This window comes from Xyrauchen texanus, chromosome 22 (assembly GCF_025860055.1).
Source record: "Xyrauchen texanus isolate HMW12.3.18 chromosome 22, RBS_HiC_50CHRs, whole genome shotgun sequence".
NCBI lineage: Eukaryota > Metazoa > Chordata > Actinopteri > Cypriniformes > Catostomidae > Xyrauchen > Xyrauchen texanus.
Window position 1 is genome coordinate 27,426,311 of NC_068297.1, and position 144,179 is coordinate 27,570,489.

The 144,179-nt window shown below is 39.8% G+C and overlaps 1 protein-coding gene across 1 annotated transcript; it reads left to right on the plus strand.

The window, feature by feature from the left end:
* The first annotated feature begins 39,788 nt into the window (after nucleotides 1-39,788).
* LOC127662505 (pleckstrin homology domain-containing family H member 1) lies at nucleotides 39,789-118,078 on the plus strand. Its single transcript, XM_052153706.1, has 30 exons — nucleotides 39,789-39,977; nucleotides 52,379-52,543; nucleotides 65,073-65,135; nucleotides 65,598-65,747; nucleotides 65,850-65,933; nucleotides 66,025-66,106; nucleotides 66,191-66,340; nucleotides 73,833-74,632; nucleotides 78,554-78,632; nucleotides 81,320-81,411; nucleotides 82,235-82,382; nucleotides 82,725-82,861; nucleotides 84,544-84,654; nucleotides 84,769-84,855; nucleotides 85,297-85,455; nucleotides 86,864-86,944; nucleotides 87,336-87,515; nucleotides 88,920-89,031; nucleotides 93,651-93,763; nucleotides 97,082-97,258; nucleotides 97,379-97,476; nucleotides 99,433-99,610; nucleotides 100,150-100,305; nucleotides 100,424-100,521; nucleotides 100,920-101,061; nucleotides 101,155-101,294; nucleotides 101,830-101,959; nucleotides 102,113-102,196; nucleotides 102,773-102,919; nucleotides 117,046-118,078. The coding sequence occupies exons 2-30, from the start codon at nucleotides 52,397-52,399 to the stop codon at nucleotides 117,226-117,228; spliced, it is 4,308 nt and encodes a 1,435-aa protein (XP_052009666.1). The 5' UTR covers nucleotides 39,789-39,977; nucleotides 52,379-52,396; the 3' UTR covers nucleotides 117,229-118,078.
* Nucleotides 118,079-144,179: the final 26,101 nt, after the last annotated feature.

Below are 144,179 nucleotides of genomic sequence, written 5' to 3' on the forward strand. Positions count from 1 at the left end.
ACCTGCTCCCCACCGCAGCGAAGCCCCACTGGGTATGTCAAAAGTGACCATCCCTCAAGTGCCTCTTGCGCAGAGCTTGGACGCGTGGCTTACGCTTTCCAACCCTTCGCACTGGCTGGCCAGGACCATCTCACTCGGCTACGCAATTCAGTTCGCCAGGAATCCACCCCATTTCAGCGGCATCCGCCTCAGCTCGGTGTACAACGCAAAAGCCAGCACCCTGTATGCCGAAATCCCTACAATTTTGCAACAGGATGCGATAGAGCCTGTCCCTCCAGCTGAGATGGAGAAGGGTTTCTACAGCCCTTAATTCATTGTACCCAAAAAAAAGAGGTGGGTTAAGCCCAATCTTGTACCTGCGAGTTCTCAACCGGGCTCTGCACAAACTCCCTTTCAAGATGCTCATGCAAAAACACATTCTAACATGTGTCTGGCATCAAGATAGCAGCGGTAGACCTGAATGTCGCGTACTTTCACGTCTCAATTTTGCCCTGACGGTGACCCTTTCTACGGTTCGCTTTTGTGGGCTCCCCTTCGGCCTGTCCCTGTACCCTCGCATCTTTACGAAGGCCGCAGAAGCTACCCTTGCCCCGCTAAGGGAAGTGGGCATCTGCATACTCAACTACCTCGATGACTGGCTGATCTTAGCTCACTCTTGTGAGGCACTATGCGCCCACAGGGAATAGGTGCTCAGGCATCTCAGCCGTCTAGGCTTCAGGTCAACTGGGAAAAGAGTAAGCTCTCCTCGGTTCAGAACATTGCTTTTCAAAGTATGGAGTTAGACTCAGTCTCAATGGTAGCGCGTCACAAACGAGTGCGCAGTCAGTGCAGAATTGACTCTCGTCGTTCAAAATAAGCACTGTGGTCCATCTAAAGTAGTTCAGAGGCTCCTGGGGCATATGGCATCCTCAGCTGTGGTCGCGCCGCTAGGGTTGATGCATATGAGACCGCTCCAGCACTGGCTTCAGACTCAAGTCTGCATGGCGCCGTGGCACGTATCGTGATGATCTTCACCCGATACGTGTCACAAAGACTCCAACAATCTAAACAAGTTCAGGCTGCGTAGAGTGGACTGTTGTATTGTTTCATATTATTCCAGATTGTTCTGTGCTGTATCAAGTGAATTTTCAGCAAATAAATGTTAAGCCGATGCTTTTTTCCCTTCTGCTCTAGTGTACTAAGGCGCTGCTATGCCTTGTTAAAACTGTGCATGTTTACTGTTTCAGTGCTGTTACAAATGTTGCCTATATCTTACATAAAGCCTACTGCAACAGTACTTGCTAGGAGAATAAATAATAGTAAGCAATTGCGGGTCTGTTTCGGGCTTAAAATCTGACAATATTGTTTGAGCCGGGTAGGGTCTCACGATCTCGGGTACGGGTCGGTTTCGGGTTTCATTTTAAGGCCTGTGCAGACCTCTAATACATAGAGTACACAAATGCAAGTACAGAAATAAACACACAAGCACACCTAGGCACCCAGGGGAAGTGAAGCACATAAAAGAGCCAATGGTTGAAAAGACGAACATGGTGAAACACCCATTTTAACATAAACAGGGGGATCTCCTTACGGAACAGAGAGGAAAATAGATCACATCCAACAGCGCTTGGAAAAGTGGATGAGGTCAGATCGCTTTTCACTGGTGGAAAGGCAGAAAAAAAATCATGAATTACTGTTATTGCAACCAAAGCCTTTTCTCTCTCTCATTCAAGCAGTAAAAGAGGAATGTGGGGTTACTTTACTCAAGATGAATAGAGTGCACACGTACTTACTGTATGGCAAAAGCACACACACGATTGACAACAATCACACGTGTACGGTCATGTAGATGTATGGACATGCATTGGCTTGTTGATACACGTGACGGCATACGATATAGATTTGCATATAATGTAACACACAGATACATACACCACACATATTGGAGGGCATCAGAATCAAATTTTTCATCATTCTCTGTCTCTCTTGAAGCCTCATTTCCTTCATTGCTGTGAGTGATGTGGTTAGTGTCAGGGAGCGAGGTTGAGGGATTAAGTCTGTGTCTCCTTGTACTCTACTTGCTATTTGTTTTTCTGTCTTGCTGTGTCCCCTCATGGGCTTCAACAAAGCCCAGCACAAATTTTTATCAAGCCCTGTTAGAGAGTTTTGTTGACTGTTACTGTGCAAGTCATTTTAGGGCAAATTCAGGCTGAAAATGTGTTTTGTCAGATCATATAAACCAATAAACGGCATGTATTATAGCTAATGTTGTTAAGTAGAATTTTAAGTACTATAATTTAAATTGCACTTCGGTACAATTGTACTACTTTTACTCACTTTTCTTAAAACGGAGTTAATAATATAGTGAGTTCACAGTAATTTAAAGGATTGTTTTAGACCCAGATTATTTAATCTCAGTCATGATTTAAACCACTTTAGTTTCAGAAAATTCACATTGGATCATACTTTCTTTTTTCAAGTAAGACCTTTAAAATGAGTGCAAAAATCATGTTCTTGATAATACATTTTGTATTGTTTTCCTGTAAAAATATCTAAAATCCTTAAAACAAGATCAAAATTTTAGAAACAACACTGCATAAGACATTTAGGTTTTTCAGAGAATGTATTTTGAACATGTGTGTTTTGTATTACTGTTTAAGTATTTCAACTACATTACTGACCTTGAGTAATCTAAAAAAATATGTTACAAATTACATTTTGCAGCATGTATTCTTTAATCTGTAGTGGAATACAAAAAAAGTACAAAAGTAACCCTCCCAACCCTGCTGATAGACTCCACATTGACTTTAAAATACTGATACTAAAACACAAAGTTCTAAACCGTGAAGCCCCCCAGCACCCTCTATGGACACAAAATGCAAGTCTATTATAAGTAGCATAGTGAAATCCACTCCAAAACACAGATGATTCCTCTGCAGTTCTTGATATTTGGAGTAGCCTTCCTTCCAATGTTCGGGACTTGGATACACTTTCTCTGTGAAGTGTCGATAATAGTTTATAAATTGCCCTTTATGTAGTCAGAGGTATTGAGGTGATGGACCATGGGACATGGTCATCATGATGGTCAGAGCAGTCTACCCTTCCTTTTTACTTAAGGATTCCAGTTTGCCTCAAGATCTTACCACTCAAACCATTTACAACCTCCCTTCGACTCTGGACATTTCACTAGTCATTTATTTACACTTGTACTGTCTTAACTGCTTTCTTATCTTCAAGCTCAAGTGCTTACCAAAGAATATGGTTTCCACTTGTGTCTTGGTTCCTCAAGACTCAAGAGGGTTTTCATTCCTTTTACCCTTCCCATTGACATGCACCTAAGAAAACATATACTTCTGGGTTTCTGTAGAAAGTGGCATTATAAAACATCATGTAAACTAGAATACTGATTTCCTTAAGTCACTACTTTCACCCTGATCATGTTAAGCTGATTTGTGGCTTTTTGTATTGTTAAAGGACTATTCTGGATTCAATACAAGTTAAGCTCAATGGACAGCATTTGAGGCATAATGTTAATTACCACAATTTATTAACTTCACAATCTGTGTTACAGTGAGGCATTTGCAATGGAATTGGAGGGGGCCCAATACGTAAATGCTAAAATACTCACTGTTGCAAACGTATTGCCACAAGACGTAAACAATATGTGTTAACAGGATTGTAGTGTGATAAAATCTTTTACTAAACCTTTCTGTGTATAGCTTTATGCAATTTTACAGCTTTGTTGTCATGACGAAATAATGCTGTAAACCCTAAAACACTATTTAAACAACTTTACAGCTCAAATATTACGCAAGTTTAAACAGAATTGATGTAAGTACTTTTATAAGCTTTACATTTCTGCCTTTAAACTCTCCAAAAATTAGTCCCATTCACTTCCATTGTAAGTGTCTCACTGTAACCTAGATATAAATGTATTAATTTATTTTAAGAAAAAGAGGGGTGAGGGACTAAGTTAAACTGGTATTGAACCTGGAATATTCCCTTAAAAGCTTTAAAAATATAAACAGAATTGGAACCCAAACATTTTTCTGGTAACCATTTTGCCACTCTTTAAGTATGTGTCCTCATGTGTGATTAACTATTATCTATTATTTACATGTATGCATTTGGCAGACGCTTTTATCCAAAGCAACTTACAGTGCAATTATTACAGGGACAATCCCCCCGGAACAACCTGGAGTTAAGTGTCTTGCTCAAGGACAAAATGGTGGTGGTTGTGGGGTTAGAACCTGTGACCTTCTGATTAACAGCCCTGTGCTTTAGCCACTACGCCACCACCACTGTATTTAGTACAAATATCTATTTTACTGTACTAAATCCCAGCAGCAATTAAAAATCCCAGCAGCAATTAAAAATGTATTTATTCTTCATTTCCTGTGGCAAGCTTTTATCTACTTTATTATTTAAATCTATAGAAATCACCTCAAGGCACTGTCACATTGACTACTGTTTTCAAAGTATTTTTAGATTTTTTTCTGCCATTCATCCTCAGTCCAACAAAGATGCCTTGAGTTGCCTTTTTACAGTCAGTGTAATACAATAACTACCTTTAATAACCGTCAGTTGGCGAGTTAACTTACTGAACAGCATTCCAGTTCACCCTTTGCCTGTAAATTACAATAATTTGGAACCACAGAAGTTCAGAGTTCTTCGCGGTCTGCGAAATTCCCCATAGGCAAGCGTTTCATATTCCCTCTTGCTTCATCTCAGCGCTGCTTAAGAGGAAATTCACAGGTGTGATATATGAGATCTAATATAGGCCACAAAGTCTACATCTACACCACCCTGGCATGTTATTCTCTCACATCTCCGGCCTCCAGCGAGGTGTATTTATTTGTGTAGTGTAAACCTTTATTTCATTCAAAACAAGCCTCGCCAAATGCTGATTTTGCACTTTGTCAGTGGAACGACTAATCTTGGAGCAGCGAGTACACATGTCTGTGTGCTCACTGAACAGATTCCCCTGGGCCTGGTCCCTGGTCAGACAGTAAGGCTGTGTATGGCAGTCAGTGACCCAGTACACTGTTGTTGATTCTGTTAGTGTGGTTGGCTGCTGTTAGCTTCACCAGTGTTGAAAGTTAACCCATTACAAGCTGGTTCTTAGTAGTTCTCAAACACAATGGTTTCAAATGTCATGGAGCTTAGATGCCACCTGCTGGACACAAAGAAAACACAGTCTAAAATTCTGCTTTCAATTGATACTTTTTGTAGCTGTTTTTGCTACTTTATTGATGGGCACAATGAGATAAGAGGAATAGGAGGGAACAGTATCTGGAAAGACGTGAGCTGGACCAAACTCTTGTCGCCTGCATTAGCACAACCATGCAATATCAGCGCACATGCTCTAACTGCCAGGCCACATGGTGCATTCAAGTCCTCCTGAGAAGTTCGTACTTACGAGGTCGGTGTGCATTCAAGTCGGAAGGAATGGAAGGAATTCACAAATTAGCAAGCCTTTTAGCAACAAAATGAAGAGAAAAGCCATGCATTAGGTGTGTAATGAATGCTTTATCTACGTATCTATTTTATCCATACAAACTAGTTTGACAACATATAATGATGGGAATGTAGTTTTGTTGTAAACGCTTGTCGCTGCATATATTTACCAGATAAATGTTCTTTTCACGTTTTTAACAATATAAAGCATGCATTCAAACCAAACTGCACAGTCAAAATCCTCAAGTAAAACGTATATTACTACCAATAACAATTAACTTCCTCCATGATTCATAAATTGAAGCCCCAAACCCAGAAAGTCTAGACTCAAGAAAATCTTGAGTTTCCCGCTCGTAATTTACGCTTTGTGGTGGTGGTGTCATCATGAAAAAAACGATAATACCGACTTGACTTTAATGCACCAACACTCACTTTTTGATGGATGTTTACATTTACTGTTCACAGCATGGTTTGCCCTACAAAAACCTAGAATTGGTTTTGACATTGTAGTTTAGGAATATATGTCAGATCATTGTTGTTATTTAAATGTTTTTACATTTGAAGCCCCATGTTTGCAAATGCATTATTACTGACTCGCACCCTCTATTTTGTTCACTACAGTTGGCTTTTACTTGTTATGGAGGAAAATAATGACCCACACCCATAAGGTTTACATACAGTAAACTGTGTGTTAGTCTTATATATTTGAATGAAATTGTTAGGCAGTACATAACTCATTTATATTCTATATGCGTTTACCCACTCAGCCCATTTTCCACTCTGTTTCTTCTCTCAGCTCCTCTCGCACCCCTGGCCAGCACAGCAGCTGTGGGGCAGATGTGAGAACGGTTGGATGTAAGAGCAGGTTTGGCGTCAATTCCCCGCCACCAAAACCACACTACAGTGCTTAATCAGCCCAGAAACCTTTAGTTTCTCCAATCCTGCTGATTTTCGTTTTACTGGAGGATTCTGAACTACTGGGATGTGTGTCACTGGAATTATTTTGACTAAAGGAAACTTGACAGCATTGCATGTGTTGTTTGGACTTGACTGACCAATCGACAACATGTATGTTTATAAATGGTGCATTCTGGCATGTGGAAAATTAGATTTCCATAATAAATGCATAAATGGGGTTGCAGAGTCTGGTTTGTGTTTATACGGGATGGCTGTGTTTCAGACTTCTCTCTGCAATCTGCTGTAGGATTGAACTTTAGTTGCGCCTGCTGGGGAATTAACTTCTTATGTGTGTGAATGCAGCAGTTCACAACAGACTTCACACTACATTTTTACAATTTCTGAAAATGTGAGTGGTGCTTGCCAATGCAAAACTTGACACAACACGTTTTGAGTTGTTTTTTGCGTGTTGCAATGTGGTTGTAATGTGGTTGCTAAATTGTTCTTGGTGGCTGCTTACAGTCAAAAGATCCCTCCAACAAGTCATGATGCTCTGGTCTCTAGATATTGTGTGAGTCCCTCCTTCAATGTAAAAGTATGGGATTTTTTTGCCTGTTTTATTATCTGCCTGGTGAAAATTGTAAATAGCACAACTCCTCAGCAAGCCCTGCAGTTTGAGGAATCATTCATGTTTGTAGCACAGAAATGCAAATGACACGCCAAAGTTTGAGCCTTTTGGATAGAGGTTTAGGGACTTGCCTTAGCAAGCACCACCAATAAAGTGAAAGAGAGAATGAGAGATTATAGCGAATATAGGGAAAATTTACAAATTAGTAGTTGCTAAATTAGAGCATAGAATAAAGTTGGTAATAAGTGAAACAAATTATTAAAATATGGTGTCTTCCTCACTGCTGGGTGTAACTGGGCCTTAAATGGTAGTTTAGGCAAAAATTATAATTTACTCATCCTAATGCCAGCCCATATGTGTATAACTTTCTTTCTTCTGCAGAACACAAATTAAGATTTTTTGAAGAATATTTCAGCTCTGTAGATCCACACTATTCTGACGCTTCAAAAAGCACATAAAGGCATAAAAGTAATCCATATGACTCCATTGTTTTAATCCATATATCCAGAAGTGATATGATAGGTGTAGGTGAGAAACATATCAATATTTAAGTCCTTTTTTGTTAGGAATTCTTCTCCCTGCACAGTAGGGGGTGATATACATGAAGAATGTGAATCACCAAAAACACAAGAAGAATGTGAAAGTTAAAGTGGAGATTGACTGAGCAGGGAGGAGAATTTATTGTAAAGAAATGACACCCATCATATCACTTCTGAAGTCACTGATTTAACAACTGGATAACTTTTATGCAGGCTTATTTGATTTTTGGAACTTCAAAATGTTGTCACCCATTCACATGCATTGTATTGACCAAAAGTGCTGAGAAATTCTAAAAAAATCTTTATTTCAGTTCAGCAGATGTAAGAACGTCAGACACACCTTGGATGTAATGAGGGTGAGTAAACGATGAGAGGATTAAAATATTTGGGTGAACTATTCATTTAACTCTGCCATTGGGTAATGCACAAAACACAAATACACAAGTGTGTGTGTGTGTGCACGAGTGCACAGAGCAAGAACGTTCCTCATTGTCATCAAAAACGACCAGGGGACAGCATCTTTCACGTCAGTTTCCATCATTATAAGACAACAACACGTTGATACACCCTCTATGCAGATGGAAATCAATGGACAATGGAGTGCAGAAGGATGGGGGGGGGGGGGGCACAGGAAACAGTAATTAGTCTTTGATCAAAGTGTCCGTTACTCAATAAGATTGGACACTGGAAGGGGGGCTGCATGTCTAGAGAAAGAGAGAGTGTTCATTTTCTCCCCCCTTACTTTTACACAATTGAAAATCAAACGGGGCAACTGATGTGGGGGTCAGCCGCAGTCTGCAACACCCTGGCCCCAAGGAGCAACATGAAGGCCCTCGAAAAAAACGTTGCCTGTTTCGTTAACTGTCCGAGCTGTGTTTGAATACTGATCTCTATAACTGTCTTTCCTGGAAGAAAGACTGGTGTATTTGCTTCTTTTCTGGTTTAAAGCTGAGTGGAGGAGGGGTGTGGGCATGACGTGGTCTTTTCATTTCATTTGAGTCAAAGTAGGAAGTTGCTTTCAAGAATAAGACTACAAAAAGAGAATTTTCCAGTTAACTACAAAAAGAGAAAGAGAACAAAAAAGGCTAAAGGGCGAAAGCTTTTTTTAAGGGTTGACCACAGCTGACAAAAGAATCACAATCCACCAAGAACAAAAGAGACGGAGAGAGAGACTGTTTTTGATTCTATGTAAACAAGCTAGCCTGTTCATAATTATTTTCCTTTTTACATGTCAAACGTTCTTATTGAATAAATAGACTACATGGTATTTATTTGATTTTGTGTTCAGTTCTAACTTTTCATAACTCCATTATCCAATTTTGGGGGAAAGATGTAAGATCATGCTTATTCCTCTAATACCACACACATGCATGCATATGCATACATATACACACTTCATGAAAATAATGTACTGTACATTTTGGTGATACATTGAGAGAGTAAACAGTTATGTAAACTACACAAAAATGGGCAAAAGCAGAGTCACACAGAACCATTATGTGCTTTTCCGTATTAGTATCGTTGCTTTGCATGGTAAAATCAGAATTGGAGATAAATAAAAGAATGAAACACAGCTGTTCTGGCCTCAATTATTCATTGCAACATACATGACAGAAGAAAGCTTTTTAAAACCCAATTTAGCTTTTCTGAGGTAAGGAAAATTTGCTCAGGTTTCCACAACAAAATGCACCTTTTAAAACATAGAGAAAAAAATAACCATTTCAAAAAGGATTTCTGAATCTGAAAGAAACGTGTTCTCATTCATCATTAAGAAATGTTTAAAATCTTGTGAGCCTTTAACAACTTTTGTAATTGCTATCATCCTTTATTTGCGCTCCTAATTCATCAGATACCTTGTTTTATCTTCATTGCTTTGGCAATGCTTCACAGACAATGAGTCATTGGCTAATTACTTTACATGGGGCTTTTCAAGCTGTTGACCAAGGGTAATTTTTAACCCTGGATTAATGTAATCCTTATCTTGTTCAAACTTTACCCTGAGTTAGTAATTAATGCAACCCATGCTCATGACAAATCATAATAATAATAATACAAGATGGCAAAATAGAAAAATCGTACAAGTTGGCGCCTACAAAAATTTATGAATTTACATCCATAGAGAAAAACAAATAACAAACGAAGAATGTAATTGCGATTTTTCCTCTAATTTAAGGAGGTTTAAACTCTAACTCAGACCTAAATCATAAACTCTACCCCACTTCAAACCATAAATCTAAACATGATTTAAATAGGAAAATCACTATTGTGTACTACAGGAGAAAGAGAAACTTTTTTGAACAAGCGTTCTTATGAATTTAAGTTTAACCCCTAACCCAACACCCAAACCTAGAAATGATCACCAATGTTTTTTTGTTTTTTTTAAATAAAGTGTTGTATAATTAAAAGGCTAGCTATAATTTGATGCCTGTATTGTATTGATTTGAAATTAGTTGTTGATTGGTTTGTCTCTAATGGAAAAAAAATCTTAAATTTTTGTGCATGCCAATTTATAGATATCCTAAGATTTCGATTTATTAAATCGTTTGATCTCATTCGATTTATTACAAGTTGTCATGAGAGTGTGCTGAATCAATCTTGAGTAGTCAGGTATAAGATTTTAAACACCTAGGTTAACATTATTATTTGAATATTTTAAGGTTAAAGGGATAGTTCACCCAAATATGAAAATTCTCTCATAATTTACTCCTGGCATCCCAGATTTGTCTGACTTTCTGCTGCAGAACACAAATTATGATTTTAGAATAATATTTCAGCTCTTTATGTTCATACAATGCAAATGAATGGGTGCCAAAATTGACACATCAAAAAGCACCTAAAGGCATCATAAAAGCAATCCATATGACTCCAGTGCTTTAATCCATATCTTCAGAAGTGACATTACTGGTGTGTATGAGAAACATATCAATGTTAACCCTCTGGGGTCTGAGGGTGTTTTGGGTGCTGGAGAGGTTTTGACATGCCTTGACATTTGTGCTTTTTTCAGTTGCTTAAAAACACATCAATGGCTAAATTCTGAAACGTACATTTTCAGTCACTGAAATAAGGCCATAAAACACATACTAAACATTTGTCTACAAGCCTTTTGAGAACTGGATCTTGTAGTTTAGAGTTTTTGCTACAAAATGATGCATACAAAACAATATAGTAATTGAACTTTTGTGAGACACTTTTAGTGTTAGAAAGGCCATATGCGAAGAGACGTGAATTATCATGAATATTGATGTGATTCACACCTGAGGAGACAAAGACCCCTCCCCTGGGAACAGAATAAAATGTCAAATCTGATATAGGGCATATACATAATCATGTGACACTAAAGACTGGAGTAATGATGCTGAAAATTCAGCTTTACATCACAGGAATAAAATGCATTTTAAAATATATTATATATAGGACCCTCTAAACGTGAGTTTCAGTTCATTTTTGTGACGTGTTTCAGAAAGATGCTCACGGAGACAGAGACGGCAGAAAGCGCACCCTGTTTATTTTCTTTAATTTACAAAAGCACAAGGTTTTTGTGAGTATAAACAAATAAAATAGACCCTTTATAGTTTCATAGTATGTCTTACACTTATTTGCATGCCCAAAAATGACAGAGTATTTTAAGTTGTTTCCACTGTTATGAGGAAAAAATCCAGCTGGATGCGCCGAGCCCTGAGGGTTAAAGTTCTTTTTTGTTCGAAATTCTTCTCCCTGTCCAGTAGGGGGTGATATACATGAAGAATGTGACACACCAAAAACACAAGAAGAATGTGAAAGTGATCTGTTTCCCTTTCATGCCTACCAGATTGCTTCTGAGGACCTTGATTTAATCACTGGAGTCTTACGGATTACTTTTATGCTGATTTATGTGATTTTTGGAGCTTCAAAATTTTCATTTGCATTGTATGGACCAAAAGAGCTGAAAATCTTCACTTGTGTTCAGCAGATGATAGATATTTGGGATGGCATATGGGTGAGTAAATGATGAGAGAATTTACATTTTTGGGTGAACTATCCCTTTAATAACATTGATTGGACAAGTACAGCATGTGACTTATTTTAAAAACTGCTTGTCCATCTGTGGAAATGTAAAAGTAATATTGTTTCTTCATCACTATAATAAACATGTTTGTCATCAGCTTTGCTTACTCTTTCTGATGCAGAAACTAAACGCAATGTGTGAAAGGGAAAACATTTAAGGGTAATAAGGCAATTTTTTAGTTTATTATTGGTTGTTTTAGGTTATTGATGCCACTGTAAAAATGCAATATATTTTCAATCAACCAAAATGTTTTTGTTTTTTTTGTGACTGAAAGTGTCTGTTAACATAGGGTTTACTGAGATAAAGTAGTTTTCAGCCACCAGGTGATATCAACATGTATGCCCCCATGAGGTGACCAGATCCATGTAAAATGAAACCACTTTTATTAGGCCACTGATATAATTGCAGTCTTATCATTTTTTTTTTTTTTCAAAAGTAAACTATTACTCATTATGTGTAAACTTACATATGATTAAATAATTACTGAGTGCACCTTAACATTGATTCAAAAACGTTTAAAAAAGACATTAACCCAGTTCCAGAGTAAAAGTATTGTGTGCGAAGTAAACAGTATATGATTAACAAACCCAAGCAGCTTTAGCGCCTCCTTGTGATTTAATTTGACAAAAAGTATTTTTTATTGAACAATAGGGGGCAGCATATCACCTTAAAATGTATCTCAATTCAATTCAATTCAATTCAAAAGGGGCTTTATTGGCATGAATGTAAACAATACAAATTATTGCCAAAGCAGAACTACATCTTAATCTATACATTTAGTTTAACAAATTTAACACATATAAAAATAAATACAAAACCGGTTCAGAACTGCTGAAGACCACAGTGTTTAAATAACTGAAGAGAACTGACATATACTGACACATAAATGAATATACACACATAAACTGAGGGTCACTGTGGTGAACATTGGGGTGACACACGGGGGTAAAACACATAACACAGATTCACCCGCTGTCTCTCAGGCTGTGACAAGTTAAAACGTATCTTGCAGCCAGTGCTGCTGTGTGTCCCTCTCCAAGTATTATGTTCATTTGTTCTTGTTCTGTCATTGTTATAAATTTGTCTATGCTGTGTGTTAATTTATGCATATAAATGTCCCTTGTATTTTTAAATTTTGGGCAGTGAAGGAGAAAGTGCACCTCTGTCTCAACCTCACCTGTCGTACAGTGAGCACACACCCTTTCTTCTCTGGGTAACCATGTTTTTCTGTGTCTGCCTCTCTCGATGGCGAGACTGTGCTCACTGAGCCTGTACTTGCTCAGGATCTGTCTCTGCTTTGTATCTCTGACAGTCAGGAGATACTCTTCCAATTCATACTTTGATTTTAGAGTCCGATAGAATTGTGTAACGTGAGGGTTCTGTATGTGGTGGTGGATCACTCCTTATGATAATAAACAACAGAATGGAGACGGAGGACTTTCCAAAGTAGTACTTTACTGAACACCGATCACAACCACAACATTTCCTTGTTCAGACCTTCCACGTGACTGAACTAACCAATCAGAAGCGACAACTTAGACTGAGGTAAACATGAGAGAATCAGAGAGGCAGATTCAGCAGAATATCCTGACCGTGTTAAATATGTAAACACGTAAATAATTAACTGACTAAACATTGCAAATACATTCCTAGTAAATTACTCAAATATAAATTATATTAAATTCTGAGCATTACAACTTCCAAATATGAAATATGAACTTCTAAATCTTACAATTGTAATTTGCTTTGTGTTTTAGTTTCTTGATCCCAATGTTCCAGATAGGTGATTTGAGATTGTTTGATGATCTGATTTATTCTGATGTTTGGTTGTAAAGCAGTGCTGGTCTGAGACTGGTTAGAGTTAGTCGGGTTAGTGAGTCTCAGAACCAGCTGACTGATGGGACTGTTTTCAGGGTTCAGTTCTTGGGTTTGTAGCGCTTTATAATGAAGCGACTCTGTGGGACTTGATTTTAAATGCATCCAAAAATTTAGAGATCTTTTTTGTATGTTAATGATCAATGGGAATCGTCCTAATTCTGCCCTGCATGCATTATTGGGTGTTTTCCTTTGTAATTTCAAAATTAATTTGCAGAACTCTGTGTGTAGGGCTTCTGTTGGATGTTTGTCCCATCTAGTGTAGTTCTGATCACTGAGTGGACCCCATACCTCACTTCCATACAGCGCTATGGGCTGTACGACACTATCAAAGATCTTACACCAGATTGGAATTGGTAATTCAGTATTATAGAACTTTTTCTTAATAGCGTATAGAGCTCTTCTAGCTTTAGCTTTAAGTGCATTCACCGCCTTACTGACACTCCCTGACGCAGTGATAATCAGCCCAAGGTAAGAATACTGCATAGTGTGCTCTAGTGCGGTGCTGCCTAGAGAGAACTGGTGTCTGTGTTCCTGACATCTGGGCTTTTTCTGAAAGACCATAATGTTTGTCTTCTTCAGGTTTACTGCCAGGGCCCAGTTCTGGCAGTAGTTCTCCAGTAGGTCCAGATGTTGCTGTAGTCCCTGTGGAGTGGGTGACAGCAGCACCAGGTCATCTGCATAGAGCAAAAACTTGATGTCTTTGTCTTGCAGAGTGAGTCCAGGGGCTGTAGACTGTTCCAACTGCACCGCTAATTCATTAATGTAGATGTTGAAGAGTGTTGGACTCAGACTACAGCCCTGCCGCACTCCTCTCTTCTGGGTGAAGAACTCTGTTTGTTTGTTGCCAATTCTTATTGCACATTTGTTGTCCGAATACATCGTTTTAATGATGTCGTAAACTTTACCCCCTACACCACTTTGTAATAGTTTGTAATATATTCCGTCATGCCAAATAGAATCAAATGCTTTTTTGAAATCAACAAAGCATGCAAATATTTTCCCTTGTTTGGTCTGGTGTACGTGTTTATGGATTAGGGTGTGTAGGGTGTAAATGTGGTCAATAGTTCTGTGATTTGGAACGAAGCCAATCTGACTCTTGCTCAGGACATTGTGTTCATTAAGGAAGTCTACAATTCTATTATTTAAAATACTACTAAATAACTTCCCCAGATTACTGCTCACACAAATGCCTCTGAAATTATTCGGGTCCAGTTTGTCCCCACTCTTGTGAATTGGGGTAATAAGTCCTTGGCTCCAGATGTCAGGGAAACAGCCCGAACAAAGTACAAGGTTGAATAATTTGAGCATGGCCGTCTGCAGGTCAGGTGTGCTGTGTTTCAGGATTTCACCGAAGATGTTGTCAGCACCACAAGATTTTTTGCATTTTTGGTTTTTAAGTTTTTGGATTAATTCATCATGTGTGATTGGAAAGTCCAGTGGATTCTGGTTATTTTTTATTGTGTTTTCATATATTTGTAGTTTTTGTTTGACCTGATTATAATTGTCATTCGGTTGTTTTGGTGGTATTTCTTTATATAAGTTTTCAAAATGTTTTTTCCAGATTTCTCCATTTTGGATTGGCAAATCTTGTTGTTTTGTTGTGCTCAAATTATTCCACAAATCCCAGAACTGATTTTGATTTATTGATTGTTCAATTTCGTGTAAGCTTTTGGTGAGATGGTGATGCTTTTTTACTCTTAATTGTTTGTTTGTATTGTTGTAATTTGGAACAGTAGTCAATTCTTATGTCTGTATTGTTTGGTTCATTATGTTTCTGATTTGATAATTTTCTGAGTTGTTTTCTTAATGTTTTGCAGTCTGTGTCAAACCACTTTTCCGTTTTGGTTGTTTTTTTAGGATGTTTTTTACCTTTCTTTTTCAACTCAGTTTTACAGGCTGCTTTTTTTAATATATTAATGATTTCATTTGTAGCCAAATTTACACCATCCTTGTTCATTCCAAATAGTTTGTGCATAAATGTAGTGATTAGGTTTTTCAGTTCTTCAGAATTGAGGGACTGGATATATTTGTCCTTGCTGTCTGGAGTCCATCTGTATCTCTGCTGGTCTGGATGTTTTGCTGTGTGGTGTCTTTTAATATATATATTAATTTGGTTATGGTCTGAGAGTGGAGTTCGCTGTCTGACAGTGAATGCACTGAAGGAGGAAGGGTCCATGTCAGTGATGGCATAGTCAACTACACTAGCTCCAAGACCTGAATAACACGTGAACCTCCCTAATGAGTCCCCTCTGATCCTGCCATTAAGTATGTACAGGCCTGAGGCTTGGCAGAGGTGCACTAATTCTGTACCATTTTTATTTACAGTATGGTCGAGATTGTTCCGTGCTGGGAGGTTTTTCGTGAGGCTCAGGGGCTCTGGCCAAACACATGTTTATTGCCCTTTGGGTCAATATTATCCGGTTCAGTTCCAGTTCTTGCGTTAAAGTCTCCACACAGCAGCACGTTTCCCTGGGCCTGGAAACGGCTGATCTCTGTGTGGATGTTGTTCAGATATTCCTCATCATGGTAAGGGATTCTGCTGGAGGATTGTAGATGGCACAGAGATATGTGTCTGTGGTACCAATGCCAATTTCATTGTTTAATTTTAGCCAACAGTGGAATTTTCCTAGTGTAATGATAGAGATGTGTTTGGCCAGATCCTCCCTGTACCACACCAAAATCCCTCCCGAGTCTCGACCGCGATGGACTGTACTTAATTTAACCGAGGGCACAATTATTTCATAGTAGCCTGAGGGACAGTGGGTAAGCACATCTTGTCGACACCAGGTCTCAGTGAGAACAATAATGTCCACATCTGTGATATTTTTTACAAATTCTGGGTCTGTGCTTTTAAAGCCAAATGTAGAAGAATGAAGACCCTGAATGTTCCAACAACTTATTAGTAATGAACACATTGATATTAATAAAGATAAACCTATTTGGTAAGACAGAGAGAAAACATGTACAATATATTGCATATATAAACACATACATGGCAAACAATTTACATTAGTGAATTATTGTTATTATTATTATTTATTTATTTCATATTGCTGAGTGAGTGTGTGTCTGTGTGAGAGTGAATGTTTGAGAGTGTGTCTGTGTGAGAGTGAATGTGTGAGTGTGAGTCTGTGTGAGTGAATGAGTGTGTGTCTGTGTGAGAGTGAATGTGTGAGTGAGTGAGTGAGTGTGTGTCTGTGTGAGAGTGAATGTGTGAGTGAGTGTGTGTCTGTGTGAGAGTGAATGTGTGAGTGAGTGTGTGTGTGTGTGTGAATGTGTGTGTGTCTGTGTAAGAGTGAATGTGTGAGTGAGTGAGTGAGTGTGTGTCTGTGTGAGAGTGAATGTGTGAGTGAGTGTGTGTCTGTGTGAGAGTGAATGTGTGAGTGAGTGAGTGTGTGTGTGAATGTGTGTGTGTCTGTGTAAGAGTGAATGTGTGAGTGAGTGAGTGAGTGTGTGTCTGTGTGAGAGTGAATGTGTGAGTGTGAGTCTGTGTGAGTGAATGAGTGAGTGTGTGTCTGTGTGAGAGTGAATGTGTGAGTGTGAGTCTGTGTGAGTGAATGAGTGTGTGTCTGTGTGAGAGTGAATGTGTGAGTGAGTGAGTGAGTGTGTGTCTGTGTGAGAGTGAATGTGTGAGTGAGTGTGTGTCTGTGTGAGAGTGAATGTGTGAGTGAGTGAGTGTGTGTGTGAATGTGTGTGTGTCTGTGTAAGAGTGAATGTGTGAGTGAGTGAGTGTGTGTGTCTCTGTGAGTGAATGTGTCTGTGTGAGAGTGAATGTGTGAGTGTGTAAGTGTGTGTGTGTCTGTGTGAGTGAGTGTGTGTGTCTGTGTGAGAGTGAATGTGTGAGTGTCTGTGTGTGTGTCTGTGTGAGAGTGAATGTGTGAGTGTGTGTCTGTGTGAGAGTGAATGTGTGAGTGAGTGAGTGTGTGTGTGTGTCTGTGTGAGAGTGAATGTGTGAGTGTGTGTCTGTGTAAGAGTGAATGTGTGAGTGTGTGTCTGTGTAAGAGTGAATGTGTGAGTGTGTGAGAGTGAATGTGTGAGTGTGTGTGTGTATGTGTTTGAATTGTGTTCTTATCTCTGTAACAGCTGGTTGCACAGTGTTTGTAGCATCTCTTTAATGTGCCCCAGCTCGCTGGTTGTCGTGAGTCTGGGTGTGGCAGGGGGCCGGGCGACAGCTTCAGCATAGCTCTGTGCTCTCTGCTGTGGGGGTCTCTCCTGGTTTGGGGCAGTTTTTTTGTTTCCTTTTCATGTAGGGGGTTGATGACCAGCAGGTGGATGTGGGGCAGGTATGTGTGGGTTTACAGGTGTGTAGGGAGCCTCAGGTAGGTGTGTTGGGGGTATTGGACGACGTAAGTTGCTGTCTCTCCTCACCGGGGTCAAAGGGGCATATCTGGGCATGTAGGGGTGGATGGGCCGGTAGTGTCCTGGTGTCGTTGGAAAGGGGCTCAGTGATGTTGGATTGCGGCCCAGGGCAGCATCCTTTAGGTTTTTTGCAAAAACACGCACTCCGTCTTTGTGTAGGTGAATTCCATCATAGAGGTGGTGGAGGCCGATGTGGTGGTGGTGGGCCAGATGCACATTAGGGAGCGTGGAACATCCTCGTGTGATTTCAGCATTGATGTTGTTGATGACATGAGGTGGTGTGTCACGTCTCGGCAGGAGTGTGGAGATCACAATACGGGTCTCTGGGAACTTTTTGCTGCGACTTTCTTCACAGCATCAGCAGTATGGTTGCGCAGTGTGTGAAGGTCATTAGTCCCCGTGTGAATAATCACACATGAGGGGTTTCCAGAGAAGTCTCTAAGGAGCTGGTGGGCGTGGCCTGTTGTGCTGCATCGTTTCGCTTTGTGATGTGGGAAGAGCTTCTGTGGGTCCAGGAACTTCCCATTAGAGTCCATCAGAATGAAAACATCTGGACCAGGGTCTGATGGGTTACAGTGAGGAGGCTGGGGTGATGAGGCCTGTGTTTTCACTGGTGTCTGTGTGTTAGATGCAGACTGTGTGTCTGCGTAAGTGTTGTTTTTGGGGGTTACAGGCATTGTAGTGCTGCAGTGAGGTGTACAATCTCTGCTATTCTCCTGTTGATCTCTTAGCTCTTTCAACTTTCTGGTGAAGTTTTTTTCATTACTCTCTGTGTCTTCTGTTAATTTGTCAATCTGTGCACGGAGAGTGTGATTTTCTTCTTTTAGTTCTTTAAGAGCTGCTGTGAGATTAGTGATGGAGGTGTTGCTCTCTTTCTTCAGCTGCTGGAGTTCATCTTTGAGCTGTTGGATGCAGATGTTTGTGTTGTGTGTGTCTGACTGTCTGTTTTGAACGTGTTCTCTGAACTCAATAAAGTCCAGTTCCAGCAGGGCCAGACTGTCTCTCAGCTGACGCTCAGACGGTGATGGTGGGGGTTTTTCTACACTCTCCTCCTCAGAGTCGGAGCAGTTTGCAGGGGTCTTGTCTCTCTCCTTATCTACTCTGACTTTCAACATAGTAAATATTTCCTCGAATGAGTTTAAGCTTGCCTCATTGCCTTGCAGAAGAATAGTGCCTTTAGTGTAGTAAGTAGTGGTGAGAATGGGGTTATCTGTGTCCAGCATTTGATCTTCACATACAGTTAATCTCCCACCTCTGCCAATTCCTTCTTTAAAAACATGCTTAAAATGATCACAGATGGCAGATTTCCATCCAGTAATCAGTGCAGTGTAAAAAATTACATAATTTTTTATTCTTTTCCCATTCAGTTGAATGTAGTCTGCATAAAGAATATCCGGATTTTCTTTCAGTGTTTTCTCTTTGTGCTTTTTCCTTGCCTGCACACTTTTACACTTCTCAGGGTAGATCACCTCCCTGCACTCTGATTGGCCTTTAGTCGTCATGGTGATCACTCTGGCAACTGTGCCTTTACTTTAGCTTTAGCCTTAGCTTGCAACGATGGGATATTTTGATAGATATACTTCAAATTTATAGTTTTATTGTTGTTGTATGCCAATTAAAGCTCACCTGTCTGTTTTTCATTTGGAGATCTCTGTTGTAGGATGTTTTATTTTAGCTGTAGTCGATTTAATTATTCCTTTCAGGTTTTGGAGGGAAAATGCAGGTAGCTCATATAGTGATGTTCCGGTAGCCAGATGCTAATCCCGATGTTTTTATCTTTGTAGTAAAAAATAGATATTTTTCTTGGTAAAAATATATCTTCAAATGTTCCTCTATTGTTTTTTCTTGTTTGCTATAATAATTTTTCTCTCTGTCTCACTTTTTTGGTTTAATCTTTCTTAATTGTTCAGGAGCTCATATTTATCTCTCTCTCTCTCTCTCTCTCTCTCTCTCTCTCTCTCTCTCTGACACACACAAGTGCTCTCAATCAGAATTGATTCAAATGTTTTCTTCAGTGGTTTTGCAGTGTGTTTGGTCTTATCCCCTGACACAAAATGACATCAGCCAGGCTACACAAACAGCATGCCCTCATAATGTTCCATATCATGCTGCAGTAGATAATTCTTTCCTTTTGTCTTTTAGGGTATGGTTATTTTCAAATGTAATTCCTACATGCAGCTGTGTCTAAGACCTCCCTGCTCTCTCTAAGACACAATCAGGGACTTAAATGGCGATGTATATCAGGATAAAGCTGCACAAAGGTGGCAGTAAAATAAAGAACCTTTGCCATAAGTATCATCTGAAGGCATTTTGTCTGCTAAAGTCTCTCAACAAGTAAAACTATTCTGGGGAACAAAAAAACTTGTTTATGCCACATTCAATCAGACATTTATGAGGTCAACTAAACTGTTAAACATGCATGGAGTTAGGCCTTTGCAGTGCAGTGCTGTTTTTTTTGGTTTCCTCCCCCAGTGCTTATTCCATCTGAGTATGTCTGCTAAAGCCATCACAATGCTACCCCCATGCTTCATCCATATACACTATTCTTGTCTCTCTCACTCTATGATTGTGCCCTCAAAGCTTATTAACTGTCTAGAAATGATAAAACAATGACATTTAAAAGAGAATCATCCCTTAACTGTTTGTGAGAACTTGCATGATGTGTATGGGGGTCATGCCATCCAAGATGCACATGACTTTCTTTCTTTTGCTGAACACGAACTGTAGATTTTTAGAAGACTATTTCAGCTCTGTTGGTTCATACAATGTAAGTGAATGGTGGATAGAACTTGGAAGCTCCAAAAAACACAAATTCAGCATAAAAGTAATCGAAATGACTCCAGTGGTTTAATCCATGTCTTGATAAGCGATATGATAGGTGTGGGCTAGAAGCAAAATACTATTGAATTACCTTTTTACTATAAATGTACTTTAACGCAGCCATCCTATGCTTGACTTTTTCTTAAATATTTCCGATTTGCATTCTTCGTGCATATCACCACCTAAGGGGCTGTTGTGCAAATATTATTTTTTTATTCTTTTCCTTTGCTTTATCACTTTTTCTTTTTCCTCCCTGTCCAGTAGGTGGCATGAAAATGCAAATCGGCACAAAAAAAACACACACCAAAAACAAAAGTCCTCTTGTGAATGCATGTAGGAAATTTATAGTAAAAAAGGTCTTAAAAATGTATCTGTTTCTGACCACTCCTATTATGTCGCTTGTGAATGACATGGACATTTAAACACTGGAGTAATTTGTATTACTTTTATGATGCCTTTATGTGCTTTTTGAAGCTTAAACTTTTCTGGCCACCATTCACTTGCATTGTATGGACCAACAGAGCAGAGATATCCTCCAAAAAACTTCATTTGTGTTCTGCAGAAGAAAGTCAGACACATCTGGTATGCCATGAAGGTGAATAAATAATCAGAGAATTGCATAACTGCCCAGTTAAATAATTCACTGATAGATGCAAGGTTTACCATCTAAATTACAGGACAATTAATGTAGGGCTACAGCAGTGCTTCATACAACACAATAACTAAACAGGAATACAGCATACCAGATCACACATTGAGAATAAATGTTAAAGATAAATAAATACATAAAAATACAAAAATAATGATAAGAAACTTTGATATCACCCATTACATAGTTAAATAAGTACAATGTATTGATTTGTAAGGCATCTTGCCTCCCAAGGGGCAAAAGCTTGAATTGAGAAATGTATTTCATCTAAATATAGTGGCTCCAAAGAGTGCTTGGGCACTTAAACGTAACTATATGGATCATGTTAGCCACACTTAAAAATATAGGAATTTCAAAGCATTAGATAACAAAATACTAAACCAGTGTAAGTGGCATTGGCAAGTAAACAGTGCTAAACCTTTTCTAAGAACTTACTTTCTTTATTCGAAAGGTCTTTTTAAAGGGGTGTTTGAAGTAATTTCCCCTCAAGTAATAAATCACTTTTTCTATGGCCATGTTCCACTAACATTTGAGTACCAGAAAGTGTGTGTGTGTGTGTGTGTGTGTGTGTGTGTGTGTGTGTGTGTGTTGTGTTTGTGTGTGTGTGTGTGTGTGTGTGTGTGTGTGTGTGTGTGCGTGTATTTATCACTTTGTGGGGAGCAAATGTCCCCATAAGGATAGTAAAACCCGAAATGTTTGACCTTGTGGGGACATTTTGTCGGTCCCCATGAGGAAAACAGCTTATAAATCATACTAAATTATGTTTTTTGAAAATGTAAAAATGCAGAAAGTTTTCTGTGAGGGTTAGGTTTAGGGGTAGGGTTAGGTTTAGGGGATAGAATATAAAGTTTGTACAGTATAAAAACCATTATGTCTATGGAAAGTCCCCATAAAACATGGAAACACAACATGTGTGTGTGTGTGTGTGTGTGTGTGTGTGTGTGTGTGTGTGTGTGTGTGTGTGTGTGTGTGTGTGTGTGTGTGTGTGCATGTGTCTGTATGTGTGTTCTTTCTTTAAAATAAATGCCACTTGGTTTGATATTTTCATTAAAATGCAATAATACAATTTTTTCAGTCCAGTATATACTGTTTAAGAGTCTAAATACTAAATGCAGTACACTTTGGATGAAATACTGTAACATATCCACCCAGACTAATAGTGTCACTTGTTGTATTGATATGTGTAGCATTTATTTTCTCAGTATATAGAATATATTCAGAATATATTCTCAGAAGGCTCAAGCAGAGCAGTCCTGTGTCAATGCATTTACTCATCAAGCAAGATTTAATTCACAAGGTTTGTATGCAAGCCAACCTCTAAATTTTGCCTTTATGTGGTGCAGAATGCTGAATTCCCCTCCATATTGCAATTTGAATTTTGCAATGGTGAAAGTTGCTTCATCAGTTTGAACTTTTAGAATATGCCTGCCCTGTTGACAGACTTGATACTCTGGACATTGTTCCCCAAATGTCTGTAATTTAGTGCAATCACTTCAAGGTTAGCAGAGACAAATTATTTCAGGGTTTGTAGAGCCAAACAAAATAAAAAAATCCACATGTAAATCTTTTATGGAATCTTCTATCCTAAAGGATTATATACCCTGGACTACTCTAACTGGATTATAATATATCCTCCATAAGACTTCCTTTTCTGATGACACTAACAGTGTAACAGAAAACGCAGCAAACAATGACTAAAAAAGAGCTCAAACGTTTAAAGTATGTGTAAAGAAGTTTAAAGGAAAGGAGGAGGCGAGAACCGGCTTAACAATATAAATCATATTTTAATGAAAAACGTAAACAAAAGACACAAACACACACGACAGTTCAGCTGCCGCACCACCGTCTGCAGTCGGCCCTTATCCCTCACGGAGGCTTAATTAGCCTGATAAGGGACCGGGTGTGTAAAATCATGACCCGATCCCACCCTCCGCCCTGTCACATTCCTCCCTCGTTCTCTCAGGCTGGGGAGTCCCCCCCCCCCCAAAAGGCCAACGCGAGTTGGCAGTGGGAGAGAGAGAGTAGAGAGAGAGAGGAAAAAAAACACTTACTCGCCGGTTCTCCGATACACCGTAGCTTGTTCCTCGGCCAATCCTTCAGCCTCTAGTGGACGACAGCCGCACCTCCCCGGGCGGATTGGAGGCAGTCCTCCAGCTCCTGGCGGACAGAACACCCCGTCACGTTCTCGGGAACAGAAGGGGACTCCCCCGGCTGGTAGGGGTCTCCTCCGCCCCTGGAAGTGGCCCTGGCTGGTGCAGGCAGTCGGCTAGGAGCCCAATCTCCCCTTGCAATCGGCGACCAATTCCTCCATTTCCAGGCGGCTGGGCTCCTCTGTCCCCCAGAAGACAGCTGATCTATTGGCAAATGGCACAGGTGAATGTGTGTGCTTGCAGAATGTGACTATGTATAATGAATAACTTGTTTCAAAAGAAGGGAGATGTGTCCATAAAAACTGTGGTTCAAGAGGGTATTCACATTATATTGCAAGCTCATCATTTGTCAATGATTTTTTCACCACCTGAGTGTTGCCAACACATCAGGAGAGGATGTGTCATCTGTGGGAGTCAGAAACTGCTGATTTTGTTGCAGCCTGATTGCTGTTATCACAGATTTGGAATGTTTGTCATTTCTCGGACTCCTGACAGTAGCAAAGGCAGAGGAAGCTGGACCTCTCAGAGATGGAGTGAGAATTTGGGAGAAGGTTATCATTTTGGTTTTGTTATTTTTTCCATGTCTGAAAGCCAAATGTTGAAGCGTTGAGAGGGAGATCTAGAACATTGCAGTTAATCACTGATTTTGCAGGACTTCACTGGAAATGGAAACGCTGCTGACACAGACTTGAAAACAGGTGAACGAATGAACAAATGAATGTTATTATATAGCACAATTCTTACACTACACTCAAAGCGCTTTATGTACTGAACAAGGGACTCTCCTCACCCACACCAGAGTGCAACATCCACCTGGATCAGGGGTGTCAAACTCAGTTCCTGGAGGGCTGCAACCATGCAGAATTTAGTTCCAGTCCTGCTCCAAAATGCCTCTTTGTAATCTTTTAGCACTCCTGACCACCTTGATTAGCTGCATCAGGTGTTTAATTAGGGTTGGAGCTAAACTCTACTGGACTGTGGACCTCCAGGAACAGAGTTTAACACCCCTGATGATGATGATGTGATGGTAGCCATAGTGCGCCAGTACACTCACCACACACCAGCTGTTGATGGCGAGGAGAGAGGAGAGTTATAGAGTCAATTTAGGGATGGGGATTATAAATACCCCATGATTGATAAGGGCCAATGAGGGTAATTTGGCCATGACACCCCTACTCTTTACAAGAAGTGCCCTGGGGTTTTTAGTGACCACAGAGTGTCAGGACTTCAGTTTAATGTCTCATCTGTAGGATGGTGCCTTTTTACAGTATAGTGTCCCCATCACTATACTGGGGTGTTAGGACCTACACTGACCAAAGTGTGAGCACCCCTGATGGCCTTACTTACATCTCTTCCAACAACAACCTACATTTTCCCCAGGAGGTCTCCTATCCTGGTACTGACCAGGCTCAACCCTGCTTAGATTCAGTGGGTAAACAGTCTAGAGCTCCATGGTGATAAGGCTGCTGGCAAAGTGGATGAAAGATGTGTGGAAAAGGAAACTGAAGAATCTGTGTGGACTTCACACCTTATTGCACACATCCATGCAGCATATCTTACATTTCCAGCCTTAGCCAATTTAAATCTTACAAAAAACATACAGTAGCACAAAAGGTATTTGGACAAATAAGCCATACTTAAACATGTCTAAATATCATTGCATTAGATAACAAAATATTAAACCAAGTGGCATTTATTGAAAATATATATTTTTTCTTTTTTTTTTTACGTTAAACACTAGATGTCTTGTTCAAAATGAAGACCATTTTCAGGTTGTCAAACTTGTTGGAAAATGGCCATTGTAAATCTACACCTCTACGCTTCTACACCTCTGTTTACTCTGCTAGGACACCTGTGTGAACTTATAATGTTGGTTCACCCAAACATTTTAATTATCTTATAATTTACTCACGCTCATTCCATTCAAGAGGTGTATAACTTTTTTTTATTTGCTGAACTCAAACAAAGATTTTTAGAAAAATATTTTAGCTCTGTAGGTCCATACAATGTAAGTGAATGGGTGTCAAAATATAAAAACTTCAAAATCCACATAAAGGCATTATAAATGTACTCCAGACAACAATGGTGGTTAAATCCATATCTTCAAAGCAATATGATAGGTGTAGGTGAGAAACAAACCATATTTAAGTCCTTTTTTACCATAAATTCTCCTCCCTGCTCAGTCAATCTCCGTTTCACTTTCACTTACCCATTATTCTTCTACTGTTTTTGGTGATTCTTCATGCATATCTTCCCCTACTGGTCAGGGAGGAGAATTTTTGATAAATAATTACTTAAAAATGTATCTGTTTCTTACCCTCACCTATAATATTATGTATGAAGATATGGATTTAACCACTGGAGTCATATGTGTTACTGCCTTTATGTGGATTTTGGAGCTTTAAAATTTTGGCACCCATTCACTTACATTGTGAGGACCTACAGAGCTTAAATATTCTTCTATAAATGTTCATTTGTGTTCTACAGAAGAAAAAGTAATACACATCTGGGATGCCAGGAGGGTGTGTAAATCATGAGAGAATTTAAATTTTTGGGTGATGAACTATCCCTTAAAGGGGAACCTCATCAATAAAATGACCTTAGGACAGGTTTGTTAAAAGCAACTGCAAGAAATGTTAGTTCTCAGAAAAGGTCTAGCTGCATTTGTTTGCTGATGTCACTCTGTGTATATAATATGTTATTTAATGGAATTAAATCAATTCCTTTTTTATGTGTGGCATAAGGTCAAAATTCTTTTTGAGGCCACACTATGTATTCAAACAGACTTTAACTGTATAAATTAACTATAAATAAAAACAACTGTTTGGTGTTTGGAAAATGTAATTTTGATATTAATTCAATTGCCTTTCTGCAGCACTACCAAAAAGAGGTTAAAAGTATCTTCTTTTTTTCCCCTTTAACCTCTTTGTAATGTCTCTCCACACGTTTCTTTTCTTTTAGCATGCAATAACATAAACGTGCACTATTTATTGAGAGATTTCATCTGTCCTCTGTAGCTGAAGATGTGTTTTGACTGAGGGTAGCAACGTGATGAATGGAAACTGATGTGGATGGTGTGTGTGTGTGTGGAAAGACTGCTCTGCCTCAACACTCTAAATCAGTAGTTTTCAGTTTGGAGGGAAGCTACTTTGACTCTGTAGTTTGCCAAGCTACAACCGATCCATAACTGAAAGTAGTAGAAACTGAGCAGACCTTATATAGCACTTAAGACAACTGATTTTGTGAAATATTTTATGTGCCTAAGATTTTTGCACAGTACTGTAGATTAGATAGTAATTAATTACTGTAATTAAATGACTTTTTCATCTAAACAAAGTAAATTTAGGGATTACTCTGCTCATGCTACTCTCCACGATCCACGCACTTACTACACACCCCATGGACAGTGAGAACCACTAATCACGACCACAAGGAGGTTACCCCATGTGACTCTACCCTCCCTAGCAACCGGGACAGGAGACCTGGCTGGAGTCACTCAGCACACCCTGGATTAGAACTCATGACTCCAGGGGTGGTAGTCAGCATCAGTACTCACTGAGTTACCCAGGCCCCACAAATGAAGATTTTCAGTTGAATATCTCTGCTCTGTAGGTCCATGGAATAGTGAATGGTGGCCAGAACTCTGAAGGTCAAAATATCACATAAAGGCATCATAAAAGTAATCCATATGACTCCAGTGGCAGTGGTTTAATTAATGTCTATCTAATCAGTTTTGGGTTAGAACAGACCAAAATGTGATTTTTTGTTTTTCACTATCAATATTGACAGCAGTCTCCTTGGCGATCGTGATTTCAAACTAGATTAAACATCATATAGTTCCATTTAGCTCTATGCGCATGCATCAAGCACTAGGAAGGTTAATCAAGCTTGAAATCATGATCAAGAAATAATAAAATAATTTATTTTATTTTTTTGGGTGAACTATTCCTTTAAAGCTTAAAGGAATAGTATGTGCACACAATCTGACAACAGTGTAGCATTTCATTGTTTTACACAACTACTACTATAAATATAAATAGATTGTTTTTGGAAAAACTACACAAAATGAGAACAACTCAACAAGCTCAACAAGAAGCTGCTGTCATGGTTCTGAAAAATTTGGTTAAGTTAGTAGCTTAATTACTTTTAACTTGTTACTCCCCAACAATGATTCTTTCACACCACCAAATATGCATATGGGTTGTGCGTTTCTGTTTGTAGGTCTCAAAAGTGGCAGGTTTCAAAAACTTAGACAGGAAGTTCAAAACTTTTTAACCTGAGGAGCTTTTGTGGTGGGCCAGGGCTTGAGGCACCATGTTTGTAGTATAGACTCTATACTATAGAGAGTGTGTGTTTGTGTCAGTATGTGGGGGAGCTTTGGGTAAGACACCTTCTGTCAGTCACTGAGAAACTAATCCACAAGATTTAGGAGAGCTGGCTCTGTGTGTGTATAATGTAATTTTCAGAAAGTCAGAGATTAGGGAGATATTCATACACAGACATACAGTATGGGACACACACGCTTCACTAAAGAAATATTCAGATACACACACATTGAGGCCTTCAGAGACATACACAGAGACAATAGCAGAGCTGGTAAAATATAGTGGAAGGTTCAGAAATGAGGGGCTTGAGTGAATGTCATAAATAGCCATCAGTCCTGCAGCCTGTGATTTAAGGACAAGTGTCTGGCAACATTGGTCTCCATCCAGACTATATGGACCTGTACTGATCCTTATATTATTCAGCATCAGTTCCTGCAAGCAAAACATACAAATAGGTTAAAAGGAATACTTTCTGTGTAACAGATTTTCAGCTAAGCCAGTGTTGTGGAACCAAGAATATCTAAAGACTTGAGGTTGGTTTTAAGAAGAGCAAACTTCATGTCGCACAGACCTGATGATGTTACGACACTCTGTGAAATATAAAGGTTATTAAATGGTTCTTTGTAGCACCTTAAATTCAGCAATAACACTATTCTTATCAAGAAGAATTTTTTGCTTTATAGGTTACTTAATTTGACTGTATGGTTCTTGGGATATTAACAAGTTCTTTATTAGTAGTGCTTGCTAACCTAAGAATAACTACATATATACAGAGAGTTAGGGATTTGAAAAAACTCATCATGCACTTTGTTTGTTTGTTTGTGCCACAGACATGAATGAAATCTCAAATTGTGTGGCTTATTGGGGAGGAGTGTGGTATTACTTTACTTTATTTTTCTCTAGTAATGTTGATCCTGCACTTGGTGATGAACATCTCCATATCTTCTCCTCATCACCAAGCATTGTGAGCCCTTTTATTGTCAACTCTTCTACATCTCAGATCTCAATTCACATTTATCCCAACTAAAAACCGAAACACTATTTTGGAAACATATTGCCACCTTGTTGAAAGAGATGTATGTCAAATATTTAACAAGAAGTGTGAATATAGAGTATTTAATAGTCTGCAAAAAGTTCAAAGAAATGTTCTAATTGATATAATAAATTACAAATCATTGGTAGTAAATCCAGCTGATAAGGGTGGATCAATATTTGTGATGGATTCTAAACACTATGACCAAGACATTTATAGGATTCCTAATTTTTTACCAAATTAACTATTGACCCAACAATATGGGTGGACAATGGGGTCACCACTGCCACCCCCTAGCTCCGCCCCTGCTTTCACAGACTCTTTTTTTTTTTTAAAACCTTATGATAAAAGCCTTCCCTCATTTGTGCAGGACTCTATGGACATGATTAAGATCACTGTTATCCCTTAAGTTGTTTTAACCCAAATAAATTAGACACACTAACCATAAATCCTAACACATTATCTCCGTTACCTAACTGTTTTGAATGTGGTGGATAATTTCCATTCTATAAAATTTTAGAGTTTAAACAATTTATCGAAGCAATAATTTAATTTCAAATTATCGATTTGTTTCTTACAGCAACCTATCGGTTTGCTACAGAAGACATTAACTGATCGACTGGAGTAATGTGGATTACTTTTATGCTGCCTAAATATGTCTTTTGGACCATCAAAAAGCCAGCAGCATGACGGCACCCATGTACATGCACTGTATGGACAAAGAGCTGAAATCTGCTTATAAAGATCTTCACTTCTGTTCTGCTGAAGAAGGAAAGTCATACACACCTAGGATGGCTAAGTAAATCATAAAATAATTGTCATTTTTGGATGAACTAACCCTTTAACTGTCCCAAGTGCATGATCAACACATTCCATTTCATTCAGCAGGTGATGTTAAACTTGGGAAGAAGGCGTTAAAAGGCAAGATTCTTGCACTGACAAATCAGCTCGCCTTGTAAGACAAAAGAAATGACCTCAGGTCATTTTTGAGTAAACAAATTTACTCACCGTAATATTGTTCCAAACATTTATGGCTCAAAGGGATATGTTAGGCAGAATGTTAGCCTCGGTCACAATTCACTTGCATTATATGGAGAAAAAAAAGATGCTATGATAGTGAATAGTAACAAAGTCTAATATTCTGCCATAACATTTCCTTGAAAATGAAAGTCAGAGTAAGTTTGGAAAGACTTGAATGACAAAATTTTCATTTTTAATTCAACTTTTATATCATTTTCACGCCTTGTTTTCCAAACCTTTATGAATTTCTGTCTTCCACGGGATACAAAAGCATATTTTAAGTAAGAATGTTCTTAGTCAACATTCACTTTCGTTGCATCTTATTCCATACAAAGAAAGTGAGTGATGAATGAAGCTGTCATTCTGTCTAACATCTCTTGTTGTGTTCCACAGAAGAGAGAATGTAATGTGGGTGTGGATTGTTTAATTTTTTTTGGTAAAGTATCCCTAGAGTCACTTATGTACAAACCTTACATTTCAATATATTTGTATATAATTGAAAGGTAAAAGATGTCTGAATTTTAATGGTAAAAATGCTACAGTAAAATACCTTTAATTGGTAAACACAGGGACGTAGTGCAGGGTATATGCAGGTATACGACGTATACCCACTTCTTTATAAGTTGCATTGTGTATCAAATCGCAGTGTTTCCCATTAATTGACTAGTCTAATCTAAACATGCAAGAACTGACACAGGAAACAGGGAAACCAAGAGCTTAAATACACAAGGGAACAAACAAGGGAACGAGGAACACCTGGGGAAACAATCAGGGAATGAGAAATAATCAGGGAGAACCAATCAAGGAATAAAACTACAAAGGACTACAAAACTAACAGGAAACAGGAACTAAACAAGAATTTCAACATAAAAGTACACAAAAGTATAATATGACAGCTTATTTGATTACTGATCACAAAATTGTGTGAAAAATGTAATATTTCTTATATTATGTCATTGTAATCATGTAAAAACTAGCACGCATTCAACTGCGAGAGAGGAGCAGGCTGTTTTATTTACATGACGTTTTTGCACCAGCATTCCATTCTATATCTTGATGTAATCCTTCCTCCTGATCACACAGTGTATTTTCATCAGATGAATGGCTGACTAGACACTAATAAAGTGTGATGAGACTCACGCTGCATGTGCAAGCCATACTCACATCAGAAGCCGATCAACTATTTCCCGCTTTTCAATGAATCGCATCTGCAAAATCCAAAAACTATTATTTCCAGGTTTAATTTATATTTTGATCCCTTCCCTTACTCTATAGAGTTTACTCAGAATAGTACCATAAACAAAAAACATCCTGTGAGTGGCCTTGTTGATGAGACAGGTCAATGGAAAATGGCCAAACTGGTTCGAGCTTACAGAAAGGCTATGGTAACTCAGATAACCACTCTGCACAATTGTCGTGAGCAGAATAGTATCTCAGAATGCACAACACATCGAACATAGTGTTCCAAATAAAGTGCTCAGTGAGTGTACATTGAAAGAGGGATCCAAGCCATATCTAGGGACCAAAATATAATGTAGACTTTGGGGTGGACTATTTTTACTTGCTAGCAATCAGCAACCTAGAAATGCCTAGTAACTACCCAGAACACCCTAACAACTGCACAGCAAAATGCTAAAAACCTCTCTGAACAATTTTGAAAACCACAACACCCTGGCATCGTGCCAGTGAGTTTTGCGAGGTCATGCACAACATGATCACACAGGAAATCGACATGTTGCTTCCAAAAGTTCATGTATCCTATTCAGAAAATTGGCTCTCACAGCTCACTGCAATTATACCAACTTACCTGCAAACCAAGCAATTTAAACGCTGGACAAAGAGATTGCAAGTTGACTGGGCTTCTCAACTGGGCTTACACCATATGAGCTGACTGGCTTTATATATCACATGTGAGCTGATTGGCTAACTCATTAGCTCAAATTCTTTTCAGAAAATGTACAAATCTACTGCTACATTTGGGTTTTTCACATCAGCATATTGGTTTCTCAGTCCTTTTACAGCACCTCTAAAGAACTTGAGAAGAACTTGAAAACTAAAATAAGAAGAAGAGAATGCAAAGTTGTTTGTGGAAATTACAAGGATACTCTTATGGCTGTATAAGTCTCATGATAACCTTTATTATGAAGAGCGTAGCTTTACCTGCTGTACACTCTGGTTATTGTATCTGCTGAACACAGAGCTCACACTCAAAGAAAGCAAATAAATGATAATAAGGCATATTTGCTTTTACCGAATCATAAAGAATGTAATTACACATGAATGTGTCACTATCAGTGCCAATGTCAGTCCCAGAATTCAATTATCCTGGGCTGCTTCCACACATAAACATGGTTTGCACATGATTGTTAATAAAAAAAGGAGTTTCCATTATGTTGTACTCCTTTCAAGGTTCCAGTGAGGCTGGCCAATGGCAAGAAAATCCTCTGAGGACATCAGAGTGAGGGAGTGAGCGGGTAAAAAAAAACACATGTTGTGTTTCCATGTTTTATGGGGACTTTCCATAGAAATAATGGTTTTTATACAGTACAAACTTTATATTCTATCCTCTAAACCTAACCCTCACAGAAAACTTTCTGCATTTTTACATTTTCAAAAAAACATAATTTAGTATGATTTATCATCTGTTTTCCTCATGGTGACTGACAAATTGGCCCCACAACATCAAAAATGTCAGGTTTTACTATACTTATGGGGACATTTGGTGCCTACAAAGTGATAAATACACACACACACACACACACACACACACACACACACACACACACACACACACACACACACACACATATGCATACTCTAGTTTTGAGACATGCCTGATTGAATTCCTCCTCAGGCTTAATAACAATTAGATATGTTTTATCTAATTATCATCAAAACAGCATCACATGGAGACAGAGAGAAACAGATAAGATCAGGGCTAAAGTTTCCAAGTTCAATAATGACTATCAAATGAATAGCATCTGCAAGATTATATCAACATTTATCATTTCTCGTTCATGTGGTTCATGTTATGGGATGCATTGTGGAGTCTGAAGGCAATATCAGCTGAGACAACAGACATATACATTACATGCTACAAAGGTGTTACTAGTAGCTTCAGCCCCCCTAAAAATCTGTGACTTTGCAATCAGCATGCGAGTGCACACTGGGCTTGTTTGAAGCACAAGGCGCTTTGGTGGCTTTTCCCACATGTAAAGAATGACTAAAGCACGAGCCAATATCATTAGAGTGTGGGCTTTAAAGGAGCATATCATTGGTTTGACCCATTGAACGAATACGCCCCATTTCCTCATTCTGATCATGAACGAGTGAAGACCAGTGTCTTATTATGACCGATTGAAAGAGAGGAGGCATGTCGCTTGTTTAGTTCGGTAACAAAATTATATAAAACTCATTTAACAGTATAATATACCTTTATTTATCAGGGTTATTCTATTAAAATGTAAAAAAAAAAAAAAAACAATTTGAAGTGATTTTCTCATTTGAACGAGTTGATTAACTCCAATAAATGTCGACAAAGCTAAATGTGATATTTATTGTAATAATGCTTTTATTTATTTTTTTGTGGGGTTTGGTATAATTTTAATCTACAGTAGCTGTGAATTTAATTATTTTCTATAAAAAGTAAAAATAACAATAATAATTTGTTAATAAATGTCAAATAAAAACAAATATTAATTGAATTGTTCCTTAAACAGTTTCAGTTTTTTAAGAACTTTATATTTGTCTATAAAAAATTTCAATATTCAAAATAAACATTAGCTGGCTATCTTGAAAGATGTAAACACAGAACACTATCTTTGCTGAAGAGTGGACTACATTAAATGTGCCCATCTAATAGTGTCATTGGGGGCTGAGCTCCCCTAAGATTGAAATCCTAGAATCACCTCTGCTAATAACTCTTGTTGTGAAATCTCAACTAAATAAGCTCAACGTAAATAATTATTATTATTTACAAAGTCCATAACCACATATTACAAAAATATAGGTTTGAGAATATGCTATTAATTTTTACCTTAACAAGTTTCTACCGAAACTGACACCTTTGAATTACTTTCATCTGTGTTATCTAATGTAGTTTAATTCAGTAATATGAAATTATATTATTGATTTAAATACAACCATTTAATTTAGATGTTACTTGAAACACTGAACAGTGTATGGTGTTATGGCCTAGTAATTTACACTTCCCAACTAAAACGTACTATGTTATATGATTAAGTATTATGTAAAGAGATGCTTTTAAGAATATTTTTTCTTATTGTATTTATTTATTATTTTATTTAATTTACTATTCCAGTTTGTCTAATGGCATGTACTGGTCAATTGTGGTTCAAAGTTGAGTCTGGTGTGATGTTGTAGTGGGTGCTATATGCTGTGTGTAATAAGTTCAAATGTATCTGCTCTTACCATTTTGCCTATTTTCAAGATATATAAAACATGTCTATTTTCATTTGCATTAAGCAAATTCATGCAGATGCAACGAAATGTATTGCCCTTTTGTGACACATGCATGATAAAACATCACCATCAGTTACATTGACAAATAAATATTTTATGAAACATATCCTTTGTAACTATGATCTCACTCCACAGCTGTATTCCAGCATGGGCTGCAGTGGTTCATGGATTTAGGACACACCAAGTTTCTGCACTGTACTCAACAGGGTGTGGTTAACAATTACCTCTGCTTGCATGTTTTACACTGGAGACAAATAGAAAGAGATTGAGACAGACAGAGAGAGAGAGAGAGAGAGAGAGAGAGAGAGAGAGAGAGTGATGAAGAGGGAGAAGTGCTTTGCATGTCCTCTTATTTTATCCAAAGAAGTTAAACTTGTGGACTTAATATACTATGGTGTTTCTCTGTGAAACCACAGTAGAGGAGAAAATAGCCCACATAAATTATGCTGGAAATATGATATAACTGATAATGCATAACATGCAACTACACAGCATGTAGCACAGTATTCTTTATTAATCAATCCAAATGTTCAGGATATCAGGACTCACAAGCAGTTAAAAAAATCTTGTACACTGAACATGATGCTACGGTACTCCACCTACAGCTTTTGTTAATTTTCTATTTGTCTTCAATTAGGCCAGGTGAATTTGAGAGGTAAATATTAGTGTCTGTGTTTAATGAGCTAAAATATACGCTAATGCTCAAGAGTTACATTTTCCTTTTTCTTCCTATTTTGTTTTGTTTTGAGGAAGCCATTTGAGGCAACAGTAGTAAAGAAGAATGCAGACTCCCCTCACAAACTTCCAAATTGCACTCCAACAAACTTTTTATTGGCCTGTAATGATTCTATAACTGCAAACTTAAACACTTACATGTCAGCTGGTACCACATGGCAATGAATTTCAAGTCTTTTAATAAAAATATGACATTGATTATGACAGAGATTTCCTGACAAGATCTAGTTTGCTGTTGAAAAGTGAATAAAAGATTTAGATCTAATGCTCTAAACTGCATTGTTAGACACACAGCATTCTGTATTTTCAAACTGTGTACTTCATTTGAAGCAGAATTACACAGTGGTCTATATCACAACAGAGATCTAGTGAGAAGTTCAAGGGGACTGTTGAATGTCATTATAACACCTAAATAAAGTTTTAGATAAATTATTGTTTAACATTTTTGAATAAAATTAGAATAGAATTACCAAATAAAAAAAAGAAAGGAATTAATTAAGACAAATGTTTTCTTGTGAATATTGGAACTGGACAAACAATTGCAAACAAATATCATGCGCTTTGGGCAAATTTGTTATATATGCCATGTAACTAACTACTATACAAACTTGCTATTACCACCAGGGACTAAAAATTAAATGGTTTTTAATTTTGGTTCAGTCTGGGCAGAAAAATGTATTTTTCGTTCTGGCTCCAGCACTCTGCAGCATCCTTTCCAAATGGTAATCGTTAGAACAACATATAAGAATGGTTCATAAAAAATAAATAAAGATATTCTTAATATTAAATATATATTTTTATATTTCAAATATTTATTTGGCCACCTAAAATCAATTAATAGCCCAAATCACTCTCTTCTGCATGCCTGCACATACACTTTTTGGACATATTTGGACTAAATAATGATGACTTTTATTAGTTTGTTTTAATTTGGTAAACTAGTGGTGCCCTTCAGAACTATAATCAGAATTCAGAATCAAATATTCTTATATTCCACTAAGACGAGAGAAGCTTAATATTTTTAGGCAACAAGTTGGTGTTTCAAGATGCCGTTTCAAGATGGTGCTGCATGTTTCAGTGTGGAGCTCTCTAGCATTTTTGTTACTTTTGTTTGTTTGTCATGTTTTTTGTCACTCTTTCCTGATCAGTTTCACCAGGGATGAACTGCTGAATATTCGGCAGAGCATACCTGATATTTTTTGCCAGTGTTTGATTATTCAGACATTTTGTTTGACATCTTAGTTGGAGGCACAGCAATGCTTTTCAAGCAATCCAAATGACACACGCAAGGGAATTGAGCCGGTGAGCTTTTAAAGCTCCATCAACACGGCTTTAGGATTCCGCTGCCTATTCATCTTGCGATGTCTGCTCCCTCGCCAACAAAACAAAATGGACTAACTGCTTCTGCTCACTCAAACAAATAAGGACTTTTCTAACTCCGCTGCTCTGTGTTTCACGGAAACCTGGCTGAATGAAGCCATCCTGGACAGCGCATTTCATCTGCTGGGCTTCCACCTGTTCATGGTTGATCACGTTGTGGAATCATCAGGGAAAACGAGAGGAGGTGGAACATGCTTTTACATAAATGAATGTTGGTTTACAGATGTAACAGCATTGAAGAAGATGTGCTGTCCTAATTTAGAAGCACTCTGCATCAACTGTAAGCCTTTCTACTCGCTGTGGAAGTTTTCCTCATTCATTCTGGTGAGTGTTTATATCCCGCCACAATCATGAGTGAATGCAGCATTGCAAAGGCCGGCTGACCACATCACAGACACAGAGCAATAACACCGGACTCACTTATTAGTATTCTGGGAGATTTTAATAAAGCTAACCTCATCCGTGAACTGTCAAAATACAAACAACACATGCCCCACCTGTTACGATGATGCAGCGAGGCAGGCAAGGAGAGCGGATCTAAGAGCAGGCTAACTTTATTTACAAACAAAAAGGGCAGGTGCAAGGCAAAATCACGGGAACAAAGGAAAACTGCCGCGAGGGGCAAAACAAGGTTGTCAGACACACGATGGCAAAGACAAAGGACTCGGGGAGAAAACACAGACCAAGCAAAACAACATTCAACAAACGACAAAGGAAAGGGAAAACAAGCGGGTTTAAATAGACAGGACACGGTGATAACAAAATCATGAACAGGTGCGGACAATAACATTGTGCTGGCAGAGGGGGCCGGGAAAGATGGGAAATGTAGTTTTGACAGAGACAGTGAAACATGGGCGGACAACACGGAAGAAATGACAGGGAGCGTGAACGGTAAAACAGAAAGCACAGGCGGAAAACAAGGGAGCGTGACATGGAAAGTGACTAGTGATGGGTGAAACAGAAAACACGGGGCGGAGAACACGAAACACGGTGCAGACGACGCGAAACATGGTGCGGATGACGCGAAACACGGTGCAGGTGACACGAAACATGGTGCGGGTGACACGAAACCGTGACACCACCAGAGAAAAAAATATACTTGACCACTGCTACAGCACTGTAAAGGATGCATATTGCTCTTTCCCACGTGCAACTTTAAGACTCTCTAATCACTGTCTGGTTCATCTACTCCCAACCTACAAGCAGAAACTAAAATCAGCTAAACCTGTAGTAAAGACTGTAAAGACTAATGAAGCAGAGCTGGAACTACAAGCCTGCTATGACTGCACTGATTGTAGTGTTTTTGAAGCTGCAGCCATAGACATGGATGAGCTCACAGATACTGTGATGTCATCCTAAAGAGAAGTGGGGATAAAATATTCTACAACCAGGCCAGGAACACACTGACTAAGGAAATCAGAGAAGCTAAAAGAAGCTACCCTGAAAAGCTGAAAAAACAGTTTTCAGCCAATGATCCTGCATCTGTGTGGATAGGCCTGTAAAGCATCACCAAAACAAGACACCTACCCCTCGCTCTGTAGAGTGTCAACTAATGGCTGATGAACTGAATGTATTTTACAACAGATTTAAAAAGCTCAGTCTCAAACCCCACCCCCGCTCTTCACTTCACACACACACCAACACCTCCTGGAACCCCCATCTTGCTACTCAATCTGCACATATGATCTGTGAGGAGAATGTGTGCTGGGTCTTTCAGAAACAAAAGACTAGGAAAACTTCAAGCCCAGTTGGCTGAAAGTCTGCGCTGACCAACTGGCCCCCATCTTTACACAGATCTTCAATAGATCACTGGAGCAGTGTGAATTTCCCTGCTGCTTCAAACACTCATTCAGGTTCCTGGGCACTACCATCTCTCTGGACCTGAAGTGGGACACCCACATAGACTCCATTGTGAAGAAGGCTCAGCAAAGCTTATACTTCCTTCATCAGCTGAGGAAGTTCAACCTGCCACAGGAGCTGCTGGCACAGTTCTACTCATCTTTCATAGAGTCTGTCCTGTGTACATCTTTGGTTCAGCCACCAAATCAGACAGAAGGAAACTACAACGGACAGTCAGGACTGCTGAGAGAATTATTGGTGCCCCCATGCCCACCCTTCGCTCTGTACATTTCCAGAGCGAAGAAACGTGCAGGTAGAATCACTCTGGACCCCACACACCCTGCCCACTCCCTATTTGAACTGTTGCCCTCTGGCCGGCGCTACAGAGCACTAAGCGCCAGGACATCCAAGCACAAGAACAGTTTTTTAGCCTCAGGCCATTTTCCACATGAACAATTAAACAGCCTCAGGACTCCCCCATAGTGCAATAGTGTAATCATGTACATATGTAAATTCAGATATTTAATTCAATAACTGTACGTACCCCGGCCTTGCACATACATTCCCACTTGCACATGTACATACGCCATTCTGTTATATGTCTTATTATTTGTATGTCTATTTATACTCTTACCTTGTTTTATATTCTGTGTCTCACTGTATTGTTCTGTGTGTACTTATTGCTCCTATTACCAAAATTTAATTCCTTGTGTACGTGAGAACACGACAATAAAGCTAATTCTGATTCTGAAGAAGTGGTGTAGTTCTGAAACTTTTCTGTGATAGACCCTTTGGCTTCATGAAAAAAAAAAAAAACCTGTTAAGAAACCGTTACCAGCATTTAAAAATTATGTTTTCACTCCAGAACTATTTAAAGGGATTTTTTCCCCCATATTCGGTTACGTTCTGCAAAACAACAACAACAACAACAAAACTTTCATATATTTTTTTATTTATATATATTTTTTTTTCATTCCTTGAACTGTTTTAGTAAGCGAACTGGTTAGTTCCATAGTGTAGCTGTAGAAGATGCTAAACAGAATGTAAGGCTGTATCTTTGAAAAGCTTTGAGCTATTGAATCAAAACTTGTTATATGAAGAGATGTAAACATATAAAGATTACATGGAAGAAGAAAAAAGAAGAGATCAATATCATGGTATAATTTTGGTACTTGTTTTGGTAAATGCAATTAAAAATGTTGCATATAAACTCTAGAAACTTTTTTTATTTTTTAAATATAGCAATATATTTCAAGGTAAATGTATTATTAACATTTACAAACTGGATGCATTATTATCAGTAAGTTATACCCCAAATATTTTAACAGCATTTCATAGTAAAAAAAAAAAAAAAAAGTCAGAAAACTTTGAACACTTTCAGAGTGGGACAGTATAGTGGCCACTGATGCAATTTCCTGTGTGTGAAGGACAACACACACGCACGCACGCACACACGCACGCACGCACACACACACACACACACACACACATGGAGGGGGTTTGGCTCTCTGCGTAATCTGACCCCGGCGCTCGGCTCTTTAAAGGAATAAAGGATGAATTTACTGAATGGAGATCCACTAAAACGTCTCCTGAGTTCAGAGCAGGACTGAAAACTCAAAAAGACGGAGCGGCGGAGAATGAATCATTTGGAAGAGACAGTTTTCAGAGCGTTTACGAACATTGGAGGCGCATGCTGCGATGCGTAATGTGAAGTGAAAACATTCAAGTTAATATTTCGGCCGGTCAAAAGGACAGTCACAAGGTAGGCTGAAATAATTATCAGTGGATACGCGTTGTTAAGAAGACAAGACGAACTTATACTCTGCTGCAGTTTAAAAAATAAGCTTATTTTTGATGCCGTTATCTTAGTCATTGCACAAGTTATTATGTTTAATGTTTTCATGCTTTAGACCATGCCAAATGAATAAATATTTTGGATGATCGTGGGTCATGTCTACATTAATTTTGGCATTTTCCAGCTATCTGAAACACCTGTGCCCTTTTTTTTTTTTTTTTCTGGACAAAAGTAATGCCAGCATTGCCTACATATGCACTCCTTTTGTTTTATTGTAGTGATTTGATTATGAACAAGTGATGTCTGTTTGATACAGTGTTGCAAAAGGCAAATGATAAGTGATGGTGCTGCTGTTTGCAGCCAGCCTTTGGTTACTCGAGCTATTACAGTTTGTAAAACAGACAATAAAGTGCTTCTCGAGATTGTTCATGTCTGTAACAGCCCCTGTGCATGTGCATATTTGCTCACGTGGAGGTTTAAATGACAACGAATGAGTTTGATCACAGCTTGACCACATATGCACACACACGCACACGCACGCACGCACGCGCACACACACACACACACACTAGTTTTTTATATCATTGTGGGGACTCTCCATAGACTTCCATGCATTTTATGGATTTTATACAGATCTAACGATAATTTGTACCCCCTAACCCTACTCCTAAACCTAACCCTCACACAAACGTTTTTTGCAATTTTACATAAAAAAAAAAAAAAAAAAAACACACACAAAAAAACACAATATCGTTTATTTAATAAGCTATTTGCCTCATGGGGGCCCCACAAGGTAGGTGATCTCAGGATTTACTATATGTAAATACTATCTAGGCCTACTATGTTGGTTCGGCTATCCTTATGAGGACTCTCCATAAACATCATTATTTTTATACTGTACGAACTATAGATTCTATCCTCTAACCCTACCCCTAAACCTAACCCTCACAAAAAAAAAATTCTGCATTTGGAAATTTTCAAAAAACATTGTTTAGTTTGTTTTTTTAAGCGATTTGAATTATGGGAACACGAGAAATGTCCTCATAAACCACATTTATAGCATAATACCCTTGTAATTATCAGTTTGTAGCCTAAAAAAAGTCCCAGTAAACCACTTAAACCTGCCCCCACTGTATTGATATTCAATTAAGATCTATTTCTGTTCTTCTTAACCACAAATGTCTGCAATGAATTTAGCTCCAACTGTGTAACACACATACTCCATTCAAACTTTGTTTTGAGTCTTAGTCTTAAGTGTGCTATTTTAGAGTTTTAAGAATATGTATAACTATAAGATTTATACTTCTATACTTATTTAAGAAATGTAAGATTGGAGAATGAAAAACTCCCATTGACTTAATTTGTTAGAAGATATTCATCTTTCAAAATCTAACCGACAGAGATGACCTCATTGTAATATTTGCATGCTGAATTGTGATTGGTCGTCTTTCTTGCATTCATTTGCATGCTGACATGTGATTGGTCTTTCTTACATCTGCAAAGATGTTTACATGCACTTTACATTTTGATTTGAGTTTGATTTCAAACGGACTACAATAAAAATTTGTCTTTTTAAAATGTCATGTAACTGCTTAGTCTGACTTAAATCATACCAGTCCGATGTTTGGAATGTCGGATTGATAGACTTGAAAGCCTCTTTGTCCAGCATGTATGCCCATTATTTGGACCACAATTTGCCTAGATAGTGGAGTGGTGGTGGTGTAGTGGGCTAAAGCACATAACTGTTAATCAGAGGGTCGCTGGTTCAATCCCCACAGCCACCACCATTGTGTCCTTGAGCAAGGCACTTAACTCCAGGTTGCTCTGGGGGGGGGTTGTCCCTGTAATAAGTGCACTGTAAGTCGCTTTGGATAAAAGCATCTGCCAAATGCATAAATGTAAATGTAAATGTAGATGTTGTGGGCATGCTCTGAAAGACAATGGTGATGTGTGGCTTGTATTATGGCACTTTTCCACTGCACGTTACGGTTCGACTCACCTCAACTTTACTCTATTTACTTTTCTGAGCTTGCATTTCCATTCCACTTTAGTGAGCCTCAACGTGGGTGGGATTATAGGATGATTGTCATAGTTGTGCCACCTCTACTGCCGTGACATCATCTTAAACATGACACAAACTGACCAAAACAATAACACAACCGCTAGCTGTTAGCTACTAGCTCATTGTGCTGCATAAAGAAGTTGTTGCATGGTGATTTTACACAAGTCTAACAGTTAAATTGGCCTGGTTAGCAAGCTTCCAGTAGCTGGTCAACTAAATAAAGTGAAGCTTTCAAGCAGAGTAAAGAGTTAACGTAACAAAATGTACCATCCACCATCGTGGCTGAGTCCAGGGCACTCTCCCTCCCATTGCTTGCCGGTTTAGATAGCGTCCATTTGGTCGAACCACTTCCACTTTCCTTGATGGTTCTGTAGTCACTTTTCATTTTTTTAAACTTTTCCCTACACTGTAGGTAGGTCCGGTGGTAGCCGTGTGCAGCCAAGAGACACTTCCTGAGAGACTTTTTCTTTCGCTCATCGCTAACGAGTGGACTGTCTGCACCTCATTTATTACGAAAGTCGTGTGAACAAATTATACTTTTATCGCTGTTGCTCACTTTAAAAATAACGGGTTGATGTCGCGTGTTGGAAATCCAGTGACGCTAGTAGTGATGATTCTCCCTGACCAATCAGTGATCTGCAGAATTTTTACGTCACATTTAGTATCGGCTTGGCTCGCTTGAAACCTTGACTGAGGTGGTACTAAAAAAGTATCAGGTACCAGGTACTATCCACAGTGGAAAACCCCAAAAAAGCTAGCAGAGTCGAGTTGAGTCGAGTTGTACCGTGCAGTGGAAAAGCCCCTTTAAAAACACTTCCTCGGCAGACATGGTTGCTTTAAATATTCAAAGGTGCACTCAGTAACTTTTTTTGTTTGTGTTGTCTTGGACTTACACTAGTGGTGTGGATGCTGCATAATTCAAAATCAATATTTTTAGTTACAGATGCCATTGTTGAAATTCACTATTCACAATCAGCCATGATTATTTTAATCCATGAGCGAAAGTGTCCAATAACAGGGTGGTTACTGAGATTAAGCGAGTAGTAGTCAGCTGGTCATGTGATTCTAACATGGCAGCCTCCATGAGGAGACCCTCTGCATATACAATAAAACAGCTTTCATAAGGCTACTGATATGACTACAGTCTTCACCTTATGTGAGTAGCCATGAGTTTATACATATGTTTCAAAATGACTATTAATCTCTTTAGGAGTAAAACTTTTTTAATAAGTAAAAAAAATACTGAGTGCACCTTTAATTATACTTTTGAGGACTGTAGCTTGACTATGTGAAAATCTGCTGGATTGTAACTGCTTGTGCAAACATACTGGCTGTCATGTAGTTATGGGTATTGCCAAGTACCTAATGATGTGATACACCAATATCAAATTCAATATCAAAACAAATGACAAATTATTCTTGCATTGCTATTGAAACTGCATCTAAAGCGCAGGCTTAATCTAAAGATAAAGCTGCGTACACACTGCCAGCGACTTTGTCACTGCAGGTCGCCAGTGGCTGGCGGTGAAGTCGCTAGTGGGCGTTCCCACTACTGGTTGCGTAGTAACGTTTATAAATGACATTCACGGATGTCATTCCATTGCTCTTGACAGCAAATCGCTTTTCTTGATGCTAAAAGCAAACATTTTGGAGGGAAAAGACTAAATATAAATGGAATCAGTACATAAAATGCTTTATATCAAAGATGAATGAGAAACAAGGCGTGCTCTTTGCCATAGCGGCTGTTTATCTGCGGCGAAAACGCAAACGCCGGTCTGTCTGGGTCCACAAAACCATTAAATCTCGGAGTCAGCAAGGCGAGTACCACCGGCTGGTGCAAGAGGTGCGGCTGGATATACCATATCCATATCATAGAGCACTGGAAAATTGCTAACAGCAAGAATTAGCCTTTCATCCATCTTTCCGTTACTGCAGGAGCTGAGAGAGAGAGAGAGAGAGAGAGAGAGAGATGGATCACGTGAGCTCTCCCGTCTTCTCTCCTATTGGCTGTCGCTTCCGTTAGTCGCTCTTCATTTGAATAAAGTTGAACTTGTCTCAACTTTGTCACGTCGCTGGACAAGCCCACATCTAGTCGCCAACGGTCGCGACAAATGAAAATGAATGGGATGGAGTCGCTGTTGCACGCGATGTCGCTGGCAGTGTGTACGCAGCTTAAGATATTAATGAACACATCAATGAATAGGCTAAACAAACCTATACAAGGAAGTGTCTTTGTAAAAATTATTGTGATATATAGATATATGATTGTATCATCAAAATGTTGTTTAATCTCATACACAGACAACATTAAACAAGATGCAGACTGAGTGAGATTTCATTTATGTAGATATAAAGCCTGAAATGTAGTTTTCTGAAGCCTGCATCAGACAGTCACTTTCCCAGATAGATTTTGTATTGTGTGTGTGTATGTGTGAGTATGTGTCTATGCTTAGGTGACAGCACTGAAGATGTGTACACCTCAGAATGGAGGAATGTCTTAGATATTTACAGCTCAGGCTGATAATGAGTGTGGCCAGTTTACAAAAGCCTGTAATTAGGCTGAATACAATGCTTCCTGCATGCCAGAGAAAAAGAGAAACCAAACGGAGGAGAGAGTACTGGACGGAAGAGCTGCAGGAGTTCTCCATGCCTCATTTACAGGTGTTGGGAACTCTCTATGTGATTCATGTAATCCAATCTATTTATACCTCCATGGGGTTGTATTCTGCAGCAGATGTTCTCAATCCTAAATATGACATATCTGCAGTCTAGGGCTGTGGTGATGTGCAATATTCTATAATGCCTTTTGGTATCATTGATGCCCCAGCCATAGACTCAACAGTCATCTTTTTTAGCTGTTTCTCATTTCATTTTTGTATAGATTTTTTTCACAATAAATATTATTTTAAAGCAACTTGGAAAATAGTGCTCTACAACCCCCAGGAAACAAGCCGAAGGTGACAGTGGCAATGGAACACTCCAAGGAAGTGGCAAGGAGAAAATATTTCAAGGAAAATCTAAAAGATGTTTTGGTAGTTTGAGGAAGAAACCCCGGGAGGAACCAACACATGAAACTTGGAGCCTCTTTTTTTTCACAGACAGGATGCCAGCGTTGGTGCCAAAACTGTTGCCCAATCTTTAATCATTCCATCTGTTTCCATCTGTTTGAGCTTGTGTGTACATAAAGTAGAGTTCCTAAATGATATTGGGTTTATTTGAATGTTAAAGCAGAAAAGATGGTTCTGATTCCAAACCAGGAACTGCTAAAGTTAAAGTCCAGTGGGGTGGGAATACTTTTGACCCATTTGGCCTAGAAACAAAATTAGTATTTCTTCTGATTCCTTGGCTGAGTTGAGTGGGCACCATGTTGTCAGTTTAACTAGATTTTCTGCTCTTTCGAATTTTTGGGGAAACTTACTTTTCGAACTCCTAGACCGTTCATTTGATCTTTACCAAATTTGGCTCAGATTATCTTCAGACCACGTTGACTTAAAGTTAAGGTATTCATATAGATTGATCAAATTGTTCTCATGTAACAGATCAATTCATTTGGCTCAGAAGATGCCAAACAGGAAGAAAGGCTGTAATTTTGTAATGCTTTGAGATATTAAAACGAAACATGCTAAATGAAAATTTGTAACCAGTTAAAGTCACACAAAGCAAAGTTTTTGAACAACATCAATGACTCAAAACTTGATAGTATAAAACTAGATCGGTCCCATTATAATCAACAAAGCACTCTACACTGAAAATGACTAAAGTGTCCTTGTGACACGTTCAGTTGACAGACATCCCATTTTATTTACACATACTATATATGTTACCAGAATTGACTGCCATTCATCTTATTGGATAAATACTGAAGGAATTTAGGCTGTTGCATCAAAAGCAGCTTGTGATGGCATAGAGCTGATGAATGAAATGACAATGGATGTTAACATTTGTTCTCAAATCTCATAACACTCGTAAACAACACACTCATTGTGCGGCATGTTTATTTGTTGGCAGGTTATGTAGTAACATAGTAAGTTACGTCATAATTCACCTCTCAAGTAAGGGGAAACAAGGGCATGTTCTTAGAGAGGTTTGCAAATCCCCTGTGTCTGCCTTGAGTACCAGCACCATTTGGTGGAAAAGGAGTATTAGAGGATCCATTCTTCTCAGATCTTCTCCAAAGTTGTACTGATGTACTAAAGCTTTAAAGTGGAGGACAACAGAGGTAAAAAGCATCTGAACTCGTTTATTTAGCTGTTTTCTAACGAACAGTTACTCTGAATTAGTAGAGCAGGCTTTGTAGTTAAGTCAGACCTCCAAAGCTGATGTTATAGACACCAAACAGACACCAAATGGAACATTTGTTGCAAACTGGAGAGGCTGAAACAAAAAACGTCAGGCTCAGTTTTTTTAGATATTGTTCATGCAAGAGTTGGAAATCTCACAGACAGCTTATTCCAACCTGTAAGAGCAACTATTAGTATTCATTCAAATAACATGCAAAATTTCTTATTTTAATATTTAGACAAATGTTGCAGTAATAGGAATCAAATGGCACTGATTGCATTCAGGTTGTGTTCAACGCATTGCAAAAAACAAAACAAGAAAAACACACACACTTCCATACACACCACATACCACAAGTTGGCCCAGACACACTTCTTCTTCTGATTTGAGTAATTCGGATGAGATGCCAAATTCCTGAAAAACCAGTTTGGTCTTGACAGAGGCAATCCTGAAAAACAAGAGAGGGGATTTCACATGACTGTTACGATGATATCATTTAATCACCTAATCACTTTCATCACTGCAGCTCCACACTCATCAAATATCTGGGGAGTGTGTGTGTGTGTGTGCATAAAGAGTTTCAAAATGATTTTGGATTATCGGAATAACATAGGTGGTTCTGTTTTACCAAATGATGCACCAGAAACTTGTCCTGGTTTCTTACTGGTCTTTCATGACCCACATACACATTTTTGTCTTGAGATATGATTGGGGTCAGAAAAACTACTGTTTCCTCTACTACACAATTTAACATTGCCCATGTCTTATAGGAGATTTTTTTTTTTGTGCATTATTTTAAAGTTAACGGACTCTAATCTGTCTGTTTCTTGTTATATTTTTGGATGAAATTTGAGACGTGTGATAGCTATCAAAGCTGTTTTATCCTCCCTGTTGCTTAGGAAATCTTTTAGCCTGCAGGATGAGAGAAAGGCATTATGAGTTATTATGAGTGTTCTCCACCCTGACTCTCTGCTGAATTAGAGGCTGTCTGCCCCCATCATGAAATCTAGCTCTGACTGATATGTTTGAGGCAATGTTTGTTAGTGATGGGGAGTCGACTCCAACAGAGTAGATTCCTCGACATTGACTTGCCCTGGTATGCCCTGTTAATTTGCATGATTTTTTGAGCTTCAAAATTTACATTGTATGGACCAAAAGAGCTGAGAAATTCTTCAAAAAATATTCATTTGAGTTCAGCAGATGAAAGAAAGTCATACACATCCAGGATGGCATAAGGTTGATGTGAAAATTTTCATTTTTGGGTGAACTATTCCTTTTAAGGCATTAACATGACCATACAAGTTGTTGGCTTACTAAGCATAATCAGTTTAAGATTGTACATGTAAACATGTTCAATATGGTAACTAGTATACCTAATTCTAATCGGGTAGGAATCGTTGTGTGGTCATGTTAATGCCTTAAATGACTTTGCTTTATCAGGGTTTGGTCATAATCAGTTTAGGCTTAAACTGTCGTCACATTTTTGCCCATAACCTCGATATTGCATTGCATGTAAACTCCTTTGTTGCTATTTACAGTACTCACTGCAAAGAAAAGGTCATGGCTGGGTTATATCTGCTTTACCTCTGGGGAAGAAATGTGGTCACTTTTAGCCCTTTTCCACCAAAAGTGCAATGGTTCTCATGCCGAGCCTGCTCCGCTGGTTCACGGCCGGGCAATCTAGAGCCTATTGTAAACTGGCCACGCTTTTCCACTGACCTTAGAGCCAAAAAGTGACATAGCGGGTTACTGTCTATGTGGTAGTTTCATGTGACAACCTAAAACATAAACAAACATGGCACGTCACAGTGTGTTTGTGTACAGCTTTTACTCATATTTAAACATACAAATTAATACAATCCATCGTAATTACATTGCTCAACAAGATTGTCAGAGATGACATCTATTCTAAAGACGGATTAGAAAAATGGCTTAACTTGCTAAGTTCTGTAAACTGTTACAGTGGAATCATTATTAACATTGTTGTAGCAGATTGTTGTATTTGGATTTTTGCCATAGCATATAATATCACTGATTGAGAATCCCACCATTTTACTTAACAGATAGCCACGATCTTCCAAACTTAGTGAGTAGCTGGTCAAAAATCCCTTTACAGAACATAACAATGCACAAAATAAGATGACAACAGTGTAAGGAAAGCTAACAAAGTTGACAAACATAATAACTTGCTGAGATCAGCTGCAGAGGACACCGGTGATTCTCTGTTTATCACAAGAGTTACTGGATGAATTCAATGCCCCAGTTAGATAGCAGGCTGGTTGGTGTCCGAGTCCAAAACATCATTGCCACCAAGTCAGTAGAAAAGGACTATTGTCTCCACAGTGTAGGTGATCTTTTTCTCTCTCTTCCTCCCTTCCCCCCAGTCAAACAAGCCAAGGGTGCCAAATGCCTTGTAACTCAAAGCATTAGCATACACGCTTCAGGGTCAAATGGATTATTTGCATGTTGCTGTCATATTTGGCCATGCAAGTCAACATGGCTGAGCTAACAAAAACACTGGCTTCATCTGACCTCTTTTTCCAATGGCCATGCCTACATCTTCCTGGCTACCTTTACCAAACCTCAGGCAATGACTTCAGTCAAGCCTGTACAAAACAGGACAGAGAGTTATAGTGCTTTGGTCAGCTAGTGGAATCTCTCTGAGCGCCGCTTCTGTAATTTGTCAGTAGGGCTGTAGTTATGACCATGCTAATTGCAGAGCGCAACATGGCACAGTTGTGCCGCTCTGCAGTTTCAATGTCTGCCGCACCGATGTCTGGTGTCTCTCTGTCTCATTTATCGTTCTACTTTCAACTAGTTTTCTTTTATTGGTTGTTACAAGGGCTCATATTGTCAAAATGTTTACCGTTACTGCTTTGTAGTCTGTCTAAAACATCTTGTGTTTAATTGTAGGAATATAAAAATGTGTTCTTTTTATTTCTGTATCCCTCAGTTTGCATTGTTACTTTTCATTTTATTTTCTCACCATATGAATAAAGATGTTATCTTTAGCCCTTTTCAGACTCTGAGGTTAGTGTGTGTTTGTGACAGGCTACATTTAAGCTCAAGTAATAAGATGATCTACAGCTCATACACCCTGACAATTTGATTCGTAACTCACCACAGGACCGTGAGAGCCTTTGTCATTGCAGTTGTGCGAACCATTGCAGAAGTTGCACATTTTTAAAAAGATAGCATACCCAAAAATGAAGTTCAGTCATCATTTACTCACCCTTATTTTCTTCTACAGAATGCAAAAAGTGATGTTAGACAGAATGTTGCAGTAAATAGTGAAGTAATTGACTGAACTTTGATTTTATGTTGAACTATCCCTTTAAAATGTGTGGCAGCGCGCTAAACTAATTGTGGCCTGATGGCTTTGTGCAGGTAAAAATAACTGCCTCTTTCCACAATTCAAGAGCTTGTCTCCTTTCTGCTTCCACATTCTTTATCCCTTTCTCATGGAGAGAGAGAGAAAGACCCCCTCCCTTATATTGGTAATTTGACTGTCATGCAGAAAGACTCCATTGTGTGGGACAGGATCCTGTTTCTCCCTGGGCCTGTAATTAAGAAGGGATTGCTTGAGCAGGGATACTTAGGTGGCTGAATATGGGGTAGGGATTGCTTGGGCTGCTGGGTAAACTGTCTACACATGCATAGCAAGTCTTACCCCATCACTATGGTCTATATGTATGCGTATATTAGTGTCTTTGCTGTAGGTGGCCTTTGTTAAACTATGTCATCTCTTTGAGCCCACAGCTCAAGATTGCTTTTCTGTGGTTACCAACGTGATCACTAAAAAGTGAGCTCATTTGAAAGATGGGGAAACAATAAAAGAAAGGTGAAAAAAAAAAAAACTTGGCCCCAGAGCATTTACTGCCAGGCCTGTGATGTCAGCAGTGTGTTCTCATTTAATGGTAAATGTCAGCCTTGGATTACAGAGATTTTGGCCTCTTTTAAATTAGTCTGTTTAATGGAATTTAGCTGCAGTTTCAAACACTACAAAAATTCCAGTGAAGTTCCTGTCAGTTACACTGTAAGAAGTGGTCGACTAATATGTTTTTTAAATGGCTGATGCCAATGTAAAATTTCTAGAGAACAGGGTGGCCAATAGCCTATATAATTATGATATATTTGTATAAAAGACCTTGAAGGTGAAGTGCTTCATATATACAGACAAGTAGGGCTGGGCGATAGGGCGATGTAATCAGATATCGACAATATCTGACAAAAATACCCATGCCGATTGCAACATTTATTGACAGACGATGATCGCCAACACTGGGAAATTACTAAACCTTAGAGCTGGGAAGTTGCCAAATATATTAAATAGCAGCACAGTGTATGAAATTAGCACCCTTCAAATGCAGGTAGCATATATCATGCACAAGGCAGGCAGTTTTGCTCATCTACCAGCCACTGTGATGGCTAACTGTTAGACAACTCGGAGTGACACGTAATAAGAAATGCTATTAGACACAAAGACAGGCACTTTAATAAACACACATTATTATATTTTGAAGAACAGGTGAAAGAAAAGCCATTGATGGGCATGTCTGATGCTCTGTTTGTTCAGATGCGTGCAGCTGGAGCATGTCTCGTGGAACACACGCAAGTAAAGTGTTCTCACTCTTTCTTTACTTTTCCAGACATCTGATAATTGTTTGCAAGAATATTCTTGAACATCAGACTATCTCAATGACCTCAGACTATCTCAGAGGTGCTTGAAGTTTAGTTAATTTATTTCAATGGAGCTGTTTGCACTTAACATGCATTCTGAAGGAATTCTGCAGGTTTGCTTTATAAATAGCCTACACATGGGTGATTAAATCATAAAATAAAATAAAAATATTATTGTGAACATATTTCTTAAATATCGCCAAGGCCTAACCTAGAGACAATGATAAGTTAGTAATTGGTTTGTTTATTTCCCTGAAAAGTGTAAATGCTCTTGTTCTGTGGCTCTATGAAAACATTGCTGTCTTATTTGGAGCATCCCGACCAGCCCAACATGGCAACATTGGTTCAATCAATGGTGTGAGTTTGGGATGGGGTGATCTGTTTGTCTAACCTGTCATTCAATTTGCTATTTCATTTAGTGAAGCTTGTGGTGCAGAAATTACCATCTTCACCTTTAACGATGACAAATAAGATTATTGTATTTAAACAATAGCCTATCTTATACAATCTTTACTCAAAATCCACTAAGAATATTGAAGACAGAAAATGTTTATTATCTGCTGACAAAGCTGTTGGTAGATATTTCAATTAATGCAAGGAGGATTTCACACATTTGTTGCACAAGCTGGCCAATTCTGAACATTTTAAATTGGCCGAAATGTTTTGATATATTGATGTATTGCATTTTGCTACTATTATGGTCTGGCTTTAGGTTTTGGAGGCCGTGTTTATTCCATCTTTTTCTAGTTTCACTAAGGGTGGGTAAAAATATAGATTTTCCTATTAATCACAATCTTTATTTGAACTATTCCAGATATCGATTCTTAAAATCCCAAGATTGACCTTTTACTTATACTTTAATGTTTACTCCAGTTTTAATTGTGTCAATTATTATATCTGCTGAATAAATAGCTACTGAACTGCATAGTTCAGGCCCTAGTGTTAATTTATTATTATTATTTTCATAATGTATTAAGTTTCCTGAATAATATGCAGCATTAGCTGAGAGAGAATTTCCTTCAAAAGCAATTTTTAGACATTATAACTGAAATATACCCATATGAATCAGAATCAAGAGCTTGTAAATCAGAATCAAATTAAATTTGGAATACTGTATCGATACCCAGTTCTTAGTTGCAATGACCAATGAAGAGTCTGTAGCACATTTCATTTCCTTCTCCAACCAAGGCCAAGTCCGAGGTCCTGAACCTCCATTGAGTGCTTCAAGGCAAACCTGTTTACACTGTCCTGTCCTCTTTTTGCAGAATCTCAAAGTTCATACAAAGTTCATTGTGTGGCTAGCAGATTTCTTGTTTCATAATGGTCATTTCCATCTGTGTTGCAGGTTGGCAGACAGGCACAGATGGCAGAGGTAATGGAGGACAGCTCAACCACGGCAGCAATGCCCAACATTAGTATAGACTGGCAGAAACGATGCATCGCCCTGGAGACACAGCTCATGAGGTTTCGCCTGCAAGCAGGAAATATTCGCCACCTACTTGCTGAGAGGGTAAATGAGGGGTGGTATGGGTAATGCAGAGTCCAGACTTGCCCACTGCATTCCAGTTATGCATATGATTACTTTCTATACATTTAGTAAAGCTTATGTTTTCATAGTTCATATAGGCAAAGTAATTCTTCCCTGCTTTCCCCAACAATCTTTCTTAGACTATGCATGTCACAAACTTCATGAAAAATAATGTAACAACACGGAACATTAGTCAAATGCATGATGGTTTGCGGGTACTCAATGTTGTATAGATTGCATCTTATGACTTGCACTTGAGCAACAGGCTACATAGTTGAAGAGTAACAGTAACAGGGTAGTTGCAGTATGTTTCCAGTTGCATAATCCAAAATTTGCCCAGACAATCACAAATTATTATCTAAGTATCTTGGAATACCATGTAAATATTAACCAATATTGCCAAAAAGTACCATGATACTACCAAGGTTGGTGTAATAATTCAGTACCATGATATCACCACATTCAATACCACATTATTATCAACCGAACTGTCACTATACAGTATCATGGTAACACCTTAGTACTATTTGTAAGGGCGATGTCTGCTGTTTCTTTTGCTTATTGACTTCTTTTAATAGGTCTTTTGATGCAGTCACAGTGGAGCAAGTTTCTCTCTTTCGGTCTCTTTCCCTTCTCCTCCACAGTTCGGTCATGCTGCATTGACCTCAGTGTTTCGTCTTGCAAGAAAAGGTCAACTGTCAAACTTGGCAGGCAGCCCTGCATGGAGAGTTAGGGGAAAGCACTGACTCGTGTGAATGCTTGAATGGATATGTAGGTGTGTGTGATGGAGAAAGGAAGGATTACTTTATAATTTACCAGGTCATCAGAAGTAACTTGATTTTTACATTTTCTGAAGGAAGTGTGAGAGGTGGTTGGCCATGCAAAACTCACTGCCACATTGATTGAGTTGTCACTTGGGCATTGCTAGTTGGATGCTATATTTTTATATATATTTATGAGTGTTTTTAGTATTTCTATTAGGTTGCTTAGTTGTTCTGTCTCATTGCAAGGGCATTGCTGGGGGTTGCTAAGGTGTACTTGGTGGCTGCTAGGTGATTTTACCAACTGGCCCAAGTCAAAAGAGCCCATCCCCAAGTCTGTGATATTCTGGTCACTAGATATTTTTGAAATTATCAGTCTGATCACTTTGAAAATAATTAGCTCACCTCTTCTCAAGTAACATGATTTGAGGTATCATTCATAATTCACACACAAACAGTGTGTTAGTAATTGTAATGCTTGCCTTTGCAAGCACCACTAATAAAGATCCAGCCTGAGCGCTATTCAAATCGAGTATTCTAAATGTTCACAAATGTAAAGACATTTGATTGTATCCCTGAGCTCTTGTACTCATCTCACCCACAAAAACACTAAATTCAATGCAAATATGTAAGTAAATAAATAATATAGAAGCTGTAAACATGCAATGTGCTGATATGTTATATTTTAAAGGGGTCATGACATGAGAAACCAAATTTGCCTTGATCTTTTGGTATATAAGAGGTCTTTGTATCATTAAAACTTCCTGCAAGTTTAATATTTTAAGACGTCCTCCCCATTCTAAACGAATCATTTATTTAATCAAGCTCAAAATACAGCTCGTTCTGGATTCATGGTTAGAAGTGACGTGTCGGTTAGAAGTGACGTAACAGCGTATGCATATGACCGCCTCCAGCACAAGATAACTACGATTTAAGCGCAAGACAACTACGCTCATTTCAGTATCGCCGTGCGCCTCACAAGTGTTCAGTCGATGGACAGCGAGCTCTGACAGAGACTACTTGTGCACAGGAAAATTACGATGCCACACAGATGTGCTGTTCCTGGCTGTGGTCAAACAAAACCTCTGAATAAGCTGCCGAAAGATCCAGACGTCAGGGAAAAATGGATGCAGTTTATTTTTGCGGACGTTCCAGTCACGGCAGTGTTAACTTAAGCGTTTGTTCTGTACATTTTAAGGATGACTGTTTTGAGAACAAATCTCAATATGATGCTGGCTTTGCCAGAAAACTGTTGCTCAAAGATAAGTCCGTGCCGACTATTCTGGGAACAACGACGACGCAAACTGTAAGTAATCTATTTTAAACTTTAAACTACTTTTTAAAGCGCAATTTCATTCATTATGAATAATCACAGTGTTTTTACTTAGTTTACTTGCATATTGTTCTGGCTGGGGGCATCAATAATTGATACATAGGCACTGACGTTAGCCAATCATAACAGTGGGCGTTAACACTGAAGTCTTAAATGGAAAACGCCCCCAAAACAGACTGTTTGAATCAGAGGATGAGAAACAGGGTGGGAAAAGGTCATAAATCACTAGATTTTAAAAGTTTTTCTTAAAAAAAAATATATTAATACTATAATTGCACCTAAGGGAACATAATAATACAATAAAAAAAACCATGTCATGACCCCTTTAAAATATACCTGTTTTTTGTGTTATGTACATTATTTAATATGTACATTATATCACTGTGCCTGTTATATTATTCTGGCATTAAAATAGCATTGAGGTTCAGCAATTCATTTGCACTCATGCATCATATTTTATACTATACCTTTTATTCTTAATGGACATTGTTCCACATGTATTATATTACTGTACTTTGTGTTATATTATAAAAAGAGAATTTGGGTTCGTTTGGAATATTTTCATGGCAAAGTACATGTGCAAATATAAAAACACAGGACATGTATTAATGCAACAGCGCTCTTTTCTCATCTCACTCGCATGAAAAATACAGATTGTATATTCCTCAAAATGAATTAAAAACATGGAAAGAACATAATGACACAGTTATGTCTAACATGTCAAAATGCTTCAGCAGTGTTCAATTATATAATGATCTCTAGCATTGACAGCTGAATGCTGAAGGGTCCTGCAGGAAACTAGAATAAATATGTTTGTAGAACAGCAACAGCACCACCTACTGTACAGGGGGGAAATAGTTTAAAATTAAAATTCGTAAAATTTTTTACATCCTTTTGTCTTAAGTGCATCACGCAAAATTGTTTAGATTTGGTGTGTACGGTCCTTTACATGTTTTGCTGCAGTTTACCACTGAAATGTCCAGTGGGGGGTGCTAAATGTGAGTGAAATGGTGTTGTTATCAGATGAGGTTTTTAAGGTGAATATTAGATGAAGGTTTAAACGAGTAAAACCCTTACCTAAAACTTTAACCTAAACCTAATCAATAGTGTCCTAAAAGTAAATAAGCTGTAAACAAAAGACATTCTTACCCTAAACCAACACCTAAACCTAACTGATAGTGTCCTAAAAGCAAATGTTGAATGAAAAGCACAACTTCTGAAGTAACCACACCATTTCGTGCCACTTCAATTATACTTTCGGATCACGTGTCAGCTTGTGTGCTTGGCTGGGCTTGAACCGCAGTGTTCCAAGTTCAAAATCCAATACTCTATAAGGTGAGCTACTGCACAAGTTAATCACAGTGGATTAAGTGTTTAAATGTAGGTGGGTTTGTTAAACAAGCATTCAAATGTATCATTTTTCAAATGATGCGTTAGAGTGAAAGTGTTGATATCATAACATAGCAGTGTTTGTGTACTAGTTAGAAAAAGAATTGTTTATAAAGTCAAAATCAGCTGTTGTAGTCGTCATTTGTGCGAAAGTGAACAAAACACACAGTTGTTTTAGTGCCACTAGTGTAAATTTCACCAGGAATCTGCGGCGAAATGTAGAACACATCAGTTTGCACAAAATTTAGTTTAGAACGTTCGTAACGTATGTAACCTTCGACTAGATTACAGCATTCCAACCATTTAGATCTTTAAAATAATTTACTAAAGTATCAGAAAGCCCTCTAACCAATTTCAGTGCAAAACTCTGCACTAGAGTTCAGTGCAAAACTCTGCACTAGAGTTCAGTGCAAAACTAGATCAGGTCTGGAAACCATGTGTATTTACTCTTCTTCATATTAATTCCAAATGCAACAACATCAGTTTTGTTTTTGTTTTTGGTCCAAGAGGTAGGTCTGCTGTTGTGTTTTTATTCTGTCTTTATATCTGTGGTGGTGCCATTAGGGTGTTAACTGTCCAAACACGCAGACCACAGGGACATTAAGTAAGTCTTGGACGTCTCCCAAATGGCCTCCATCATGTTTCTTCCCTCTCTGGTCATCACCCTGACCTCCACTCTCTCCCGCTCTCCCATTCTTTCCAACCTCTCTTGATGGATAATGGGGCTCCATGTCTCATGGGTTTCTGCTTGTTTTGTTGAAAAGGATAGAGGGAGGGACAAAAGAAAGTGTTGAGAGCTTGCTGCTGGTGTTACTGTTGTTTAGAAAGATCCATACTGCTTTCATTTGCTTTTCTGGGCGGTGTTAGGAGTGTTTTACACATTGACCCACTTTGCAAAGGAAAGCTTGACACAGAATTGTGTGATCTCTTCTCATTCTGGCTTGAGGGAAGACATTTTCCATTCTGTTTAGGCACACATGACCTTTCATTGTAACTTTAAGTGAGTTTGTGGAATCAGATTTTGTGTAAGTGCACATAGGCTGTGTTTGTAATGTCATACTACCATACTATTAGCTTACAATTTCTGAAATGGTAACTGGATGCCACTCTCAGAATTAAACATGCGCGTAATGAGGTAATGTTGCAATAGTGTCATGTGTAGGCCCACAATGAATCTGCGCTTTTAGAATTTTTGCCATTTGCGTTTTATTACTATACATTATACAGTAAAAAAAATATATATTTTTTTACATACTATTTTAAAGAATGTTTTGGCCAGTATTCAGTGTAAACTGCACAGTAGTAATAGGCTTTGATTGCATTCCGAACATAGACTTTGATGTTGTTTTTATTCACTTCTACTAAAAAGTGTCAGATATAGTCACACTTTAGTCCTTATTGTGTTGATTTTAATTCACATAGACACCCAGTCTAGTGAATCTCAGTCAGAGTGGTGCACCTGTTTGTGTTTAGGACAGTGAAGTTTAAGAAAATTTGTCTTTGTGTTGGATTTGGCCTAGTTCTCCGTAGAGCTGTCTAGTTTCTAATAAGCTGCCAGACAGGCGGATTAGCCTGCAATAGCAGTAATGCACTCTTTCTATCTCTCCCTCTTTCTTTCCTTTCTTCTTTTATTTTGTCCTTGTTCAAATACACATCCCTTTTTCATCAGTCTTTGTCTCATCTTAAAGGCATAGTTCGCCCAAAAATGAAAGTTCTCATTTTATTTACTCACCCTCATGCCATTCCAGTTGTGTTTGACTTTCTTTCTTCTGCAGAACACAAACAAAGATTTTTAGAAGAATATCTCCACTCTTTTGTTCCATACAATGCAAATGAATGGTGGTCAGAACTTTGAAGGTCCAAAAAGCACAAAAAGCCAGCATAAAATGAATCACTATGACTCAAGTGGTTAAATCTTCTAAAGTGATATGATAGGTGTGGGCGAGAAACAGATCAATATTTAAGTCCTTTTTTACTATAAATCTCCACTTTCATATTCTTCCTCTTTTTTTTTTTTACATGCATATCACCACCTACTGGGCAGGGAGGAGAATTCACAGTAAAAAATGACATTAATATTAGTCTGATTCTCACCCACACCTATCATTTCGCTTCTGAAGACATGGAATTAGCCATTGGAGTCGAATGGATTAATTTTATGCTGCCTTTATGTCCTTTTTGGAGCTTTACAGTTCTGGCCACCATTCACTTGTATTAAATGGATCAACAAAGCTGAGCTATTATTCTAAAAATCTTTATTTTTGTTCAACAGAAGAAAGAAAGGCATACACATCTTGGAAAGCATTAGTGTGAGTAAATGATGAGAGAATTTAAATTTTTGGGTGAACTACCGCATTAAATCTCAGATTAATTATTGAACCATTGTTATTTTAGACCTTTGCTGTCTGCATCTAATATGGCTAATCATTATGTTTGGAGACAGTAGTTTCGCTGTGGTAAACGGCTGTGTTTTTAGAGAGAGTGGCGACCTGATCATGGCAGACGGATGCTATGCTGGTGATTTCCAGAGTCGTTAATGCATAGTTCTCATTCTCTGTTTCCATATTCTGAGGTGGTGAAGTCAGCTGATAAGTGAGGTTCTGGAGTTCAACCAAGGAGAAGAACACTGAAAAAAATTATTCCTTGCTTCAGCAAATATTGCTCATTAAAATAATCAGGTTTTACTGAAAATGTAATGCTGTCAACTTTCCTTACTTGTATGCTATATGTGTGACATAAAATATTGAGATTATGCTGTACTCATAATAAAAGTTTAGTAAATCCAGCCTAATTTTTTAAGATTCCATGGAAACCACGTGATGCAGAATGTGATTGAATTTTAAGCAAGCATATTTGGGTTTGGCTGCCATTTTGGATGAGAAGAGCTCCTGGTGGACAACACAAACTTCTTGCCAGAAAGTTCAAAGGTAAATTACTTTAAACTTAGTGTGAAATCACTTTAGTTTTTTATTTGCTATCAATTTCTGTGTATTCAAATTTCTATTGACTTAAAGAAGTTGTTAACTTACGTTATATTTTTTTGGCAAATCTACAGTATATTAAACGTTTGTCTGCATGAGGCTAATTAGATGTGTACATTTTCACAGTCAAACAAACACAAATGAGCCTGCTCATTTTTTCACCAGGCAGATGCTCTTCATCTTCAACCGCTACTCAGGGCCTTCACCTACAACTCCTCACTTGCATCGTAGAATCTCAGCAAACAACAAGTAATTCTAGTAAGATAATCTCTTTTCTACACCAGTTTAAAATGTTTAATGCAAAATTCAAATTGAACATCTTGAAACCAGCTAAAATATTCTGAGTGATTGTTTTATATCCAGCTTCATCAATTGCATCTACAGTTTTAGCGTTCAGTTAGTGTTTGAGATGACATGAATAAATACATAAATCAATGTCATGTGAAGAATACATGTCTCTTGTCATTTGGCCTTCTCACCCCTTATTCCTTCTCAAACTTGTATAACGTTTTCTTCTGTGGAACACAAACCAAAATTCCCACTCAAATCATATGGATTACATTGATGCTGCCTTTATGGATCTTGAAAAGTTTTAACCTCACTGACTTCCATTATATGGACAAACACACATCATATATCCATCAAAAATCTTTGTTTGCGTTCCCCTTCAGAAAGTCAAATGAGTTTGACATGGCATAAGACTGCATAAATGATGAGAGAATTATCATTTTTGGTTTGGTTCAAAGAGACACCCTGATATCAACTTGTGTAAGTTGGTTTGTAAAAAAGAGTCACATCATAAGTATGATACTGTTGCAATATTTAGCAGGGTTTGCAGCGGTTGAAAATTGTCTCGTCATGAATCTTAAATGTAAACTAGTCATACATGTTGCTTATATTGTCAGTTACAATTAAACCATTTTTTATTTATTAATTTATTTTGTCTAACAGGATAGGGTCATGTAAATTATAGTCCTGGCAGGTCTACAATTATAACTGAAAGAAGGGTCAAATGATGTTTTCAAGGCAAACCAAAAAAAAATGTAGGAGACATTTGGATGACATTATTCATATTTATATAGCACAATTTTAACATCTGCTGGCATTCATATAAATGTATGCATTTGGTACAGTGGTTGTATAGTTGTGTGCTTCAAATGGCAATTCTCTCATCATTTACTCACCTTCATGCCATCCCAGATGTGAATGACTTTCTTCTGCTGAACACAAACTAAGATTTTAAGAAAAACATTTAATCTCTGTAGGTCCTCACATTGCAAGTGAATGGTGACCAGAACTTTTAAAGTACAAAAAGCACATAAAAGTAGCATTAAAGATATGAATATGAGTCCGGTGGTTAAATCCATGTCTTCAGAAGCGAAATTATATGTGTGGGTGAGACACAGATCAATATTTAAGTCATTTTTAATGCCCTGTAGGTGGTGAAATGCTCAAAGAATGTGAATCACCAAAAACAAGAGAAGACAAATATGAAAGTGAAAGTGGAGATCGATAGCAAAAATATACTTAAAAATTTATCTATTTCTCAACCACACCTATCATATCACTTCTGAAGACATGGATTCAACCACTGGAGTCTAATGGTTTACTTTATGTTGCCTATATGTGATTTTTGACCACCATTCACTTGCATTGAATGTACCAACAGAGCTGAGATGTTCTTCTAAAAATCTTTGTTTGTGTTCAATGGAAGAAAGTCCTACACATCTGGGATGGCATGGTGGTGAGTAAATGAGAGAATTTATTTATTTTGGGGTGAACTATCCCTTTAAACATCACTTTTCTTTTTACTCTGTAATTATAGATTTTTAATGTATTTATAGACAATCAAATATACAATAAAATAAATGCAATGGAAACTGTTAATATACATTTTAACAGATTATTTCTATGCATTTAAGAAGAGGAGCTTGACCAAGCACAGAAAGGAGCAGATGCCATCAATGCTTTGGAGCAGGAAGAGTGAAAGTTGCCTTTCAACCCACTGGATGTATTATTGACTGTTCTGAAAATGTGCTGGGGGCATTTGTGAAAACTTGGTTCAGTGGACTGACTTTTTGTGCTACATTATGCCCTTCACATCAGCTACCCAAACAAGCTGACACTTTTTCTTTCTTTTTTTGAGGTATTACAGTAAATGGTGTTGCATCTTGATGATGGCAAGGTCTGGCCAAGTTGAAAAGATCTTTTGAATGAATAGTTTAATTTATAAATACAATCTTTTTTTTTTTTTTTACAGTATTTGTTCAGAGAGCTTTCTGCTACCTGCATATATTTCTGCGGTGTACAGTCTGTTAAAATGCATTTTGATTTTGTTTATTTAGATTGACACAAATTCTATAAGTCATTGCATAGCCCACTTGTTATGTCTTTTGTTTATCATCATGATTTTTTACTATTTTTGTATTTGAGGACGTGTTTTGGATCAAGGAAAGCATGAATATCTATGTTAGATTGTAAATTTGTAAACAACAATAAAAACCTTTGACATTCACCAATTGTCTGTTATTTCTTCAGGTCATTTCAAGTCAATTGAAAGTAAATGAACAGAACCTAGAATTTGAAGCTGCTAACAGCACTTACAATTGAGCTAAATTAGCTTAAAATGCATAGTTGGATAAACAGAGACTCTTAGGGTTATAAAACCTTAAATGTAGTAGCTGGCAAAGCACAGTGTTTTAAGTAAACATTTTTGAATGGAAGCTCATTCAATTGGCCGTAGCCAGCTACAGAATTTTAGGTAATGTTGTTTAAAATTCTTAGTTGAATTTGCTTAAAAAGTGGGATGCAAAAATTATCCACTATATTTTTGAGCAATTCCAGCACATAATTATTTTCAGTGAACATTCTTTGAATTTCCCCATAGCAGCTGTTGGAGAACAGTTGTTAAATGTTTCACATACCTTGTTGTCCGCTTCCTGAGCAGCTGACCTGTTTAACCTGTGGCCTGTCATCCAAGTGGACCATATATCATTACAATAGTTCATCCTAAATGAGAATTATACAGTGTGTCCCAGCATTGGTCTTTATATTAGCCCTAGCATGAAAGGGATAGTTCACCCAGAAATGAATATTTTGTAATTATTTTACCCAAATGCTGACACTTTCCCCTTTGAACACAAAATGAGAGTGGAGAAAATGTTGTCATTATTCACTGAAAATCTGACATACTCAGTATGGGAAAAACATGATGGTGAGTAAAATATGACAGAATTTACATTTTTGGTTGTATTATTCCTTTAAGTAGTTTTTCTATATATCACAACAAGGTTGTGACAGAAGTACAGTCTGTTCAATTTGTTATACAGTTGTGTACCTGCCTGGGCTTTGATCATCCAGCTAAGGAAACATTAAAAACACCCGTTTCCATACATTTCAACTTGACACAAACCTCCGAAAATAGGGGTTGGGAAAATTTGATGTGATTTATAACCTGATTTTCAGGTACACAGCTGCTTAACAGACTGTACTTCTGTCCCTCATATGTAAGGTCATGTCCACACTTATACATCTTTATTTGAAAGCTACATTTATGCCTCTCATCTGCACTGGAACTGTTTTTCTCCCCTGAAAACTTCCATTATTTTTCCTAGAACCACATACTTATAACGTATGTACATACTCTAACGAAAACAGATTAGTGTGGTTGTGGACGGGGGTCCACTGGTCTATATTGTGCATTATTGGGATTTCACTGCATGAGTGTCTGTTTTTGTCATTGGGTATTTTTGATTGACTCTATTAAGGTCTGGTAGCTCAAAACTAACAACAACCAACCTTAACAACATGTCATTGAATAGCTCTTATGGTCTGTGAATCATTAAAGGGAAAGATTAAGGCTAACCTGAGGTCAGTGCTAAGCTTGGCTGAATGGACACTATTCCTGCAGCAATGTGGATTGATGAAGTGTCAGCGAGAGCTTGTCCTTGTTCACATTTGTTGTGACATCCTCTATTCATTCCTGTACATATGCTGACCCTGAGGTGAAGAGTCATACCGCCATACAATGACACCACAGGCCGTTCTACTGGCCCCAGACACTTAGGGAATGCTTGCGTGGAGTTGGTACAATCTAGGAATCTCTGGACTTTTGACTGGAGGAATGGGGAAGGGTGTAAAGAAAGTAGGAAAGAGAGAAGAACAAAGAAGTTGGAACAAAAGGAGTGCTCTGTCATACAGTGGGAATCCTTTAGTATGCTTGTACTCCTTTTTACTGGGTCAGTGAGCTCATGAGACGTGAGCACAAGGCATGTCGAGTCCAGGAACTCTGTATGTGTGAGTTCTCACAAGCTTTTGCAAATCTATATGTCTGCAAAAGCATATCTGCATCCATTGTAAAGTCTTTTTCATGTTGGATAATGAGTTGATATATATGTGGCTTGATGAAGTCAGACATCTCATTAGACTTTTGAAGAGGTTTGATCACGCACAGATAATCACTCCTTTGAACTGCCTTTTCTTCTTTCTCTTTATGTTTGAGATGTATTTTTCTTTCCAACTTAAAAGAAAACTTCAAATGCACATATTATAACATATAACATAGGCTACATCAGTTTATGGTGTTTATTAAAGGGATAGTTCACCCAAAAATTTAAATTCATCATTTACTTCTGCTGAACACAACAAATATTTTTAGATAAAATCTCACCTCTGTTGGTCCATACAATGCAAGTGAATGGTGATCAGATAAAGGAAACATAGAAGTAGTTCACAAGACCTGTTTAGTTTTACTTTCACATCTGAGTGAAAGTGGACTCTAAATAAACAAGTGGATATGTAGACTAAATAGAGGACTTAAATATTGTTCTGTTTCTCATCTACACCTACCATATTGCTTAAGTCGATATGGATTTAAACACTGGTGGCATATGGATTACTTTTATGTTTCCTTTTTGTGATTTTTGGAGCTACAAAGCTCTGATCACCATTCACTTGCAATGCATGGACCCACAGAGCGAAAATATTCTTCTAAAATTCTTTGTGTTTTGCTGAAGAAAGAAAGTCAAGCACAAGTAAGTTATGAGAGAATTTTCATTTTTGGGTGAACTATTTCTTTAAGCTCAATAGCTCATATAATTCAACCAAAAGTAACAACGTCCTAACCAGGCCAGAGACTGTATAAAATGAGATGATCACTGGTCAACTTATGAAATGGAGAAATCATATCGCTAAATATGGTGGCTGTAGGAAAGGAAGTCCCTAGTTTTTTAGAGTTAAAAGAGCCCATAAACTTTTTGATGGAGATATCGCCATCAGTTTACTCAAGGGCACACATGCACATTAGCTAAAGCAGCCTGAAAAATATAGTTTTTTGAATGATCGGTGCTGAAAAATCACAATTTATGAGTTTAAGCCATTGTTGTCAGATTTTATTGCTGAGCTGAAATCTGTTACAGTATTTGATCGTAATCCAACCGTTTTTTAGATTTTGGTCTTTACTCATTCAAGTATATAGGAACTGTACTCGTATCCTGCTTGTATCCAATAGAAAGACAGAAAAAAGCTGCTTGGAAGCATTACAAACATGGCTGCCGAGTGACCTGACTTACCTTGAAGGGACCAGGCATGATATTGTCCTAATCAGGCGCAACAGCAATAAGTGACATGCAACAAAACATTTTGTTGCTCACGCGGTTTCTATTGTTTCAGTGCTTTACTCAAGTGCAATGTATGCAAAGGTAAATGTAACCGAGCCTTAAGAACCAGCCACTTAGACAGGAAAGGGCTGTCTGACCAACAGTACAATGGACAACCATTGTTCAATTTTATGTCACATTTAGAGCAGAATAAGGGTGCTTTCACACTAGCACATTCGCACCTGTGAACTGCACCCGAGTTCACTTAAATAGGTGGTCTGGGGTTTGGTTGCACAAGTGATCTCAGGAGACGCATTTAAGCGACCAGGTGTAAACAGTGATGTGTCTCGCCTAAACACATGAGATCAAATCACCCAAGATTAATCTTAATACCAGGTGTTTTTCAGTCTCCGAGGCTGAAAATGTTTCTTTCTATTTTTGTTTCTATAGATGCAGGAGTTAGAACATAGAGTGTTAGAGGCTGACCAGCGAGCAGAGAATGCTGAAAAACAGGTATGTTTGGCGAGCCCACTTCTTCTCCTAAGCCCTTCAGAGAGATATTGAGATTTCACTGACCCCTGGATTGGTGCATACACATCAACAGCAAATAAACTGCGGATGATTGCCAAGTGGCATTACCATATGTTTTTAGTAGGTATTTCTACTCGACTACAGTTTCCAACTGTATCTTGATAGTCACTGTTCATTTGCATAAAGAACTGTTGTCAGCTTTGTCTTTGTTGCTTGTGTCATCTCGAATCATCAACTCTCATTGAATATGACTAAGCCTTGTTGCTGCAAATTTCTGTCATTGTAAACGATCTTGTAGTGTATCTGGAGAATGTGCCTCTGGTGCAAATACAGATTAATGGAAGGTGAATGGTTTCTTGTAACAGGTTTCTACTTCCAATGTTAGTGTTCCATGTTACAAAAAACACCTTTATCAGAAGGGTTTAGTCAAGATTACTGTTGTAGGTCCACATCATGGAGGAGAAACTGAAGTCTGCAAACATGCAACCCAGCGAATCAGAAAATTCATTATACAGGCGTTATCAAGAGTTGAGCAGTCAAACGCAGGAGAAAGACATGATCATACAGAGACTTGAAGCACAACTGGAGAAGCAGGTAAGAAGACCAAATCTCACAGTGAGGAAGAGATGGCCATGTATGTCTGATAAGCTCACAGTCAAGCTTTCAGTTGTTCATAACTGTCCTCCTTATCTCCAGAACTTGGTTCGAGCCCAAGAAGCCAAGATTATAGAGGAGAAGGCTGCTAAAATCAAAGATTGGGTCACGTTTAAGTTACGAGAGGTGAGTTGAAATATGCAGAGTATTGTGGTTACAAAGGACTTTTGAAAAAGAAAATGTAATTTATGCTTCTCATCTCTTATTTGCATTGAAGATGGAAACAGAGAATCAGCAGTTGAAGAAGGCCAACCTGAAGCAGGCAGAGCAGATCATTATACTGCAGGACAAGCTTCAAAGTAAACACTGTTCCTTTCCTGTTTTCTTTGGTTTTATTTTTTCCTTTGGTTTATTTTTGTACACCTCTCACTATAAAATGTCAGCTCTTCTTGAGAGGCCCATTTCTCCAGCTGTGGATGCCCACCTAGTCCCCTCCAGTCCTCTCCACCCTCCCAGCTGCCCTGGGACACCCCCTGCCCAAGAGGAGAGTTGGAGACTGACAGGATCTCTCATTACTGCAGCCAACTCTAAAGGTACAACATCATTTCACCCTGTAAAGGTTTTTAAGCTCTCAGTAGTTTAATTTAAAAGAAACAGATTGCTGATTCAGATTGATCCATCTTTATGTCTAGAATAGTTTTTAGTATATAGTAAGTTCTTGGACTTAATCTATTGATTTATTTAAAGGAGGGTATATTCTACACTTTTGTACCAATTATTTTTTGAATTTTACTTATGATGTTACTCTAGGTTTCTTTAACCAAAACCAGACATAGGTTTACATGACCACATTTTACTCTCTCCCTCTCTGACACTATAATAATAATAATAATAATACGTTTATTTTATATAGCGCCTTTCACAAACCCAAGGTCGCTTTACATAGTGGAAAGGCAATGAAACACAACTGCAAACAAACCAAAACAATTCAACAAAGACATGTTATCTGTATGATGCTATGAGTTTGTTGTGGAGAAATGATCATTAAACAGAAAGGTTTTGAGATGTGCTTTAAAGAAAGGAAGAGAAGCACAGTCACGAAGAGGTTGTGGGATGCTGTTCCAGAGTTTGGGGGCCAATGCACTGAAGGACCTGCCACCCAGGGTTGAAAGTCTGGAGCGAGGGATAGCCAAGAGATTTTGGTCAGAGGATCTCAGTGAGCGTGAAAGAGTGTACGGGGTCAGGAGGTCGCGGATGTAGGGGGGAGCAAGGTTGTGGAGGGCTTTGAAGGTGATTAGTAGTACTTTGTATTTGATCCGTGACGGAACTGGTAACCAGTGGAGTTGGTGGAGAATGGGTGTGATGTGTGCTGATCGTCTGGTATGGGTGAGCAGCCTGGCTGCCGAGTTTTGAATATATTGTAGCCTTTTAAGTGATTTAACAGGGAGACCAAGGAAAAGTGCGTTGCAGTAGTCAAGACGGGACATAATGAAGGAGTTTACCAAAATCTGTGCATCACTAGCAGAGAGAAAGGGTTGGAGGCGAGCAATGTTACGGAGGTGAAAGAAGGCAGTCTTAGTGAGTGATTTTATATGAGGATCAAAGCTAAGGGTGAAGTCAAGCAAAATGCCAAGGTTTTTAACAACAGGAGTAGGGTGGATAGGTGAACCATCAATGTTGAGAGTGAGACTGTGAGATTTGGAGAGGATGCTTTTAGGGCCAATCAGCAGAATTTCGGTTTTATCTGTATTGAATTTGAGAAAGTTGTTTTGCATCCATAATTTTAAATCAGAGAGGCAGTCAGTGAGGGAACATGGTGGTGGATCAGATGGAGAAGGAATGGTAAAGTAGAGTTGGATATCATCTGCATAACAGTGGAAGTTTAGACCGTGGCTGCATATAATCGGGCCAATAGGGAGGATGTAAACAAGAAAGAGGAGGGGCCCCAGTACAGAACCCTGGGGAACACCACGGGTGACAGGGGACTTGGAAGAGTGATGTGAACCAAGTGTTACAAACTGCATTCTGTTGGAGAGGTATGACTGGAACCAATTCAGGGCTGTGCCAGAAACACCAATAGCAGACAGACGGGCGATTAGAACATTGTGGTTGATAGTATCGAAAGCAGCACTAAGGTCAAGGAGGATGAGAATGTTAAGTGAACCAGAGTCAGCGGACAAGAGAAGATCGTTAACTATGCGTAGAAGGGCAGTCTCTGTACTGTGACATGAACGGAAGCCAGATTGAAAAGGCTCATACAGGTCATAGTGATTAAGAAAGGTGTGTAGTTGTGAGGCCACCACTCTTTCTAATACCTTGGCCAGGAAGGGGATGTTGGAGATAGGACGGTAATTTAATAAAGATGTTGGGTCGCAGTCCGGTTTTTTGAGAATGGGTGTGACTGCAGCATTCTTGAGGGCAGCAGGCACAACACCAGAGTTGAGGCAGGTGTTTACAATCAATGCAATGGGTTCAGATAATGATGTGATGCAAGCTTTAAGTAGAAGGGTGGGGGCAGGGTCAAGCTGACACGATGAGGAGTTGGACTTATTTATTATGTCAGTGATAGTGGGGGAGTCTATAGCAGTGAAATGGGAAAGTTGAGGGCCCAGAGAAGGAGGAGAAGAAGAAGAGAGAGAGATAGCATTGGGGTTGAAGCAGTGATAAATTTTGCTAATTTTGTCATCAAAGAAGTGTAAGAAGGCCTGACACTGCTCAGGGGTCTTAGGACAGGCAGTGACAGGGGGTTTGAGGAGTTTGTCCAAGGTCCTGAACAAGGTTTTAGGCCTGGATATGGAGGAGGTTATGAGCTGATGAGTAATAGTTTGAGCGGGCAGCATTGAGGGCATCCTTATATGTCTGAGTATGTTCAGTGTAAAGCATGGAGTGAATTGTAAGGCCAGTTTTCTTATATAGCCGTTCAAGACGGCGGCCAGCAGCCTTAAGTTTCCTGAGCTCAGGGGTGAACCAGGGGCATGTATGGTTTGCTGGTACAAGCCTAGTCCTAGCCGGGGCTAGGCTATCAAGCAGGCTGGTCAGGGTGCCATTGTACATATCAACCATGTCATCCGCGGACAAGAGCTCGTCAAGGCCAAACAGTGGCGAGGCCTGTATAGAGGCAGCAAACATGCTGTGGTCTATTGACCCGATGTTACGACATGTAATAGCTGTTTTCATATGAAAACGGCATTCAATGAGCTTATGGTCGGAGACACCAGAGATGGAACCAGAGACAGAGATGTCATTTAGACCAGAAGAGCAAAGCAGATCCAAAATGTGGCCATGAGTGTGAGTAGGGAAGTCAACGTGCTGTGTCAAACTAAAACAGTTCAATACAGAGTTAAACTCAGAGGTGTAAGAGCAATTAGTATCCACATGAATGTTAAAATCCCCTAACATAATCATAGCAGAACAAAGAGATGAAATAACAGTGAGAAGTTCATTCAATTCAGACAGAAAATTTACAGATGGTTTAGGGGGCGTAAATTAGCAATAGTAGAAGGGGTAGGGTAGAAACAACCTTCACAGCAATATATTCAAAAGATGTCACTTCAAATGGCCTAAGTTCTTTGACAGTTAGATCTGAGCGGTGCACTACAGCCAACCCACCCCCTCTCCCTACAGATCTGGGTTTGGATAAGTAGCAGTAGCCAGGGGGGTCAGCATGTTTAAATTAATGCAGTCACTGGGTTGTTGCCAGGTCTCTGAGAGACAAAACAAGTCACATTTTTTATCCATGATGATATCGTTTATTAGAGCCGTTTTGTTTGTGATTGAGCGCGCATTTAGGTGGCCAATGTTAAAGTTCTGACATGATGACGAGACAGGAGGCTGCAGCCTAGGACGACGAAGGTTGTCAAAGTTAATTCCCCTGTTCTTTGACTGGTATCGTCGACAGCGATCAGACGTGTAAACAGTTGGGATTTGAGCATCATGCCCATAGATGAAAGTCGATTGTTTTTTGGAGCGATGAACATAACGTGGACGACGAATAATTCCAAGCGAGCAGCAGAGTTTATACAGCGTCTGGTCGAGGGGGGTGTAACAGCGAAAAAGTTTGAGAGCAGCAGGGGTGTAAACTGGGTCCATTGCCAGGTTACAAAAAACACACAAGCACAGTATATGGCAAGCTGTGAGGACTTTAATCCAGCTGCCAACGGGAAACATGACATCAAACAGTAAAGTTACCACTAGCGACACAGCGACACCACGCAAATGCTACAAGTTAGCCAACCAGGCTCACAACGCAACCCAGTCCGCAATGTAATAAGCGCAGTTTAGTACGCCAACCACTGTACAGACTGGGGACAACAACGAGGCAAGCAGGTAGAAACACACTCACCACTGTAGCAGTCATGTGAGGGGAGCGAGGAAGAGAGCTCATGCAGGGGAAGAGCAGGCATGCCGGGCAGTGGCAAACAGAACTGGAAGAGCAAGTTTGTAGCATTAATCCACGGATTGATACAACAGCAGCAAAGCAACAATACTCCAGCGACAGAGCAGTAAAATTATGCAGACACCAGGAGGAGGAGATGCGGTAATCCACTAGATTTCAGGTGAGAATGACACAGAGAAGGAATCCAGCGATAGCAAAGAAGGAGAGATACCCGGTGACCAGCGGCAGACACACACGCACAGCGTTCACTCAACCGGAAAAAAAAACAAAAAAAAAACTATGAATTAAATTGGCAGTTTTTGCTACTGTACATTAAAGATTTATGTATGTAAATGACCTATGTGTCTGGCTAACCTAACACAGTGGTTACTCATACTCATCACTCATAAGAATGGGACAAATTTCTGAATAGCCATTACCACAACAATTTCAAAATGACTTGTTTTTGCAACTTTTCCTAAATGTTCTGGGTAAACAAGGAAATTCGTGCTTTTTGTAAAATACCACCTTTAAAGCTATGCTTTTCAATGGTCCTCATTGCCCCTTGTGGCATGTTTTTTTTCCATTTTTGGGTCACTGACTAAATTAGGTGTTCCGAAGTAAAAATAAATAATGTCATGGTTACTGTTTTAACCTACGTTCCCTGAGGGAGGGAACGAGACGTGTCGAATGAAGTGACACAAGGGGTCTTCTTGAGATGCCAAACGTACCTCTGAACTTGAGAAAAGGCCAATGTCAAATTGGCAGACAGAATTTGCATGCCCCGTCCCAGACATAAAGGGAAGCGGGGCAGTGTCTGTCAGTCAGGATTTTGCTCTGAGAATAAGGCACGGCCGTTCACCGTGGTAGGTGTAGTGCTGTGGCAGAAAGGACACAACGTCTCGTTCCCTCCCTCAGGGAGGTGTCATATACAGACCTTAGGTTCCCCACACCCCAGAGGGGGGGAATAGGTCCTACATGACTAGCATGGGAGCAGCCGAGGCCTTTTCTCTCACTATGTCTCTCGCATAGGACATGAAGCTGCTGGGGCTATCTTAACGCTATGAAATGCGTCAGGGAAGGCAGTCTTTCCTGGTCCTATTCTTTCAGGGGGAAAAGACCCTGCAGAGGCCACATTCTGCCCAATCTAGGGGGAGGTAACATGTGGCAAATACACCACTAGGTTTGTGAAGCCATAGTAGCCGCTTAGTGGCTAACCTGGGATAGAAGGCGCACTGGATCAACTAGGTGAAGGGTGCAGTGTGCAAGTGGAACACCTGGTCAGTTGTGCCGCGTTACCGAGTTCTACTGGCTCGGACCTGACAAAACAGACGAGACCGACTCAACCTTGAGATTGTAAAATCTGGCAAAGGTATTGGGTGTTGCCCAGTCTGCTGCTCTGCAGATGTCTGCTAGGGAGGTGCCATTGGCCAGTGCCCACAAGGATGCCACACTTCTTGTCGAATGTGCTCGAACCTGCAAGGGGGCGGGCACGGCCTGAGTCTGGAAGACCAAGGAAATGGAGTCGACGACCCAGCAGGCAGCCTCAGTTTGGAGATGGCGTTCCCTTACAGCCACCTGCTGAAGCAGACAAAGAGCTGCTCAGAACATCTAGAGCTATGCGTGTGGTCCAAATAGATATGCAAAGCATGTACTGGACACAGCAATGAGAAGGCTGGGTCTGCCTCCTCCCGGGGCAGCTTGCTTGCAGGTTCACAACCTGGTCCCTGAAGGGGGTTGTAGGAACCTTGGGCACGTCGCCCAGTCACGGCCTCAGGATAACGTGAGTATGTGTCGGACCGAACTCCAGACAGGTGTCGCTGACAGAGAACGCTTGAAGGTTTCCAACCCTCTTGATGGAGGCTAACATGATCAGGAGGGCCATCTTCAGGGAGAGGGCCTTGAGCTCAACTGGGTCAAGCAGCTCGAAGGGGGGCCTCTGAAGGCCCGTGAGGACCACTGAGAGATCCCAAGAGAGGGAACAGGCTTGGCCAGGTAGGGTTCAGTCTCCGGGGGCCTTTAAGAAACCTGATACTCAAGTTGTGCTTGCCCAGGGACTTACCATCTACTGCGTCGTGGTGAGCCGCAATAGCAGCTACATACACCTTCAAGCCAGCAACTGCGCATCTCTGTGGGTCTTCGGCTTGGGAAGAACACCAATTCGCAAAGGAGTGCTACTTTAGGGCGTAAAGTTGCCTGGTGGAGGGAGCTCTGGCTTGATTGATCGTGTCTACGACTGCAGGTGGTAGATCCAGTAGATTTTCCATGTCCTGTCTAGGGGCCAGACGTGGAGGTTTCCAGAGGTCTGGGCGCAAGTTCCAGAGGGTGCCCCGTCCCTGAGAAAGAAGGTCCTCCCTCAGGGGAATTTTCCAGGGAGGTGCTGTCACAAGGAGCGTAAGATCCGAGAACCAGGTCCGGGTGGGCCAGTAAGGAGCCACCAAGGTGACCTGTTCCTTGTCCTCCCTGATCTTGCACAGCACCAGTGCAAGGAGGCTCACTTGGGGAAAAGAGTACGCTTTTATGACCATCAGAAGTGGAGAGAAATCAACCGCATCCAGGAACTACACAGAGGCGGAAAGATGTCTTTAAAAAGACACGTCCTGAAAAGGACGTTCAACGCCTGCTGTGTATTGCAGTATTTTTATTTTTAGGAGGAGAAACACTCTTTCAGGCAATGAAAGCGCTGTCGAAGCACCCAGGGGTGTAGACTGCACGGCGTGCAGAGAGAGAGAATGCCACCTGGAAACATGCTGTAGATCCAACAGCAGTATTTCTTGCCAACAGAGTTGAGTGGAACAGTGGTGAACTCAGCTTTGCTGTTGCACAACCGTTCGGCTCCAAAGAACATTTTTTGACTTACAGACGCTGCCCCGCTTCCCTTTATACCCGTATGTCCGGGGCGGGGCATGCATATTCTTTCTACCAATTTGACATTATCCTTTTCTCAAGTTCAGAGGTACGTTTGGCGTCCCAAGAAGACCCCTTGTGTCACTTCATTCGACACAACGTCGAGTGAGTGACAGAAGGGGAAACTTAAATTGTTTCTTAAAATGTAATCTTTGTGTCCAGTTGATTTTATAAATTGTGGAAAAACATTTATTAAATTAGTATTGACATTAAAAATTGCATGTTGTTTAACCATCAAGTAAAAGGTATTAAATACTTTCCTTGCACCTTGAATACATGCGAATGTACACAACTTAATTATTAATTTCATAAAAGTTTTATCAACATATTTTTCGAGGTCAAATATATATATTTTTTATATATTATTTTTGAGTCATGAATATCAAGAAGTTTTCTTAGGGTTATGTCCTTTGACCTGAACAAAATATGCCTTTTCATAAAATTGTCAAAAAATCTGATTTTGTTACAAGCTACACTCCGTCATTTTTTTTGTCAAATTACAACAAAAGGATTACCTGCAAGTTGATTACAACACCTTACAAAACCAAAATTGTATTGTATAACAATAAAATATTATTACAATCTACTAATCATTTAGCCAGCATTTCTTTTTTCCAAGAATTTCAATTTTTAATGAGACTTTTATTTATTTATTTATTTTTACTTTCTTCAGAAAGTTACACCACTTACACATTTTATACTTAAAGAGGGGTATACTAGTAATTTATTTTAGTGAATTGCATTTTTATTAGATTCAGACAAAAATTTGATATCTGATGACGTGTTTTTTTTTTGCATTGCAGATAGCAAGAGGAAAATCACAGAATGTTGTGACTCTGCATTTCACAGTGCGTCCCTACTTCTCACAATACAAGACAAAGCAGACAACTCTCTCAAGGCTAGTCAGGATGGGATTGATGGCACAATCCTAGTAATGGAAGGGGTAGAGGGGGTGGAGCCTTCTTTTAGAGTTACACGTGAGATAACATTGGGAGGAGCCTCAGACAGAGATCACTCCTCTGATGAGCTCAACAGCAAATTTCGTTCCCAGCGCCTACGATCTTCCTCCTCATCTTCTTCCTCATCCTCCTCAGCATACGAGACCCCTGGTCCTGGTGGCTTTGACACGCCAACCCCCACTCCTACTAGCCCTACTCCCGCACCCCTATCTCCCCCATTAATCTGCCTCCCTCTGTCATGCCCCTTTCCTCTGGCCTTACCCTCAGGCACCAGCATGACCCTTCCCAAAGTTCGCACCCCATTAACCCCTCGTGACAGCATTCAACTCGTTAAGAAGCACCACAGTCAGCCACAACCCGGCATCGAGCGCCTCCACCAGATCAATGTCAACATCGATATTGGAAACTGCTCCTCTCCATCTTGCCATAGTCTTTTCCAAGGTTCAGTGCCCACACATGGGCTCGAGGAGACAGACATTAATGAAAGACCTCCAGAGAGCATGGAGGGTGTGGTGGAGGGACCACAGATGGAAGCATTGCCCTCTGATGGAGGCTTATATGACGGGTTGGCCAAGGAACTGGAGATGTTTGATCCAGAAGCTCTAAAACCACCTACTCCACCTCTACACCGATTCCCCTCTTGGGTAAGAAACTTACAAGGCTTGTGTTTTTTTAAACTTATGTGCTAAGGCAAGCATCACTATTACTATTGCTCATGCTTATGGTAGGTGTCAAACTTCGGAGCATATGTCATCCCACACAGCGGCAGTGGCTCAGTTGGTAGAACGGGTCGGCCACTAATCGCAGGGTTGGTGATCCTGGTTCAGTTGCTCCCAATGGCAGGCTAGCACCTTGCATAGCAGCTCTGCCGCCATTGGTGTATGAATGTGTGTGTGAATGGGTGAATGAGTCACAGTGCAAAGCGCTTTGAATACAGTTAAGTTTAAAAAGGCGCTATATAAGTGCAGACCATTTACCATTTTACAGTTAAAGCCAAAAAACGTTGGTTTTCCATGTTCCGCTACATGTCGTACACAGTGCGCGTGACACAATATTTGTCATCAGCACAATACTGTGGACTGTCTGCATGCAGCCTGGTTTTTCTAGACACTCCACGTCAGTGTGTCGTCTGCGCACGCACTGCACTGTATTAACTGTAAAGAGTATTACAAAGCAATCATAGTGTGCATGCGTCGAGTGGAACATTGTGGACACGAGCATACTGTGAAAGGCTTGAGTGCTCGACAGTACACAAGATGTAATGGCACAGGGAAAATAGGAAGAATATGACATGAAGGATTCCTCAAATCATACAGGATTTCTTGAGGAGAGGTGTGCTATTACAGTGTACACTGATCGAAAGACTTACGATTTTTGCATGGTGGATAATAAGGGAACGCAGACACATCTTGCAATGCAAACTCAATTTCACACATAATTTTATTCTGAAATGTGTTAGAGCACAGTTTAAAATCCAAAGCAAGTGCGCATCGAATTCTCACCACTGCCAAAATGGCGCTATAGCGACATTTGTGTGATCCGTCCGCTTCTGCGGTGAGTATCAGAATCAGAATGAGCTTTCTTGCCAAATATGCTTACACATACAAGGAATTTGTTTTGGTGACAGAAGCTTCCGGTGCACAAACAATACAACAACAAGACAGAGATAATAATAAAAATATTTAATAAAAAGAAAAAGTTAATACTGTAGAAAATATAGGTATATATAGAAATACACAATAGGACAAATAAAAAAAAAATATATATATATATATATATATATATATATATACATACATATGTACAAATACAAAAATTATACAGATGCAAGTGAATGTATGGCAGAAGAGGTAGGATGTGTTGGATACATAAAAAATAGACTAAGCTGTGTATTACACATAATTATTGCTCAATGGGGCAGTTTTAACTATTCATGAGATGGATAGCCTGAGGGAATAAAACTGTACCTGTACCTGAAAGTTCAGCTGCTCAGTGCTCTGTAGTGCCTACCAGAAGGCAAGAGTGATTTTTCCAGCCTTTTTCCTCACTCTGGAAGTGTACAGTGATTGAAGGGAGGGCAGGGGGCATTGAATAATCCTCTTAGCAGTCCGAACTACCCTTTGTAGTCTTCTGATGTCTATAGCTGCACCAAACAAAGGACAGACTCAGTGACTGCTGAGTAGAACTGTATCAGCAACGCCTGTGGCAGGTTGAACTTCCTCAACTGACGAAGGAAGTACAACCTCTGCTGGGCCTTTTTCACAATGGGGTCAATGTGGGTCTCCTACTTCAGGTCCTGTGAGATGGTAGAGCCGAGGACCCTGAATAACTCCACTGGTGCAACAGTGCTGTTTAGAATGTGAGCGGGGTCAATGTTGGGGTCTTCCTCCTAAAGTCCACTATCATCTCAACTGTTTTGAGTGTGTTCAGCTCCAGGTTGTTTTGACTGCACCAATGAACCTCTCTTCTGTATACAGTAAAGTCATCTGCAAACTTCAGGAGCTTGACAGAGGGGGTCCTTGGCAGTGCAGTCATTGGTATACAGGGAGAAGAGTAGTGGGGAGAGCACATATCTCTGGGGGTGCACAAGTGCTGATCGTACAGGTGGTGGAAGTGAATTTCCTCTGTCTCACTAGCTGTAGCCTGTCCGTCAGAAAGCTGGTGATCCACTGACAGATAGATGTGGGAACAGAGAGTTGGTGTAATTTAGTCTGGAGTATAGCTGGGATGATGGTGTTGAAGTCCACAAAAAGGATGCTTGCATATGTCCCTAGTTTGTCTAGATGTTGCAGAATATGATGCAATCCCATGTTGTCTGCATCATCCACTGACCTGTTTGCTTGATAAGCAAATTGAAGGGGTCTAGAATGGGTCAAGTTATGAAGCTTATTTTAGCCACTCTGATTTCCTTATTCAATGTGTTCCTGGCCTGATTGTACAAGATTTTATCCCTACTTCAGTAAGCATCCTCTTTGGTCTGACAAAGCTGCTTTGGTCTGAGTTTTGCTGTAATCTATGGTTTGTCATTGGTCCATTTCTTTGTAGTCTTTACTACAGGTTTGGCTGATTTTAGTTTCTGCCTGTAGGTTGGAAGAAGATGAACCAGACCAGAGAACAGAGAGATCAGAGTGTCCCAAAGCTGTTCTAGGGACAGAGCAATATGCATCCTTTATTGTTGTGAAGCTATGATCCAATGTATTTCTGTCTCTGGTGGGGCATGTAATGTGCTGTCTGTATTTTGACAGTTCACAAGTGAGGTTAGCTTTATTAAAATATCCCAGACTAATATTAAGTGAGTACGGGTATTTTTGTTCTATGTTGTTACTTTTTGTTGATTGTTGTTACATCTGTACACCAGCTTTCATTGATGTAAAAGCATGTTCCACCACCTCTCGTTTTCCTCATTAACTCCGTAATGCGATCCACTGTGAACAGCTCAAAGCCCGGCAGATGTAAGACGCTGTCCGTAATGGCTTCACTCAGCCAAGTTACTGTGAAGCACAAGGCAGCAGCGTTTGAAAAGTCCTTGTTTGCATGGGTGAGGAAATGTAGTTCATCTATTGTTTTAGGGAGAGAGCAGAGAGTCGCTAGGTGAATACTCTACAGTGCTGTTCGAAAGCTGCGATGATGGAGCTTGACCAGCTGCGCCTCTGAATATAATGTTCATCAAAATGTCAGAAATAGTTCAAAACCGGTAAAAGATTGTCTGGTATGTGCTGCTGAATGTTCAGCAGTTCATCCCTGGTAAAACCGATTGGAAAAAAATTATTAAACACAGGACAAACAAAAAACAACAAAAGAACTGTAGAGCTCAACATCGACTATCATGGCAGAGCAAGTTTGAACAGACTATTGCTAAGTTAAATTTAAATACTGACTTTAGTAAGTTAAAGTCAGTATTTTTATAGCAACTTACATGAATAATAACACATCCAGTTTAATTGCACTGACGTTTGAAGGTTGCTCTATCACCCCCTTGAGTACTGAGGTATGTTCCTGCAATGTTAACTCAAGAACGCATGTTAAGCATGTTCAACCGGACCGCACGTTTGCAATGTGGTGGCCAGGCACTCAAATTGCATTCAAGTACTTGCAATAGAGTATGTTTAGGCCTTAAAACATTCAAAGATTTAGATGGCAATAGACTCAAGCCATATCTTGGACCTGAGGCTGGATTCATGAAAAATTACTAAAAAACTAAAGAGAGTTCTTAGAGTAAATTATAAGTAGTTTGTATGTTCTTAAGTGCTACACATGAAGGACATTTTTAAGGAGTCTTGATGTGAATACAAAATATTCTTAATTTTTTGATTAAGTAAGAAATTAAGAAGACAATAGTAGATAGTAGTTCTAAAGTAATAGTGGTTATGAATAATTTTATTTTCAAGGATGTTTCGTGAATCATCACCCAGAATATCATAAAGACTTAGCAAACAGCTTAGCAACCACCTAAAATGCTCTTGCAACCACTGAGAATAACATAGCATCCACATAGCAAAAAAATACACAAAAAACGAAAACACATTTGACCTAACTTTTTGCATGCATTTATGTGTGTCTTTCAGGAAAGTCGCATCTACGCAGTAGCTAAATCAGGAATGAGAGTCTCAGAGGCCTGTCTTGGAGCCAAAACTATTGGGAGAGGTCAGTCAACCAACCACAAACTTACACAACTCCATCACTAACCAATGACAACCATTCTGTCACCAACAACTTGCAGGCAGTTATTGCAATCCATTTGCATAGTGCCATATGAACAGGTGTTCTTGGATCTGTCAATTAGAGGTCAGGTCTTGTTTGATGTCACTTCCTCTTACTTAAAGGGAACACACCTGTGCAGGTGCGATCACCATTCATTGAAGCTTTTAAAAGTCTTTTAGAGGAGGTTTGGGCCTCTGAGTAGAAGGTGAGAATGAAAACCCTCCTTTTCAATCAGCCGTGTTGAAAGGAAGAAACCGGTGTGTAATTATCTCGCCCAGAATTCCCCATCTCCACCTCAACTCTACTACAAAAGAATGGAACTGTGCTGTATGCTGCAGTGAGATGTACATTTTACAGTACATAAGGCCTGTTTTTAAATATGATCAAACTATACAAATAAGACTATTTTATAGGGTTCATGACATGCCTCTTTATTATTTTAATATGCTCCTTGAGGTGCACTTACAATATTCAATATTCAATATACAAAAACAGTCATATATTTTAAAGATAATTTTCTGTCAGAACTATCATAAACTCTCAGTTTTGGTGTTGCTTCTACTTTAAGACTTGACAGTAAATGCCTACTGTTATGATCGTCTCTCTGCTCTTGACTGACCGAGCAGGTCTCCTTGCCATCTTACTGCTCAACACTACTGGGTGGGGCTAAAGAAGAAATAAGGTAAAGTAGGCATATGGCACTTTTCCACTTCACGTTAGGGTTCGACTCGACTCTACTCTAATCGCTTTACTTTTCTGAGTTTTTACTTAAAATTTTTCTCCACTGCTGTTTCGTACCGCCTCAACGTGGGTGGGATTATAGGCTGATCATCATAGTTGCGCCACCTCTACTGCCGTGACATCATCTTAAACATGACACAAAACAATAAACAATAACATGACCATTAGCTGTTAGCTACTAGCTCATTGTGCTGGATAAAGCAGTTGTTGCATGGTGATTTTACAAAAGTGTAACAGTTAAATTGGCCTTGTTGTTTTAGAAGCAAGCTTTCCAGTAGCTGGTCAACTAAATAAAGTGAAGCTTTCGAGAGTTAACATAACAAAACGTACCATCCTCCATCGTGGACTGCAACAACACCGTGGCCGAGTTCAGGGCACTTTCCCTCCAATTGCTCGCCTTTCTATTGCCATAGATAGCGTCCATTTGGTGGAACCACTTGCACTTTCTTCTGTTTGAACCACTCTGGCTGTTTGGTCCTTGATGGTTCTGTAGTCACTTAAGTTTATTTTTTTACTTTTCCCAAAACTGTTGGTAGGTCCGGTGGTAGCCATGTACGGCCAACAGTTGAGGCACTTCCTGAAAGTCTTTCTCGTTTCACGTCGTTTCGTTCGTCACTAATGAGAGGAACGTCTGCACCTCGTTTATTGACCACGTCATGTTTATGCTCACAGCCATTTATTTTTACAATTTGAAAGTCGCGTGAACAAATCATACTGCTATCGCTGTAGCTAACTTTAAAACTAGCGGGTCCCGTGTTGCAAATCTAGTGACGCTGGTAGTGACGATTCTCTCTGACCAATCAGTGATCTGCAGGATTTTGACGTCACATTTAGTATCGGCTCGGCTTGCTTGGAACCTCGACCGAGGTGGTACTAAAAAAAGTACCAGGTACCATCCACAGTGGAAAATCCCCAAAAGTCGAGTCGGGTTGAGCTGTACCATGTAGTGGAAAAGCCCCAGTAGATGCATATGTCTGCAGTAGTGAAATAACTTTTTGGCAGCTTGGTTTCAACGAATGTGCTTTGTGCAGTAAGGAGGACGTTTTGAGTTCTGAAACTTTTTTTATATTACAATGACCATATGTCAAAAGATCTAGGAAAATCCTCATGTCATGACCCCTTTAATAAGTTCATCTGAGGTGTTATACTCGCTGCAGGAGTTTGGGGATTGATGGCGTTTATTTGACAGTGAATCCCCTAAATTATGAATCCATGTGTTATAGGTGACATTCTCTAACCTTTCTTTCAAACAATGTTTGGTGTCTCATGGCTCTTAAAAAAGAAACATGGGTGCCAACAGTTTAACCCATCTGGTGTTGGCTACTTTTTTACCAAACTAATATTAGCAGCTGGAGATGGATTATCTTCCAGAAATGTTTAGTAAACTACCCTTGACAGAGGCGCCATGTTTTGTTTTTGCTTTTTAAGCTACTGCTTTTAAACAGTTTGCAGTCTCTGGACCGTAATGTTGTATGGGTTACTGTTAGACCGCCAAAGCAACTAAGTGGAAAGAGACAGACTGTTAGTAATAGTTACTCCTGTAAACAGCCAAACTCTAATGTTCTGAACTGTGTACAGAACAGAATTAAATACTTAGAAGAGAAGTGACAACCGTATATAGCTGCATTGTGTACGAAGCCTTATTGAGCTGTCCCAGTGGTTGTATCTATGTTAAGGTATCTTTGAGGCTTGAATTATTACACATGATCTTATATACCTTCTCTTTCAAGATCAACAAAATGAGCACTTTGAGCAAATTAAATGTACTAAAAAATTATATGGCTGTTAGAGTGGCTTTTTGAAAGGCCTAAACAGGCCTCATTAAATAATTACAGCTTTGTGAAGTTTATATGAGTTGGGCCTGTGTTTCTCCATGTTTGTTTCTCCAGTATCCACCCAACCTCAGCACTCTGCTGTTGGCCCCTTCGCCCACCTCATTTATAAGAACATCAGTGTTCCGGTGTACTCAACACTGAAAGGGGTAAGATTACATAATCAAGACAATTCCTTTTACCAGTCCTTAGGTTATTAATGTCAGACATAGGGTGCTACTCATTTGTGAAATTGCATATTCTCGTTTACTTTCCTTGCTTCCTTTCCTCACTTCCTAACTTCTCCCACTTAGGAAACGAGGAAAGGATGCAAGGAAAGGAAACAAGGATGGAGGACGGATTTGTCCAAGTTCTAGCTCACTCACATGCCTCTTAAAACTGCCGTCTTTGCGCAGCTATATAACCTTGGAGCGGTTGACGTTATGTTGTTGAAACTTTTTAATTGATTAATTGATTAATTTATATTTTCATAATAAAATCAAATTATTCAAGAGTCGCTGTTAAAGTGTGTAACAATTATGATTTATTTAAACCTCAAAGGTGAAACATGAATTTAAACTGTTGTGTTAGATGTGAGGGGGGAGGAGAATGTAAGCATGAGTCAGGTGCTAACCCTAAACCACCCTAACCCCAACTAACCAAAAAGTCTCCCACATAGGATGCCCCTATGCTTCCTCACTCTTCCTCTGTCCTCTGCCCTCGCCGCCTCTTCGCCCTCGTAGGACATTTAAAGAATTGATACTTCCTTCATGATGGCAGAATTTTATCGGTTTCCAAGTCACATGCTTGAGGGTGGAGGAACTAATAAACGAGGATGATACTTTTTATTTCTTTTGGATTACTTATGTATGTTTTGATCAACATATAATTTGAAGTGTCTTATGTACCAACAAAAGGATAAAAAAATATATATATATATATATTTGTCAGTCCCTGTTGTTTGTCAGTTCTCATGTTCCTGTGCTTTCGTAGAAGGCAACTCAGATCAGCAGTGTTCCTCTCCCAGATGATGACTCTGGCTCAGACGACGACAGCAGCTCATTGGCCAGCCTGCACACATCTACAATAGGGCCAGAAAAGAAGGGCAGTACTCCTGGCAGCCCCCGCGCTGTCAAAAGAGGTGAGGACACTTGTCGAATAACCTGCAAAACATCTTCAAAATCTGTACATTTAAAGGGATCGTTCATCCCAAAATGAAAAGTTTAAAATTGTTGAATTTCTTAACAAGTTTGAGAACTACGGAAGAACTTAGAAATGAAGGAATAGTTCAATCAAAAATGTTCAACCCAAAACTTCTCACATGAGTTACTCACCCCATGACGTCTCAAACTTGTATGACTTTCGTTCTTTTGCAGAACACAAATTAAGATATTTTGATGGAGATATGATGTGAATACAGCCATACAATGCAAATCTGTTCTAGAGCCAACAGTTGGACATGTTTGGGTCTTTTGTCCCACAGGCGTGTCCATGTCCTCTATCAGTTCTGAGAGTGACTATGCCATTCCTCCTGATGCGTATTCGCTGGACAGTGACTGCTCTGAGCCTGAGCACAAGGTCCAGCGTACATCGTCTTACTCCTGCGAGAGCATCGGGCCGGTACGTTTCCAAAATCCTTTTCCTCTGGCTCAATTGACCCAACCGTATCTTTGTATTGTCTTTTAATCTACAGTGGCCCCAAAAAGTATTTGTACTCTCAAGTCACACTTAAACATTTATTAATTTCATCTCATTAAAAAAATTCAAAAACAAACCAAGTGGCTTGGAAAGAAGCTAGAGATGCTAGACCCTGTATGAGTGCTAACTTGTGTATTTGAGACATTTTTGGCAATTACTTTTAACCAACTGGTCCCGAAGGTCATTTGTAGTGGATGTACTGTATGTGAAGTCAGTTCCTCTCAAATTCACACAGGTGTTCTAGAAATGTAACAACAGATGTAGGTCATCATCCCATTAACTATGGACATGTTTCAGGAACGTTTGACAACTAGTGTCCGAATACTTTTTCATCTTAATTTGAACACTGTATAAAATTGCTTTAACATTTAAGACAATTTAAGAACATTTAAGAAGTGTTTTATCTTTTAAAATCATTGTGAAATATTTACTTCTGTATCCTTCTTTAAAGGGCACCTATTATGGCATTTAAAATGTTCCTAATATTGTTTTGGGAGTCCCCAACAACAGTTTTACATGCATGCAATGACAAAAAACACTTTTGTTGTCTTATAATATGCATTTATGTTTACCTGATTTGCTCACCGACTCCCAAATGATTCGTTCAACGACTCATTTTTCCAAACCCCTCCTTTGCGTGACGCTAATCTGTGGTGATTGGTCAGATGACCCAGTCAGTTGTGATTGGTATACTCTGTGCAGAGATTGTCGGAAACGGAACGCCCATCACCGCTTTGTAGTAAAAAAATCAAAATCAGAGAAGGAATTTGAGTTGATTTATGTTAGCGATCATAGCCCAAAGTTCGTTGGTAAACACCCAATCAGTTATTGTTTGCGTTAGCCCAACGCATAATCATATTGGTAAAGCACTGCATTACTACAAGTTATTGCTCTATTCTTTATGACAACTCCAATAACATCGACAAACATTTCACATATTTCAAAAAAATTGACATTGGAGACCTAGAAGCTGAGCTGAGCGTAACTTACACAACACACACATATACTTATTAAGCATGCTAAAAAACACATAAAAGCAACAATTATTAATAATACTTACAGGTTGTGATTCGGAGGAGGAAGCTGATCCAAATAAACTTGGTACTGAACCTTCCTTCAGTATCAACCGCTCATGAATCCACACTTGAAAGCATTCATGTTCAGTAAAGCAATCGTCATTAAAATGACGCGAACACAGCACAAGGTTCGGGCTATACTTGTGTGGTATAGTTGTAAATATAAACTCTAGCCACTGATTCTTCACATGCTCGTCCCTGGGCAGTGAAAAAAAGGTCGCTTTTGATATGCACTTCAGAACACAGCGTCTTGTTGTCGACATGATGTTTTCAAGTTTTTCCTGGTGGTTCCCTTTACAGTGAACTTTAATACAGTATATAAAACTTTGCAGGATGTTTTTGTTCACTTAAATCTATGTTACACACTACATGAAAGGTAATTTTCAAAATTCCATAATAGGTGCCCTTTAAAATAAATGTGTTTTTGGGGCCACAATATATATCCAAGACAATCCTGTCTTATATTAAGTTTTAGTTTAGGAGCTGACTTTGGTTAATGTTTAGTTTTGTGTGTGTCTTTCTGTCTAGGACACTCTTGAGAAAGCGGGTTACTTGTTGAAGATGGGCAGTCAGGTGAAGGCATGGAAGAGGCGCTGGTTTATTCTGAGAAATGGAGAGATCTTATATTATAAGTCTCCGGTGAGCATAACTTTCCATGGGACTCTCTGACAGTGCTTGAGAATGTAATACAGTGTGAGGGAAGAAAGTTTAGAGTTACAGGACTGATGATAGCTGCCTTTGTTCTGCTCTCAGAGTGACGTGATCCGGAAACCTCAGGGCCAAATGGAGCTGAACTCCTCTTGTCAGATCACCCGCGGAGAGGGAGCTCAGACATTCCAGGTGAGAGACAAACACAGAAACAGCTTTTAACAAATCTGTCAGCCTGGGGCTTTCTAAACAGCCTGATATGGGTATCAGATGATTTTTGCTTGTGTTTCGAATGGGAGAAGTACTCCCATTATTGGATTTTCAAAGATGTAATAATAATAATGGGGAATTATGTATAATTTCCCCAAAATTGTAATCAGTCTAATCATCACTATTACAGTTTGGTAGGGATTGAATATCATAATCATAAAATGTCCTGTAGAATTTATTCTAGTTCATCTGGACATGTTTTACTATTATCCTGTGTGTATTAGAAAGCACATTCAGATAATTTAACCCATTCAGACCATGCATCCATTCCATTGGACATAACTTTTCTCTTATGGTTTTGTCATTTTTCAGGGGTTAAAGCTCTGTCCATCTTTTGCTAATTTGTGTGTTTGTGTGGTCTAGTTGATAACAGAGAAGAAGACCTTTTACCTGGCTGCTGACTCTCCCAATATCCTAGAGGAATGGATCAGAGTTCTACAGAATGTTCTGAAGGTTCAGGCCAGTGGACCCGTTTCCATGGATAAGGAAGCCAAACCCACAGTGCGAGGCTGGCTAACTAAGGTCAGATTGGCTTTTGTTAAACCCAATTCTTAAATTTTTACTTTTGGTTCCCTCGATCGTGAATATTTACATAATTGTTGGCGCTAATACCCTTAATGTTATTTTGCTAACCGGCATGAATACCAATGAAAGGAACGTTTCTCCTTTTTTTTTTTTTCTTCTGTCAGTTCAAATAACATTTTGGTAGAGCTTTACAATAGTGCTTGGCTTGCTGCTTCTCTTCTGTGATAATGATCAATGGAAAACCAACTGGATGGTACATTGTGCCGCCTATAGTACCAAAGTAAATTTCCTTATCAATCGTTTTGACAAATTCCTCAATGTGAATAATTTTGTGTTTTTCTATTCTCTTTGCTTTGTCCATTTCCCTCTTGTTGTGAATGGGTCTTTACAGTTGCCATGAGCTGACACTTAAAAGTTCCATAATGTATCTAGTCAAAGCTATTTGAATAGTTGATCTACTTCTTGTCCAGCATTTTCTTGCATCTATTTTTATAGCAAGTATAGAAAGTTTAGACAAAGTATGTGTTGTGAGGATTGCTGGGTGAGATTCCTGGATGGCTGGTACCTGCTAGGACAAAGCTGAGGTCACCAGACCTGGAATGTATCTTAAAAGGGGTCCCTGTTAAAGGGATAGTTCTCTCATCATTCAATCACCCTCATGCCATCCCAGATGTGTATGACTTTCTTTCTTCTGTAGAACACAAATTAAGATTATTAGAAGAATATCTCAGCTCTGTAGGTCCACACAATGCAAGTGAATCTTGACCAGAACTCAGAAAGTTCAAAAAGCACAAAGTCAGCATAAAGGTAATCCATAAAACTCTAATGGTTAAATCCATATCTTCTGAAGTGATATGATAGGTGTGGGTGAGAAACAGATCAATATAACTATCAGTCTCCATCTATGACCAGCCCCAACCCAACCAGGTGGCTGAATGTGAAAGTTTAGATTTTCATTAAAAAACAAAAAGGACTTAAATATTGATCTGTTTCTCACCTACATCTATCAGAAGATTTTGATTTAACCACTGGAGTCTTATGGATTACTTTTATGATGCCTTTGTGTCCCTTTTGGACCTTCAAAGTTCTAATCGCCATTCACTTGCATTGTGAGGATCAACAGAGCTGAAATTTTTTTGTTTGTGTTATGCAGAAGAAAGAAAGTCATACACACCTGGGATGGCATGAAAGTGAGTAAATTATGAGAGAATTTTCATTTTTGGGTATACTATCCCTTTAACAGCCTGTGTTGTGTGTGAGTGGGGGAGGTTTTACCACATCAGAGGGGCTTTGATAATATCACCTTTGTGTGTGTGCTTGTGTTTGTGCATTGATTGTCCCCAAAATATTAACACATCTCTAAAATGGTCCCTCCTGACTCACCATATTTTTCTCTTTACTACAGGTGAAACATGGTCATTCAAAGCTTGTGTGGTGTGCTTTGTTTGGGAAAGTGTTCTACTATTACCGTAACCAGGATGACAAGGTAGTTTACTTTCAATTGCTTAAGGGGCCGTTCACACTGAGCATGTTTTTGTGTCCATCTGCGCTGTTTTTCCATTGTTGTTCTATGTAATGTGCTAAACTGACTGGGTTTTTTTCCAAGCTCCTCGTGCAGAGCACTGCATTTTTTGGGTTGAAAATAACTGGAACTTATAAAAATGTGTCTGTTTTATTCGTTGTGCCACATCTAGCTTTTTTTAGTCCATGAAAATGTTCAGTCTGAACAGTTCCGTAAGCAGCACTTAATCTCTCTGAACATTTTGGAAAATATTTGGAAGTTGCTGTAGATTTTTAAATGCTCCTTTTCTTTGTTAAAATATTTACATATAATGCTAATATACAGTATATTGATATGAACTGTGTGTTTGTGGTAGTTCCCACTGGGTCAGCTACGAGTTCGGGAAGCACGGGTGGAAGAAGTGGACAGGTCATGCGACTCTGATGAGGATTATGAAGCAGGTGGGCGGGGCTTCCTCTCTTCTCACTTCACTTTAGTGGTCCATCCCAAAGAGCAAAGCCCTACCTACCTGCTTGTTGGCACCAAACAAGAAAAGGTACCCTTTACACCACAAAACATGAAATTTGGTTAGCATTTACCCAAGCACTACTTTGTTTTTTTGTTCATTACAACAGGTTATGTAAATGGTATGTCTAGAATGATTGTATTTACAAAAACTAAATATGCTGTAATTTTGTTAGTAGTGACAGAGGTAGTAACACTTTATTTGGATGGTAGATAAGTAGATATTTAACTGATTATAAGTGACTATAGCAAGTAAACAGTGTTTCAACAAACATTCAGTAGACTATCAATAGCCTGTATAACAGCAGCAAAATAGCAGCTAATCGACTGACTTGCTATAGCAAGTAAACAGTGTTTCAACAAACATTCAGTAGACCATCAATAGCCTGTATAACAGCAGCAAAATAGCAGCTAATCGACTGACTTGCTATAGCAAGTAAACAGTGTTTCAACAAACATTCAGTAGACTATCAATAGCCTGTATAACAGCAGCAAAATAGCAGCTAATCGACTGACTTGCTATAGCAAGTAAACAATGTTTCAACAAATATTCAGTAGACTATCAATAGCCTGTATAACAGCAGCAAAATAGCAGCTAATCGACTGACTTGCTATAGCAAGTAAACAGTGTTTCAACAAACATTCAGTAGACTATCAATAGCCTGTATAACAGCAGCAAAAAAGCAGTTTATCGACTGACTTGCTATAGTTAGTAAACCGTGTTTCAACAAACATTCAGTAGACTATCAATAGCCTGTATAACAGCAGCAAAATAGCAGCTAATCGACTGACTTGCTATAGCTAGTAAACAGTGTTTTAACAAACATTCAGTAGACTATCAATAGCCTGTATAACAGCAGCAAAAAAGCAGTTTATCGACTGACTTGCTATAGTTAGTAAACCGTGTTTCAACAAACATTCAGTTGACTATCAATAGCCTGTATAACAGCAGCAAAATAGCAGCTAATCGACTGACTTGCTATAGCTAGTAAACAATGTTTCAACAGACATTCAGTAGACTTTCAGTAGCCTGTATATAGATCTCTATTAATGACCTACTTACATTATTGTTGAGAACATCAGTTAATAAAAAGGTCATTAATAAAGATCTATATACAGGCTACTGAAAGTCTACTGAATTTTTGTTGAAACACTGTTTAACTTGCTATAGCAATCCAGTTGATAAGTCACTCACCACACGCCTTTTCTGACACCAACTACAGCTGACACATTGGCTTGACCAGTAGTGTGAGTTTGGGGAGGGACTTTGTGCAACCAATGAAAGATGGGGAGTTTTCTGGAATCTGTTTGAAAACTGATTCTTTTTCCAATTCTGTTCGGTGACACTAGTCGCACAGAAATTACACTGCGCTGGCACTGTGTAAAATTTCATATATTTATATCCAAATTCAATTTCATGCTATCTGTCTTGCAGGACACCTGGTTGTACCACTTGACCGTTGCGATGGGCAGTTGTGCAAGCCTCAGGGTGGGCACAGAGTATGAACATCTGATTGGCAAGCTGCTTGATGTAGACGGAGACCCGGGTGAGAGGTTATTTTGAATACAATAAATTGTAATAACATTAACCTTCCCAATCATAAATAAATGTAATGAAGCCCACCTGCCTACATCGCTCGAAAACCATTTATTAAAGGGTCAAAATTAACTCTAACTAAATCAGACAAATTTGCTGGGAATAAAATGGCCAAATACTTAATGCCCTGTTTGGGCCACTGGAAGGTGCCTGGCTGGAAAGCGTCACTGGAAAGCATGCTGTCAGAGCCAAAGCTTCGGATTTACACCAATTTGCTATGTATCCTGAGAATTTAGAAAATTAATTAATAATTTTTTGGAGGCAAAGCATAGGGTCAGAGACAAATAATAAAATATAATCTGCGTAAAACAAAAGCGCATGCGCCACACCTCCCACCTGTTAGGGCCAGACAGAATACTAAGGGGGAAAGAGGACACCCCAGCCGGGTGCCCCATCCAGAGTAAAGTAATCTGAAATTAATCCATTTGTTTGGACTGCCGCTACCGGGTGTCTATAAAGTAACTTAATCCATCCAATAAAAGTATTCCCGTACCCATATTTTTTCCAAAATCTTAAAAAGATAATCCCATTCTACCACATCAAACCGGAGTCTGATCATTTGACACTGAAAACATGATATCGCTGAATCGCTTGTTATCAGAAGGGCTGTGGCCCCGAATAAACCCCACCTGATCTATATGTATAAGAGGTGTCATAACTTAATCGGTTAGCCAGAATTTTTGACAATATTTTTACATCTAGCTGGATCAGGGAAATTGGACAGAAACTCTTACACTGGCTTGGATCTTTGTCCTTTTTAAGAATCAGACTGATCTTGTGTCATGGTTGGCGGAAGCTTTCCATTCTTTAATGATTCCGTATAAACTTCTAACAAAAGTGGAACCTGTTCTGTAACATAAGATCTAAAAAATTCAGCGGCGAATCCATCTGACCCCGGAACCTTGCCTGTAGGCAAGGCCTTAATTACCTCACCAGGCTCCTCCAATGCTATCTCAGAATCAAGAGAATTTGTTTGCTCAGTCGTCACTTTAGGGAGTTCTAATGATTCTACAAAGTTCCTAATATCTTCATCAGAAGATGAAGACATGGAACTATAAAGATCAAGGTAGAATTCTTTAAAAGCATTATTAATATAATTGGCTGAGGTAAATATTTCACCACCAGCAGATTTCAGTGAGGGAATGGTAGAAAAAGACTCTCTCTGTTTTATATATCTTGCCAAACACTTCCCTGCTTTGTCCCCTGACTCAAAGTATAACTGTCTTTCCCTAAATAGCCATAACTCCACCTTCCGCAACAAAACGGTATTATATCTGTTTTTCAATCGAGTCAATTCTCTTGAGACCATCAGATGACATTCGGCACTTCAGCTCTGCCTCTGCACTTTTAAGATTCTCTCCCAACTCCACGATTCCTCTTCTTTGATTTTTTTGGTGAATGATGCATACTTTATGATCCGACCCCTAATAACCGCCTTAAGTGCCTCCCAAGCCATACCCACAGAGGATACCGAGGACCAGTTGGTTTCCATATAAACATTAATTTCAGCATTTAACATTTGTTGAAATTCAGGATTTTGCAAAAGGTATACATTAAAGTGGCAACTATATGATTTGTTTTTCTCCATATGTGGCAACACCTCTAAACGAAAAGGGCATGATCTGAAACTAAGATGTTTCCAATTGAGCAATCAACAACAGATAAAATGAGGGACTTAGATATAAAAAAGCTATTCTAGAATAAATCTTATGGACTGATGAAAAAAATGTATAGTCCCTACCAGATGGGTTCAAAGTTTCCAAATATCTGTAAGGCCAATATATTTACACATCCTGAGAACCATCAGTGTTGCTCTAGGGGGCTTACACACTTTTGCTCCACTATGATCAAGGACTGAATCCATCAAAAGTCTCCTCCCAATATTATATAATGAGGGGTGTCAGCGGCTTGCAACATCTCTACAAGATCTACAAAAAAAGCCCTGGTCATCAGCGTGAGGTATGTAAAAATCAGCCAAAATCAAACTTTGCTCCTGAATTTCTGCTAAAATAATAATGACTCTTCCTAATTTATCTTTAATCTGTTTGAGACATACACTTATCAATGTTATGACCCCCCTGCTCTAGAGCCAGCACTAAAAAAAACATACCCACCCTACGTATATATATTCCCAAATATATCAGCCTCCTGCAAGGAACATTTGATCATATTTCTTACGTTTAAGAAAATAAATAACCTTCCTTCTTTTAATGGGGTGCCCCAACCCATTCTCATTCTAGGTGGAGAGAGATAATCCACCCATATTAACGCTTGACATATTAGAAAAAATGTATTGTGTGTCAAAAACAAGATTATAAAGACCACATTCCAACATTAGAGGAACAATCAAACCCCAAACCAAACAAACAGAAAAAAAAAAAACTTGCACGACAGCACCAACCGCATCCGCCCCTCTAAACTCAAACAGTCCATGTACGTCTACGAGAGTCCCCACAACAACTTTTCTGTCAGATGTCTCAAGTCCGGTGCTTCTATACAAATATTGTGAGACAGCAAAAAATAGCCTATAAAGCAAACTTCAGCCAATAAGTGTAATAAACACCAAAAACGTGTAGATTCATCCACATAACTGCCCCAAAGTTGTATTCCTCCACAGAACAAGTTCCAGCTGCTAGCGGAACCAGCACAAAAAAAAAAAAGTTAAGTTCTTCGGGTAGTCAAATGAATGTTCAGTAAGCCGACACATTCAGCCGATACATGAGTGCAACAAAAGACCCAATCACTCCAATGTCCATCAAGAGATATTCCACAAAACAAACTCCAGGCCACAGGAGGCATAAGCACCAAACACTTGCAGATTCATCCTCAAGCTGTCCTGAAGAAATTATTTTACACAAATAAACTCCATCCACTAGGCGGAACCAGCACAAAAAGTAACAAAGATGGCATTCAGCTTCCTCGGGCAGTCGAGTGTATGTTCAGTGAGTCAGGTCCACTAGGCAGCAACATGAAAATCACCAAATGGCTTACTCACTCCAATGTCTTTATGAAAGACAATGCTTGCTGTGGGCATACAAATTCTCTACAGCCGTCCTTAGTGTCGTAACATCAGTGCAAAAGCAACCTTCCGTTGATGTAAGAGATTCTTGCATTCCTTGAATCGATCACATTTCTCTCTTTTCGAATTCGCAAAGTCTGGGAACAAGAAAATGCTGTGGTTCTTCCAAGAAAGCTTTTCTTTACTCCTTGCCTTGCGTAACTTGAGATCTTTATCGGATGATCTCAGAAATTTGGCCAGAATTGATCAGTTCCTGTCTCCCTCAGTGGAGCTCCGAGCCAGGACTCTGTGAGCTCACTCGATTTCCAGCTTATGGCCTGCAATGTCGAGCAGACTTGGGAAGAGCATGTCTAGGAATTGTACCCTATCTCAGCCTTCCTCATGCTCAGGAATTCCAACAATTCAGATGTTGTTCCATTGATTACGATCCTCCAGTTTTCCCCAAACGTGCTGCAAGTCAGCTAATTCCCTCTCTAATGACTCCAGATAATCGATCCATTTTTAGATGTCCCCAATTCTGGCAACCAACTCAGTGAATTTCGTCTCCATGGAAGTGATCAATCGACGTATTACAGGCAGATCCTCCAAGTCTGCAATGACCTTCGCCAGCATTGCAGACATACTGGACAGCTGATTCTAAATTTATCCCACCGCACAGACCAAACTGAGTCCCTGGTCTGCGGCCCTGTCTGGGGTATTAGCTTGAGCACGTAAGTGTCTTTTAATATCTCCAGAGCTCGAGGATTTTTAATTATTTGGCATATTGTCCTACAAGAACAATTAAGAATCAGGGTGTATCGAATCTCACCGGTTTATGACATAAAAAGTAATAAAAACTAGCACTGTGCAGAGTTCGCCGTTCACACGTCTGAACCTCACATGACGTCACTCGACTCTCCTGAGAGGTTACTTTAATGTTTAGTGTCAAGTCACATGACATACTGGATATATTTACAGTTATATGGTTTTTAATCAAAACTGACAGATTGAGTGATACCATCTAGACCCCAGACACTGTTTACGACTAGCCCTGATGGCAGCTGTTGTGTAATTAGATTCCTCCGGTATAATTTTATTATTATTATTATTATTATTATTATTATTATTATTATTATTCTCCTTGATCCCCAATATCTCAAAAAGTCACTGGTCAAACATTTTCTAAATTGGCACACCAAGAATGGCCCACATTTGCCCTTAGGGGGCACCTCAAGCCATGCCCAAATGTCCTATTTTCAAAGTGATGGCATTTCCACCCCATTAATTCAATTCTTCTGAAACTTAATGTGCATACCTCATTTCTAATTGGGAAGAAAAAAGCCTCAAGGATCCATAAGGTCCGGCATGATGGATTTTCCAGTACACTGAAAATATTTTGTTTAGGATTCAGACAGAAAGACATGTTTTTTGGATTCCTCTATTGGGAGTGTTTAACTCCAACCCTCTACTGATCAGTTTTAAATGATTTGCCATTTTGAGGAGGAATTACATTGCTGCTTGCATCTATATTTTTTATTTGTTTTTAATCAGTTGTGTGTTTGTGTGTGCAGACTCTGCTATGTGGAAACGTGAAGTGCTGTGCTTCAGTAAGGAGGGTCTTCGTTCCCCCCTCACTACTCTCCCCTCTGAAGCACTTCAAACAGAGGCTCTCAAACTCTTTAAGGTGAATGCTCCGTGTTTGTCTCGCCTCCACATTTGTCTGTATCCTCTTTCACATTTTTGAATCCTTCTGTCTGCTTATTTCACATTCACAATGGCTCTAGTCTTTATGTCCTTGTTTTTTTTTATCTACCGTATAGAGTCTCTCCATCTCTTAAACACTTCTGACTTGTCCTCATCCTCCTCTCTGGAGGATTGATGGTGCCGTCCTGTCCCTGTGAGTGAGAGAGCTACTGTGTCTCCCACAGCAGGATCAAAGGCAGAGATGGAAGGCCTTGTGCTCATGATAGCAGTGCAGATAACAAGCTGGATTAGGCTCTGATTGAGGCGAACCTTTCTTCTGCAGTGTAGCAATGTCATGAAAGCTACTTTAAAACCGTAGCTTGCCAAGCTACAAGTTACTCATAATTTATATGTATTTCAGTCATGTCAACTCTCTGAATAAATGGAAGATATTATGATGGATGACAAGTTAGTTGGTTTGGTCTCAGCGCACTAGTTCTGCCTATGCTGCTGCTGCTTTTGCAGAGCAAGTGCGAAGACTTGCTACTGTTAGAATATATACAGACATGCTGTGTGTAGCATGTAATGTATGCTGCTGCTGCACAATTAGACAAATGTAGGACATACAAACATAGGGCTGCATTATTAATCAAATAAATAATCAAGTTTACAATTACAGCTGCTACAGTTATCTAATAGTGAAAAGTGTCAGTTAAAGCAGTCCATTTAGGTCAAATCATGTCATGTCAACATTTTCTATTTCATTTTCTATTTAATGTCTATTTTGCAGTGGTTGAGCATTGTATTCAATCAAAGATAAGTCTGTTACACCTTTCGGTGTATAATTCATTCAAAATATGAATAACAGCTTTATTTTTCATACTTTAGAGAGGACTAAGTCTTCATTTACTGATAAAACAGCTATTAAGTTATTCAGAAACAGTTCTCTGCTTGTTTTGGATGTGTATCTCCATAAAAACCAAAAGCCCAAAATAAGTATTTTAATGTAAATTAATATAAACTAATCTAAATTAATAGCAACTACAATATAATTGTAGAATTATAGAAATAATTGACATTTATGATTTTTGTAATAATCGTGCAGTCCTACATGCTGCTGCTGCACAATTAGACATACATACAATCCCCATGAAGCAGATCTAGACAAGTGATGCTGGGGAAGAGGAGGGTTTCAGAGAGAAAACTCTCGTAGCATGATGCGTGACGACAGTGCCCTACGTCTTATCCAGTTTTCATGAGCGAGCTAATTCTAAGTGCAATTTTCGTGCCAGTGCAAAACGCAAGTGGGCATGTGTGGGAGTGTTAGCGCTGCCTGTTCCTACATTTGCTGTTTGGAGATTTCACCAGCAGGTGGTAATGAAGTTAATTTCCAAACTCTGAAAATATAGTGAAACATCAAATTATGTCCCTGACAATCACAGTTGTATAGCCGTCTTATGAAACTAAAATGTATTTGTGTTATCTATAGTTCATGGTTTATTATATGTATTATTATTATTATGTTTATATTTATAATTGTATTTATGATCTAATTTGTATTGGTATTTTTCCACCTTTTGTCGTAGTAGAGTGACTTAAGTCACTGCAAAAGGTGAAAGAAGTTGGAGAGGATAAAATGTTTGGATTCGAAAAAAAAAAGGCACTAAAGGTCAAAGGAACTATTAGCTTGCAACATGTAGAATTTCATGACTGAACTTATAATTAATTAAACTGCAGTCAAGTCTTTCTGTAAAGACTTTCATAGCAAAACACAAACAATTGCACAGAATTTTAAAAAGACCAAGTGTTGATTTGGTCAGACAGAAATCAAACTTTATTAATTTAAAGTGCATGTAAACAAGTGTGGCGGCAAGTTTTCCACTGGGGAAAAATAGTATAATTATGCTTTTTAATTATGGTGACAATGTAAACTTACCTAAATACAACTAATCAACCAAATGGACAGATTCAACAAATGTATTCTGATTCCCAAAACTCAAGAGAGAGTGGACTAAATGCTTATTTGTATTTTGCATCAGATTGCTTGGTAATAAAGCTCTGATTCATGCTACACACAACTTGTTGGAATGCAGAGTTACTGGAAAAAGTATGTTTATCCTCAGGAGCTAGCATCATGCTCAGCACTCAATACACTTTGAAGATCAGAAGGACTTTTTAGGTAGTGTTTTGATTCTGAAAGTAAATGCCTTCCACTCTGAAGTAATGAAGGGGTTGGTTGACAGCTACATCCGGACTTGATTTAATTTGCATTGTAAGAATTTCTGTAAAAACAGAAATGGAATATTAATTAATAAGAAAGTCAAGCATGTTGTTTTATGAGCTGTCTGCTCACAGAACCATAGAACCAGCTGTGTGTGGCGATGTGTCGTGTGAGAGACTCGCCATCTGCTGGCCATTCTGAGTTCATCAGAGTCGGTAGTGTTGTAGATCTGTTGTATGAGGCTTGGTAGATATGTACTGAAATTACACTTAAAGGAATAGTTCACCCAAAAATGAAAATGCTCTCATGATTTACTCACCCTCCCAGATGTGGATAACTTTCTTTCTTCTGCAGAACACAAATGAATATTTATTAAAGAATATTTCAGCTCTGTAGGTCCTCACAATGGGAGTGAATGTGTGCCAAATATTTTAAGCTCCAACATCCACATTAAGGCAGCATGAAAGTAATCCATATGACTCCTGTGAGTAAATCCATGTGTTCAGAAAAGATATCATAGGTGTGGGTGAAAAACAGATCAACGTTTTTATTTTTATCATAAATTCTCCTCCCTACCCAGTAGGGGGAGATATGCATTATGACTGTGAATCACCAAAACAGAAGGAGAATGAGAAGGTAAAACTGAAGCGTAGATTGACTTAACAATGAAGGACTTAAAAATTGATCTGTTTCTCACCCACACATATTATATCACTTCTGAAAATATGGTTTAAACCACTGGAGTCCACTTATTTGGATATTGGAGCTTCAAAATTTTGGCACCCATTCACTTGTATGGATCTACAGAACTGAGAAATTATTCAGAAAATATTCATTTGTATTCAGCAGATGAAAGAAAGTCATACACATTCGGTATGGTATGAGGGTGACTAAATGATGAGAGAATTTTCATTTTTGGGTGAACTATCCCTTTGAAGGGAAACAGAATTTTAAACAAATGCAAAATATAGACTGGTCAGAATGGTGGTGCCGTGACACCTGTGCTAATTTCATGCTTGTTCTTGACTGTCCTATTCATTAGTCATAAAAGCATGCAATGACATACTAATGAGTTCTGTCCTTCTCTTACCCTGGCAGTCATGCCAGCTCTTCATTAATGTGCTGGTGGAGTCTCCCTCCATAGACTACCACACCTCGCTGGCCCAGAATGCACTGCAGGTGTGCCTAACACATCCAGAACTGCAGAATGAGATGTACTGTCAGCTGATCAAACAGACCAACTGTCGCACTCCGCACAACTATGCTCTCACACAGGTCAGTGTCATACTAACACACACTTGACACTGTATCATATTAAAATATGTATGTCACTACATACATGTCTCTCTCTCTCTCTCTCTCTCTCTCTCTCTTCTCTCTCTCTCTCTCTTTCAGTGCTGGCAGCTGTTATCATTGTGTGTGGCTCTCTTCCTGCCCCAGCATCACTTTCTGTGGTACTTGAGGCAGTATCTGCAGCGGAACGCAGATCCCAGGTCATAAACACGCTCACACGGTGTAGTGAAATGTATTCATGCATATTGAACTATGTTCAAATATACTCACACTCAGATTGACTCTCATTTTCGGTGACTAATTCTTACTCATTATATTTATTTCTTACAATGAAATTAATTAACATACACTACAAAACCATTAAAAAATAAGATGTGTGGTTTACTTTTGTCTTAAAGGGATAGTTTACCCTAAATGAGAATTGTCTTATAATTTACTCACTGTAAATGACTTACTTATGTTGTCTAAAATTCTTATGACTTTTTTTCTCTAGCGGAATAATAACGAAGATTTTTGGAAGCATAAGTAAAGTCTGATTGTTGATACAATGCAAGTCAATGGGTTCCAAATCTTGCAAGCTCCAAAAAGGACATACTTTCATTCACAGTCAGCCATGATTAATGTATTTAGCAAGTAACAGCATTCAATTTAACAGGATATTTTAGAAAAAAATGATCAGTATTCGATATATGGTCATATGATCTCAACACTCTAGTGAAGGTGCGCCCAGCACAATATGTATCATCACATGTGAATAATCATTTTAGATCTCATTTAGACAAAAAAATATATATAATAATTCTACTATTTCTTATTCTTTCTGTATAAAATGTAACAATTTGTAAAAAAGTAAAATATTGAGTGGATGTTTTAAAGGCATACTTAACCAAAAATAAAAATTCTCTCTTCTTTCACTCACCCTCGTGCCATTCTGGATGTGTATGACTTTCTTACATCTGCAGATCACAAATTAAGATTTTTAGAAGAATATCTCAGCTCTGTTGGTCCATTCATTGCAAGTGAATGGTGAGCAGAACTTTGAAGGTCCAAAATTCACAAAGGCAGCAGAAAAGTAATCCATACGACTCCAGTGGCTAAATGTGAGAAACAGATCAATATTAAAAAAAGTTTTTATTATGAATCTCCACTTTCACTTTCACATTCATCTTCTTAGTTTTTTTGTGAGTTAGGACAATTATCCAATGAAGAAAGACTCTTTAGAGAAGTCACTTTATCTTTTCCCAAGAGAAGAAAGTTTATTTCAGAAACGGGTGAAGTCTTGCTACACAAGCGCAAGAGCCTTGAGTGGAGAAGTCACAAAAACAAAATCAACCAAACACAGTTTATATCTTTGAGTCAAGCATTCTTGCATATCTAGCAGTTCTAAGGATTAACTCTGATTGGTTACATTTCTTTAAACAAACAACACACCAAGATGGAAACAGGGCATATTGACACCTGTGATACTGATAACATGTGTGAATTTGCCACAAGCCTTTATATTATGTTTAGCCACTTGGCACCTCAGAGACAGGTCTAAGTTCCTTTGTCAAGGCTTAGACGCACACACGCACACACACACACACACACACACACACACACACACACACGAAAGCAGAATCATCGTAAAAGTGATCGATAAGTGAATTTCTCCCACAGGTGATTTGCTTTCTTCATGCATATCACCACACACTGGGCAGCGAGGAGAATTTACAGTAAAAAAGGAGTTAAATATTGATCTGTTTCTCACCCACACCTAATCATATCACTTGAGACATATGGATTGCTTTTAAGCTGACTTTATGTCCTTATTGGAGCTTTTGAGTTCTAGCCACCATTCAGTTGCATTGTATGAACCAACAGAGCTGAGATATTCTTCTACAAATCTTTATTTTTAGCAGAAGAAAGTAAGTCATACACATCTGGTATGGCATTAGCGTGAGTAAATGATGAGAGAATTTCATTTTTGGATGAACTATCCCTTTAATACCGTATGGCAATTTTGCTTCTCATGTTAATTTATGTTAAAGATGTTTAGATGTGTTTAATTGAAAAAACAAGACAAAGACATATACTGATTAAGAATATGTTTTTTGCAGTTGCATCTCATGTAACCGTATTTAAATGCAACTGTTTGGGTGTGTGTCCGCTCACAGGAATGAGGTGGGGAAGTATGCTGTGTACTGCCAGAGGTCAGTGGAGAGAACTTTGCAGAATGGAGAGAGAGAGGCCAAGCCTTCACGGATGGAGGTGCTTTCTATTCTGCTGCGAAACCCTTACCATCACTCCCTACCCTTCAGCATACCCGTACACTTCATGAACAACACTTATGAGGTACAAAAATTGAACTAACATTAACAAACTTCTGAAGTATTTACATAAAAACACAACTAACTAGCTACAAACCTATGATATGACCCTTACGATAAGTACTGATGTGATACCAAGGTACTTTGACGTACCATGGCACTGAATGATTCATATGCCACAGTATTTAAATAGTACTCCAAGTTAATTCAACGAATAACATGTTATTACTACGGTACCATGTCCAAAACCAATGATAGCACCATAGTAGTCTACTGTTTGGCACTTATATATTATTGACATTCTTACACATAATTCCCATAAATAGAATAAAGTTTTGGTGTTCTGTAGCTCAACTGGTAGAGAAAAGCACTTGAAACACTATGGTCACAGGTTAAGTTCCCTGGGAGCAAATATCTAATAAATGCATACCTTGAATGCGTTGTCACTTTGGATGAAAGCATCTTCCAAATACATAAATGTAAATGCAAACAGATTTACAATGGCAGGATAGTCTTTCAGAATACTGTCCACTCTTCATACCAGCATCTATCTCTTCTCTGTAGGTTGTGGGTTTTGATGGCTCCACCACAGTGGAGGAGTTCCTAAACACGCTGAACCAGAGGGCAGGCATGAGGAAGCCCCAGATTTCAGGCTTTGCTCTCTTCACTGATGACCCATTTGGCAAAGACCTGGAGCACTGCCTGCAGCCCAGAAATAAAGTATAGCATTTTTACTCTTGAGCATTGTAATTTCAGGGCATAATATAGTCTAAATTCTTTTGTGTAGCACGGAAATTGGTGGATTGTGTTTTTATAGGCATCTTTATTTCTGCTTCAGATTTGTGATGTGATCTCCAAGTGGGAACAAGCGCTGAAAGAACTTCATCCTGGAAAATATGAAGGAACACGGATTGTCCGCCTGACTTATAAAAGCAGGTACAACCTAGATAACAAATAGAGTGATAGTGTCTTGTTTTTCTAGTGTTTAGCAATGATAGTATTCATACTACTTTGTCATTACTTTACGGTGACTGAGTGGGCCAAGTTGCTAGATGTTAACATGGGCAGATGCTACTGATGTTATCACTACTATGAGCACATTTTTTTAAACTTAGTTTCCATAAAAGGTCGGTGGAGGGAGCTTTGTGAATGTTATGCATTTGTGAATGTATTTATTTTAATATATAGTTATGTATAACTTTATTTGATTTTTTTTACTTTTTAAAAGGAAAATCATTCTCTCCATGCTCAAATTTTGTTTGTAGTTATTTATTTATTTTTATGTAGAAATAGCTCAATAATAAGGATTTGACAGTATTTAATCTTGTGTTTAGGCTGTGTTTCCGAGCGCAGGCTAAGGGAGAGACAGAGCGAGAGCGCCTCCTGCTGGCATATCAAGTAAACGATGAGGTACAACAAGGGCACTTCCCTGTCAGTAAGGAACTGGGCCTGGAAGTGGCTGCTTTGATGGCACAGGTGTGTGTAACAGGCAATACGTGTGTATGTATGTAGGCAAGTGTATCTGAAGTGCTGGGTCACAAATACACCTCAATCACATTTGTCTTTTAGGTTGAGCATGGTGACCTCGACCGCCCAGCAATGTCTCCCACTGGTTCTCCACAGCCAAAGACACAACAGATCCTTCTGCAGGTACTGGAGCGTTTTTATCCCAAACGCTACAAGCAGGAATGCAGCATGGAGCAGCTCAGGTAAATTCACATCTGATTCACTTTTCAATATTTAAAGGGATAGTTTCTTTCTTCTGCTGAACAAAAACAAAGATTTTAGAAGAATATTTCAGCTCTGAAGGTCCATACAATGCACGTTAATGGTACCAAAATTACTCCAAAAGCACATTAAAGTGGTTAAATCCATATCTTCAGAAGTGATATCAAAGGTGTGGGTGAGAAAAAGATCAATATTTAAGGCAAGGCAAGGCAAGGTAAGGCAAGGTGTTCTTTATGCATATCGCCACCTACTGGGCAGGGAGGAGAATTTATAGTACAAAAGGATTTAAATATTGATCTGTTTCTCACCAACACTTATCAAGTGCATCTACCTTTATTTGAACCAGATTGTAAATAGCATCTGCCAATATTATATTATATTATATTACATTATAAACTTACTCTATTAGTATTTCTTTAATTAATAAAGGTGTGGCAAATTTGATGGGTGCTACACAGATTAACAATGAATGAAAAACACTTTTTTGTTAATTTAAATGGTAACTTTGCCCCATAGGGACCTTGCTGAGCGTTTGGCCACTAAGTGGTCTGTCCTGCGTGGATGTACAGCCTCAGAATGTGTGAGAATCTATCTGACTGTGGCCCGAAAATGGCCTCTGTTCGGGGCCAAACTTTTCAGTGCCAAGGTGAATTCAGATTTTCCTCTGCTACTGCCAAAATGAGCTGGTTTTCTACACAACCTTAACCACATAAAAAGATTTTTAGATTAACGTTTTCACAGGAGTGTAGTTGAAACCTGACAGAACTTCTCCATTTACTCCCACTCTTTTGGTGTGTAGCCATTGTCTCCCTCTTCATTGGAGCAGAGTCAGGTGTGGCTGGCGGTTAATGAAGATGGGCTTAGTGTTTTGGACTACACCATGGTGAGTGTGTGTGGATATGGAGTCATACTTATGAAGTTTAAGAAAGTGGCAAAGACTGCTTTAAAGGGACATTCTGGGTTATTTGCAATTTAAAGGCATAGTTCACTCAAAAATGGAAATAGTATAAGATTGGTGTGATAGAACCACATCAGATAAAATTAAATCCAATCTTTCAACTTATGTCACATTTTTGTGACATTATTTGTGCTTTATCCTGTTCTTAGCCTTCAAGAACTACTGTATATAGTGTTTTTTGATTAGGAAGTTCCCAAAAGCTGTAAATAGCCCTGCAAGCTTTAACAATTGTCCGTTTGCTTCTTTCTCCTACTCTTCTGGGCAAGAATAAACAGGGTCAGTGCAGAGTCTGCACTGCAGACTATCATTTTTTTATAGCTTTTACTCTCTCCGCCCATTCATTATTTTCACCACCTCACTGTAAAAATCTAAAAGGGAACAGAAAAAAGACCCCCATTGCTGTATGTCAAATGTAACTTGCAGGAACTAAAATCATTTGGGATATTTTCCTTGCAATAGGAGATTTATCCGTTTGTGCGTGTGCTGTTTGTTTCTCCTTAGCACCTGGTAGCCACATATCCGTACCAGTCAGTGATTACCTTTGGAGGCTGCAAGGAGGACTTCATGGTTGTGGTTAGCCAGATAAAGGACCAGGCTTTGGGCAAGAAGATTGTGGATAAACTTTTATTTGCAATGGCTAAACCAAAGGTAAGGCTTGTTAGGTTACAAAACGTAAAACTCAGTTTAACTGCATTTCCAAATGTGGTCAGTAAAGACCACTGAATTCTGATATACTGGGGAGCTTTTATCATGACGTTTTATTACCTATCTTAGAAATCTGATCTTGTGTGTTGGGGCTAAATCAGAACTTTAAAAACTACTCCGTCCATCTGCAACTGCCTATCTGGCTGACATCTGATGGTAAAAGCAGGTTTCTGTATATTCATTGAAGGTTTCAGGTGGACTTAATAGCTCTGACTTACTCCACTGCCATTCAGCATTACATTTTACAGGAAGCGCTAATAAGCTCCACTGTGTAGTATAACTTAACTATAAAACTATATAACTATACGTTTTTGGGGTCTTTAACTTCTTCAACTTCTCCTGCCTGCAATTATTCACAATCAAATATAAAAGCTCACCATTCACACATACATAAACTCAGCAAAAAAAGAAATTTCCCTTTTTCAGGAAACAAAAAAATAATTTTGTAAAAATCCGAATAACTTTATAGATCTTTGTTGAAAAGGGTTTAAACAATATTTTCCATGCTTGAACCATAAACAATTGATGAACATGCACCTGTGGAACGGTTGTTAAGACACTAACAGCTTACAGATGGTAGGCAATTAAGGTCACAGTTATAAAAACGTAGGACACTAAAGAGACCTTTCTACTGACTCTGAAAAACACCAAAAGAAAGATGCCCAGGGTCCCTGCTCATCTGCGTGAACATGCCTTTGGAATGCTGCATGAAGGCATGAGGACTGCAGATGTGGCCTGGCAATAAATTGCCATATCCGTACTGTGAGATGCCTAAGACAGTGCTACAGGGAGACAAGAAGAGGACAGCTGATCATCCTCGCAGTGGCAGACCATGTGTAACAACACCTGCACAGGATCGGTACATCCGAATATCACACCTGCAGGACAGGTACAGGATGGCAACAACAACTGCCCGAGTTACACCAGGAATGCACAATCCCTCCATTGGTGCTCAGACTGTCCACAATAGTCTGAAAGAGGCTGGACTGAGGGCTTGTAGGCCTGTTGAAAGGCAGTGCCTTACTAGACATCACTGGCAATAATATCGCCTATGGGCACTAACTCACCTTCGCTGGACCAGACAGGACTGGCAAAAAGTGCTCTTCACTGGCGAGTCACGGTTTTGTTTCACCAAGGGTGATGGTCAGACTTGCATTTATCGTCGAAAGAATGAGCGTTACACCAAGGCCTGTACTCTGGAGCGGGATCGATTTGGAGGTGGAGAGTCCGTAATGGTCTGGGGTGGTGTGTCACAGCATCATCGGACTGAGCTTGTTGTCATTGCAGGCAATCTCAACACTGTGCATTACAGGGTAGACATCCTCCTCCCTCATTTTTTACCCTTCCTGCAGGTTCATCCTGACATCATCCTCCAGCGTGACAATGCCACCAGCCATGCTGCTCGTTCTGTGTGTGATTTCCTGCAAGACAGGAATGTCAGTGTTCTACCTTGGCCAGCGAAGAGCCAAGATCTCAGTCCCATCGAGCACGTCTGGGACCTGTTGGATCGGAGGCTGAGGGCTAGGGTCATCCCCCCAGAAATGTCCTGGAACTTGCAAGTGCCTTGGTGGAAGAGTGGGGTAACATCTCAAAGCAAGAATTGCCAAATCTGGTGCAGTCCATGAGGAGGAGATGCACTGCAGTTCTTAATGCAGCTGGTGGCCACACCAGATACTGACTGTTATTTTTTATTTTGACCCCCTTTGTTCAGGGACACATTATTCCATTTCTGTTAGTCACATGTCTGTGAAACTTGTTCAGTTTATGTCTTAGATGTTGAATCTTTTTATGTTCACACAAATATACACACATGTTAAGTTTGCTGAAAATAAAAGCAGTTGAAAGTGAGAGGACATTTATTTTTTTGCCGAGTTTACATAATTTTTCAGATAACCCCCCAAATAATAAAAAGTACATTTATAAAGTGCAGCAAGTACTGCATCTACTTTCACTTCTGCAGTTAATTGGGGATGGACTTAAATATTTATCACTAATCTAACAGTTCATAAAAAATCCTTTAGTTTAAACATCAGCCACCAACATCCACTCAAACTCAAACCATAACTTGCATTACACATAGATAATTAAAATGGACATTACATCCATGCTGTTTAGCCAGCCAATATATAGCCAATTTGTGTATAATATATGTGTGTGTATATATACAGTATATAAATGTACTGTATAGTTGAAGTCAGAAGTTTTCATACACTTAGTTTGAAGTCATTAAAACTTGTTTTTTAACCACTCCAGAGATTTGCTATTAACACACTATATTTTTGACAAGTTGTTTAGGACATGTGCATGACACAAGTCATTTTTCCAACAATTGTTTACAGACAGATTGTTTCACTTTTAATTGACTATATCACAATTCCAGTGGGTCAGAAGTTTACATACACTAAGTTAACTGTGTCTTTAAGCAGCTTGGCAAAATGACAGAACATTTTGTAATGCCTTTAGACAATTAGCTAATGAGCTTCTGATAGGAGGTGCACTGAATTGGAGGTTTACCTGTGGATGTATTTTAAGGCCTACCTTCAAACTCGGAGCCTCTTCACTTGACATCATGGGAAAATCAAAAGAAATCAGCCAAGACCTCAGAAAAAACTAATTGTGGTTCATCCTTGGGAGCAATTTCCAAATGCCTGAAGGTACCACATTCATCTGTACAAACAATAGGATGCAAGTATAAACATTATGGGACCACGCAGTCTCCTAGAGATTAACATAGTTTGGTGCGAAAAGTGCAAATCAATCCCAGAACAGCAAAGGACATTGTGAAGATGCAAACAGGTAGACAAGTATCTATATCTACAGTAAAACAAGTCCTATATCGACATAACCTGAAAGGCTGTTCAGCAAAGAAGAAGCCACTGCTCCAAAACCAGATTCATGTTGTGGGGGAAGTTAAAGCTTATCAAAATGGGTCTTCCAAATGGACAATGACCCCAAGCATACCTCCAAAGTTGTAGAAAAAAAAAAGTCAAGGTATGGGAGTGGCCATAACAAAGAGCTGACCTCAATTTAATTTGTGGTCAGAATTGAAAAATAGTGGTCTACAAACTGGATTCAGTTACACCAATTCTGTCTGTAGGAAGGGCCAAAATTCCAGCAACTTGTTGTGAGAAGCTTGTGGAAGGCTACCTAAAATGTTTGAACCAAGTTAAACAATTTAAAGGCAATGCTACCAAATACTAACAAAGTGTATGTAAACTTCTGACCCACTGGGAATGTGATGAAAGAAATAAAAGCTGAAATAATTAATTCTCTCCCCTATTATTCTGACATTTCACATTCTTAAAATAGTGATCCTAACTGACCTAAGACAGGGAATATTTTCTATGATTAAATGTCAGGAATTGTGAAAAACTGAGTTTAAATGTATTTGGTAAGGTGTAAACTTCTGACTTCAACTGTGTATATATATATATATATATATATATATATATATATATATATATATATATATATATATATATATACAGTGGGTACGGAAAGTATTCAGACCCCCTTAAATTTTTCACTCTTTGTTATATTGCAGCCATTTGCTAAAATCATTTAAGTTAATTTTTTTTCCTCATTATTGTACACACAGCACCCCATATTGACAGAAAAACACATAATTGTTGACATTTTTGCACATTTATTAAAAAAGAAAAACTGAAATATCACATGGTCCTAAGTATTCAGACCCTTTGCTGTGACACTCATATATTTAACTCAGGTGGTGTTCCATTTCTTCTGATCATCCTTGAGATGGTTCTACACCTTCAGTTGAGTCCAGCTGTGTTTGATTATACTGATTGGACTTGATTAGGAAAGCCACACACCTGTCTATATAAGACCTTACAGCTCACAGTGCATGTCAGAGCTAATGAGAATCATGAGGTCAAAGGAACTGCCTGAAGAGCTCAGAGACATAATTGTGGCAAGGCACAGATCTGGCCAAGGTTACAAAAAAAATGTCTGCTGCCCTTAAGGTTCATAAGAGCACAGTGGCCTCCATAATCCTTAAATGGAAGACATTTGGGATGACCAGAACCCTTCCTAGAGCTGGCCGTCCGGCCAAACTGAGCTATCGGGGGAGAAGAGCCTTGGTGAGAGAGGTAAAGAAGAACCCAAAATCACTGTGGCTGAGCTCCAGAGATGCAGTCGGGAGATGGGAGAAAGTTGTAGAAAGTCAACCATCACTGCAGCCATCCACCAGTCGGGGCTTTATGGCAGAGTGGCCCGAAGGAAGCCTCTCCTCAGTGCAAGACACATGAAAGCCCGCATGGAGTTTGCTAAAAAACACCTGAAGGACTCCAAGATGGTGATAAATAAGATTCTCTGGTCTGATGAGACCAAGATATAACTTTTTGGCCTTAATTCTAAGTGGTATGTGTGGAGAAAACCAGGCACTGCTCATCACCTGTCCAATACAGTCTCAACAGTGAAGCATGGTGGTGGCAGCATCATGCTGTGGGGGTGTTTTTCAGCTGCAGGGACAGGACGACTGGTTGCAATCGAGGGTAAGATGAATGCGGCCAAGTACAGGGATATCCTGGACGAAAACCTTCTCCAGAGTGCTCTGGACCTCAGACTGGGCCGAAGGTTCACCTTCCAACAAGACAATGACCCTAAGCACAACGCTAAAATAACGAAGGAGTGGCTTCACAACAACTCCGTGACTGTTCTTGAATGGCCCAGCCAGAGCCCTGACTTAAACCCAATTGAGCATCTCTGGAGAGACCTGAAAATGGCTGTCCACCAATGTTTACCATCCAACCTGACAGAACTGGAGAGGATCTGCAAGGAGGAATGGCAGAGGATACCCAAATCCAGATGTGAAAAACTTGATGCATCTTTCCCAAAAAGACTCATGGCTGTATTAGATCAAAAGGGTGCTTCTACTAAATACTGAACAAAGGGTCTGAATACTTAGGACCATGTGATATTTCAGTTTTTCTTTTTTAATAAATGTGCAAAAATGTCAACAATTCTGTGTTTTTCTGTCAATATGGGGTGCTGTGTGTACAATGAGGAAAAAAAATGAACTTAAATGATTTTAGCAAATGGCTGCAATATAACAAAGAGTGAAAAATTTAAGGAGGTCTGAATACTTTCCGTACCCACTGTATATCAGGGCTCAATGCTAAGAATTTTTTCATGTGCTTCAGATTTTTACTGGCCATGCCAAAATTTTCACTGGCCCAAACACAAAAATAATAAATTGATGTTTTTTACCATCATGGCTTTAAAAATGTGTGTTTGGATAATACTGTTTTTACATATATTATGTTTTTAAGACAATGTCCCGCCAAACTGAATCACATTTATAATTTACAAGTTATGATTTATGCCTTATGTAATCCCATATAAGCTCTTTACAGATCTAAATTCATAAATACATCATATTAACCTCAGCCATCCTGCCATTTACACACGTGTTTTTAAGCAAAGAGTTCTGTTGTACAGATGATGGGTTTTCTGTCACCCGTTTAGTGCAACTTTTGGCCATGTGTAGCGTATTCACACACAGGATCAAAAATGTAATCACTGGGTTAAAGATGTGATTATTGGCTGTAATAAATGAATCCCTGAGAAGAGGCTTCCAAATCGGTTGTGACGTGTAATATACATTAGGGAGATATTAGGCCTAATTTGTGAATTAAGAATATCTGATTTCATGTTATATACACAATCTAAAGACCAACACAGCCTTATTCACAAAGCACAAAAACAAAAATACCTGTACAGTCCAGAAATGAGAAATGTAACTGGTGTTTCATGACGATGATATGAAGTAGACTGTTTTGAATATTCATCTTCACCCTGCTGCAAAACAGCTCTGAAAATAATATCCTAATAGCCATAGAGATCTTGCTTCTATTCATATCAAACGCTATTATCATGTATTAATGATTACGTTTTGAAACTAACCTAATTAAATGTATACTTACATTTTGGATTTTCAGGCACATGTATACCTGAGGTTTAACAAAGTTTATTACATTTCATTCAGTGCTTCAACTCTAAAGGCGAATAAATGAGAGAAAATTTGCTCTTTTTTTTTTAACAGAGGGAATAAAACGTCTCGGGTTATGACTATAACCCTTGTTCCCTGAGAAGGGAACGAGACACTGCGTCGTTGAAAACGACTCTTTGGGGAACGCTCCTTAGCGTGCGCCTCTGAAGTATGAATGAAACTATTCCAATCTTGATTGGTGTTGCGTCATGACGTAACATGTGACGGCATAACCGGATGCATAAAAGTGACGCCGGCACACACACACATTAGCCTAGTGATGAAGCAAGCCGCTCTCAGGCCTTGAGGGGCGTGGCAGGACGACGCAGTGTCTCGTTCCCTTCTCAGGGAACAAGGGTTATAGTCATAACCCGAGACGTTCCCTTCCGAGGGAACTCGCACTGCGTCGTTGAAAACGACTCTTTGGGGAATGAATGCCCACTAGGCCACGCACCGAAAAAAGGCCTGCCCTAGGGTGAAACTGAACTCAGGCACTCAGCTAGGACGAAAGCACACGTGCACCAGGCGTACTAGGGAGGTGCAGACTATAAAACCTGATGAAAGTGTGTGGGGTAGCCCAACCGGCTGCCTCACAGATCTCCTGGAGGGGTACTCCCGATAAGAGAGCCCTAGAGGACGCAATGCCTCTAGTTGATTGAGCCCTTACGGCCAAAGGTGAAGGCAAATTGCGCACCTTGTAGGCCGAGATAATAGCCTGAACAATCCAATTACTAATGGTTTGTTTCGAGGCAGGGAGCCCCTTCCTAGGTGACCCAAAACACACTAACAGTTGGTCCGACCTCCTCCAGGAAGAGGACCTCTCGAGGTAAACGCTCAAAGCTCTGACAGGGCAGAGCAAATGGAGCCTCTCTTCTTCTGCTGACACATGAGGTGGAGGATGAAATGCCTGCAGGACCGTAGACCGTGCCGTGTTAGACGGCACCTTAGGCACATAGCCAGGTCTCAGGTGCAAAATGGCTTTAACTCCGCCAGGGGCAAACTCCAAGCAAGCTGGCGTCACTGCCAGGGCTTGAAGATCACCCACCCTCTTTAGAGAGGTAATAGCTAAGAGAAAAGCCATCTTGAACATCAGGTCCTTGGGCGAAGCCGACTGAAGGGGTTCGAAGGGGGCCAGGGATAACCCTTCGAGAACCACCGCCAGGTCCCAGGCAGGAACCCTGGACCTGGTTGCCGGTCTCATCCTCCATGTACCACGGAGAAAACGAATGACCAGCTGGTGCCTCCCCAGAGGCCCATCACTCAGTGGTGCATGGAACGCCGAAATGGCAGCCACGTACACCTTAAGTGTGGAAGGGAGAGACCCGCAGAGAAACGATCTTGAAGAAACTCCAGAACTGAAGCCACCGGGCAGTTAACTGGATCTAATTCATGTTCTCTACACCAAGTGGAGAACACATTCCACTTGAGGCCATATAATCTCCTAGTAGACGGAGCCCTAGAGCTAAGTATGGTTTCAACCACCCCTGCTGATAGACCAGCATTTAGGTACTGAACCCCCTCAGGGGCCAGACCCACAGTTTCCACAGCTCTGGACGAGGGTGGAAGACTGTGCCCCCTGCCTGAGACAACAGATCCCTCCTCAGAGGAATCTGCCATGGCGGAGCTATCAGGAGTGAAATTATGTCTGAGAACCATACTCGGGCCGGCCACATCGGGGCAACCAGAAGAAGACTGATGCCCTCTTTGCTGACCCTTTCCAGGACTCCCGGGAGCAGAGCGATGGGGGGAAATGCGTACAGGCGAAGCCTCGGCCAAGCCTGTACCATGGCGTCCAACCCCAGTGGGGCTGGATGTGAGAGGGAGAACCAAAGTGGACAGTGGGACGTCTCTCGAGACACGAATAGATCCACTTCCGATGGTCCAAATTTGTCCCACATCAACTTCACCACCTCTGGATGAAGTCTCCATTCCCCGGGCCTCAGCCCCTGCCTCGACAGGATGTCTGCTCCCTGATTCTGAACCCCCGGAATATATATTGCTCTGATAGACAGTATTTTCCCTTGGGACCAAAGAATTATCTGATGCGCCAGTCTGCACAGAGGGCGCGATCTGAGTCCTCCTTGTCGGTTCAGATAAGCTACCACTGATGTATTGTCCAAACGTACTAGGACATGGTAACCTTTGATGTCTGGAAGGAAGCTCCTCAGAGCCCTGAACACAGCCAACATCTCTTGACAGTTTATGTGCCAAGAATGATGATGGTCCTGCCACAGACCCCTGGCAAAGCGGCCGTCCATGACCGCGCCCCAGCCAGTGAGGGAGGCGTCTGTCGAAGCGGTTTTCCGGCGACATGACGCTCCCAACACTGGCCCTTGGGACAGGAACCAAGGTTTCTTCCATATTAGCAGAGAACGAAGGCACCTGCGTGTTACTCTGATTATACGAAATGGATTCCTCTTGGGGGAAAACCCCTTGGTTTTCAGCCACCACTGGAGGGGCCTCATGTGTAGAAGGCCCAAAGGTACAATGTTGGATGCCGCTGCAGTCTTTGAAATTGCTTTACAGTGACGGCCTGGCCTAGCTTTAACCCGGCCACCATCGCCATAAGGGACTCGATACGTGCAGGAAACATGCGTGCCTGCATCGTAACCGAGTTCCACACAACGCCCAGAAACGTTGTGCACTGGGATGGTTGTAACACACTCTTTTTTGTGTTGAGTCTCAACCCCAAACTTCGAATGTGGCCAAGAACGACATCTCGATGCCGAACCGCCATTTCTCGAGACTGGGCCAGAATGAGCCAGTCGTCGATATAATTCAGTATACGGATGCCCTGAAGTCTCAGTGGAGCAAGAGCTGCATCCATACATTTGGTGAATGTGCGGGGAGATAGTGCTAGGCCGAACGGAAGAACCCGATATTGGTAAGCTTCGCCCCCGAAAGTGAACCTCAGGAACCTCCTGTGACATGGAAGGATGGATACATGAAAATAGGCGTCTTTTACATCTATCGTGACAAACCAGTCCTCGGATCTGATCTGACTCACGATGACAGGAATAGTAAGCATTTTGAACCTGAACCTCCTCAGAGACCGGTTCAAAACTCTGAGATCTAAAATCGGCCTCAACCCCCATCCTTTTTGGAACTATAAAGTACCGGCTGTAAAAACCGGACTCCCTGTCTGAATGAGGAACACGTTCTATGGCCTCCTTCAGCAGCAGAGATTGCACTTCTTGTTCCATCACCTGAGCCTGCCCCGGAACCACTGTAGTCTGCACCACCCTAGAGAATTTGGGGGGGCGGTGCCCGAACTGCAGTCTGTACCCTGATTTTATTATATGCAGGACCCATGCAGATATGTTGGGAAGATGATTCCATGCCTCTACAAAATCTACTAAGGGAACCAGCCTCTCGAGGCTGGTCTCGGGTGTTTTTCGCGCACTGTTCTCGACCTCCTGAAGCGGGATACCGGCAGGATTTGGTCGATACAGTTCTTGTGACCACAATTGATGTGTGTTTTTTATCGTTAGACGCGAACGGCACGGTGTGCGTTCGCTGGAAATTGGTGTGGCCCGAAGCGTCAGAGACGGTGGGAAACCGACACCGATTTCCTGAGGGCTCCGCTGCGAGAACAACCTCGGTTGCTCTGCGGGGGGGTTGGGGGGGGGGGGCAGCCTTCCGAGGTTCTACCACCCCGGTTAGGACCTCTTCCCCGAAGCCCTCCTAGCCTTAAGGACGTCCCTCAGGTCGGCCCCCTGGCTGGAGGGCTTCCCGCTGGGAGCGTTTCCTCTTTTGCCAAGCTCCTGGAGGAGGGGCTCTAGAGGAAACGCTCTCCTTTTGCTCTGCGCGGTGCGAGGAGCTGACTGAAGGCTGGGGCTGATCTGTTTGCCCCACCCTACTTGATTTAGACTTGGATTTACGGGGGAGAAACTGCTTGAACGCCGCAGATTGTTTCCTCGCCTCCTGAAACCTGTCGACGACCGATGTAACGGCGTCGCCGAACAGGCCAGAGGGCGAGAGCGGGGCATCAAGCAAAAAAGCTCTGTCTTTTTCTTTTATTCCTGACAAATTTAGCCACAGATGCCTCTCCGTGGTCACCATAGCTGCCATAGAGCGGCCAATAGCGCGGGCCGTCTCTTTAGTGGCCCGGAGAGACAGATCTGCAGCTCTGCGCAACTCCGCGATATCTTTGGGAGTTGGCCCCTCCCCCTCGTCTAAATCTTTCAGGAGATCGGCCTGGTATGCCTGCAAAATCGCCATTGAGTGCAGGCATGAACCAGCCCGACCTGCCGCCATGTAAGCCCTGCTTATTAATGCAGATGTATCTCTGCAGGGCTTACTAGGCAGCGCCGTGGTTTTAAGGGAAGATGCCGACTCAGAAGAGAGATAACCGGCTAAAGCCTCCTTCACACCAGGCATCTTCCCATAGCCCATATCCCGTGCCCCTAAAACATAGCTGTAATCGACCACACTGGGGGTGGAGACATGGGACGAATGTGGTTTATCCCACAATCTCGAGATCTCTTTGTGGAGATCGAGAAAAAACGGCAAACCCCGGCGCTGGGGTTGTGACGTGTGCTGCAGGAAACGCTCGTCTAATTTGCTTCCGACGTGCGTTCCCTGCTCATTTTGTGGTCAGCTAATATTAAGTCTGGCCACAGCACGCGTCACAACCTGAACCAGCTCCTCATAAGCCTGGCCGAAACCCGGCGTGCTTGGCTCACGGTCGTCCACATCAATGCTGAGCATTTCCACTTCCTCGGAAGCAGAGAGCTCGAGCATTGGGACCTGATCGTGGGCAGAAGAAGCCGCGACGCGGGCTTCTGCACCACTCACAGTAGGCTCGGGATCCTCAAACGAAGAATGAGAAAGTGCCGGAGCAGTCTCATTCTCATCTGCAAGATCCGCTCGCGAACCCCACGATCTCAATCGCCGGCTGCCTCAACAGACGCGGGACCAGAACCGTGGGGAACGCGAGCCTGACCGTGCTCATCAAAGCACGCCAAGCGGGAGTGCAGCACTCTCAGGGGTAGTGCTTCACAGCTTTCACAGGCAGATCCCTCGAGAGCTGCCTGCAGTGCGCTAGCGCTCCCAAACAGTTCACACACAAATCGTGCGTGTCCCTACCCGTAATAAAACGAGGGCAGGGGTGCACGCACTTCTTGAACTGTTCGGTGGCCATAATTCTTTTAAATAGCACAAACAATACCAAATAAGACAAACAATATACATAGAGCGCTTGCTGAAGAGCGAAAGCTAATGTGTGTGTGTGCCGGCGTCACTTTTATGCATCCGGTTATGCCGTCACATGTTACGTCATGACGCAACACCAATCAAGATTGGAATAGTTTCATTCATACTTCAGAGGCGCACGCTAAGGAGCGTTCCCCAAAGAGTCGTTTTCAACGACGCAGTGCGAGTTCCCTCGGAAGGGAACTAGCATTCTGTCCCTTTACGAGAGCATGTGAATGTTAAACAGTCTACGCTGCACAGAGAGAGATGATGATGAGACTTATACATGGAGCGACATGGATTTTCAGTCCTATAGAATGAAACTGTTCATTTTTTTTCCAATGTGTGGATTACTAATTTTCACCAACATGTAAAAATGAAAAATGTGGGGATTTTGTGCACTTAAAGGTGCGTACACACTGCCAGCGACATCGTGCGCGACAGCGACTCCATACCATTCATTTTCAATGCGAGCACAGCGACTTCCGGCGACACGAGCTGTCGCGACCTTTGGCGCTAGATGTGGGCATGTCCAGCGACGCGACAAAGTTGAGAAAAGTTCAACTTTGTAGCGACTAACGGAAGCGACAGCCAATAGGAGAGAAGACGGGAGAGCTCACGTGATCCTTCTCTCTCTCTCTCAGCTCCTGCAGTAACGGAAAGATGGATGAAAGGCTAATTCTTGCTGTTAGAAATTTTCCAGTGCTTTATGATATGTCTCTTCCCACGTACAAGGACATTTTTAAAAAAAATACTGCGTGGAAAGATGTATCTGAGATCGTGGGGATTTTATGGACCCAGACAGACCGGCATTTGCATTTTCGCCGCAGATAAACAGCCGCTATGGAAAACAGCACGCCTTGTTTCTCATTCATCTTTGATATAAAGCATTTTATGTACTGATTCCATTTATATTTAGTCTTTTCCCTCCAAAATGTTTGTTTTTAGTGGCAAGAAAAGAGATTCGCTTTCAACAGCAATGGAGTGGCATCCGTGAATGTCATTTATAAACGTTACTAGGCAACCAGTAGTGGGAACACCCACTAGCGACTTCACCGCCAGCCACTGGCGACCTGCAGCGATAAAGTCGCTGGCAGTGTGTACGCACCTTTAGACGTAAGACGTGCAATCCCGCTACAAATTCAATAATTCATTACTGGCGAGCCCTGTGTGTGTGTGTGTATATATATATATATATATATATATATATATATATATATATATATTATACAACAGTTAGTTCGGTCCTCCAATCTGATTGGACGAGAGACATTCCATGAGCACTGATGGTCACACACCATCAGCACTCAGACGCTTCACTGTGTCTATCACTCCGCTTGTGTTCCTGCCATTTAAACTAAAGTGTAAGAGCAGTGCATATGTGTTAAGAGCTACTGTATGTATGTATGTATCTTTTTTTCCATGTATTTTTTTACATTACATATGTTAGCCAGCAGGTGGTGGCACAAGATCATTTTTGTGTGTAATATGAGCCAGCTAGGTGACGTTAAGTGAATCCGCGTCAGTCAATGTTTACATACAACAGCACTCAGTGATCGCTAGTATTCATACTACACTACTAAATCTAGGAAATAGCTTTAAACGGCTTAAAACTAACAACTTCATTACGCCTCATCACAGCTGAGACCATGACGCCAAGTGCTTCACTTGTGGGCCATAAGGATCATTTGGTGGGGCAAATCCGGCCCTGTTGTGTTGAAAAAGTGCTATACAGAAAAAAATAAAATAAAATAAATTACTTGACTTAATATAATAATAATAATAATAATGTATATTTTTTATAATCTTATGGTGAATAGAAATGTAAAAATCTATATATTTTTTAGTTGTTGTCTTAACTTTCTACGCATGTAATTCTGGTCTTGTTCACATTATCTCCCAGCAAAAAGTCTTATTTTATTCCACTAGATGGCAGCAAGGACTAGGATAAATATTTTTTCCTCTATCACCTTCAATCACAATATGCAGAACTGAAACATAGGTAGCGCTATAATGCATCTCAGCCCGCCCAGATGTGCTTGTCCATAGACATTTAGTCTAATTTTCAGTTCATGCTCCACCCCCATTGTTTCATCTAATATCTTGAAGCTCAATCTGGGAACCCAAAATGCTTCCCTTTGTGATGATATATACAATGATCTCATCAATAGTCAATAACATATATTTTCTATGATTTCTTTATATTCTTTCCTGCTGGACTGCATATTTTGTTCTGGACAACAAACACATAACATTGGTTTTTCACACAAGCAAGCTCACAGACAAGAAAAATAAATGGCACATTTTTTAGAAAGCTACCTAAGGTAAGAGCAGAGATAAAGTTTGTAGCTATTTGGGTCTTACAGCTGTAGTGATTGGCACATAAAAATGACATTTGTATTTGATGTCTGACAGAAATCATATTTTTCACTTTGTGATTCTTTTGAAAATCTTCAGAATTGTGGTATTAGGGCAACAATATATGACACAAGATATATGAATTGTCTATTTAAATGCCATGTGAAATACTTTTACATTTATAATAATATTTCTACCTTATTACCTCATATTTTGCAAATCCAAAAGTGATAGTGTTCTATGACGTGTTCTGATTAAAAGCTTTCAAATGATGCCACAAATGCCTGACTTGTGTATCCGGGGACATTAACGTTTTAAGCATAAACTTATTTTGCGACCTAGCGCCCCCCTGTTGACCCTCTGGTGAGTCCATCTTGGAGGTTAAAAGGGATAGTTCACCCAAAGATTTTTAATTATCCTGTTTCAGACCTCATATGATTCTGCCATGGAATACAAATGACAGCCTCAGTTCTCCATTCCCTTTTTTTTCTCTCTTTCAATGCTTTAGATCCTGGAACTGACTCTTCTCGTGGCTAGTTATATTAACTACTGGACCTCCACCTTACCAGGGGCTAGCAACCAGACACAAGGCTCTGCACTGGGGCCTCAAGGAGACAGGAAGTTTTGGGACATAGACAGCAGACACTTCCCCTCAATGACATACACTACCAAAGGCCCCACTCTTCTTTAACAATCTGGACACATCGGTGACCCATCGGATAGGCTACATGCACTAACAGAAATGTGTACTTCAAACTCGTTTGAGCTAAAATAATATAATTAGGGAAATGATTCAAACTTTTTGTGTTGGAAAGAACAAACCGTAAATTTTGAGTTATTTATTATGTGAAGAGATCATGTACTTGCATACTCAAAGTCCAAAATACTAAATCATAAATCACAAAACAGGTTTACAAATGGAGGCTCATTGTAAGTTCACCCACATAGTTAGTACTGCTCCAACTTGCAAAAAAAATAAATAGTTTTTGAAGGATTAGTGCTTTTAGACTTGACGCCACGGTTAGGAATTTTTATTTGTGCATTATATTTCTGTTTTTATTTTTCAGTTAAGAGTTTTTCAGTTGTTTGTGCAGGACATTTCCACTGTTTGATGGTGCATTATTTAATGGTACTGCCTGTAATTTGAACTGCGTATGTTGAGATTAATTTACTCTATACTTTTTCTTGATGGGTAAAGACATACCAATCACCATCTCTTGCACATTAAATGTCTACCTACAAACAAGGTTACCAGTATACAGTATAAAAGGTCTTCTATGGCAAACATTTCTTTATAGCTCTTTCTTTCCAACTGTTGCTGGTTTCATTTGATTGAAATGACCAGTTGGAAAGGTGGAGGCACAGACTGTACTGACGTCTGATGTACTGACGTCTAATGGTAGTTAAACAGGGTTAAAAAAAAGAATCACATTTATTGCTGAGTTTTTTTTCTCTATATATATTTCCAAGCAGCAATGACAGAAAATGTGTTCAGTGGTAAGTGAATTTATAGTTCCCTTCCGAGGGAACTCGACACTGCGTCGTTGAAAACGACTCTTTGGGGAACGCTCCTTAGCGTGCGCCTCTGAATTATGAATGAAACTATTCCAATCTTGATTGGTGTTGCGTCATGACGTAACATGTGACGGCATAACCGGATGCATAAAAGTGACGCCGGTACACATACACATTAGCTTTCGCTCTTCAGCAAGCGCTCTATGTTGAAATTGTTTGTCTTACTTGGTGTTGTTTGTCTGATTTAAAAATATTATGGCCACCGAACAGTTCAAGAAGTGCGTGCACCCCTGCCCTCGTTTCATTACGGGTAGGGACACGCACGCTTTATGCTCTCGAGGGATCTGCCTGTGAAAGTTGTGAAGCACTACCCATGAGAGTGCTGCGCTCCCGGTTGGCGTGCTTCGATGAGCACGGTCAGGCTCGCGTTCCCCACGGTTTTGGTCCTGCGTCTGTTGAGGCAGCGCGGCGATTGAAATCGCGGGGTTCGCAGCGGGATTTTGCAGATAAGAATGAGACTGCTGCGGCACGTTCTCATTCTTCGTTTGAGGGTCCCGAGCCTACTGTGAGTGGTGCAGAAGCCCGCGTCGTGGCTTCTTCTGCCCATGATCAGGTCCCCTTGCTTGAGCTCACTGCTTCCGAGGAAGTGGATATGCTCAGCATCGATGCGGACGACCGTGAGCCAAGCACGGCAGTTTTTGGCCAAGCTTATGAGGAGCTGATTGAGGTTGTGACGCGTGCCGTGGCCAGACTGAATATCAGCTGGCCACAAAATGAGCAGGGAACGCAAGTTGAAAGCAATTAGACGTGCGTTTCCTGCGGCACAGATCACAAACTCAGCGCCGGGGTTTGCCGTTTTTCCCCGATCTCCACAAAGATATTTAAAACGAGATCGTGAGGTAAACCGCATTCGTCCCGTATCTCCAGCCCCAGTGTTTGATTACAGACGATGTTTTGGGGGCACGGTATATGGGCTAAAACCCCGGTGCTGCCTAGTAAGCCCTGCAGAGATACATCTGCTTTAATAAGTAGGGCTTACATGGCCACACACAATCGGTGTTGGTTTCCGCCGTCTCTGACGCTCGGGCCACATCAATTTCCAGCGAACGCACAGCGAACGTTCATGTCAAAAAAAAAAAAAATATAAAAAAAAATAAAAAAATAAATAAAAAACAACAAGCATCAATTGTGGTCACAAGAACTGTATCGACTAAATCCTGCCGGTTTCCCGCTTCAGGAAGTCGGGAACAGTGCTCGAAAAACACCCGAGACCAGCCTCGAGAGGCTGGTTCCCTTAGTTGAAGCTTCAGGAAAGAGGTCCTACCGAGGTGGTAGAACCTTGGAGGGCTGTCCCCCGCTGCAGAGCAACCGAGGTTGCTCTCGCAGCGGAGTCCTCAGGAAATCGGTGTCGGTTCCCGCCGTCTCTGACGCTTCGGGCCACATCAATTTCCAGTGAACGCACACCGTGCCGTTCGCGTCAAAAAATAAAAAACACACATCAATTGTGGTCACAAGGACTGTATCGACTAAATCCTGCCGGTATCTCGCTTCAGGAAGTCGAGAACAGTGCTCGAAAAACACCCGAGACCAGTCTCGAGAGGCTGGTTCCCGTAGTAGATTTTGTAGAGGCATGGAATCATCTTCCCAACATATCTGCATGGGTCCTGCATATAATAAAATCAGGGTACAAACTGCAGTTCGGGCACCGCCCCCAAATTCTCTGGGGTGGTGCAGACTACAGTGGTTCCGGAGCAGGCTCAGGTGATGGAACAAGAAGTGCAATCTCTGCTGCTGAAGGAGGCCATAGAATGTGTTCCTCATTCAGACAGGGAGTCCGGTCTTTACAGCCGGTACTTTATAGTTCCAAAAAAAAAGGATGGGGGGTTTGAGGCCGATTTTAGATCTCAGAGTTTTGAACCGGCCTTTGAGGAGGTTCAGGTTCAAAATGCTTACCATTCCTGTCATCGTGAGTCAGATCAGATCCGAGGACTGGTTTGTCACGATAGATCTAAAAGACGCCTATTTTCATGTACCCATCCTTCCATGTCACAGGAGGTTCCTGAGGTTCAGCTTCGGGTGAAGCTTACCAATATCGGGTTCTTCCGTTCGGCCTAGCACTCTCTCCCGCACATTCACCAAATGTATGGATGCAGCTCCTGCTCCTCTGAGACTTCAGGGCATCCGCATACTGAATTTTATTGATGACTGGCTCATTCTGGCCCAGTCTCGAGAAATGGCGGTTCGGCATCGAGATGTCGATCCCTGGCCATATTCGAAGTTTGGGGTTGAGACTCAACACAAAAGAGTGTGTTACAACCATCCCAGTGCACAACGTTTCTGGGTGTTGTGTGGGACTTCGGTTACGATGCAGGCACGCATGTCTCCTGCATGTATCGAGTCCGTTCTGGCGATGGTGTCCGGGTTAAAACTAGGCCAGGCCATCACTGTAAAGCAGTTTCAAAGACTGCTGGGCCTCATGGCAGCGGCATCCAACTTAATACCTTTGGGCCTTCTACACATGAGGCCCCTCCAGTGGTGGCTGAAAGCCAAGGTGTTTTCCCCAAGGGGAATCCATTTCAGTATAATCAGAGTAGCGCGCAGATGCCTTCGTTCTCTGCTAATATGGAAGAAACCTTGGTTCCTGTCCCTAGGGCCAGTGTTGGGAGCGTCATGTCGCCGGAAAACCGTTTCGACAGACGCCTCCCTCACTGGCTGAGGCGCTGGTCATGGACGGCCGCTTTGCCAGGGGTCTGTGGCAGGACCATCATCATTCTTGGCACATAAACTGTCTAGAGATGTTGGCTGTGTTCAGGGCTCTGAGGAGCTTCCTTCCAGACATCAAAGGTTACCATGTCCTAGTGCGTTCGGACAATACATCAGTGGTAGCTTATCTGAACCGACAAGGAGGACTCAGATCGCGCCTCTGTGCAGACTGGCGCATCAGATAATTCTTTGGTCCCAAGGGAAAATACTGTCTATCAGAGCATGTATATTCCGGGGTTCAGAATCAGGGAGCAGACATCCTGTCGAGGCAGGGGCTGAGGCCGGGGAATGGAGACTTCATCCAGAGGTGGTGAAGTTGATATGGGAAAAATTTGGACCATCAGAAGTGGATCTATTCGCGTCTCGAGAGACGTCCCACTGTCCACTTTGGTTCTCCCTCTCACATCCAGCCCCACTGGGGTTGGACGCCATGGTACAGGCTTGGCCGAGGCTTCGCCTGTACGCATTTCCCCGATCGCTCTGCTCCGGGAGTCCTGGAAAGGGTCCGCCAAGAGGGCATCAGTCTACTTCTGGTTGCCCCCATGTGGCCGGCCGAGTATGGTTCTCAGACATAATTTCACTCCTGATAGCTCCGCCATGGCAGATTCCTCTGAGGAGGGATCTGTTTTCTCAGGCGGGGGCACAGTCTTCCACCCTCGTCCAGAGCTGTGGAAACTGTGGGTCTGGCCCCTGAGGGGGTTCAGTACCTAAATGCTGGTCTATCAGCGGGGGTGGTTGAAACCATACTTAGCTCTAGGACTCCGTCTACTAGGAGATTATATGGCCTCAAGTGGAATGTGTTCTCCACTTGGTGTAGAGAACATGAATTAGATACAGTTAACTGCCCGGTGGCTTCAGTTCTGGAGTTTCTTCAAGATCGTTTCTCTGCGGGTCTCTCCCTTCCACACTTAAGGTGTACGTGGCTGCCATTTCGGCGTTCCATGCACCACTGAGTGATGGGCCTCTGGGGAGGCACCAGCTGGTCATTCGTTTTCTCCGTGGTACATGGAGGATGAGACCGACAACCAGGTCCAGGGTTCCTGCCTGGGACCTGGCGGTGGTTCTCGAAGGGTTATCCCTGGCCCCTTCGAACCCCTTCAGTCGGCTTAGCCCAAGGACCTGGCGTTCAAGATGGCTTTTCTCTTAGCTATTACCTCTCTAAAGAGGGTGGGTGATCTTCAAGCCCTGGCAGTGACGCCAGCTTGCTTGGAGTTTGCCCCTGGCGGAGTTAAAGCCATTTTACACCGAGACCTGGCTATGTGCCTAAGGTGCCGTCTAACACGGCACGGTCTCACGATCCTGCAGGCTTTTTATCCTCCACCTCATGTGTCGGCAGAAGAAGAGAGGCTCCATTTGCTCTGCCCTGTCAGAGCTTTGAGTGTTTACCTCGAGAGGTCCTCTTCTTGGAGGAGGTCGGACCAACTGTTAGTGTGTTTTGGGTCACCTAAGAAGGGGCTCCTGCCTCGAAACAAACCATTAGTAATTGGATTGTTCAGGCTATTATCTCGGCCTACAAGGTGCGTAATTTGCCTTCACCTTTGGCCGTGAGGGCTCATTCAACTAGAGGCATGGCGTCCTCTAGGGCTCTCTTATCGGGAGTACCCCTCCAGGAGATCTGTGAGGCAGCCGGTTGGGCTACCCGCACACTTTCATCAGGTTTTACAGTCTGCACCTCCCTAGTACGCCTGGCGCACGTGTGCTCTCGTCCTAGCTGAGTGCCTGAGTTCAGTTTCACCCTAGGGCAGGCCTTTTTTTGGTGCGTGGCCTAGTGGGCATTCGTTCCCCAAAGAGTCGTTTTCAACGGCGCAGTCGCGAGTTCCCTCGGAAGGAGCGTCTCGGGTTATGACTATAACCCTTGTTCCCTGAGAAGGAACGAGACACTGCTTCGTCCTGCCACGCCCCTCAAGGCCTGAGAGCGGCTTGCTTCATCGCTAGGCTAATGTGTATGTGTACCGGCGTCACTTTTATGCATCCGGTTATGCCGTCACATGTTACGTCATGACGCAACACCAATCAAGATTGGAATAGTTTCATTCATAATTCAGAGGCGCACGCTAAGGAGCGTTCCCCAAAGAGTCGTTTTCAATGACGCAGTGTCCCGTTCCCTTCTCAGGGAACAAGGGTTATAGTCATAACCCGAGACGTTTTCTCTTATATGATATGTTTTATTTTTCTGTTGTACCACCAAACATCATGCTTAATCTGAGCCAAACTGTTAATATGTCAAAAAAATGTGTCTAGTTTTAAATGGTTAGTTACAAGGGTACCGGGTACATACACACATTTCATATTTGTTCGCTAGCCATGGTCTTGCCTCTGTAAAAATGAATGGAATGCCCCATGCCTTTCTCAACGTAATGGCAATATATGCAATATATTTTTTCACATGTAGTTGAATTTTTTTATATAGATCTTATATTTGCCATTTGCAAGACATTGCATGTTTTCAGCAACAGAAAAGAAAAAATGTTTATGAATCGCATTAACTCTAATTTTAACTATTTAGCAAGAGCACAAAGCGAATTATTAACAAATATGTTTTAGCAACAGATAATTTACAAAGCTTGTTAAGACACAGTGTACTCTGGATAAGGCAGTACATTGAGAACTGGAGGACACGGCAGTGTGAAGATTAGTTTTGAAGAAGAGCCATAATACTGATACAAGTGACTTGAATTGTTCTATGAATCTGAACCACTGTCTCTGTATTTTGAATATTTATTTTGTCATGTTGTTTTTGAAACATGGAATTTTTTGTGTAAGTTTTTATATAGTCAGGCTTGGTTCTTTTCTATAGCATACTCGAAGTGCTCTAAGTGGATTGGGAATAATGTCACTTTTTCACTGCTAAAGTAGGCCATAAATGTGGTGGTACAGTCATTAAGAGATTATACACTACATGCATAGAGAGATTACTGGAAATAAATAAAATTTGCAATGTGCCGCTGTGTTCTTTTTTTCCATTTCTCATTTTAAGGGTAAGCTCAGCAGTTAAACTTTACAATACGAGCAAGAGAGAAAATCGTATTGCCCTTATGCACAATATTATTACTTTAAATTCCTCTTTATCATTTGTGTACAACACTTCTCTGTTTAATAATTTTATTAAGAGTTTATTTCTGGATTTCCTCCATCCAAGAAACCCTTTTTTTAAGTGGCAAACCTCTCTTTGCCCTCTTAGCAGTTATAGTCAGGGATTTTGTACGGTCTCAGACAAATTTTCTTACAGAACAGTTTGTTTAGTTTCACTTGTTCTTACATTGCAGAAAAATGTATTATTAACTGAAGTATTTGACAGAATTGCTGGCCACTGTATACTATTATAGACAGGGTGGGGTTTTCACTGCCCTCTCCCAAAGTGCTAATGGCATTTTCCTGCCAATAGCCTGCTATAAATTCACAATTGAAAACTAAACAAGGGGAAAAACGTGTATGTTTTCAGCTAACACATTAATATGCTCACTACTCAGCCAGACTCTTTTAAGCAACTTCTAATATTGAATTTGGAAAAGCCTGCTTTTATTTGTAGCATTCTACTGAAAAACTAAATACAAATAAATAATCTGTGGCTCACAACATGGTTTGGAAGAATCCCAGACACTCTCAAGGCTGTATTTGTATGCTTCTCTTAACATTTTAAATGACAGCTTTTAGTTTATGAGCCGTCAAGTAAACTATATTAAGCCAAAGCTGAATACAAACATCAGTTAAACAGCTGTCAAAAATAACTGCTATGTTGATGTGACATTGGCAGGCGCATGTTGCTTTTGGCCTTTTTGAGTAAATGATGGCAGGACTTTCTCTCTAAAGTTCAATTTAACATTATCACACACCTAACGTTTCGAAGCAGTCTTTTCAAATAATATCTTATTGTATTGTTGCATAGATTTAGCCAGCTAATAGCCCAATTCACACCTTTATAAACCTTAGCTTTTAATATCTTTATAGTCACCTAAAATACGGCGACCACAAAAAGTAGACATTTAAATGGATAGTTTGCCCCAAAATGACATTTCTCTCATAATTTATGCCACCCCAGATGTGTCTGTCTTTCTTTCTTATGCAGAACACAGAGGAAGATTTTAAAAGAATATCTCAGCTCTGTAGGTCCTCACAATGAAAGTGAATGGTGACTAGAACTCTGGAGCTAATAAATACACATAAAGGCATAAAAGTAATCCAATTGACTCAAGTGGTTTAATCCACGTCTTCTGAAGTGATCCAACCAGTTTTGTGAGAACAGACCAACATATAACTCCTTTTACACTGTATATCTTGCAGTTGCAGACTCTAAGTGTGATCACAATTTCAAGCTTGATAACACTTTCTAGTGCTTGTCGCATGTGCAAGGAAGTGTAATCAAGCTTGAAATCATGATCACCAAGGAGACCACTGATGTCAAGATTTATTTAGAAAAATTAGTTACAATTTGGTCTGTTCTCATCCAAAAACGATTGGATCGCATCAGAAGACATGAATTAAATCACTGGAGTCATATGGATTATTTTATGCTGCCTTAATGTGCTTTTTGGCATTTGTTCACTTTCACTTTTTTATGTTTACTGGACTTTGCATGATGTTAATTGATAATGGAAAACAATATATAGCATTATTTTTGAAGACATCCTCACTATGCAACATTTTTCACAAGTGCCTAAAACCTTTGCATAGTATTTATTTATGAACTTGATGTATGTAAAATGTTTTGCATTACTACCTAAGCTTATTTATGTATCAGTATGCTTTGTAGTCTGTAAGCCTTGGAGGACATAAAGATTTGCTAGCATTTCACCTCTAAAGGTGACCCCAGTGTACACCTCGTTCAAAGTTAAAATTAAACCGCATTAGGGGTCTGCGTAACTCAGCGAGTTCGAATCCAGGGCGTGCCGAGTGACTCCAGTCAGGTCTCATAAGCAACCAAATTGGCTCGGTTGCTAGGGAGGGTAGAGTCACATGAGGTAACCTCCTTGTGGTCGCTATAATGTGGTTCTCGCTCTCAGTGGGGCATGTGGTGAGTTGTGTGGATGCCACGGAAAATAGCATGAAGCGCTGTGACTCAACAAGCCACGTGACGGTGCGTGGATTGACGGCCTCAGACGCAGAGGCAGCTGAGATTCCTCCTCTGCCACCCGGATTGAGGCGAGTCACTACGCCATCACAAGGACTTAATCACATGTGAATTGGGCATTCTAAATTGGAGAGAATTTTTTTTTAAAAAACCTGCATTGCGCCCATGGACAGGAATTCCCCCCTCTGCTATTTCAGCTCACATGAGTTGCGCTGTCTCTGTCAGCTTCGAAGTCTTCCACATGCACATGGGCGCTCCATCTCCAGAGACAACAATCATTTTTTTTTAAGTGAAATCCCATTCTAATGTAAGGTTAAAAACAACCATTTAGTCCGCAGCACAAAAGACTATGTCCACGTTTAAACTAAAAATATAGCCTACATAATTTTTTTCATTTTAAATATTTCCTTAAACCGACTGTAATAATAGGCCTAATAATAAATAAAAAAAAAAATTATCACAAAATAAGTCAATATAAGTTATATTTAAAAAGTTGACCAGAGAACATAGCCAACGGTGCTTTAACAGTTTATTTTCTCCAAACAGACTCAGAATAAGAAAATGACGGATGGATCAGCAATTAAGACGGGCTAAAATCCATTTCTGTTTCAAACAATAGACAAAGTTTTGTTTACAAACTCAATATCTTCGCGTGCAACTGCTGCAGATTTAACACCAGTTAATAAACATTTAAAGGTGCTTTAACGTGTGTAACATATCCTTCGGCAAATGTTTCTAGTGTTAGTCGTTAAAGATGATAGATAGAAAGAATCCTTTAACCGGATGTTTGACTACAGTTGGGTTGGACGCGGTACACACGTGCAGTTCAATAGTTCCGTTTGCAAACAGTTCCCTTGTATGGCTTTATGTGTACAACAATTAATTTAATATACATAGGGCTTGAAAGATTGCTTTAGTGTATATATTGTAGGCTATTTTAGAAAACTGACTCGAGCAGCATTGATAAATAAGAGGATTCTTAGATAATTTAATTTTGTCCACTGAATAAAATTATGTTTTTTTTTTCGGGGGGCATTCACACAGCACGTGTTATGCGTTCTGAAAGAGCTAGATGGAGCAAAGCAGAACGAAACAGAACGCATCCTCTTGTATGGTCGAGACGCGTTTTGAAAATGATGAGCTTATTTTTACATTGCCAGTTGCTACGCCGTCCCAAATCACGGTGCAAAAAAAGCGGGACGCGACTCATAAGCAAAGTTGCGTCAGACGCTTGTGTACATAAAACTATAATTAGCCTAGCTGACGCAGTAACGTTTCCTGTGTGAACGCCCCTTGAAAGTCTCCATTTGTTAAATCGCTCTAATGCCAAGGCTTCATTGTGTGTCCTGAGCTTGTCAAATGCGCTGGCAAAGAATTGGATGACTCATGATGTTATTGTTTAATTAGGAGTGACGTTGTGGTGGCCCTTTACTCCACTTTCTGTGCCATAAATGCCAGTCTTCTTCCTGTTACAGAAATATGTGGATTAAATTCACGGGGCTGAAAAGATCTCATTTATGGAATAATTGTACTGTCTAGAACACAAGCATTTGTATGAAGTGTGAGTTTCTACTGCGTATATGAAGTCCACCATTAATTTCAGGCAATATTAAAGAGATAGTTCACCCAAAATTAAAATTATTTAATTATTTACTCCCCCTCATGGCATCCCAGATGTGTATGACTTTCTTTCTTCTGCTGAACACAAACTAAGATTTTAAGAAAAACATCTCAGCTCTGTTTATCTATTTAATGCAAGTGAATGGTGACCAAAACACTGAAGCTCAAAATCAGATAAAGGCAGCATAAAAGTAATCCATAAAACTCCAGTGTTTTAATCCATATCTACTGAAACAATGTGATATGTGTGGGAGAGAAACAGATCAATATGTAAGTCCTTTTTTACTATAAATCTCCACTTTCACTTCCACATTCTTCTTCTTTTGTTTTGCTGATTAACATTCTTGGTGCATATCACCACCTATTGGGCAGGGAGGAGTACTTAAAGTAAAAAAGGACATATACTGTATGTACCCTTTTTACAGACTGTGATGACGTGTGTTTGCCTTATTTATCTTATTTAGTTTTTTAATGATTTAATGTGAATTTCTAACATTTTACTTCATATTAGATCAAACGCAAAGGGGTTTCCAATACAGCTGCTGAGAGAGTGACAGTAAATGTGCAGTCTTCTGTCATCTGATTGTCGAAATTCATCATTCAAATTTTTATTTCTTCATTTGGAAAGTTGTGGAAACGTAATACCCCGTTCCCCCCAGACAGAAGAGTTAATGTCACTGCTGTGCATTTTATATATCCTACCAGGGCTCATTTTATTTCACAGTCTTCCCATTCAGACATAAATGTAGAAATTGGGGCCTGTGTTTTAGCCTGAAATTATTCCGCTTGCAGACTACACACAAGTACAGTAAGACAATCTAAAACTTGTAAAGTTTTCTTCCACAAGGGGGTAGCATTGTACCTGACCATTTTCAGAGTCAAATACCATTTTGTTAAGCGTCTTTGGTGCTCTTTGACTTGACTTGGTAAGTCTGTTGGTTTTCTTTGGGGAATGTTACCGTTATCCTGAAGCCATCTGTTGTAAATCTACAATTTAAATAATTTCTCAAACGTTTGTGTCTAAATCACAAAAGTGGAGAAAGAAAGAATATCAACATTAAGAATGAAGGGTGTTTAACTTTTCAGCATTTGTTGTGAAAAATGGGCTGAAAGTAATTCAGAAGGTCATTGCAAACTTGCATTACTGCCATATATATATATATATATATATATATATATATTCATATTGGGAACTTATTTTCTTTTCATAATTTATCTCAGTTTTACCCCAAAGGTCTGAAAAATGGTCAGATGTTACCTTAAGTGTTTTTAGTATAGATTTCCTCTCCCTGCCCCTGTTATGAGTAATTTGGTAAGATTTACGCAAAAATGTTTTAGTTATGATTAGTTTCTGTGTAAACGTATCTGCCGACCGCAAATGGACTGTGACGGGCAAAGACAGACAGGCTAAGTATAATTGAACTCAGTCCACCCCTTTGCAACAGACCCTCAATTAAAACACACTCAGACCTCTCTCACTTGAATCTGTTCGAAACTGTGAAATAAAGTTTAGGCAGCATCAAACAAGTAAATTCACATCAGTTGGTAAGAACAAGAAGAGAGTAAAAAGAAGCACAAATTAATCAAGGCAAATGAGAGGGGCACCCGGGGAGAAATATTCACTGACATTAGATGTCTGCTACAAACTACTTGTTTCCTCTCCGGCTCACGATTGGCCGCTACAATCAGAGCTGAATTAGGCCTAATATTTATTTCCAGAGACAATTGTACATGCCTCAACAGGCCTTTGATTGAGCTCCACTTGGACATGTTGTGGACAGATGTTTAGATGACCTCATGTTTAAAGTAATGTTGATTTTGGAGGGTACTTCTCTGTGCCTCCCAATAACAATCTTGTACACCCATATGCACGCACGCAGGCACACACACACACACACACTTTTGTGTCACTTATGCAGTTTTTTAAAACTATTTCTGTTTTAAACTGGGCATGCAAAGTAGTTCTTTGAAATGCACTTCTTAATTCAAGCTTTAATGATAATTATGCAATTAAGCAATCGTTCAGTATCAGATAAGAAAACATGACTGCTTTTGTAGTATGGTCCTCGGTGTAGAAATGGGGCAAAAAAATGAAATGAAACCATAACAAACATTACAAAAACAAACAGAGAAGATGTATTGACTGCTATGTCTAATTATCGCTGGAGGAAATGTGCAGGATCATAATGTCACAAGAAATCAGTTGACTGCAACCAGGCATGAAGTATAATGGTAACATATGTAGCAAGGAGCTTAGACTCTGCAAACAGATCATATACCTCCCACAGGTACATGCTCTAGAACCCGGGACCAACCACATAATTACTCTTAATAACGTGATCAAATACATGCAATCTGCCCATATTGCAGTGCAATTTGATGCACCGGTGATAAAATATTGCCCCCTTTGATCCATATGTCTACATCTTAAGTAGGGAAGCGATAAAAACTACTGTTGAACTACTGTTTGCATGGGATGTGGATTGTCGCTGTTGAATCAGCTGTGTGTAAGAGAGGGGGGCCTCTCTCTTGAATGGAGTTTAGTCTGCTGGAGTAATGTATGAGCCACCCAGGGACCGCCGACGTTATCTTAATGACATGATTTATGGAAGTTGCACGCTAAACTGAGCAGAGGAGCCGGGACTGATGGGGACATGCGTGGGAGACATCTCAACTGTAGACTGCGACACACAAACATATGCACGCATATTCCATCCATCATGCATGTTGTGTTGCTGTAAGCAATAAGGATAATTGCAGTGTTATGGTAAGAGTAGCGTGATTATGATTGTTCAACATGGGAGGCTGTCTTTTGGGCCAGTGTTTGCTCTCATTTTCCGGAGAAATTATTCAAATGAGCCCTTCGGAGCAGGGAGAAAAGACAGATTGGACTTGGCAACAACAAATTCAATATAATCTTTTACCATATCTCAAATACGTAAATTATGTTAATGTATTTTTCTCTGTCTGAAGAGTCTGCATTAAATCAAAATGGACACTATTGACTTTTTTAATACTAGTTATGCATCAGCACAGAGACAAAATTTGTGTCCGATAAAGATATCTGATTATTATGGATTATCTACTGATACAGATAGCTGGGTGGTTCTGCTTTTTAATGCTACTTTGTTTTAAATCACTGATCATTTATTACACAACTTTGAAAGAAATGTTTCAGAGTATAAACAAAACACTGAAACAAAGAATTTTTTTTAACTCACATAATTCTGAGTGATGAAGCTTGTCATTTTTTAGCTTTAGGTTTAACAAACTCTTGCTTGCTTTGTCTAGCTTTGAGTAATCATAATACATTTAAGCATTTGGCAGACACTTTTATCCAAAGCCACTTACAGTGCACGTATTACAGGGACAATCCCCCCGGAGCAACCTGGAGTTAAGTGCCTTACTCACAGACACAATGGTGGTGGCAGTGGGGATCGAACCAGTGACCTTCTGATTAACAGTTATGTGCTTTAACCCACTACGCCACCATCACTTGTTGTGTTTAAAGTTTTAATGGTAGTTCCATATCATTACATTCTAGCAGAGCAATGCTTACACATTGCAAATTTCATTTTCACCCAATTCAGTAATTTCACACAAGAAACATTTTCTTTCACACACAGCACAGTTGTAGGCTAATTGTTAGAGGCATTTTTCCACCACCTTTTTTTTCCAGCCTGATCTCATGAAAATGATGTTACCGTGGCATAATTTTTGCAACAAAAATTACGCTTCATTACGCATTTTGCTGCAGTTTCCCAGTGAAATGTCTAGTGGGGGCGCTAAAAGCAAGTTAAATGGTGTCGTTATCGGACAAGGTTTTATAGGTGAAAATTAGATTGAGGTTTTAATGAGTAAAACGTACCTTCCTCACCTAAAACTTTAACCTAAACCTAACCAATAGTGTCCTAAAAGCAAATGAGATGTGAACAAAAAATATCCCTACCCTAATCCTAACCGATAGTTTCCTGAACACAAATGCGATATGAAAAGCACATTCATGTCATTTTGTGTTGTTTCAATGACACTTTTGTCTAACGTGTCCGCTTGTGTGCTTGGCTCGAACCGTGTACACGTGCTTCACTCGGATTCCATGTTAACTTTAAGTTTCATATTCTTCAAACCTTCCCACAATCCCTCACATAAAGCATAAAATCTGGTGGTCTAAAAATACAATGTGAGAAATTCTAAAAAACTAAACTAGGAAGACACTTACAGTCGCACCGGCCAAACGCACTGTTTTACATACAGTACTGTAATACAGCACATGGCAGCAATAACATAGCTGGAAAGGAAACCGGCTAACAAGCTATGGTTAATTGAGCACTTAGTCTAAGTAGTCAAGGGCCATAGTTTGAATAACCCAGAAGGAAAATTAAACTGCACAGTAAATGATACACTGTGTGTGTATGTATGTGTGTGTATACATATTTGCGTGTAAGCAGCATTCACTTTTTCTTGGATCCATGTCCAGTTGGCTGTTGTCTGACCTTGTAATTAGCTCAGAATGCTGAGATATCCTTTGGCTGGGCTAGAGCTTTTGATTGAGTGATCACAACATTGTAATAATCAAAAAGTCTTGTATGAAAGTTTTCCCATAAAATGTTGGCTAAAAATAACCTCCTAAGGACTTTCAAAGTCTCAGCTCTTCATCTAGCTGTTTAAATTCGCTTCACATTTTTAATTGTTTCTCAATCCACAGTGCTGTCATTGTTTTTAGGATTTTACCATGATCGAAGACTTTGCTTGGCTTGAGAGACAAACCACTGTCCCATTTCAGATTTATATTGTCTGGAAACCTTGTGTGAATCTCTGCTCGCTTTTGCTTTTTTTAGCGGGTCTGCAGTCTCATTTTAAGGGTAACCAAACAACTCAAAGGACATTTTGTATCAAAAACATCAACAGTTATTTTAGGTCAACAAGAAATATCTTAAAACTGAATCTAATTTGAGAACCTATAACAAAAGCAGCAAAAAAAAAAAACCTGTAGGGAACGAATCCTCGATTTAGCCTGTTCAAGTAAGTATGGTGCACGCACCCACACACACACACACACACACACACACACACGCACACACACACACACACATGCACACACACACACACACACACACACAAACACACACACATAAGTATACAGTATACATGTATATACATATAAACTACTGTTCAAAAGTTTGCAATTACTATCAAATGTTTTTTTTTTTTGAAAGAAAACTAAAATGTAATTCACCAAGATGCTTGAAATTGATAAAGAATCACAGTTAAGACATTAAAATATTATAGAAAACTATTTAATAAACAGAGTGACTATTTGCACTATAAGTGTAAATAGCACCTCCCACACAGTGTGTCTATTTGCACTCCAATAGTCTGGTAGAAACAAATAAATTAAAGACAAACTGCCCTCTCAGGTATTGCTGCAATGGTGAAGTGTGTAAAGAAGGTGTGGACATGTATAATTCGTGTGGACACACCTGGGTTTGAGACACACTTTTGTCCTTTCTCCCATCCTGTTTCCTGTCTCCACTCTCAGTATTTTCTTTTAATTCTCATTATAAAAATAAATAAACAGGAATATAAAATATGATTGTCTGCAGTGATTTGGTCATGGTGACATTACGGTACTTGAAAGAAAGATTTAATTTTGGTAAGATTAACCATGGTTTTACTATAGTAATATCGTTGTAAGAAAATCACCCTGTAGCTCAAGACTGGTTTCCCACTGAAGCTAAGCAGGGCTGAGTCTGATCAGTACCTGGATGGGAGACCTCCTTGGAAAACTAAGGTTGCTGCTGGAAGAGGTATTAGGGAGTCCATCTGGGGGTGTAGATTGTAATGCCCCAGTGTAGTGTAGTGATGGGGACACTATACTGTAAAAACACACTGTCCTTAGGATGAGATGTTAACTTGAGGTCTTGACTCTCTGTGGTCATTAAAAATCCCAGGACACTTCTTGAAAAGAGTAGGGTTTAACCCTGGTGTCCTGTCCAAATTCCCCCATTGGCCTCCTAATGATCCCCATCCATTAATTGGCTCTATCACTCCACTCTCTCCTCTTCATCAACAGCTGCTGTGTGGTGAGTGTACTAGGCACTATGACTGCTGTCGCATCATCCAAGTGGATGCTGCACACTGTTCACTGTGTAGAGCGCTTTGAGTGTAATGTCAGAAAAGTGCTATATAAATGTAACATTCATTCAAAATGGTGTTTATATAGTAACCATTTTCAATTTTGTGGTTACTGTGGTTTCATACAAAATAACATGGTGATAATATGGTTACTGTAGCACAAATATGGTTAATTTTTGTAAGGGAAGTTTAGAGTTAGGTTTAGGGGTGTAAGGGTCGGTGTAGGGTGTCTGTTGGACTCTAAATAAACATGACAAACACAATGAAGTGATGCCCCTATACTGTATATTAGTATTTAATTAGAAGTGCAAACTATTTCTGCCACTGTTTACACCACGGTGCAAATAGCATCTGCCTCAAATAAATTCTGTATTTTTTCAACTTTGTTCATCCAAAATTCCTGCACTTGCAGCAAAGACACCTTAGGCATTTAAGCAGATATTCAGGTGAATTATTATATTTAGCCTTCTGTGGCACAGTAGGTTTTTTTGCATTGGAAATGCAGGCTTTTTTAAAGTGCCACTCTATTTTTTACTCTCTGCCTCAGATCCCAGATCTGCAGCAGGGAGATGGCCCTTTTCTCTTGGCTAATTGACTCAAGATGAGCCGTGCTTGGGCAAGAGCTGAAATCATCATAATGTCATTTGTTGTGCTTGGGAGCCAATTTGAGTCTCTTATAGGGAGCGATCCCTGCTCGGTCGCCTGCTTGTTCGCTTGGCAAGGAGACCTTAATAAGAGAAGCTCAGATTTATAGACATATTTGATTATGGCTGATCTTGAGTGGTAAAAGGATGACATTGCTTAGGTAGGGGACATTGGCAAGGGCAGCCGCACAATTTGATAATGAGAACCAAAGCTGAGGGGGAAGGCTTGTTAGGAATTTGTTTACGCATTTATTATCCTTTCAAAAGGAGCGCTTCATCCACTAAAATCAAGATAGACACAGATGTCACAATTTAGAGGGAACAAGAAGGGATGGGCAGAGAAAAAAAGCGGTTTCCATTATCATGTTTGAAATAAGGGCAATTATACAATGGAATAAAGATATAAAAAATGATGTTGGGTCATGGAAAAGTGCCCCAGTTTTATGTATTGAATTCCTGTTACTCATGTTTCTAAGTGGTACAGGGTGGGTGCTGGCAGGGAAGTAGGAGGAGATTATGGCACATTTTTTACAGTGACTGGTTCATAAATATGTCTGGAGTGATTGACAGAATCAAAATCCAATAGAGGATTTGGCAAGAGCAGCTTTTTATAACCAAATCATTAAAAAGGAAAAATAAAAGACTATACCACCAGAATTGTTTCAGATTGAACTGATTTGTGATTAAATACTGACTTTGATGAGAATTAAAAAAAATGTCCAGCTTTGGAGAAAGGCTGCATCGTACCCGGATAACAATGTCCACTGAACTCTTTGGTCAGCCATTAAATCTTAAGCTACCATAATATTACAGTGATTACTGTACTTGGCTCTACTGATTTGACGCCCCCTCAGTACGGTCATTATGGAGTGTTTTTAAGTCTGCCGACATGCTTGCGGTTGCTCAGCTCCAAGATAGGTGGCAGTAGAGAGCTATTTTAAAGTTTCAGTCCCTGGCTTTCCTCCTTTCCAAACTTTATAAATCTTTCAAGGGATGACGTTAAATATGGAGGTTTTGCAAAGCTTGCACAACAGAACAAGCTAAACATTTTAAGCTATTTATAGGAGTAGAGCGGTTTTATTTGGTTATAATTATGTAGGAGCATTATGAGGAAAATATGTAAGAAAAGTCCCGATCTAGAAAATGTGTACTTTGTGTACAAATGTGCAAAGTAAGTGATTTGGAAAAATCCACAAGTGTAATTTTCTTTTCAATCTAATGGACAGATTTTATGCGGCGTCGTGAATTTTCCATCCCCTCCAAAAAATTATGAAATGAGAACTTCCGGTTACTTGTGTCCTTGTTATTCTGCTGTGATTCCTATGATGGTTTTTGACTCATCCTGAATGAGTCTTTGAATAACAGGACTTCAAAGTCCATCACATGACATGATTAAAAAACACAAGAGGAATGGCTACCAGCCAGTGCCATAGCTAGCATACCAAAAGCATTCCAATCTGTCATTTGCCCATCAATGTCTTACAAACACCATGGCAAGTGGTACTGCTCATCCTAACCGCAGTCCGATATGGGTGACCAGTACATTCTATTCTAGGATCTGAAGTCTTGACAACATGTTCGTACCAACGTCAAACTAACTCGCTGGATGTTTGTTAGAGAAATAAGTGAGATCATAAGCAAGGGAAAAGGCATCTCTGACCTCGAGCAGTGTCTAGCTGTACAGAATGAGACATGCATGCAGAAATCACTGGTGCATAGAGGAGACCACACATTCTGAGGGATCCAGGGGGCTCTCTGCTCGTTTTGAAGTGCAGGATGGTGGAAAGGTTAAGCTGTCAGTCTACCGACTGTGGCAGCAGACTCTAAGATATGACGAGATGCTTTCTGCAGAAAAACGCTCCGGAAGAACACACCGGTTGCTCTGTTGTCTGCACAGATGAGATGAGTTGAGTTTTGAATTATGGATTTGAATCATATGCATGTGGAAAAACAAACTGCAATCCATTTTTCTGTTTAAAACCGACATACTCTTTATGATGTTTATGGCCTCTTATTCAAAGACTCAGTGGCCCTCATTCATTTGGACACTTAAAGGGATAGTTCACCCAAAAAATAAAAATTGTGCCATCATTTTCTCACCCTCATGTTCATATTGTTCAAATCCATATAATGTTCTTCTGTAGAAAGAATATTTGGACTTGACAGTCAATTGAGTCAATGAATAAATGTCAACATAACTGTTATTTTTTCATGAACTAACACTTTAAAATTGAATGAATGGTGTTGCATTAGGTAAAAATGATAAAAACATTAAATAGTAAAGTGCCATATAACGCATTTATTTTAAAGAAAGAGAACACAAAAACACCTTTAAAAAAAAACATTTCTCAAAAAGATGTTTGTCAGCTTTTAAATGCTTTGCCACCCCACATGCCACCCCACCTTGGACCCTGCTCGCGTCCTACAGAAGGTGTGCAATGGCTTAACCCATCCATATCGCACATGGGTTAAGCTGTTGCGCACCATCTCCAGGACGCGAGCACGGTCCAAGGTGGCAAAGCATTTAACAACGTTCCGCTCTGACGTCTGGTAGGACACATCATTCCTCCTCAGCCGACAACTTCCCCCCACACACGAAATTATTGGATGCCACCCGTACTTGACTCTTGCAACCCCTTTGCCACCCCTGGCAAAAAATGCTGGACATGCCCCTGGTTTCTTCAAAATGATGGGCACTTTCGGTTAATCAAACATTAGTGAAACAGGCCCATATGTGATGAACCATACCTGCGGTTACTCTGTTAGGACACCAGTGTGAACTTAATGGGAACTGACTTCATACATCTACTTAAAATGACAATTATGAGAAAAAGGAATAGCTCTGAGTTTGCAGATGCCACCCTGATTTATATTTTTATTATCTAATGCAATCAAATTAATATATTTTACAGTGCCCAACCAAACACCTTGGGGGCTACTGTATATTTAAAGGAGGCTAAATTTATTTAGGACATATACTTAGTTATACTGTACATTATTCAACATAATGGGATAAGTAGCATATTAAATGGGGAGTCTCGCTGTATTTTTTGTGGCATGTAATGTTCTTAATCTGATGGCTCAGCAGGTGTGTCACAGTTTAAGTATGAGAGTAAAAGTGGATATTTGATGAGATGGGAGATATATCTCATCTGTAAACACTTGTTCCTACCTTGGAGTCCATTGCCGCGCATGTAGAGGGAAACCAGTATGGCTCTGGTGTCAGGCTCTGTCATGTATGGCCAAGCTCTGGGGTGCTTTTGAAAACGGCGCTTTCCGCCTCAGCCGGCTGAATAGATGGAGCCCAAGGGGCACTTTTAAGCAGCCACCCATTTATCAGCCCATATCCAGACCGATATGGGCTGACATTGCCTGCGCTTTCCCCATTTGTCCCCCTCCATGTTTATAAATGGCAGTGAGTGAATGGCAATGCCTGCTGTATAGAGGAAATGTCTCACTGTGATTATGTGCAGGTCGCCACCGTTTTTGTGGGTCTGTTTATGTTTTGATTGCTTAGGGAAATGTTTTGTTTGGTAATTTTTTGCCTACACAACCTCTCTCTGATTTAATTACATTTATAATATATACTGAAAAAATACTGTGCATGATGCAGTGCAGTTTCTTAGAGCACAATAATGATATTATGACTATCCTCACTAATAATTATTAAAAAAAATACATTATGGAACCCATAGTAACGCTATGGCTTTAAATTTTTGACAAATGGCCGGAGAGAGGTCCACAATAATCACCCCGAGGCAATTAGGTAGAATGGCTACAGGAGTGGCAAAGTAATTTTGTAAGCCAAACATCCTGGTGCTGGGCTGCAGTTTCGGGCCAGCTTGCGGGAAGCTGTTTGAGGGGAAGTGGATCGGGGTTTGTTTTCTTTCTCTGAGAACTCTGCCAGATGAGCAGAACCTGAATTTCAGAGCCCTTCTCTCCTCCTTTCCTCAAACCAACCATAAATGGTGTTGTCAGTTACGTACTTAAACTTTGCATTTTTTGTAAACTCATGTGACCAACACTAGAAATAATGTGAACATTTTGATTAACTTTAATCTGAAACCACTAAATCACTCAATGGTGTAAAAATATCAATATAAAATAGAGAATTACGGTTCTAAAATTTGATTGGATGAGCCATGTTAAAACACCTTTAACCTCATATTATAATGTCACCAAGTTGCTATGTGCATGACAACCATAAAAAGTCAATATGCTAATATACTGACAGAAAATAACTATTTATGACACAAATATTATTTGATGGTGATATGATGTGAATATATCCATACATTGCAGGTCAATGGAGATCTTCTGTATACTTCCAACACTCTGCCCATGTACACGTGCTGTACACACTCTCTGCGCATACATTAAGTGTGACCCTATTGACTTGGATTGTTTGGATATATTCACATCAAAAACACTTTACAACAAGGTTTCATTTGTCAACATTAGTTAATGCATTAATAATGCATTATATTTTTTACAGCATTTATTAAACTTAGTTAATGTTAGTTAATCAAAAATACAATTGTTCATTGTTAGTTCATGTTATATCATAATGTATTCATATCAACAAATTCAACTTTTGATTTAAAAAATGTATTAGTATATGTTGAAATTAACATGAACTTATATTAATAAATGCTGTAAAAGTATTGTTTATTGTTAGTACATGTTAGCTAATGTTGTTAACTAATATTAACAAACAGAACCTCTTAGTAATGTGTTACCTCCGTTTGTGTTCCACAGAAGAAAGAAAAACACATGATTTTAAAACTGCATAAGGGTCGAGTAAATGATGAGAGAATAATCATTTGGCAAATACTATTTGCACCCTGGTGCAAATAATGGAATATGCTATTTACACCCCAGTGCAAATATTGGCAGATTGGGCACCCCCAACCCTCGTTCAAACAGTGTCAGATACTATTTGCACACATACAGTATTTAAATACTAACATACATTAAATGGGCATCACTGCAGTGTGTTTATTGTGCTTATTCAGACACACTACATTAACAATAACTCCTAAACCTAACCCTAACCATACCTTGGAAAACAATTGCATTGGTTTTACTACAGTAACCATAGTTTCACCATGGTATTTTGTTGAAACTTTACAGTAACCTCAAAATAAATGATTATTATATTACCACAATGTTACTGTAATAACACCATGGTTAATTGCATTAAATCTATTTATTTCTGCCAAAATACAAGGTTACTACAATATTACTGTAGTAATATAGAGACGCAATTTACACACAAGCGATGCCGAGCCACAGGAACAAGTGCGATCGACAGACACCTACTCCGGATCAAACACTTCTATGCACTCCCTGACATTCACCGTGACCAAATCGATGCGATTAAATCAGCATTTATATTCATTTTTATTTATTATTTTAAGTAATATTAAAGGAAATATTAGGAGTTGAAACAGGAAATCAGATGGAAAATAGAGTGTGACAAAAGGCAGAACTGGGGCCGCTAGGACAACAGTACACACTCACACCGTCTTTACACCCCATACCACTGCAGCGACACCTATTCGTATGGTTTCACCAGACTATCAGGGTGAAATTAGTCACTCCGTTATCATTTTTGGGTAAACTATTCTTTTAGGGTTTTAATCGCTGAAAATCTCCCTCTTTGTGGAGTCACATCTCATTAGAACATTAGAATGTCATAATCGATCAAAAGACACATAAGAACCAAAGACATCACTGACGTTAAAGCTGTCGTAACACTACTTAAGTTGGCAATTTTTGAATATTTAAAGAAGTGTGAGTCTGATCTGACTGTTACCGTGGATGAGAACACTGTACATCAAAGGAATATTCAGGGTTCAATACAAGATATTGAAAGCATTTGTAGCATAATTTTGATTGTCATAAAAATTTATTTTGACTTGCCCCTCCTTTTCTTTAAAAACAGCAAAAATCTTACAGTGAGGCAATTACAATGTAGTTTTGGACATTGTAAGTGCCTCACTGTAACTTAGATTTTTGCTGTACATGACCTTTTCTTACTCTGTGTTTAGCCCTCAGTCTGAAATGCTCCTTTTAACCTGTACTACAGCTTTAAGATACAGCCACTTTTCTGACTGGCTAACATCTTTCCAGAGTGAACGCCCTTCCGCCATTACGTGTGAAACTGAACTTTCCAAAAATGAAAGAATGAAAACATGCAAGCGATTTACAAAATACAATTAAAGCACTCACTCCAGACAATCATTGATAGCTATGCGTCCCAATATATGTGAAGCACTCTATCAAATTACAACAAATCAGGCATACAAAATTTGGTGATAAAATAATGCTTTGTAAAGCTGACAATAATCATGGAACAAAGGGCATCCTGACATGTTCAATTTGGTCAAAATACAGGACGCCCACACTAAGGAGACTGTTAAGTCAGCTGGTAGCCTTACTAGTGTATACTTTACCACTGTCTTTTTTCACACTCCACTTTCTTCTCACATAATAAATAATTTACAATAATCTCAAATCAATTATGGGATTATGCATTTCTTTGGTGAGTAAGCATGTAATAGGCGTTTTGATCATGGGTTATTATGCATTAAAAAGGGCTGACTTTATAATTCATATCAAACAAACAAACTCTCTGAAAACATTAGAATTAAATTCTTTATTCACCAACAGGTCGTGTCCAATATAGTTGGTACTGCTCAATATTTCAATGCAAGTTTCTTTACAAAGCCTGAATCATGGTTCTCAAATGAGTCCATAGAGAAAATGTGCCAAAAAAAATATTATAATTCCACACCGGCATTTGTTTGAATAAGTAATTTGTTTCTAACATTAGGACCTTTCATATGGCTATGTACAGATGAAGTTCGTCCACAATCAGGAACTTAATAACATCTGGGTACATTACTCGACATCTTAATCTCTTCGTAAGTTAAAAGCAAACTACAGTGGGGCCTGGGTTGCTCAGCGAGTATTGACGCTGACTACCACCCCCGGAGTCGTGAGTTAGAATCCAGTGCGTGCTGAGTGACTCCAACCAGGTCTCCTAAGCAACCAAATTGACCCGGTTGCTACGGAGGGTAGAGTCACATGAGGTAACCTTCTTTTGGTCGCGATTAGTGGTTCTCGCTCTCAGTGGGGCACGTGGTAAGTTGTGCATGAATCACGGTGAATAGCATGTGCCTCCACATGCTGTTAGTCTCCGCGGTGTCATGCACAATTTCCACGTGAAATTGGCAGTTCACTAACATGGAGGGAGGCTATGAGTTTGAAAACGTGAACTGATCATCGAAAATGTGGAAATGTGTTGTATCCCAACTCCCCATTAGGTCACACACCTGATTTGAAGCCGGCCAGCTGTAACAGTCTGGATAAGTCTGAGCTTTATAAACCAGAAGCTGAGCAGCTCATAATTGATATTCTTCATCACGAGGGGCAGAGCCGAAAGACCTGTCTTTAAAAATGGAGTGGTTTTGTAAAAATTAGGGTAAAATGAGCATTTTGCGTGTTGGTAAATCAAGCGTCTTTCTGTCTCAAGCTGCATAAATGACAGACCCAGTAAATTTATTAGTCATGCTAGAAGTCCATATTATTTTCTCCTACTCCGGTTTTTCACGTTGCACTAATCTGAGTGCACTTTGAAAATTTGAGAAGGACAAGAAAAAGAACAGGGCTCATATTTGCCCTCACAAATGAATGAAAATTAGTTTTGGCACTGACCCAGGACTTACTAATGAGCAAACAGCAGATGACATCATCCTGGCATTGTCAGTGAATTAACTTATTTAGAATAACCGGCCTCTGTCACCTTGGCATGGAATCCCACATTTTTTTCTTCTTCCCAGTGGTATGTTTATTGTGGAATAAAGACAATTAAAGAGGAAAAGAAAATGAACAGCACTCTGTCATTTTTGTTTGGTTCCATTGGATTTTTGTTTAGTTTTGTAAGGTTTGGGGGAGGGGGCGACGGTGTATTTGTCACTCTTGAGTTAGCGCAGTCTCTTTTGGCCAAGACGAGTGAGGTTTGCCATCGCTCTTCTAAAAACAACAAGGCACTCCTGCCAAGTTTCCTAGTTAATTAGCGAAGCATTTCGCACGCTGCATAACATCAAAAAGGAAATGGAAATGTGACAAATTTGGAGAGCTCGGCAGGGTGTGAAAACTGGGCAGGGCTTGACACTTCCCGAGCAGCCTGCTACCTGGTTTAACTTAAGTTTTACACGGTTGAGCTGGACTGCTCATTTTATTTGGATTTTTTCAGAGACATTTGGTTCGGTCAGAAATATTTACCCTAAATTCATTACTGTTAATTAGTTTCATTTAGTTTACTAGCAATTCCCAGTGTGATTGTGAGAGCCGAGAGGAGAACAGCAAGAATGTGTTGAATTGAAGTTAAATGAAACCACAGAGTGTAGTCTACGCTGAAGGCATGTTTGAATATTTTCCTTTTTTTTTTTTTTTTCAAGAATGCTTCGATCAGATCGTGTTTTTACGTTCGGATTAAGTTAAATAGTTCTGGCTGACCTTGATAAGGCAGTTTCTGACTCCTTTAAGTGGTGATTTATTTTGTTAATTTGTACTCAATTCTAAATGAATTGCAAATTAGTACATTAATACTGTGCTATTGTCTGCACTGAAATGACAATTTCTGATATAATTGCCTCCAGCAAATAGTCCCTCATGGTCTCGCTTCTTTCAGAAACATCAACAAGAACTTTTAAATTACAGAATGTAATAATAATACTGATCCCTCTATTTCATGCCTGACTTTTATAGGTTGGTAGGCATCCATGTCCATGTAATGATGACTGCCAAATGTTTCGGGGAAAAAAAAAGGAATGCTTTTATTATTTCCCAGCACTTTCATAATTTTCAAAAAAGTAAACCAGAGAATTGCAATTGCAGCTCAATCCTTTAAGGAACAATGATGATTGTCTTAAACCCTTGATTGATTGACATCCAACACACCTGTTCCATACCCATCATCTTCATCCAAACCCTCAACTCCTGCAACAGACAACTCCACCCCAACCCCTCTACCCACATAAGCCTGGGCAAACTGTCACCACACCAGCCGCAACGGTCTTGGGAGTTGAACTTGACTAGAACATATGTCTTCAATTTTAATTGCCCTTCATTCCCCCAGATGGCCTGGAGCGGGGAGGGGGAGGGGGGTGGGGGGGGGGTTTGGGGGGTTGTTGGGTGTAGGTTGCCTGAGAAGCGGCGTTTCATGTAAGAATAATTTGTGTTAAGTAGCTGGGCGATCTGTTTGTTACGCTAGAGCTGACAGTTTGTTTATGTTTCTTGAGGAGTATGATGGATGGGGCAGGAGTTGATGCTAATTAAGCTAAATTGTTGCTAAGAATGCAGCGGGCCTGCGCTGCACTGCATAGGCCAGCTCCTATTGTTCCTGTCTCTTCGCACTCGCGGCATAATTGAATGGAGCTTACAGCCATTTATCATCGTGCTGAGAGGCAGGAACAGGATGTCAAAGTCTGAGGCACTAAGGACAGGGAGGGCTAGGGACAGACTGAGCTGGGCAGAAGCGATGAGAGGTGTCACAAAAACTTCATCTCTCTTCATCGTCTTTGTAGATCTCTATTGACAGACACACTCAGAGTCTAACGGACTATAAAATGAATGTTTACCGAGTGAATGAGCAGTTAGCGGCGCATTAGCTCTGTTGATTTTCCCCCAAGAGTAGACATGGGCAGACTCTTTCAGCAGATAGCAAGGAGTGTGGCAGCTATTATACATTTTGGATTCACTCTAAAAATATCAAGTTAGAGCTCTAGATTTGGATTCTGTAAATCAGACTTACTTATTTTATTTTGGCTTTCTTTCAAGATTGACTTTAAATACACTTAATCATTAATATAACAGTTCAATCAATTT

Bases quoted from the DNA above. Each gene is read 5' to 3' on its own strand.
- LOC127662505 (XM_052153706.1), top strand. From the start codon at position 52,397: ATGGCAGAGGTAATGGAGGACAGCTCAACCACGGCAGCAATGCCCAAC. The intron at 82,862-84,543 runs GTACGTTTCCAA...CTTTCTGTCTAG, and splicing joins CCTGCGAGAGCATCGGGCCG to GACACTCTTGAGAAAGCGGG. The intron at 102,197-102,772 runs GTGAGTGTGTGT...GTTTCTCCTTAG, and splicing joins GTGTTTTGGACTACACCATG to CACCTGGTAGCCACATATCC.